We start from the raw sequence: 144,179 nt of genomic DNA on the forward strand, positions 1-144,179 counted from the left end.
CAGTTTTCATTAGATGCCATTTAGGTTTCAAGAGCTCAGGGGAGAAGTGGCCCTCAGTTGCCATGTGCCATTTCAAGTTATGTAAGGTCTCACCACAGGTTCCATTTTTAGCTACATTAATAAAAGGGATTGTTCATCATTATACCAGCTTAGCAGGCACAAATCACACACTGGGTCAAACCTTGAGGGAAACTGAAATGATTCATTCTATTAATCCTTGGCTCCGGAAGTCCTGCTAACACTTGCCTCTTACATGGAGATGCAAAGTGGAGCACTCAGAGATGGAACATCTCTTGCTCTACTTTACTGACTTTGCTGTTGAAATATCATATTTAGAACTTTATTTTGGCCACATAAGAAGCTGCCATGATACTATGCCTAGAATAACAAGAAAACATGCTCTCGAGTATTGTTGCGCAAAGCAGATTATTGCAAAGCAGTGTGGTTCAAAATGCAAGGACTTAAAACACCATGGTGACCAGGCTCACATCTGTTCCAACTGCCCCAGTGCCCTCTTCAGGCACCTCTAGGTGGTGGAGACGGGAGCTCACAGAAGCTGAAGCGATGGCCCCTGCCTGTGAAGAAACCTCCTCCCCTTGCGTCAGCAGGTAGCACTCAGCATCTGGGGTATGACGGGGCTGCTGTTCCCACCAGCCTGTTGTGTGCTTAGTCAGGGGTTTCGCCCAACAACTGGATTTGGAATATATTTACAGGCTATTTTCAAGACAGCTGGAGCAATGAGTGAGAGATCAAGACTCAGTTACGGCAGATGAAAGAACGGGAACTTTGAATGCTCAGCTGAAGCTTCTCCAGATTCATCCCTTTTTAGGTGACAAACTCAACTGGATTTCTTCTAGACAAACCAAGTCTCCTGGCTCCCAGGGTTACCCAGGCCAAATATACTGTGGGCCCTTTCCTGTGGCATGGGACACAGAGAGGGGCAATTTGGGGGAGGTGGAGAGAGGAAGAAGAAAGACTTGGTCATCTTTTCCAAAGCATTCTTGAGGAGCAGGAGGATCTTAATATATAGATGGTGAATGCGTGCCTTGATTGCATTTTCTTTTCAAGCAGCATAAAAGCAGCTTTGGTGTAGTAGGAGAGATAATTGGAAGAAGGGACATAATAAACACTTTAGTCAACAATGGGATACCTTGATGTGGGTTATTCACTTTATGTATTATCTACAGCAGCTCTTGGGCATTTTTCTACTTCTCAGCTGCAGCCCCACAAGTCAGTCCTTTGAAGTTGGGCCTAATTAAGAAGAGGGTTGGAGTGAGACATAGCTGGGATATGAGTGTGTCTAAGCCTGTGAATGTTGAAGAAATGCAGAATCCTCTGATTTGCCTTTACTGAAGAAGGTAGTGAGTTACTGTGGCTAGGATCCATGCTTGTTGTGTTAGCTTAGGCAAGTTTTTAGCTTCTGTGACCCTGAATTCCTCACCTGTGAAATAGGAACAATAATATCGGCTTTGAAGGGTTGTGACGAGTAAATGAGATAATATATAAAAAGTGCTTTCCACTTGCCTGGCATGAAGTAGGTACTCACGAAATGGTAGATGCTATATTTACCCTAACTTTGGACAGTAGGAGAAAAGTCATTCCAGTTAGTGCTAATGCTATTTTACCAATATTCATTTTAGTCTACCAGTGGATTATATTCCTTTATGTCTTTTCTCTCTCATCTTATCAATATCTTCTTTGATTTATTTTTAATATTTGGGTGAGGAGGCACCGCTTTATTGATGGTTCACTTTCCTTTTTTCTCATTTTAAAATTTATCAATAAGACTGGGTTTCAAGTCACAGAAGGATGAGATCCTTGTCCACAACTAAGTCCCAATACATTTTTACATTTTAATAGGGCATATCCCAATTATTCCCCCAATGCCAGGGGAAAGAAAGGAAGAGGTGCTGATTAAAGAAGCAGAGTCTTGAGACGGATTGTCTAAATAGAGTCCCTCTGCTTGTACACTGATTCTTTGTTTGACTTTAGCCAAATCTCCATGCTGGCAGAGGTAATCTAAGCCAAACGAACTGAGTGAAGATCTGAAGTACTGACCATTTTTATCTAGGGTGTACGTCCTCCTAAATTGTTCACGTGATTTTATACCCATTTTTGTCTCCCAATTGCATGTGCATGTTAGATTCTTTGGGAGCATCTATCTGCATTGATTAATTAATTAGTTTATTCATCCAGTAAATATGTCCAGTAAGTATTTACTGAGTGTAGACTACTTATAAAACACTGTAATCGATTTTGGAGAAGCCTGGAATATTAAGATGTTTAAGATATGAGTGGTATATATATTGTAGGAGTCAATATATGTAAATGCTTATATATGGGAGAAAGTTCTAAATGCAATGAGAGCATCAGTGAGTGTTCTAGGGGGAGATCATACTTGCTCAGGATGGAGATTTGGAATGGCTTCCTAGAAGTGGCATCTGATGGAGGCTTTGAACGAAGGTTTGGACATCCAGAGGTAATGATGATCCAGAGTCCCGGGGCAATGGAGGCAGAGAGAGCAGTATAACCAATGCAGAGAGCCAGCCACATGCAAGGCCTGTGCTGGGGACATTAGGTCCTTGCCCTGCTTTACTTTCTGTCCCTGTTTGTGATCTCTTTGTATAGAGATGTTTTTAAAAGTAAAAGAGCAATAAAGAAAATAAAAACTTAAAATACAAAGTGTATTCATATCTATCATACAAAGAACAGTATATCTGAAGTTTTCCAAAATGAATGATCTGACAGCGCAGATTGGAACATGTTAGTATTGCACTGAGTCCAAAATGCTCAGCTAAGATGAGTAACAGTTCCCATCTTGAGAGATGGACAAATGATTCCCTCTATGGCCTCGGACCTCTCCAATAGGTATTTAAATTCCTTGGCAGATCAGATGTGGGAGGCTTTCTTTGCAGAGGTCGCCAACTTCACCAAATCTCAAAATCCCGAAACGAAGCACATGTACCATAGTAGATACTCTCCACAACAGCACCTTGTCTATTCCAAGGCATTAGAACCAATCTATCCAACTGTGCCTTGTGTTGTTGCCTAGTACAGTATTTCATGTGTGAGTCCTATGTTCCCTGCTAGATTAAAGCATCCTTGAGAACATATCTTTCCCCTCCCTCTATATCTTGAAGGATGGTGTTGGGCAGCCTCAGTACTCATCAATATCTGTTTATTGATGACTTTTCACAAGAGAGCTATGACCATGCTTCATTTTCATGATGTTCTGTGTTTGCTTTTGTTTCATATAGAATGGTGAGTGCCCTACAGGACTGAGTATCCAATGAATGTGAGTTGACTCAAAGTTAAAATAGGATTTAGCCCAAGTCCAGCCTGCTTTTGGCTTGTAAAAACAAAATTCTCTTTCTAATTTTTGTGAACTCCCTCTAGAACTACAAAGCTGCTACCAGAAAAGGTTATCCAATTTAATCAAACTCACGATACTTCAGTTCAAGTTACCAAATATTGTGCATAAACCAATTAGCCAACTGAACATGACTAGGGCAGGCGAATAAGTCCCGAGCCCTCTAAACTTCCCATAAGGTCATCTGGAACAGTATTAGCACTTGACTCAAGGCTTAATATGGGAAAAGTGAGCCATTGTGAAGCCACACACTAGCCAGGCTGGCTTTGGGGAGAAGAATTGGTTCCTCCTGTATGGGTAGGACCATTGACTTCTGTGCTGTACAGCTCACACATACTCTAGGCTTTAAAGCTCTGAAGGAAGGTTGGCCTTGGTTAGGGCATGGGGGTTGTGTGCCCAAAGTAACCAGGACATCGACCCAGTGATTCTCCAGGGAAATCTTGGCTGACTCTTTGTGCTCCCCAGAGGCCATCTGCTGCTTTTCTCAAAGAACTTGCTGCCAGCAGCCTGTCCTGGGAGTCTTGGCAGTCAACAAACTCCCCTTCGATCTAAATTATCTTGGATAAAGGAAAATCCTAGCCATGGGTGAAGTAGACTCTTTTCCTCTTTTGAATTTTGGGAACATTTTATCCACCTGCTATAAAGGAAGTTTTGTATGTCATTTTCCCCCCAAAAGGAAAAATTCCACTCAAAATAATCCTCCCCCAAGAAGTGAGCATTGGTTGGGTATCATATACTCAGTGGAACTGGCAAGCATAGAGGGTCTTAAGACTGCATGTGTACTCAGAGCCTGCCAGTTCTGTGACTCATGACATGGCAGAGGCTGAGTTGGCAGCAAAGCCCTGTCCCAACCAAATGTCTCCTGCCTGCACAATCTAATCCTCTACCCACTTCTGAAAGAGTGTGGTCTCTGGAAGCTCACGCAGTCTCTTCCCTGTTTAGTTTCATTTCTTCATTTACAGATGTTCAGGTTTGCCAGTGTATAAGATGCTTTTTAAGTGCCATATGCAAAATGTGAATTTAACCATCACTGTCATATTTGATGAGAGAACCTTACTCTAGCGCATGACTTTAAGAGCGACACACTTGCAGAACTCTTTATTGAGCCTTCTCTTCCTCTCCAGCTCTGATGTTGGGGTAGAAGGAAAATTAAACTTTGACCTGAATTCTACAATACTGCTCTTGGATCCAACCACTTTTTGACACAAATTCTCTGATCGTGGTAGAGTGACCCCTGGGCACTCCTTGCCTGTGCCTATATCCAGCTTTTGCTCTTGCTGTTCTCCTTGCCTGGAGTTCCCTTCCTCCTCTCTGCTAATCTAGTCCCTTACTACCCTTAGAGGCCCCCCTGAAGTACATGATCCCAGCTCTACACAATCCTTCATTTGTGGAATCATCAAGTTTGGAGGTTGGGAAACAAAGTGTGGACTGCCAACTGGACCAGGCCCATCATGTAATGGTTATCTTACTCAAGAGAATGAATGTGTGGCTGGAGCCCAGATTGTCAGCCAATCAAAAGGCAGTTGTGGGGTTTAGAATGTATGCACATGGATTAAGAATAATGTTCGGTATGCTAGGCTGCTCAGAGAGCAAAAGCAGCAGAACTTGACATACACGAAGAATCTCAGAAAGTACTTTAGAAATCAGCTTTCATTCTTTACAAAAGATCCTGAAGCCAAAGGAGTTAGGTGGCATTCCCAAGGTCACAAGATATTGAGAGACAGAGCCAGGACCAGAGCTCAGAGAATGCAGGCTTCCAGAAATTTCCATCTGTATTTCATTCAGCTATACAAGCATTAGGATGTATGCAGAGTTTCTGACTCAATAGACTTCAAGAATCACGTTTTAACAAATACCCTAAGTGTGTCTGATACACAATAAATTTTGGAAATAGCAAGTCTCGGTTTTCTGGTGAATTCTCATTGTTGTGTCATACGGGCTGGACTATTTAATTTGGTTCTTATTTATCATTTTTAGCATTTTGTGATGTGTGTACGTGTGCGTACATATATAGATGAATTTTCTTTAACATATCAAGGTTTAGGTGTTCTCCTTTTCAAAATTCTTACTTTGAGAGGCTCTGCCATTATCCCAGTGGCTCTTATGGAATTTACCTGAAAGAATTACATTCAGAGCCTAGGACGCTTATCATCCATGCATCCTTCTCCTTTTCCTCCTCCTCTCTCTCCTTCTCTCCCTCGCTCCCTCCCTCCCTCTCTCCTTCCCTTTCCCTCTCCACCGCCCTTTCTTCCTTTCTACCTTCCTTCCTTCCCCTCCCTTCTCTTTCTCTTCCTCTTCTTCTTCTGGTCCTTTGTGAGTTGATTTTGTTATTTTAGGAATAACAAATTGTTCAGTGACTACTTTAGGAAACAAAGTGGATGATCATAGTGGACCACATTAGATAAAATTATGATGTGATGGCAAAGTAATGAGATTAATTTTCTACACATAATTAGTGAATATCTATCAAGGGCCCACTATATACACCACCCTAATCCAGGAGTGAGCAAACTCCAACAGCTCAGAGTCTTAAAACACAGCAAAATAAAAGATAGTGCAATGCCTGGAGCCAGCCCTGCTGCTGAGATACACAGAGGAACTTGAGGAGTATCTGGAAAGTGCCTTTGAGTCCAGTGCTGACAGTAGAGAGGCTGCAAACTGGTTCTGAGAGAAAATGTTCGAGGAGGAACCCCAGATATGTTTTGAGCAATGATGGGATTGTGGCATAATGCATGGCTCCTCAAGGTAGAAACTCCATTTGGAAATGTAAAATCGTTTCATTACAAAACAAATCCCTTTGTTCTATAACCATATTTTAAATGTCTAAAACGAGATAATGAGCCATTGGAGTTTGTGCTGACATTGATCGGTTGAAGATATCCTTGAGGCAGCCTATCTAAAACCCAACTTGGAATCACTCTAAATGAACCCATTTTTCCCTCAGTGCTTTCTACTCAATAGCTCAAAGCAGAGTCCCATGAGCAATCCCTGATGTCTCTTTGATCCTCTACTCTTGTCTGATCAATCACGGAGCCTGTCCACTTTACTTCCTAGGTATTTTTTGAACTATTTGCTTCTCTCCATCTCTACTGCCACCACCCTGATTCAAGCCACCGCTGTTTCTTCCTTAGATTTGCACAATCACCTCCAAACTGCTCTCCCAGTTTCTACTGTGGGTCCCCTCCAATCTATTCACCATATTATAGACTAAGAAATCTTTTTAAATGCCAATCGGGTCATATCACTTTCACTCTTAAAACAATGCTCTTTGGATAAAGATCAGCATCCTCTGGATGGCCTAACGGTGTTGAGTGATAAGGCCTTTCTTTACTCCTCAGCCAAATCAGCAGCCCCATAGCCTCTGTTCTTTCTGTTGCAACCACACTGGTCTTTCTGTTCCTGAAACTTGCCGTGCTCCCTTCCACCTTGGAGATGTCTCCCTCCTCACTTCCTTCCCGTGGTTAAATGCCTACTCACTCTTCACCTCTCAGTACTGAGTTCCCACACTGAACCAGACTCTTCTGTTTTAGTCTCCTAGTTCCCTGAGCTTTGCTTTCATGACACTTATTACAGTTTGTTAGTTTGACCATGTAATCATTTGATTAAATTCTTTCTTCTCTACTAGACTATAGGATTTATGACATCTGGGCCCATATTTGCATTTGCTTACCATGACTTCCTGGGGACTAGCATTGTGCCTGTCATCTAGTAGATGCCCAATAAATATATCCAGCTAGAAGGAATGTATTGAATCTTTCAGTAATGCAAAAAGGGATATATCTCTGGAAGCACCAAATAGTAGAAATAAGTTCTGGTTCAATAAAATCCAAATAAACACAAGTAGTAAGTAAACAAGGGTTATGTGGCATGCCGTATTAAATATGTACACTTCTAGAGAGATACCCTCCTGATACACACACAAAAACTACTGACAAAGCAAGAAATATAATACGTGAAAATGGAGGCAAGAATTCTTCCCCCCAACTTTTATATCACATATATATACACACAAATATACATAATATATATATACACGTATTGAAAATATTATTTAATGAACCATGTGTACCCACTGTTTAGATACAATTATTGACATTTTGCTATATTTGCTTTATATCTTTGTGTGTGTGTGTTACAATTTGAGTAAGTTACATTTATCTCAAAGAGATAATTCAGCAAATATCTCCTATGTATAAAACCTTTTACCTGCATACTTACAAAATCATTATAATCTAAGAAAATATGCAGTAAAAATAAGCAATAATGGCTAAAGTAATCTAATAGCCAATCTAAATTTAAATTTCCCCAGTTGTACACAAAATGTCTTATAGCTGTTTGTATCAAACAAGAATCCAAAGTTCACACGTTGCTTGTTGTTGTTGTGTTTCTTTAGTATCCTTTAATCTACAATAGTCCCTTGCTTTTCAAAGTTCGCTACATTGACTTTTTGAAGTGACTAGACCATTGTGTTGGACTACAGTTCATCCTGGATTAGTCTGATTGTTTCCTGTTGGAGTTACTTATGTTGTTCTTCTATTTCCTGCAAGTTAGGTCTAAAGCCTTGATTAGAACTAGGTTAGACATTGTTAACAAGAAGATCTCACAGATGTTGCTTACTACTGTACATTGCATCTCAGAACATTATTGAGAGGGTTCCACTATTAGTGATGCTAAAATAAGATGGCCAGATCCTTCCATTGTAAAGATTTCTCTTTTTTCTTTGCAATTAGCAAGCAACCTATGGGATGACACATGACACCTTGGAACTAGCTTTTCCACCCCAAAACATTTTATTCAACAGTGTTGGCCCCCATTGATGTTCCTTGTCTGAATCAAAGCTTTCACGGGTGGGGTGTTAGACTGCTAAATGGTGATTTTTAAAATTTCTATCATTCCTTCTACTTTAATTAGTTGACATTCATTTGTAAAGAGAAGCTTTCCCACATCAACTGGGGACAAATTAAAATTCCTCTTTAAAGATGCTAAAATGGTTAATTCTTTGTGAGAAATATTCCAAGTGGATGAGTCAACATACCTTTAACATAGCATTTGGAGTGGTTGTTTCAAGGAGTTGGCTCACTGGTGATCTGCAGGAGTGCATATGCCCAAGCCAATTATGGTGCTGTGGTCAATGATCCGTGAATTTCAAATTCTAATTAAGTCTTGACACTTTAGGTTAGAATGATGCAAAAGTTCATTAAAGATTACTGAGTCTATACTACCTATTTTGAAAATACTGTATCTGTGTATTTAGTCAATTATTGTTGTAGGTGACCAAGTAAATTCTGTGCATTCTTAAGAAGTCTCGCAACTCAATATTTACATAAACAGCCTAGAATGGGTAGAATATCAAGTAATTAATAGACATTTTTAAATGACAAAAATATCCATATTTAGGAAGTTAATTATGTATTTATGTGATATGGATGGATGGACAACTGATAGGTATTTTTTAAAGTTCATTGTTTCATATCTTCGCAGACTTACTATGGTTTGTAACAAGCCATGATGGTAGACTCATGTCACGTCACCTTTTGCAGGCAGAGCAATGGGTCCCTCTTTTCATCCTCACTAGCATCCAATGAATTTCTCATTTGGGCTTTCCCCTCCTTCAAAGAGTTGAGGGGAATAAATCTACGACAGCCAAAACTGTGTGCTGAAGGAAGTGTCATGCTTTCAACTCCCTGAATTCAAGCCGGAAACAATAGAAACCCAGAGTCAAGAATGGCAGCCTCTCTTCTGGTTCAGGATGTTAGAATTTGTAAGTGAGGCACATTCATGAAAATTAAAATGAGGCTGTCAGTTCAGATGGGAATCCCAAAACAGCTTTTCTCACTTTTTTGCTTATCATCATTTATTGAAAACGGACTTCTTGGGAATTTATTATTTATTTAGTTTCAGATATCTCTATTGTCTTTCATCTAGAGGCATGGTATTTTTTAGAAGGTTTAAAATAGAAGATCTGTGTGTACCACAGGCTATTTTTTTAAGTTGTATCAATTAGCATGAGTTGCTAAAAATCCCTGAGTAAAATAAGAAAAAAATTATTTCTTGAGCTGATTATGTGCTCTGTGGTGTGCTGATACATTGATGATAAAATAATGAATTTTTGATAAGTAGCGTTATTCATCAGAAGAAATCTGATCTTTGGCACACAGAGAGTTGGTTGACTTCAGGGATGCAGGAGAAGCAAAAACCACAGTCCCCTTCAGCAATAGTTCTCGCCACGTAACTATCGTATATAATGACTTAATCGAAATTAATTTAACTGACATTTGTAGAACTGTATTGGTCATGACAGGCTAGGCAAACTGCAGAAATAGACATCTCCAAAATCACAGCGGCTTACTCCGCAAAAGTTTGTACCTTGCCTACAGCGTCAGGTACTCTTCTCATGTTTTACCTGTCTTATGTTCTTTAATGCTTTGAATGGCTTATGAAGCTACAGCATTATCATCATCCCCATTTACAGATAAGGAAACTGAAGGCTGGAGAGATTAAGTAAACTGCTCAAGATTGCACAGCTGGAAAGTGGAGGAGCTGGGCATTGAACTCAGGCATCCTGAGCCTTCTCTCTTCACCTCTCCACTCTGCTTCCTCCTGGTTTAGGCATGGGAGCCAGGGAACAGTTTGATGCAAGGGAAAGAAACAGGCTCATCAAGGAGGTATCTGCAAGTAGGGATGACACAGATGTGCACACAGCTAGGTTGGAATCTTATCTCTGCCAGTTATTAGCTATGTCTTTGGCATTACCTGTCTGGCTTTAGTTTCTTCATCTGGAAAATGAGAGTGAATAAAATCTATTCCATTGTGTGTGGGTGGGTGGGTGGGTGTGTGCGCATACACACACACTCGTGAGCCTGAGAGAGAGGAAGCAGAAGGTCTGATACTTAATAAAGTTCTATTGCCTTGTGATGGTTTCCTTTCAAATTTCATGCAAGAGCATTTTAAGTGGCCTTTTAGGTTTCCAAATTATGGATTTTGATATCTGTATGTCTCTTCTCATTCTCTACTTACATTCTCCAAAGCAAGTTTTTTAAATCACTGAGAGAGCCAAATCAAATCTGTGCTCCGAGAACACGAGCTGTCACCTTGCATAACCGAAGTCCTCAGGAATAATGATGGTGTGAGGACTAATCTATGTCTTATAGAAAGAGAACTTTACAAAAATGACTCTTTCTTTTCCTATCGTGAGGTAAAGACAAACTCGGTCTACAAGCATTCAGATACTTGGCTATTTTCAGTGACAAAAAAATCTCCAGGGGAGAATTTACATCAGAAACTCTCTTCTAATAGTTCTGTCTCCAATGCCCATTTCTGAGGTGGTCATGACTTTTATGAGCCTTGCATTTGAACCCAAGGCTGAGGCAGACAAGGGGCCCCTCCCTTCCCCCAGGGGCCATGTTTGTAAGCCCACATCTACCTCCTACCCAGAAGTCCTCCTGACAAGAATTCTGGCTCAAACAGGTGTTCTTCTGTTTCCTCCAGGATTAAGTATAGAGATGTGAAAGCCAGCAAGGTGGACATGACTGCCTTAGGACCTGAGTTTGTTTCTCAGCTATCCAGGCTTGGTTCATCCAGGGCCTCAAAATATGGGGCAGAAACCTGCCTTAGATGCTGTTCATTGTATTAGAAAGGATAGCCAGTAGAAGGAAGGGGAAGAATTCTTCCCCAGAGCAGTCTCTACCCAGGGAGCAGACTGTTTGGATCCTAACACCTTAGGAGGGAGGTTTTACTGGAAATTGGCCAGGTGTGGCTATTGTGTGTTCCTCAGATTAGAGAGCAGATGAAAGTATAATTATGTTGTTCTCATTCTTCTTAAGTTAAAAATAAAGAAAAAACCTCTCACATCTAAGTATTTGGTGAGACTGTCAGAAGAACAGACAGCTGAGGCTTTCCTTAATTCCTCTCTCCCAACTCCTCCACTGGCACTTCATGTGGTCCAAAGGCCAGTGACTCATACTTCCAACTAATTCATCTTGTCCTGTGGGGAAGTATTCAGTTTGAAGTGTCCTGAACATGCTTTCAGCGGAAATAAATTTGAGTGCAAGATAGATAAGTCTGTAAAACTCAAAACTATGAGAGAGAAGCTTAAATTTGGGGGCTGACCACTTGCTGGATGTCTTTGAATTGTATGCAACATGCATGGAGAATATAACCCCACATCCAAACCTGGACAGTGATGGATGAATAGCTGTGGGTTCTTCCCTGTCATAATGATCTTGAACAGTGACTCTAGTCACACAACTTTCTTCACAGGTAAACTGAACGCTGAGATAGTCTCACACTAGGATATACATGCTTAGACATAGGTTCAATTTCTGCTTGGCTTGAACTGGACCTTGAAGAAAAGATGCTCTGCGGAAAGGGGGGAAAAAGGGAGGGGGTTATGTCCCAGGTATGAGCAATGGAGGAAGCAGGAATCCTTAGCCCATTGTCTCAGTGACTAGTGTTTGTAGGAAGTGGTTGGAAGAGATTTGGAAAAGTCCATTGGAGTCAAGTTTGATTGACAGGCCTAGAGACAGAGGGTATCCCATGGGATTACACATTAGAATCCTCTTGGGAAATTAACACAGATATCACTAATTGGACCCAACTTCCATAGATACAGAGTCTGTGGGTAGGCAACCCAGGCACCTATGTTTTTTTCTATGCACCTCGTCATGCTAATGGCAGCCAGGGTTGAAAACCAGTGTCATAAACAAAGGGAAGCCAATGACCATGTGGGATAACAGCTGATGCCTGTGAACCTGCAGATATAGCATCTCCAAGTGCTGTGGCCTGTGAGGGACTGGATAGGGCTTGTAGATGTTAATGTGGAAAGATTTTTAAAGATTATACTCACATTCTTTTATTACTCGCAGAAAGGTAATTAGAGATGGCTCAGTATTTGAGTTTATGAATTGATTTTAAGAAACTTAAATACCATGCATTTATGCATGCAAACACTTTCTCCTATGAGTGTGTTTGTTTATTAACGGCACAGAGTCTTGCAGCCGTGGGAAGAAAATGTGCTAAACCTGGTTCTAACCTGTTATCCTGGCTTGCTTCTCCTCCTCTGATGTGGTTTTAGTACCACACCTACACATCCCTTTTCATTTTCCTTCAGGAATTTGGTCCTGTGCCATGTGTCCAGGAAAGGTTCAGTAAGTGTTAATTAACTTTGATTTCCAAGGAGGGAAATTCTACAGAGAATGGTGATCAGTTCCTTCTCTTTTCTGCTGGAGGGAGAACAAAAATAATTGCAGCAGTAGAAAATATCTGTTGAGTCTGACGTGTGTGTGTGTGTGTGTATTAGGGAGCGGGGGTTAGCCTGCTTCCTTTAATTAGAGAGGGTTGGGTCATAATTTGAGAGGTTAATGAGGAATCTCCTGGATCTTAGCCTGCCTCTCCAACTGTCAGGTGCTGGGACAGGGAAAGAGATTGAAGAGCTCCAGAGTGGATTTCCCTGTATATGGTATGTAATATGTTACACCTCTCACCTCCCTTCATGTCCTCATTTTGAACTAGTTGTTCAAACCCCCACTTACTTACGTTACATTCATTCTTCTTTCCAATGCGATCTGGATTTGTCTCCAGAATTCCAAATTATTTTCTTCCTTACAAGGTTGTTTCTTATTTTAGAAAGTGACATTGCCATCTATTGTCACCCAAGCTAAAGCCTGAAAGTCATCCCAATCCACTCTTTGCCCTCTTCACCTTCTTTGGCGTCTCCCACTCTCAACCTGCCACATCTAAAAGGTACTCTCTATTCCCACCACCTCTGCCTGTCGGAGGTCCTCCCTTTTGCATTTCCCTGCATCTGGACTCTCATTCTCCAATCCATCTGCTGCTTCCTCTGTGCAGGGCTCATTTTTCTCAAGCACATGTAGGGAGAACTTTCTTGAAATATCTTTGTGCTTCATTATCCCTTCAACACCTGTCTGCTCTTCCCTTGTTGGTCTTGCTGCAGTCATGACCCATGTCGGAGACTCAGCCCAGGCAAATTCCCATGTGGAAAATCCCCTTGTTAGTGGTCAGGACATCTGCAAACCCCACGAAGCACAGCTTGAAGCCTGGGACATCTGGAGGACATGCAGGTGCTGTGGACGGGAAATCTCCAATGTCCCTACTGGAGTAGGGGGTGAACAGAGACAGTTTGAGGTTTTCCCTCCACTGTGTATGGAGTGAAACCCATTCATGGTGTGAGACTATCCAATAGTTAGTATATTTGCATTCCTCTCCTAAGTACATCTTTTCTGCCCCCGCAAAGAACTTTTATTTTCCTCTAGGATCCTAGAAGAACCCCACCTCCTTCCTCTGGACCGCAATGTGGTGAGAACTGGGGTTGGTTTTTGTCTATGCTTTCAGGATAGCCCTTCCCACATGCAAGGCCATGCCTAATGGTGTGGGTGACACACTCCCCAGGGTCCTACAGTGTCAGGTGGATGAGGCTGGGTATCTGGTAAATACCTCTCCACCTTGGTTCGGTGCTCCCTAGTGGTCTCTTCAGTTCTAGAGGCCATTTTTGCTGGCATAGCAGTCTTAGGTCTTCTGAGCCCTGATCTTCCTAGTTATCCTCGATTTTATCTCAAATTCAGAAAACACTGGAGCCTCAGGCTCTCTATGCACATAGGAGTGATGCCACCTGTGCTTTGAGACTTGATTGAGCTCATTCTAACTGCCCTGTGTATTCCAGCCCTCTCTTTGACAAGGCAGGCATATCTCCCCAAAGACGGGGTAAGGCCCTGTAACACGAGAGAGTAAAGATGGTGGTGTGAATGGGAAAGAACTTCATCATTTTTATTTCTGGGGGAGACGACAAAACTGGCTTGAGAGCCCTGCAAGAGGACAGTAGGGAAACTTATCCCTAGTTTATGACCGTTACCTATGAACACAATGTTTGAGATGCTGTTAACTTAGGTTACCCCACGGGCATAGTAAGACTTTAAGATCTAACCCAAACATCTCTTCCTTGTGATTTTGTTTATTTCTTTTTTTGTTCATTCTTGTTTATTTTAGCATCATCCCAGAAGGTCTCCAGATTGATAAAAGAATGGTGTATATATAGGACTAGAGAGGTATTGGTTTTAAGGCATGTGGGGATACAGATTTAGGGATTATGCAGTGATTACTAACTCTTTCCTGTATGATCATACTAATTCTTCAGTTTAGATACTTCATCCTCCTAGCCACTCTCCAGAAAGGTCAAGAATGATTCCGTTCTCTCCTAAATTACTCTCACAAAATCCACATCCCATTCATGGAGGCAAAAAAGCTTTTCTCTTAGCTTGAAGTTTCCTTCCAAGGCTCTCTACGCCTTAGATACCAGGGAGTCCATAAAATCAACATGCTTAGGTTTGCTTGGTTTTCTTTTTCTGAGGAAGATTAGCCCTGAGCTAACATCTGTTGCCAATTCTCTCCTTTTTTTGCTTGAGGAAGATTAGCCCTGAGCTAACATCTGTGCCAGCCTTCTTTTACTTTATATGTAGGTCGCCACCACAGTGTGGCTGATGAGTGGTGTAGATCTGTGCCCAGGACCTGAACCTGCAAACCTGTGCCGCCAAAGTGGAGTGCACTGAACTTAATCACTACACCATGGGGCTGGCAACATGCTTAGATTTTAATTTGGGAACTTCTATAGGATTCTACAGTCCTAGACAGCAGAGCAGAGGTCTTGAGTGTGTTTCTGTTTTCATTCTATCTTTTTGCAGTTATTTGTACACAGAAAACACATAGAAAGAAAATCTAGGTATTCAATGCCTATCTGCTGCCAACAGAACCAGGCAGCCATTTTATAAAATTGGAGTTTGCTACGATTAGCCCTCGTTGCATTCTTTCATTTTGGTGGCACTAAATAAATCTGGTAAAGGAAGAATGTGTGTCTTTGTACCCTTATTAGTCCATTAAAATAGAATAGAACCTTGTACTCCTAGTGCCTGAGCCTTTGCTAGGGAGCTGGTGGTCTTCAGGACTCAGCAGGGGGAATGGGTATTTTCCAATATCCATGACTGATGAGTGCAAAGAATTGCCTTCATGTGTTCTGTGTGTTTTTATCAATTGCCCAGATGTAATTGACTATCTATATGACACAATGTTTTCCTCAAGACCTACTTGCATTTTCCATGAACAACTGTGAAGTGGCATGATCCACAGGTGCCTTCTGGGAGAAGTGGTTGAGGTCAGAAGCCCGGTTCTGTTGTGGTGGCAGAGGTAAGTGAAAATTCTTTGTGGGATTACAAAAATGGACTGAGGACAGGGATATAGCAGATCTATCTTGGAATACATTAATATGATATTGTATGGAAGTGGGTTTCTCCACCATTGTAGCTGAGGTGAAATCTTGAGCTGGCCCGGTTCTCCAACTCCCTCCCCTCTTCTCTAAGTTGAGGTGAGAAGATACTTTCTCTTCCATGGCTCTCACACTTCCTGTGGGTGTCATGGCCTCACTTCCTTTTTGAGGCTTACAAGTGTCCTAGACTTTTGAGGAGGGGGCTGTTCCACATAGGAGGATTTGGCTGAACTGAGCTGTCTGGATGCCTCCCATGTGTCACCACTGTCAGAGTGCAGGCAATTGTTGATGAGATGCCCTCAAGGGACAGCTGGAGCTGTCCTCAGGGTAAGCAACACTAGTGATGTTCACTCAAATGGAGACAGACAATCAGAGCAGGCAGGGTTAGCTACCTCAAGGTTCCCTGGCTCTGGCCACTGGAGGTGCTCACTCAGAGGCTGGGTCATCTCTCTGGGTTGATTCCCACTTCTCCAAGTGGTTCCTTTAGGTCCAGAAGGCCCCACTAGTCCCCCAACTCCCTGCAAATTTTATAGAATGTACTTTCTTCTGCTTCATCTATTCTCTTCCCAATTTATTGTCTGCAGATAAACTCTTCATTTGCCCTACGGGCCTTCTAACACTTCTAGATTTAACCCAATCACGTCTTTCTTGTTGTTTTAGCATCATCTTAGAGAGACACTAGATTGATAACAAAATGCATATGGGACTAGGGAGTTATTGTCAAGCCATGTGGGTGGTGGGGACACAGATTCATGGACCACGCAGCAATTAGTAATTCTTTATTGTGTTCTCATACATCCTCCAGCTCTGTCAGAGCTTTGCCTTTTGATATGCAAAAACTTCTTTCCTCTCAACATCTTGGTTCTTGAAAATTAAAAGTGGTGATTTTCACTATTCTTTTAGAAATTGAAAGCTGAAATGGGCTCTTTCTTGCTGCTTTCTTACTATAAAAATTCTAATTCTGTCTAAAGCAGTGGGGACCTCTGAGTGAGTTACGTCCACACATAGGAATCTGTCCAAATTACCCTCTGTCTTCCAACTCTTTCTAGCTCCTTATTGTCTGTAAAATAAAGTCCCAGCTCCAGAAGCGATTCAAGCACAGTAGTGGTCTGGTGTCCCACTTCTTTCCAGCCTCATCTCCTGCCTCCCTCCTAGGCTCTCTTTGTTGCAGCCACACTCTTTCTCAAAGATGCCTCACCCCTTCATAACATCATATCTTTGTCCACACTTCTCCACCAGTACATTCTGACTCTTGTCATTTGGTGAGCTCTTAGTCTTTAAGGCCCAAATCCAATATTATTTCTTCTGTGAAATATTTACACATTCTCTGCGTAGACTTAATGTCACCACCCCTTGTCCTCTGAAAGCATATTGTTCATCACAAAAGCATAGCATTTATCCATTATGAAATACTTACTTGCATCCTTTTCTCACTCACTATGCTGTCAACTCTTTGAGGCATAGATTATATCTGATTAATCTTTCCAGCTGTATTAATCTTTGCAACTGTAGTACCACAGAGCCAAGTACAGAGCTGATTCTCAATGAAAGTTTGTTGAATTGAATACTAGAGAATTCTTTACAATAAAACTGTATTTGGATTATGCTAATTTGGAATTTACGAGTTAGAAAGTTGTTGCCATTTATAAGCAAACCACTAATACACTAATTAAAAATTAATCCTTTTATTCGTTAAAGGAGGTCCCCAATGAATTTTGTTTGTCAGTATTTTGTTAGCCTAGAGTTACTGTATGCATTGAAATTTCTAAGCTAAATTTCTTTAACAACATCCCATTATATAAAAATTGGTTGCTTTTCTCATAAGTGTAAATTTAAGAGATTTTAAGATATTCCCACCTGAAGATATGCCATTTCTAAACCTGTGATCAGCCTTGAAGATCTCTTGAAAAGCCAGTAGCCCTTGTTCTGGCCACTGAACTGAGTTTCACTGCCTAAGCTTTCTGAAGGAGAGGGGCAGACTTGTGCCATCACATTCTGCAAATGGTTCAGCACTTGGCTAAGTCATGATAATCCCTTCGTGCAAATGGGTCACCAATGTGCCCACTTGGGTGCCTAAGCCACGTGGAGGACTTCAAGCCAATACTAGCTCAGGGGAATTTGAAGCTGTGGCTTGAGATTTGGATCTACAGTGGAAAATCTTCCATTCCAAACATAGGCAGTATTTGGTCCAAGCAAAGCATCCCTTTGGTCATGATTCTTGAGAAATATATTGCCCTTTAAATGAATGTTTATTTTTATCTGGTAGCTCCTTTGAGAAACAGATGGTATAGGAATGGGAGGCTTTTAATTTGTGACTCAAGGTGACTGCCCTACTTCCTGAAGTTACACTATAGTGAAAGCAACCAAAGACAACAGTGTGGACAAATATGTCTACATCTATCATGATAATTCCGTGAGGGGAGGACCTCCTCCCTCAACCAATATTACATGTTCTGTGCCAACTAAGGCATGCTCTGCATAGTCAGAGAATGCTAAGCGATGGGAACAAACTTGATGAAATTATTCAAGCAGTATTCTTTCCATAGCTTAAAAGTACTGGAGAATAAAAAGTGATAGGACTTCAACATCATGTCATGCTCTATTTGAGAATCAGCCTGATTATTTTAATTTTAAGAGAAAAGCATTCAGTTCTCCAAATATCTATGGGTCACGGCCTGCTCTCTTCTGGTCACCATTTACTATTCCCAGAAAGAGTATGAAAGAACCTTGAGGTCACTTCTCAGTTCTGGCTGCTGGGATAATTGGTTTGATCTCCATGATTTCTAGATTCCAGACATTGGCAGGCTTGGCCTCTGAGACCCGATAGTTAAGTCTTTCCTTATTTGATGTCACAGGTTCCAAACCCTCAGATGGCTATTGACTTTAGGTAATCAGGGAAATCCTCAACTCTGTCTTGACTTCCTGACTTCCAAACCTTGGCCCATCTTAGCCCACCTTGACCCACCTTGGCTCACCGTGGTCCACCTTGGCTCACCTGGGCCCACTATGATGATTCGGCAAAGGCTGTGATATTAACACTCAGGGTGCTGATATAGGACCTGGGCTCCCTTTCCTGGTACTTACCCAAACCCAGCCCAGTCTTCTGATCTTCTCCTATCCCTGGGCATTTATGCTCAATATAATGCCTTGTCAGTCATTGGCCTCTGGAACAAATGCAGAGGTAATGTCATGTAAACCATAACTGTGATGAGCAGGGGCCTTACTTAAGGTTGAGAAGTTCAATGCAAGAAATCATATGTCTAGCTATAGCAGCAAATTAAGGAAGAACAATGTCTTGAGAAGACATGATACAGCCAAAGCTGTCGTTGGTGATGTTGTGTGTGAAACCATCTGAGAAATCTGACATTTTCTTTCAAACATCTCTATTTCACCCTATCCTACTTTAAACTGAATCATAGCAACACAAGAAGGAGTAAACTCTTTAGATAAATTGTGTGCCTTTCAACCATAAAACATTATTATTATTATTGTTTTTGTGTCCTGTGAAACCTTCACAGATTCAGTTTTCCGTTGCTGTGTAACAGATGTTCCAATACTGAATGGCTCACAATAATAATTGTTTCATTCTCTCTCATGATTCTGTGAGTTGACTGGGCTCAGCTGTGTGGTCCCTCTGCCTCATGTGATGTGGGAGGAGGCTGCATCCTGGGGGCTTGACTTGGCTGGACATCCAAGATGGCTTCCTTACCTGGCTGGCAGTTGGTACTGGTTTTGCTGGGAACTCTGCTGGAGTTGTTGATCAGAGGGCCTCTGGTCTCCTTTATATGGCCTCTCTGGGAGATTTGGACTTCTCACAGCATGGCATCTGAGTTCCAAGAGGGAGCATTTCAAAAGGCAAAGGTAAAAGCTGCAAATCTCTTAAGGCCTTCCTCCAAAGATACACAATGTCACTTCTGCCAAATCCTGTCGGTCAAAATGAATCAAGGGGCTAAAATAAATTCAATGTGGTAAGGCTATGGTTCACTGGGCTCCATCTTTGGAGACTAGTTATTAAAAATATTAAGTGGGGCTGGCCTAGTGGCGCAGAGGTTAAGTGCGCACGTTCTGCTTCAGTGGCCTGGGGTTCACCAGTTCGGATCCCGGGTGCAGACATGGTACCACTTGGCACGCCATGCTATGGTAGGCATCCCACATATAAAGTAGAGGAAGATGGGCACGGATGTTAGCTGAGGGCCAGTCTTCCTCAGCAAAAAGAGGAGGATTGGCAGCAGTTAGCTCAGGACTAATCTTTCTCAAAAAAAAAAAAAAAACGTAAAATAAAAATAAATAAATAAAAATATTAAGCAAGTTTGCTTCCACCAATAAAGCCCTAATTTCTGGGGAGATTACTCCAGTGGCTCAGCATTTGGTTAGTCTGCCTGTTGGTTCCAGTTCCAATCCCTAGTCTCTTGAATTGCTGTTTGTGACCTATATCAGATTCTGTCATTGACCTCTGCCCCACTTCTCCGCTGCCTCTACCTGACTATAAATCAGGTGCTACCAAGTTTCTGTCATGCTAACTGCCTAAACCATCCTTAGATATTTTCTTCTTTCTGTCTTTCAATGCTGGTTCCCCACTTGCTGGGCCTCCTCTTATTCACTGAAAAGTCTGATTTCTCCCTCTGGGACCTATTTGACTTGAACCCAAACGTCAGTGTGACTTGGCTCACTGCTAGCTGAGGTCCACTAATGCAGGAGCTTTGCTTGGAGGCTGAAGTGGTCCAGAACCTGTGTCGGCCTATGTGAGGTGGCCACTATATCTGATTTGTTCCTAACACAGTTTAATTCTGAAAACAATAAACCTAGTGCTCTTTTTCAGGTCATATTTGCTATTCATTTAGCTATGTGGACCATCTCAGAGTCCCCAGGGCCCTTCCCCAGGGCCCAGTTGGCTGTGCTGAGATAGCTGCATAAGTTTATGCTCTTACCTCTGTGGCAATATTCCCCTGGCACCTTATTTATGTTGACTCTGGAATGTCAGCTTGTAAAACCAAAGAACTTTTGCAATAAAATAATCTTGCAAAGGTCAGCCATACCTTTAACACTGGTCCTTTTTCACAATTTTTAGAACATCCACCATCTTAAAGAACATTAGCATTCTATAATACAGACTCCTGGGTCATGTCAATTCATCTTATTTCATTCTCTTCCAAAAGAAACAGAACATGGGTTGGCATAAGGTGGATGTAGAATGTTTATGTAATGACATAGTTATTCTAAGATTCCTGACAAGGAAGCAGCTTGTTGCTGCTAAAAAGCTTAAAAGAACACCCCAAACTGCCAGGACAGTCTATTAACAAAATGTCATTTTAGTATGCATGATGCCTATGTGTGTACCTTTAATTACTGAAGTCACAATTTATTAATAGATTTCTTTAACCTCATGCTCTGGACAGGTCCCAACTTGAATGAGTGCATTCTTCCTGCCTAAATTTTTCTAGTTCCACACTTGTGAAAGCAGAATAATGGACTAACCATGCCTTTCCATGGTCTGCTCAGATTACCAATAAACGTTTAATGGAGTTTGAATTGAGCAGCCACTAGTGAACACGTATTTTCTACAATAGTGATTTCCTATAGTAGATATTGCATATTTACTGATTTGATTTGAATTCTAACTTGATTCAATGGTAATTCATCTCGTACAATCTATGGCGTTGTACAGTAATAATAGTACAATATTTCAAGTGTTTAGTACGTGTCAGGCATTATCCCAAGTCTTTTACATGTATTATCTCATTTCACCTTCACAATAAACCTGAGAAGTAGGTTAGGGGTTATTATTATCCTTTCTTTGTAGAAAAGGAAACTGAGGCACAGGGGATCAAGTAACTGTATCGTGTGACATTGACAATGCCTTTGTCATGCCAGTTGTAATTCAACAACAACAAAAAACCAGATATAAATCTCATTGATGTCTCATCATAAGGAACTTTATTCTCCCTTTCTAGAACCTATAGAGAGGTGGGTTTGAAGAAGCAGGAATGAGATGGGCAGGGTAAGTGACAGATGACTAAGTTTGTGAACTCTTCTTATGAACTACCTCTGTATAGGATAGAGGCTCATAAACTTATATACACGTACACAGATATATTCTGTAACACTAATCCACTTGCAAGTGTGTATAAGTATTATGAACAGGCCAAAAGGTCTTGCTAAAAATAGGAAAATCTTTAAAGATTATAAAACATTTGCTAAATAAAGGAGGCTTGCTCTTAACAGATCAAATGGAGAATTATAAGGGCTTATGTTCAAATCAAATGTAACTCATTTAAAGATCCTTGAGGAACCATTGGATCTTTTTTTTGTGCCTCCATTAAGCTGGCCAGGCAGTATCTATGGTCTCTTCAACTCTGACGTCTTTGTGAATTTATAACTATGAAGAAAATTGAGAACAGCTTACCATTTTTGCTCGCAGAGGTTTTGTTTACCCTGTTTATATGAAGCAGATTCTATGACTTTGGTGGCTTTGGAGAGCTCTAAATATTTCTTCTACTGTGGGAAAAGCTGAAAAATCTTTACTTATTGGCAACCCCCTGTTTCTACATGGGGGACACCTGACAATGCTAGTGATATATGGGGACATCTTTTTATCTCTGTTCTGGCTGTGTGCTCCAACAGCATCCTTTGCACACCCCTGCTCCTCACACGCTGCAGAGCCTAGAGCTACCCTCTCCTCAGCCTCAGTTACTCCTTTACTGTCATTGTCTGCACTTTGTTGTCACACCCAAACAAGCCCTGTGTCTGGATCCCCTTCCGGTGTCACACGTGAGTGAATCATTTTGGCTTAAAAAATTATTCACCTAAAAATTACTCCCATAAATGCCACTTCCATGGCAGGGGGAGTGGGAGAAATTCCTGAGAGTCAACTCTATTTTCTAAGTTCCTCTGCTTGAGGTTGTTGGTAGAAGTTCAGTTGATTTCACTCAACTGCCTCTGAGCAGAAGGAACAACAGGCCAATATATCTATGCTGTTTGCTTTGGCAATATTAGGTGTTAGTGCTGTTGTTTAGTTTAAAAGTTCCCAAAAACATTAATGCCAAGTTGTTAAGGCATGAAAGCCCCAGAGAATGATTTCATTCAAACACCAGTTCTTATAAACGCTCAAAATAATAATATTGTAAAGTACATAATAATCTCTAATTTCTGCACAAGCATCCAAAGCAAAACTTCTCCAAGTCCTTTTCAAACCCTGCTTTCAATTCTTTGACCCACCCTCTGGAGTCTCTTGGATTGAACAGAAAATAAACAACTCAGAATAAAATCACACACAGTGGAATCCAAGTGCTTTCTGTGAACAAGGCTTTATTCTATTGCATTGCTTGCAAGACTACTATAGTTCTTTTGTACTTTTAAAATAAACAAATATTTTATGTGGAAGTAAGAGATCTGGAAGCCCCATCAGAAGCGTTGAAGTCTAGCCTAATGAAAGCAGTTAGACAGAGGTCAGCTCAAGGTTGGCTTTCCCAGGACCCATTCTTCCAGGCTGGGAGCAGACCAGAGAGGAAAATAAAATTCCATGTTTGTCCTTGGGACCCTGATGGACAACACAAAAGTCGTGTATCTTTATTAGCAGCCATTGTGAAGTAGCTGGAAGTAGAGTAGGGAAAGATTGTTGTTATGTTTCATTACCTGTCCTAGGACAAGGTGTGTTGTTCTGCCACAAGGGCATGGCTGGGCTAGGGACGTCAGAGATGCATGAACATCATTACATGAGTGTGTGGTCACCCTCTTGATGCAGAAGACTTTTCCTTTTCTCTAGCTTTGCTGAGGGCATTAATCAAGACCTTGGTGGGAAAAACTGCCACTGTTTACCAAAAACACCCTCAGTGCTGGTCTTGTTTCCTGTTATTGGATCATGTTCTGCAATTCGCATTTTATTGTTTTTAGCTGAGACAGGGCCAGGGCTGTCAAAATGTGACTTTTTCATTAGTGGTCTCATTGTCATTCCCTTCCTGTTCCGACACAGAAGCTGATCCAGAGGCAAAGATCTGGCTGCTCTAAAAATGCTCAGCTTCTACTGGTATATCCCTGGACACTCATGGCACAGGGGCAGTGGGCAGCAAGAGTTACCATTGGCCCTCTTGCAGGTGACCCTCTGATTTCCCTTCCACCTTCTGACAGCACTGACTTAGGTGGGAGTGAGTGCACTAGGCACATTGCCAGGACACAGGTGGGGTAACCCAACATGACACATAGTTTACCAGGTTTGTCCCTTGTTTCCCCATCCTCCTCTTGTAGAACTTTTAGCTTCTGAGGCCACAGGGTTTTGCTGATAATAAATGAAATCCTAAAGAAAACTCATCTCTTATGTGAGTAGAAAGAGAATTTACTTAAAAAGTTATTCATTGTCAAGTGTTATTAATTTTAGCCCATTTTCAACCGTATTTATATTTTCAAGGAGGATATCTGGAAAGGGCAGCAATTATTGCAAACAATCATTCAGTAATAATCAAATTTTAGGCATTACAAAGGGAGATTCATTTATTCAGGGGTGGGCCCCAACCCAGATTAGGTGGCTGACTGCAGTTTTTTTTTTTTGCTGAGGAATATTCACCCTGAGTTAACACGTGTTGCCAATCTTCCTCTTTGTCTTTGCTTGAGGAAGATTAGACCAGAGCTAACATCTGTGCCAATCTTCCTCTGTTTTGTATGTGGGTCACCACCACAGCATGGTTGATGAGTGGTGTAGGTCTGTGCCCAGGATCCAAAGCCAAGAACCTGGGCAACCAAAGCAGGGCATGTGAACTTAACCACCACGCCGTGCCACTGGCCCCACTTTTTCTTTAAACCAGTATGGAGCATAGGACTGAAAAGCGTTGTCTATCAATTTTATATTTTCAAGACTGCTTCTTTATCTACCCTTCCCAGCCATGTTTCTGTTTACTTTGAAAAAAAATTCTCCCAAATCTCCCCATAAAACAAAACACACTGGAAGCCAATGATGGTACAGAAAGACCAAGAAGACAAGAAGTGAAACTATTAAAGAAAGATATTAAGTGGCTAAAGGCTTGAGGATGACTTTTTATGTAAGAATGATCTGGATGCTTTACACCTGGAGCAGAAAGAATTCAATTATTATTCAAGGACTTGTCCAGCTGATAAGAAAAAAATTGTAATGTGAGCCTAACTCTACATCTCTGATGAGGAAAAATTTAACAGAATTTATCTCTAAGGGCTTACCTTTCAGCTATTTGTTTCACTTATTCCATTTAAAAATTTCCAAGGGATGTGAAACAAGACATAACCTATTTCAAAAAGTGCAATTTGCATTCTCAAGGTGTCCCATATTAGCTAGTACTTTGGTAAAAAAACAAGCAAATCAGTAGGGGAGGAGATGGCCAGAAAAGAGAGAGTGTGGGCATAGATACTAAATGGGTCAGGATAAAATTAAATTAATTCACTCTTTTTATGCTCTATGTTAAACCAGAAATCCATGAAAATTAGATACACAGAAATAATGCTCAATGTCTTTCATTCAAAGTTTTCACATTACTTTATCTGGTTAAAAATGTTAAACTTAATATGTGGAAATTTTGAAGGGAAAAAGACTTGAGCTTAAAATAAATGATTTTTTGCTTTTCCTGATTATAAAATATTACATACCTTATATAGAAAAACAGTGAGAACAATATAGGAAAACAATTAAAAGGACAATAATCTCCCTACCAAGAGATAAACACTGCTTATGTTTTTGATATATCTCCTTCTAAATATTTTCTTCCATACATGTGCACATAAAAACATAGACATGTATGTTTTACAAAATTAAATATTTTGTGTTTCATTTTGAAGCCCTTTCTGCACTTACATAGATGGTATATGTTCTTCAAACAATAGTCTACTTAACGTTCATTTATTACACATGGAGATCAGTCCTAAATTTTTTAATATTATAAATAAGACCTTGATGAATATCCTGGTACAACAATTATTGTATGTTTATTTATTACTTTGTCAGGTTTTTAACTAATTATACTCTATGCAACATTTTATACTTTTTTTCTAATATAGGGCACATGTTTTTCTTATACATTGTTCTTTATACATTGATACCATTAACATTTTGTAATATTTGTTTCAAATGTTTTCCCAATTTTTCACGCATCTTTTACATTTTGATGCTTTTGTTGACATACAGAAGTTGCGTCAAGCTTGATTTTCTTTTGGTGTTTCTTTCATTGCTTTTAGGTTTTGAAAGTTATTCATTACCCTAAGATCAATAAAATATTCACCGACATTTTCTCCTTATTTTGAAAACCATGCATCAAGTTGTTGCTTATTGCTTTTTAAGAGACAAGAGATAAAGTAAACGTAGAAGTGCCTTCATTCCCCATCCCTTCCTTCTGCCAAACCTGGGCCACAGATGCTCCTTCAATTTTTGATGATTTTACTTTTTACATTTCACTTTTTAACATCAGCTGGAATTTATTTTGTTGCATGGTCTGAGGTGAAAATCTAACTTGAGGATTTTTTTTCCAGATAGTGAGCCAATTTTCCCAACACCATTGTTGAATAATTCATTCCTTCCTCCTTGGTTTGCGAAGGCCCATATTTTCTGAGTTACAAAGACAGGAAACTCACAATGACATTACGCAACACAAATAATCTGCTTTCAGTGCTTGAATCCATGACTGGCTCAGCACGTGGTTCTTTATACACCTACACTCTATGTGGAGGCAAGCATGTCGCTGTAGGGCAAGAGATTGGATTGTCCATTTTTAACAGAATGTTCTAATTTGCTGAACCACACAAGCCTTTAATTTTTCAGTTCAGTTCAGTTCAATTCAACTGACTTAATTTCAACCAGTGTTTATTAAATGCTTATTATATGCATTCACTGTAGTGTGTGAATTATGTTTGATCCAGTTTTGGATTTCAACCCAGCCTACAAGCAACTTGTCTAATAACTCAGGCAAAAGCCAAATAAAATTCCCCAAACAATTCTAGAGGAAACGGAGGAGTCTTTGCTGAAATAATTTTAAATGACAATCTTCAGAGGTTGAACTGATATGTTTTTAGGGCTGCAGGGTGCCTTCATGTTCTTATCTCAAAAGCTGACAATAACAAATTGTCCAAGTCATTTGGATTATGCCATGCGAGCAGACTGAAAGCTCATAAGCACACGATTGAGCAAAATAAATAAATAAAACAACATATGTAAGTCAAGGAGACACATTCTTCTCCCAGTATAAAAACAGGGGAGACAAAGACGCCTGCCGTTCTCGGATAACTACCCATAGTTCATCAAGTACAGAAGAGCAGGAAGAAACAACATTCTTATCACAGATGCCATATGAATATCTAAAATAATCATGTCCACAAATATTCCATTTTACTTGTATTTCTATTGCTTATCTTTCCTTTTCATCATGTTAGCATTCATTTTTTTCATGGAATGATATAAAAACAACCTGATGAGATTATATATTTTTTGGTTCCTATTAGAGAAAACAAAATTATTCATATGATTCCATTAGAAGATGACAGAAAACTGCTGACACGATGGAACTGTACCAAAGATGTGTTTCTTCTGTTTGTAGTTACACTGCCATTTTTCTTTATTACTCCTGACATGCTGCCTATCACACCAGGCACAGTACAGGAGACTAGGGACTGCTCTCTGAAAACTTCACTCCTCCGGGGAGTTCAGAAGCCTTTGCTCACTGCCCAGCTCCACTGCATTGGCTTTCACCCCTTCCATTGCTCTCTACTTCTTGGAATCGCCATAGGGCAAGAATTCCCACAACCACACGATGATTTTTTTCTAGTTTATTCAACATTATTGTTTTTAAATTTAGTTAAGAGTATTTTTTTTAACATGATGTATTTTTACTTCCTAATATTCAGCATGGTTGAGATTTTACATTTATGGGAACTCAATAAGTATTTACTGAGTGAATGTTAAATGAACCAATTATGGGAAAGACATTTTGCTGGATATGAAGGGAAGCTCAAAGATGCGTGACATATTGTTTCTATTCTCAAAGTACTTACAGTAGAACTTGGAACCATGATAGACATGAAGCTAAATAGGAAGACAGCCAATAACACAAGAGATGTCTTTCAAATCATACAAAGTAGCCAATTAAAGGTACCACAGTCTGTGCTTGTGTCAGAGACAGTGTTTACCAAATGAATCTCCCACGCATTTCTCAGCCTCCCTTGTAGTTATCGGGGCAAGTGACTAGTGCTACCTACAGTCCATGAAACGTGAATGGAGTTTTGTGTGTATCATCCAGGTGGAGAGTATTAATAACCGGTATGCCTCTTCCATCTTGCTCTTCCTCTGCTGGGGCAAACTTAGAGACCATGTGGTCCTGATGTAATAGCTATGAGATGAAAGCAGCCTGGATACTAAGCCAACACTTGGAGGATTGGTGCCCTATAAAGTCACTCAACCCACCTCAGACTATGATGTGAACCAGAGATAAACTTTTGTATTAAGTCATTGACATGTCCATGTGACAGCTAGAGTGAAATATCTTAATAAAATATTATCACAGATTCAGGAGGTTGGAAGGTCGTGGAAGACTTCTGAAAGTGGTGACTTAAAGCAGGACTTCAAGCAGTGCATAAAAATTCTTAAAATGAAGGCAGGATCCAATGGTGTTTTTTGCAGAAATAGAAAAATCCATCCTAAAATTCATATGGAATCTCAAGGGATCCTGAATAGCCAAAACCATCTTAAAAAGAAGAGCAAAGTTGGATTTCTCATACTTCCTGGTTTCAAAACTTATTACAAAGCTAGAATAATCACAACAGTGTGGGACTGGCATAAAGACAAATATAGAGATAAATGGAATAAAGCAGACGGCCCACAAATAAATTTTCACATATATGCTCAAATGATATTCGACAAGGGTGCCAAGATGATTCAATGGGAAAAAGACTGTCTCGTCAACAAATGGTGCTAGGGAAAGTAGCTACCCACATGAAAAGGAATGAAATTGAACCCCTACTGTACGTCATAAATTACAAAAAAGCATGCAAAGTGGATCAAATACCTACATGTAAGGACTAAAACTATAAAACTCATAAGAGAAAAAATATAGGAAAAGCTTTATGACATTGGGTTTGGCAATGATCTTTTCAGATACGACACTGACAGCATAGGCAAAAAAGAAAAAGTAGATAAATTGGACTATATAAAAATTTTAAAACTTCTAGCCATCAAAGTATACTCTCAACAGAGTGTAAAGGTAACTTACAGAAGGGGAGAAAATATTTGCAAATCATATATTTGATAAAGTATTAATATCCAGAATATACAAAGAATTCCTACAAATCAACAACATAGCCACACACACACACACAAAACAACCCATTCAAAAATGGGCAAAGGATTTGAATAGACATTTCTCCAAAGAAGATACATAAATGGTCAATAAACACATGAAAAGATGCTCAACGTCACTAATCATTATGGAAATGCAAATCAAAATCACAATGTGAGGGGCTGGCCCCGTGGCCAAGTGGTTAAGTTCGCATGCCCCGCAGCAGGCAGCCCAGTGTTTCGTTGGTTCGAATCTTGGGCACAGACATGGCACTGCTCATCAAACTATGCTGAGGCAGCGTCCCACATGCCACAACTAGAAGGACCCACAATGATGAATATACCACTATGTACTGGGGGGCTTTGGGGAGAGAATGGGAAAAAAAATAAAATCTTTAAAAAAAAATCACAATGTGACATCCCTTCACACCTATTAAGATAGCTACTATCCCCTCAAAAACAGAAAATAACAAGTGTAAGTGAGAATGTGAAGAAATTGGATCCATTCTCCACTGTTCATAGGAATATGAAACGGTGCAGCTGCTATGGAAAACAGCATAGAGGTTCCTCAAAACATTAAAAATAAAATTACCACATGATCCAGCAATTCCACTTCTGGATATATACCCAAAAGAATTGAAAGCAGGGTCTCAAAGAGATATTCGTATATCTATGTTCATAGCTGCATTATTCACAATGGCTAAGAGGTGGAAGCAACCCAGATGTCTACTGACAGATGAATGGATAAACAATATGTGGTATATACATACAATGGAATGTTATTCAGCCTTCCAAAGAAAGGAAATTCTGACACTTGCTACAACATGGATGAAAATTGAGGACACTATGCTAAGTGAAATAAGCCAGTCACAAAAAGACAAATACTGTATGATTCCACTTATATGAGGAACCTAGAGTAGTTAAATTCATAAAGACAGAAAGTAGTTGCTAGGGTCTGGGGGTAGGAGAAAATGGGGAGCTGTTGGTCAATGGGTATAGAGTTTCAGTTTTGCAAGATGAAAACAGTTCAAGAGACGCATTGCAGAATAATGTGAATGGCCTTAACACTATTGAATTATGCTCTTAACAAGGGAACTCTCTGGACCTTCTTCTCAATTTTGCTGTGAACGTAACGCTGTTCTAAACAAATAGTCTTAAGAAAAAATTAAGGCAGTGTGTTTTATCCTTTCTTCTGTTTCAAATATGGTATTAATTTTCTCAGAGGGAGAAAAAGACACGTTTCTGTTCCTAGGAAAATAGGCCCTCTAGACATATACTGGTTGCACTTTACTGCTGAATTTGGATAACTTATGTCTGTAAAATTATAGTTTGTTAGCAACATTTGGCCATTGATGGGATGATGACAACAAAGGCTTTAATGCCCATGTTATCAGGAAAATTATCTGAATTCTCCACTGTGCTCTTTATATGCTCATACTGTTGATAAACAAAGTCCCATCGACTAGAGCTAGAGGGATCTGGGTTCTGACACTGGTGGCACTGCTAAGGCCATATATGCCTGGGCACTGCCAGCCTCGAGTTCCTCACTTCTAAGTAAAGGTGGTGAGCTCATTCTCGTTGTTGCACAGGTATATATTTCTCTCTGTGAGTTTGTGTGGCATTGATTTCTATTTTATTATTATACTTTCATCACTACCTGTCTTCTAAATTATCAATATTAAAACAGTTTTAAATTCTGGAATGAATAAAACTCTATTGGTGAGGGTCCAGTGAGAATCCAGAGAGCGCAAGCCAGGTATTTCAATGGAGGGAATTTAATAAGGGAATTCACTATAGAGGAGTTGGAAGAGCTGAAACAGGTAAACTGTTGTTACTCTTAGAGCAATAGGATAAAGGGAGGAGATGGGCATCTGGGTAGCCAACATGCAGGAGCTGAACTATGGAGAATGTCTGGTGGGAGCTGGGACCACGCCAGAAGCTGGAACTATATGGGAGCCACTGGAGGTGTAGTTTCTGAGGTGTATGAGGTGGGCTCCTTCCCTCATCTCACCCTCCAGTTTCCACTATTGCTGCCCATTGACCTAACCTTAATAGAAGCCAATGAGCAAGGGAGCCTGAGAAATGTAACTTGCAGAGATTAGCATTCTGGGGAGCAGAACTGGGGAAGGATGGGGAATGAATCTGAGGGACAACAGGCAAATGACCACTACAAACACTGAACCTCAAAAACGTGTATCTATTTATCAGGGCTACAGTTGGTATGCCACTTCCCCCATAGATGAGTAAGTATTTGGGAGAGGGGATGGCGGTCATCTGGAAGACTCTTTGGCAAATACTTAAGCTGTATGTACTTTGATCCCAAGCCTCTTCACACAGTCAGATAGATTGTTCTTTGGTGAGGCCTTTGAAATTCAGGAACACTGAGAACTTCAGAACCACAAATTAATTGGGGTGGGAGGAAAGGACAGTGGGGCAGCCCCCAAAGGAAATGGTCCTCAGGGTAGAAACATTTTATTTGGGACACAAGATGCTAGACTCAGAAGTAGAAATCTCTCAGTGTCCTTAGAGAATGAAAACATGCTGGCAATCAGAGCCTTTACTTTAGCCAGCCATAAACTCTTTTCTTAAAAGACAGAAGCTGCGAGGCACATATTTCTGTTCTGCATGGACAAGGTTTCTGGTTGGACACAATGAACCTCTTAAAAAATTCTGAGCAAGTTTTCTCAGCTTTCACAAATTGATTTCAATCGCATGAACAGAGGAAAACACACCAACTCATAACATAGAAGATTTTGAAGTCGACTGAAAATGTTGTGGTTGCTTTTGTTTTGGAATGTGAAATGAAAGAATTGAACATTAGGCTCTTATCTCAGAGGAAACAAAGAAGAAACCAAAAAATTGAATACTAAGAAGGAGGAGTGGAATTGGGCAAGCTTTCATAATATTGGTGGAAATTGTTAAATCTTTGTCAATCTTTCTACAGGAACTGCCCCATTTGAATCATGTGGGCAACTTTTAGTCTAATGGGTCTCCTATAGTGACGTCCTGGACCCCAACCCACCAGAGACTTCAGTTTTCCTCTTTATAATTTTGCCTCATTAATTTTAGAGTTTAGTGGAAAACAGAAAATGTCTAAGCTTCCCCTCATGGTAAGATTTCTAAGAAATAATATCAACACTTCCAATAATGCCTCACTCTGCTCTGTGTGTGCGTGTGTGTGCGTGTGTGTGTGTGTGTGTGTGTGTGTAGATTGGTGACAGCTACAAAATAGAAATAGAACTTAGAAATTTCTTCCAGAAGTGCCTCACCATCACCATTCAGCCCCATCCAGGCTGCCGCCTGAACTTCAAGTGATGGTCGGACTAAGTCTTCTGTCACAGCTAACAGGGGAGATACCTGGAAAAGCATTTTAGCATCAGAATAGTTTTAGGTTAAATGAGGCCTGGGGAGCTGCAACTAAATTTGATCCATTGCAGCAGGAAAACAACAAAAGACTTGTAGGGGGGCCAGCGCCATGGTGTAGTGGTTAAGTTCTGCATACTCTGCTTCATGGCCCAGGTTATGGGTTTGGATCCCAGGTGCAGGCCTACATCATTTGTCAGCCATGCTGTGGTGGTGACCCACAAACAAAATGGAGGAAGACTGGCACAGATGGTAGCTCAGGGTGAATCTTCCTCAACAACAACAACAAAGACAAAAAGACTTCTAGGTACTTGGTGGCACAGTTCCCACTAGAAAGTAGTATACAGCACTCTGGGTCAATTCAATATTTAACTATATCAGCTAAACAGGGAATTAATCTAGTACAAGTTTTGTGTATACGTTCTATCTTTAACTCTGCATGCCATGCACTTGCTAGACAGGAGATTTTGAGTTGACGAGTATTTAAATGCTCCTTAAGAGAAGCACCCCCTATTGCCTGACTTGTCTTTTGAGAAATAGAAGAGCTGTGCCTGGAAATCTCAGTGGGAGCTGAGCTGCCTGCATCTGGACAATTGCTCAGGAGATGCTCCCTGGGGATGAGAATGGAAGCTCTGCCAGTGAGTGCTCATGAAGGAGACGAGACTCACAATACACAATAAACAGCCCATGTACCTCTTCTCACCGTTAGGGAAGGAAATTGGGAGCAATGGTTCTACTGTAATTCAATCTCTCTGAGCATGCACACCACTCCTGCTCTGAGGAGACTTACGTAGCTTCTTTCCACCTTTGAGTCTGCTCCTGATGCTCACTGTAACCCAATTTCCCTTGCAGGGGAAGAGGAACGCACCTCCCTAGGGATGCCTCAGGTTCTTGATTCCCTTTAAGTATGTTCCTGCTTAATCCTCACCTCAATCTGCAAGATACTTGATGAGGACTTGAAAGTTTTTTTATTCCCAGATGGGTGAGAAACCTTACCAGTCTGTTGGAATACTGCTGCAAACCTTGTTTTGAACCAGTGTGTTTTGTCAGATTGATTGGAAGTTTCTGGCTGGAATGTTTAATTATCACCTAATTAAGACAGACTTGCATTAGTCTCCTTTTTGTATGCCTTGAGATTTGCCAGTGGCAGGGTAAGTCTTACTTGACTGACAGCTGTCAGTGGCCCATATGGAAATGACAAATAGTGTGACAGGATGAAGATAAAAGGTTCACCTCAACACTGACCTGTGCCAGTATTCCTTCTCTCCACTTCAGGTTTTTAAGGCAGATGCCATGGCCATGTGGTGCAATGACTTGGCCAGTAGAAGGCTGCGTTCTGGGCAAAGATTATAGTGACCTGTCAGGCTATTCATCCCAATTCAGACATTGAGCTGTCTGGGTTGGACGGACCACTTCACTGAATGATCCACTGCTTTGCACTCAACCACTCAGATGGTTGGAAACAACTGATTCTGCTCAGAAGAGCTGAATCCATGCCCACTTAAGCCATACCCAGTGTGTTTAAAATAAAATAATATATGCATCTTTATAAGACCAAGATAGAAGATAACAACTCAGTAGGCTCTTATTTGAAAAATCTGGTGTATGAGATCAAATGGTGTTTTCACAGATTCCGGGAGAGACAAGGAGTCACTAATTTTAATTTCTTTCCTATTCCATTCATCCTACTCAGTACCCCAAACTGATTTTTTTTTTGGAAACATCAACTTTTGTCACATTCCTTACCCACTCAGAAGCCCCTGGAAGACCGCCCATTGCTGACCATAGAAGTCTAAGCTCAACTCGATTCAGGGCTGCCTGGGCACCGTCATCAATCCATCCATCCAGCCTCATGTCCTCCTGCTTCCTGACAGGAGCCCCACTTTGCCAGACTCTCTCCTCCCTGTCCTCTGAGCCCAACTTTCCCATTCTTATTTCCAGCCTTAACTTGGGCTTTCTTCTATTTTCTCTTCCTCTGCCTAGATGTCTTCAAGAATACTCAGTGGATTTCTTGCCCTAACTGAAGTTTAGCTTTTTCTGAGGCCACAGATTCTCCAGCAGCTCAAAAGAGCAAAGGCTTTTCATTCCCTACACCCCGAGTGACCAGGACAGGAGAGGGAGGGAGAGCTGCAGCATGCTCCTAGACCCCCATGGCATTCTCCCCGTATTATCCCTCCGCTCGTGGAAAATCTCCATGTGTTTGGATACCTACAGCATCCATCCAGACTATCTTCTTCACTACAGCTTACCGTCTCTGTCCTCTGTTGAGTTCCGGCCACTCCATCCCCTAAACCACGATTTTGCTCTCTGATTGGTGGTTTTAATTTCTGCCAACCATCATAACAGGTATCTTCAATATATGTTCAAATAATCCATCTAATCCCTTTCATATCTCACTCTTTTTCCCCTCAAAATTGTTAACTCCAAAGACCTGTATGACATTTCCGTTGCAGTGGCATACTTTCCTGGCCACACTCAGAACTGTTCCATCTCTGAAGGCTCTGATTATATCTCTGTCCTCTCAACTCACTCTTTTACTACCATTCGTCTTGTTCATCGGTCTCACTGAGTCCTCTGGACTTGGAACCCTTTAATTTTCATTTTTCCAGTTTTGATCTTGATGATACATCACTTCTGTTGTTCACTGGCTGATCGCCCCAACTCCCTTATCCCTGTGGTCTTTAGCTACATTAACCCTTTAAGGCACAGGTTCCTGATCATCCAGCCCTGTGTTTCTTCTACTCTTAGAGTTGAATTTCTGAGCTACTGAAGGAAATGAAAATGTTGCGGTCAAATGATGCTTTTTAACTTGAAACAGGAACACCGTGGTCATGTCTTAAGAGTGTTCCCTTTAAAACCTTTAACAGGAAGTTCAATGCGGTGTAGAGGAATGAACACCACATTGGTCTTTAATCTTCTGTCTTTAATACTGGGGTAACCTTACTCAATCCCTCAAAGACTTTCCTGCCTTCCTTTCTTCCTCTTCTCATTCATACCTCTTTCATTCTTTTCTCCTCTCCTTTTCCTTTTACAAACATTATAGACAAATCATTTATCATGGTAAGAATTATGAGATATAGATAAATCATCTACATTGTTTGTGTCTCCGGGGACACAAAAACAAATAGAACATAAATCTTGCCCTCAAGGAGCTCAGAGGAAGGCAGCTGAGGAAATCTTTGACTCTGGTGTTGTGCAGGAGGTGTAGCTGCAGTGCTCTGAACAGTGGTAGGTAGTGGTAACACAGGTGGGGGAGAAACTAACTCTGCCTGGGAGAATCACGCAGGCTCCAGAGAGAAGATGGTTTTAATCCTGGTCTAATTCATCTTCTGAGACGTAGCAATAGATCTATCCAGGTAGACAAAGCAGGTCTCAAATTCAAGCCTCCAAATAAATGTTGATATTCTCGGTTATTTCCTTTGGTAATCAACAAAGTGTAAACTTACATCTTTTTGTGCTGTGTGGGCCTCACTGAAGGATCTCAGGTATGACCTTTCATTCAGTCACCTTTTCTAGAGCCAGGCTCTCACGGAAACTCATCAATGTACAGGGCTTCCTCTAAAAGGAATATGGTAGCCATGAGACACATGGTTATTTAATTTTAAATCTAAATTAATTAAACTTAAGCAATATTAAGATTCAATTCTGTGGTTGCACCAGTCATATGCCAAGTGCTCAATGGCCACGTGTCTAGGGGCTACCATATTGGACAGTGCTGATACAGATCGTTACATTTCCATCATTGTAGAAAGTTCTTTTGGACTTCTGTAGTCTAAATGCTGCTTCTTCCATTATTCTTTTTACCTTCTTTCCATCAAATCTAACTGTGCTAGCCAGGCTAGTTTCCTTCCCTGGCTTATCCTTAGCAGCTTGCTCAGCTCCACGTCAGAGGGCAACAGGAGTTAAGAATGTCTTAGAGACACATCATCTCATTCAGTTTCAAAATTGTGGTATCAAACAGGTTCATCCTAAGGGAAATAATGTCAATAGTGATTTTTACCACACTCTTACTGTGTGCCAGGCACTGTGCTAAGTGTTTTATATGTATTATCTCATTTAACCCTCGAAGCACATGCTGGAGGTGGGTATAATTATTCCCATTGTATATATGAGGAAACAGAAGCTTAGAAAAGTTAAGTAACTTGCTAAGGCCACACAGCTAAGTGGCAGATCCCAACTCAAGCCACTTATATCTAACTCCAAAGTTCCTGCATCTATGGTTCTAGAACATATAACCTGCAACTAGGTTGTGTCGGAATTGCCTGGGGAGCTTTTAACTAGCAGATGCCTGGGCTTACAGACAAGCTTATGTGTTTTCAAGTTTCTATAAGAGTCTACTGGGTGCTTTGTATAGATAGTACAGGCAGCCTAAGGCATGCCTCCTCCTCTCCAGAAAGACCAGGCACTTGGCCCATTCTCCTGTTCTTTGCTGTTCATGCAACTTGCAAATACTCAGACCCAAGTAGGGCTGTCTATTGTTGCCTGAGCTGCTGGGATGAGATTGAAAAGTGACCCCCACTCCTCCACTTAGGAGGGAACTGCTTTGATTCTCAGGTCACACTCACTACTAGGCTGCCTTGTCTCCCTTGCTCTTTATTCTCATATACTCTTTGGATGACATACCTTTCTGCTCCATCACCAGGTTCTGAGTTCCTAATGAGGCTGGGGACCATGCCTTGGTCGTATTTGCACCAGCCCTCCCTGATCCTATCCACATACTCATAAATATCTAGCATAGTGTTCTGCATAGAGTGATAGCTCAGAATAATTCTGTTAAATCAAAGAGGAATAAATAAATTAAATCTAAGTCAAAAAAATTAAATAAAAAATAAATAAATCTGTTAAGTCAAAGAGGAAACCGCTAAACATTATTTTAGGTGGTGTTGATTCTAAGTAAGGGCAATAGGAACTCAGAAAAGGGAAAGAGCAAGATGATGGATAAGTCAGGAAAGGTTCCAAGGAGGAAGAGAAAATCTGGTACTCAAGTGGTACAGTTTTGAAACCCATTGCCTGAAAACAAGAACTTTAATAAGTGTAATTCTTTAGTGACGTACCAATTAAAAGGCCTTTACTACATTATTATTCAATATTCCAATGATATAAGAATATCAGAACACTCTAAAATGAAAGGCTAAAAAATGAGTGAAAGTCAAAAAGAAGGGTGTGGAATTACCTTTTCATATGATTTCTAGAAACTATGATGGTTTTCTCTTTAATATACCATGATATAAATAGTCACAATTTGTTGAGACCAAATATTTTTTTCAAAATCATTTCATTTAGTACTCACAGTATGAATATACGTTAGTATATGCAGGATATTTTTAAAGCCTAAATGAGATCATAGAATATTTTTTTTTCAACACTTGCTTTGCTCAGTACCCAGTGAAGAAAGACTTTCTTGTAACTCTTCCCAAAGGAAAAAAGATGGATATTTGATGATTTTCCAAGGCACCTTTTCATGCTAAATTTCTGAGATAAAGGGTTAGTAAGTAAACTGGTTGCAAAGGTTGTATTCATAATCACCCTCTTTGAACAGAAGTTCTCTGTCTGTCGAGGCTAGGAAAGATCTGAGCCTGTGGTTTACCACATGAACTCTCTGAGGCGGGGAGAGGCAGAGGGAAGGGTTGTGAGATGGTGAAAGGAAAAGCAGAATCGGAAGTCAAATTGTGTGCTTGCGTCTGCTCCTCTGCAGGAAATTCTTTTCTCCTCAGGCTGACTCCTGCTGTGGGGGCTGCTTTTCGTTTTATTTGTACATAGTTTTGTGGTCCTCTACAGTTTATAAGGCTCTTAAATTTCCTTCAAGTTCAACATCTCATTTTATCCTCATAGCTACCCTGTGAGCTAAGTAGAACTACATTTTCACTTTGCCGATGAGGTAACCAAGGATCAGAGAAGATAAAGCAGAACCAGAACTCCAAGTCTTGCCAACCTTAAATGTAGTGTTCTTTCTTTGAATCAAGATGAGTACAGAGTTCCCTTCCTCTCCTTTCACCCCATAGACCTGTCACCCCATGACTTCCTCATCCTATGTCAACACCACCACCATGTTCAGAAATAGGGGTTTAACATTTACTTTAAAATTAAATACCATCATGAATCTCATACAAAGTTATTATGTATCTTTTTAAAAAGAGAATATCAGAAAAAGCAATGGGATAGAAGAAACCCTAAAAACTATAAATTGAGAAAATCTTCCTGAAATAAAATTCTCAAAACTGTGTATGGAAAGGGGACACCATATTTCTGGGGACAACTTAGAACAGCCAACACCAAGATGTATGCTAGTTAAATTATTGGACCTTCAATACAAAGAAAAAAAATCATTTGGCCATCTATGACCCACCATCCCCCCAGCTAGAACAAAGCAAATACAAACAAAAAAGTTACTTATAAAGGAAAGAAATCACATTTTCGTCAGACTTTTTGATTGTGATGGTTTACTGTGGAAGATAATGGAGTAACATATTTTCCTTTAGAGACCTAAGGAAATAAAAGGAGTTAAGAATTTCATACCTAGCTAAAGCAACTTCCAATCTTGAAGGCAACAGGCAAACTGCTATGAATATGCAAGAAAGAATTCAAGGAGTATTCTCTCCATGAACACTTCTCAAAGACTTTATTTGTAACCATGCTTTAGATAAACAAAATGACTAGAAAAACATTAACATAAAAAAATCAATTCTATGCCATATACAAATCACATACTTAAAGCCAGAAAGATTAAAAAGTCAAAAGATAAACATAGATATATCAGGCAATAAAAAATAAAGGAAGCAGGAGTTGCAATCTTATTTCCTGACAAGGTAGAAATCAGACCAAAATGCATCAGAAGTGATAAATAAGTTTATAAGATAAAAGCTAGAGTTGCAATGATGACAAAACAATTATTAATATGGATTCAATGACTCCACAACTATCATACATCAAAAACTTTAGGAGATTCAAGGAAGAATACGCAGGACCATACAAAGACTGCACACAAAATGTGAACTATACAACAGTCTCTTCTACGAATACAATGGAAATGGAAAAAGTATATGGAATATCAGTAATCAGAATCCAATAGCACATTAAAAAGAAAATATAACATGACTAAATGAGATTTTTTTTCAAGAGAGTCAAATATTAAAAAACTTGACAAGATATATGAAAAATATTTTAAAAATTTAACACCCATTCACAACAAAATATACTCAGTCAAGTGGGAATGGGTGGCTACTGCCTTAAGGAGCGATGATAGGTAGATAGAGCCAGTTTCTGATTAATTATTAATTAATTATTAATTAATAGAGAAACATCACAGGTTTCTCTGCTAAATCCAGGAACAAGTGAAGGATGCCTGCTATAACCACTACTATCTAATAACATATTTGAGGTATTAGCCAATACGAAATTATACAGAAGGCAAAAGAATTGGTATACAAGAAGTAAACACTATCTCTTTCTGCAAATGATATGATGATAAATCTGGAGAAACCAAGAGTCAAGGGGAAAACTGTAAAAATGTTATAAACATCATAAAACAAGGCTTAAAAAGAATAGATTTTGTGAATTTCCCAAAAGAAGACGTAAAAGAAGAGAAGACCCCATTTTAGACTTATATTTTCCTTGGAAAGAAAAATCCGATATTGCAAAGACAAATTTAATGTAACATCATTAAAAATACCATAATTTCTTTTTCTTCAGTAAGGCAGGTTGGTTATAAAGTTTATTTGAAAGAAAAAAGAAGCAGAAATAGCTATTAAAATTCTGAAAAATAAGGGCAATGATGTTGTATGTGGTGTTAGTCCTACTCAGTAGAAGAACACTTTGATATCGTCTATAATTAAAATAATGTGACCAACAGGACAGAGCAGAAAGTCCAGAAATTGATGTAATTATATTTGAATATTTAAATGTGTTAGGATCACTGGATGGCTCTCTGGTGAAAGACAACATTGAAACTTACACTCTACATCAGGATAAATTTCAAATGGATCTCATATTCAGATATTAAAAAATGAAAACGTTCAAATACTGGGATAAAACATGGATTATGTGCTTTATAATGTGAGAGAGATGAAACTTTGCTAATTATGACTCAAAATCCAGAATAATTGTATTACTTACAAAAACTCCACATTATCATAAGCAAGCTAAAAAGTAAAGCAAAGTAAAAAATGGAGAAAACCATTTGCAACTGACATCACAAAGGGTTAATGTCCCTAACATATAAATAGTTTCTTAAGTTAGAGGAAAAAAGGACCAAGAACCCTAGCAAAATAAGCTAAAGTAAGAAGAAACTGTTAGAAAAAAAGATGCAATGACTTTTGAACTCATGAAAAGCTGTTCAATCTCCCGTCCTCATAATAAGAGAAATGCAAAATAAAATTACATTAAGATATTATCTCTCAGGTCTCAAATTGACAAAATTCCTAAACTTTGACAACACACTCTTTTGGGGAAACAGCACTTTCTGGATGGGAATACAAAATGGCACCAGCTTGTGGAAGGGAATTTAACATTGTCTAGAAAAATTGCATACACATAAGCTTTGACCTTCCAAATCTCACTTGTAGAAATCTATTGCAAAGATACACTGCCAAAAACTGAAGAGATGTCTGTTATAGACTATTCACCCAACATTGCAGTAGTCCCCATTTATCTGCAGTTTTATTTTCCATGATTTCAGTTACCTGCGACCAAACGAGGTCTGAAAATATTACATGGAAAATTCCAGAAATAAACAATTCATAAGTTTTAGATTGCCCACCCTTTTGAGTAGTGTGATGAGATCTCCCACCTCCTGCTCCCTCCCTCTCCTGATGGGAGTCATCCCTTTGTCCAGGGGATCCACGCTGTGTATGCTACCTGCCTGTTAGTCACTTACTAGGCAACACAGTGCTTGCATTCAGTAACGCTTATTTTGCATAATAATGGCCCAAAGTGCAAGAGTAGTGATGCTGGCTATTCAGGTATGCCAAAGAGAAATTATTGCTGTTAATCTCTTACTGCGCCAAATTTATAAATTAAACTTTGTCATAGGTATGTACGTATAGGAAACAACATAGTACACCCAGGGTTCTGTACTATCCACAGTTTCAGGGATCCTCTGGGTCTTAGAACGTGTTTCCCGAGAATAAGGGGGGACTACTGTATTTGCAGCAATAAGAGACTGAAAACAAGGCAAATGTCCCTTAATACGGACTGGGCCGAGTAAAGCACGGTGAATCCACACAGTGGAGTGCTATGTAGATAGAAAAAGGAACGAGGGATATTTCTAAATATTGATATAGAGTGAACTATTTGAAAAATGGAAGGATTTATAATTTTTAAAAAATTTACCTAAAAAGGAAAGGAGTCATAGAAGTTTGACTTGTCAAAATATACTTAATTTATTTTTTTTGTAGTTTTGACCTTGGGATCTTGTAATGATCTTACCTAGTACAAAACAACTTTTAAATTTAAAAAGCTATCACTAAAACATCAGAACGAAAGTGAAACAAGTGAATCCATTTTTTTTTTCTTGATTGAGATTTTTGCCTGAATTTTACACAGTAAGTTCTTTCTTCTGGTCTCCCTTTCTTTCTGTTTTCCTTTCTTCCCTCTTCATTTTGTTTTGTTTCATCTTTTCAATTTTTTGTTTCTGTTTTGTTTTGTTTTGTTTGTTTGGCTATAGCATGTTTCCTTAGTTTCAGAAATTGTATCTAGTATGATACACTGTTAGAGATTTTGAACTTTGTTCCTACTTAATCTGGGACTAGTTTCTTTCCCCTCCCAGGTATAGCTTGAGGGATGGCTACTTACTTTTTGTAGCGAACATTACTAGGTGCCTCCTCATATCTAGTCTCCTTTTCCTTAGTAATGGATCATTACTTTTTTTCCAGGAAGCAATGTGCCCTGATACAAAAGACTATGTTTCCCAGCTTCAATTGTAGCTAGCAGTAGCTTACGACATATATATTTGAAAATCATTAAATGGGGCTTCTGGAATATTTCTTTAAAAGACTCAGTTTAGTTGTGAGGATGTTTTTTTCCTTGCCCTTTGCCATCTTCCTTCCTGGAATGTAAACATGATGGCTGGATCTCCAGAAGCCATTTTGCAACGTTAAGAATGATTGTCACATGCTATTGATGATAGAAAAGGAAGACAGAAGGAACTTGAATGCTTTGTCAATTTATGGTTTCACTATCCTAACCCTGGATTACCCACCTTTGGAATTATTTTATGTGAAAGAACAAGCTTTTAATTCTTGAAGCCACTATAATTAGATCTCTTTGCTAGCAGTTGAAGACAATTTCTCATCACTACTCTGTTCTGCCTACTTTTAGGAGTTTGAGGGATGGTAAGAAATCCTTGTCTGATGAAAAAGGAGTCCTTGTTAAAATAGCTGAGCTGTGCTCTCTCAGAGATATTGTTCTTTGTCAGGGTTGTATCTACATAGTTGGCGAGTGTGTCCCATTACCATTAGGGTGCAGCTTGCTCTTCCAATTCCTTGTGGAGACCTAAAGACCTACACTTCCATCTCAGAGTGTCAACCTTATCACATCTTCTCCCATTTCTTCCCACAGGCTGTGTTCACCACCTGGGCAGAAGAATGAAAGATGCAGATGTGATTCAATTCGTTTCTTTCCAGAATGGGGGATAGTAGAGTTTTTGTGGACTCTCCTTTACGGTTTCAAGAGGGTAAGAGCAGAATTAGAAGCTGAAACACACTTGGCCTCTGTTTTCTTTTTTTAATTGGCACCTGAGCTAGTTTCTGCTGTCAATCTTCTTTCTTCTTCTCCTTCTCCTTCTAGTTGTATATTTTGGTTGTAAGTGCCTCTGGTTGCTTTATGTGGGACACTGCCTCAGCATGGCCTGATGAGCAGCGCAATGTCCACCCCCAGGATCCAAACTGGTTAAGCCCTGGGCCGCTGAAGTGGAGCACGTGAATTTAACCACTCGGCCACGGGGCTGGCCCCTTGGCCTCTTTTTCACTCCAGAATTTTTCAAAATATTCTCTAATATTCAAGAAGTCATTGTTTAGTGGATGAATCGATGCTTTTTTTTTTCCTGACCCCCAAGTTTGAAGAGAGTTCTAATATTTGAACTAGGGCTAAGTGTATTTTAAAAGTAAACACACACACAAATCAAAGACTTTGATATCATCTCTGTATGTATTAATCATGAAGACGTTGTGAGCTTTGTATAGAAAGTGAGGGTAATACTGATGAAATAATGTTCCTCTTGGAAAATCTGTGAAATTGTAATGTTAAGAAAGCAGGAGGAAGGATTAGAACTCTCTTTAAAATGTGGTTGGATCTACACAATATCAAACATCAAATTAGTGTCCAAAAGTTCAATTTAAGATCAATATCTCTATGACTAGCATTCTTACTTTAACCTCTTTATAGTAAAATATTCATGACTATGGACACCTTTCAAAGCCTAATTTCACATACTTTTGAAATATGAATTTTGATTTTTTTTCCCCTTAGGTTTTAAATCCTCTTCCCTAACCTCAAATTAATGTGCAACTAAAGTCCCTTTTCCCATGTTTCCATCTTTCACACCATTTTACTGGTTGACTATTGCTGCTTCTCAAGGGGCAGGACTCCCATTGTTTTGGACTTGAATGTTCTCTTACTCCTTTTGGTTTTAGGAACAATCTATTTTGCAGTTCTTGTTTGTTTTCCAGCCCTTGATCTGAGGATGGGAGCTCCAAAGACGCAAAGGAGCTCCACTTCCCTGACTGCCTCCATTGGGGCAAAAGTGACATTCATCAGCTCCACGTGGGACTTTCCCATGAAGCAAATGGTAATTTGCAAGTTGGAAAACTAGCTTTATAATAATTAGACTGATAAATACCAAAATATAAACAATGGTAATTTCTTGGTGGTTGGTTGCACTGGTAACTCTTTTTTTTTTTTTCTTCTTTTCATTACCTCGCCAGGATTTATTTTATAGCTGGAAATTTGTACTTTTTGGCCACCTTCACCCATTTCTCCCACTCCCCTATTTTTTTAAAAAAAATGTTTGTGCTTTTCTTCTAAAAAAAGCTCATGTCTTCTAAAATTTCTGAAAATACGACTTCATCAGAAAAAAGTCAATAAATGCCTTTGGTCTTTATGAGGACAGTATGACAAAATTTCTTCCCTTCAGAAGACAGAAAACACTTCCTTTTCTTCTTGCTCTCCCTGGCCATTCACCTCCCTTGTTGTGTCTCCAGCCGTCTTTCTAAGTGTTGGCAACACTTTCACTTAAATTATATTCAATCATTTCTTATCAAGAAACTTACAAGGTACTCTTGGTTTTCTAGGAGGATAAAATGCAGTAGAAGTGTTCAAAATAAAGTATTCTCCAAATTTAAGATATTTATAAGTCCCCAGAGGAGATGTAAATGACATAATTATAGCATATTACTCAGCAGTAAAAACTTTTGGACAGAAATGTTTAGTATATGCTGTAATTGCTGAGGCATTCAGAGAAGGCAATCCATCTCCTCTCCCAGTGTGTTTTTAGAACTTCCTTAATAAATAAATAGTCTTAATAAATAGTCTAGGTTGCTTATTAAACATACAGATTTCTGGCCTCCACTCCAAATTTATTAATTTAGAATCTCTAGAGAAGAGGCCTGGGAATCTGTATTTCCCAGATGATTTCTATTATTACAGAAGTTTGGGAAACCACCAGCTAGAATGATCAGAGAAGATTTCCAGAGTTGCTGGAACATGAGAAAAGAATTAAGGGATGGGCAGAGATAGGTCAGAAGGGTCAAAGTGCAAGCATTCCAGGAAAGGCTTCTTGGAAGATATAGAACCTGAGTTTAAGTCCATATGAGCAGGAAAAGGGAAATTCATACAACTAAATGGAATCCCTGGGCAAGTCGCAAAAGGGGTGTTTTATAGGGGTGCTTAACCCTCTAAGTCACAGATTTCTCTGGGTAATGAAAGTAATGTGACCTTAAGTGAAATCTCTCTCTCTCTCTTTTAGAGTGGAGCATGCCTTGGTCTCACCTCCAGACCAAGAAGATTTATATTTGAACTTGCTACCCAGATTTTGAAATGAATACTGGAGCCAGGAGGGTATCATGTTAAATTCATTGGCAGAACCATGAGAAACTATCACACACTTTTGCCCATTTACATTAAGTCCAAATCATCCATCCCCATACAATTTTTCTCAGCTGTCCCTATAGGATTAATATAAATCATGGGAGATAATTTGCAGAGAAGGCTATTTAAAATTGCGGCAGAGCAGTTCATTTGTTGCGATAATTCACTTTGGTGTAAAATTCAATTATTACTGACAAATAAAGGTTAGCAACTTAATCATTATAAAGAACAGACGTCTGGGTGAAGAACAAGCAAATTAAGGGATTCCCAAGTCTTTTAATCTCCACCCCCCAGTGATTCTAGAGGATTTGCAAACCTTGTAAGAACTTAAAAAAAAATTCTCATTCTTCCTATCCTTGGATAGAATTCCTCCCATCAGTTTATTTTCAAAGTAATAAATGTGTAAATAGATGCCATAAGTTTATATATTTGCACAACTCTGTAGCATTTTTTAATCCAGCCTAACTATTCAGAAAATTTGGTCTCGATTTCTCCTCTTCTGGCACAGACCAAAGGGAGAACCACAGCCCATTTGTTGGAGACCCCGACATCTGCTGATTTGTCAGTTTTGTTTAGTTAAAATGGATTCACGTTTGTGAGAAACAGAGCCTTTTAGAGGAGCCAGCCCTGGAGAAAATTAGTTCTACTTTTACCAACATTAACTCCCCTGATTTTTGCATTAATTGTGATACTCTGACTGGAGAAACCACTTCGCACAAGGATTTGGTGAATTGGGGCGATTTCACAAATCAAAATGAGTACAAAAGGGAGGGTGGGTGTAACAGAGGCTGCAGGCCAGGGCGCCGTCCACTTGGGGCCAGGAAGGCAGCCCTCTCCTGCGCTGCATGTCCTGCCCCGCGGGCACCGAAGCCTAATTCTGACGAGCAAGCGGAAATTCTAAGGAGCTGGAATTTGTCCTTCCCCTCATTATAGATTCCCACTTTGGGTAGTTAGTATGCATTTAATCCATTCGTATTTGTATTGGAATCCACAGCTCTATCCAGACCCCAAAGGAGTGCTACTCAACAGTTTTCACAGCTCAGCATTTTTTTGCACTAAAGAAGAAAGCTGGACAACCGGTTTATAAAATGCTGACAGAAATACACAGTAATTTAGAGAGCTTCTATGTGCAGTCTTCAAGACAAACTGCCCTACATTTCCTATTATTGTTTCAACTCATCCTTCTGAAATGGTTTGCCATGTAGAGAAAAGCAGTAAAGGTATGGTGAGCAATGAATTATTTGCAAGTAGTATAAGAATGGTGATAAACCTTTTAAAACCTGTATGTATAGAGCAGGCGTTTCAGAACGTAAATGGGTATAATAACACATATACGGGGTTCCCCCTTTCTCCCCACCTTTACATGCATTTCTTTTCAAAGCGAAGAAAGCCTGACAAGGTAGCTGGCCTTTAAGCCTTCAATTAATTGAACAAAGATTTTAAAATTGTTCAATTGGTTTCATTAGGAAGTGTACAATGAAATAATAAAGTAAAACAAATGATATAAAGCAGAGACACTAATTAGCTCTACATGATTGATATAGCTTTGGACCAGGCATTTGATCTCAAACAAAATGCAGTTCCTTGTTAAGAGGATTTTTAATTGATGTGCAGAGAGGTATTAGATGATGTTGGAAAATAATTACTCCAAAGCTATTCATGCATTTGGCTGAACATAACAAATGAAGTTTGGGCACTGGATCTGGCGAAGTGGACACGTGCTAATTAATAACAAGAAGAACAAGCATCTTCCAGGCGTTTTTAACCCAGTGTTTGCTAAGAGATTGCTAAGCAATTATGTGCCATAATGAGGTTGTCATATAAACAAGATTAACATTACTCAGATGTCAGATTAGATTTCAAATTCATGCAACCCATATGTATTTTCCGGTTGTTATAGATTGTAATACAGAGCTACCCAATCAAGGTTGCTGCTCAAAGTTGAGGTATGATTAAGGGAACATCATAATGAGATAGCAAATCTTTGCTATTTTCTGATGGTCAGATTAAGACTGTCCTCTTAGAATAAGTAAGCAGACTCATTTGAGCGCATATCAAAGTACCAATACATTAAAAAAAAATAAAAAATAACTTTTCTCAAAGATATGAATATTGACTAGGGTAAATATGCTCTTCATCTCTAAAAACTTGATGAGCATATGTACTGAGTTACACAGAATTTGTTAAATCTGACAAGAACGTTAAATTAGCATTTGGTTGGTCTCGGCCAAATTCTTTGCTCAGAAAATGTGTGCATGTTGACATGAAATTAGAGGGACTTATGGGTGAATATCTGAAGGCGGAATTTGTCTGTCTTTGTTTTATATAAGGCTGTTTTGCCTCCTCCACAAGTAGTGGAAGATAAAGCTAACTTGGGACATGTCTTCATAGTCAAAAATGTAGCATGGATGCAAGTATTTAGATAACTTAGACACTTTAAAACTGCAAGAAGGAAAACCTGCGTGTGATCTGAGTTAAAAAATAATTTCTTAGTAGCTCAACTTACTTTCGTATTATACAAACTCAATTTGAGTGACTAATTTAATACCTGCCTTTTAAAAAGTTCGTTCTACTCAATTATTCTCCACAAATTCATAAAGTACTGAAAACTTGACATTTCCCCGTTAAATAGTGATGTACATGAATTAAAGACTTTCTAATTTCTTGCCAGACCAAAAATACATACGTGTGTGTGGCATGTATGTGTGTTTATGTGTAGAATTCGTGCTTGTGTGTATGTAGGGGATGATGTGTGAACAGCGTGGGAGAGAGACTGGAGTCACAGGGGGAGGAATTCCTGACTACTAACTAGTTCCTCAGTTTCTCCTATTCATTTACAATGCCCTTTACCTGGAATGGTACCTCTTTAAAAAAGTGTGTTGTGTGTGTGTGTGTGTGTGTGAGTGCGTGCGTGCACACTTGTGTTTATTTACAAGGCTCTTTTTCTAAAAGGATAGGTTTTAAGGCATTCTCCTTTGTGATTATTCTTTGTTAAAGTGATCCTTGATTATCTTGATTATTAAAATTTATTTCTTTGCTACTCAGTATTTGATTTTTAAAATCTAATAAATTAATTTTCTAACAGAAAACCTCATAAAATGGAGCAGTAATTATTGCAGGACACTCAATGCCCTGATCATGTCTCATTTCAGTCCAGATCCCTGTTTTTGTGTTGATTGCAGTGTCTGCAGTACAGTGCAGAGACTAGAGGACAAAAGCCCTTGGTCCAGGGGTTCTCCAGGCTCCATGGGGACAACAGAGCCTACAGTAGGAACAGGAGCATAGTGTACATTAGTGCCCCATAAGAGGTTGCAATCTTGTCTGAAAGGGGTTGGATGTAGACCACATCACTATGGCCTACAGAATTGGTAGGGCTTGGATGAATGAATAGGAATGTGAAGGAATTCTGGTGGCAAAAGAGTGCTTCTTCCCCCAAATAAATGAAGAAAGCATTTATAATAGAGGTAATAATGAACAACCGCGTTGTTGCCCAGTTCTGTGGAGACAGGAACAAAAGTGAAGGACTGGAATGTGAAACCCAAGGAGTGAGCTGGCCTCTAACCAAAGGACAGGTTACTGGTTTTGATCTGTGAACTTGGAGTTATCTAAGTAGAGCTTGGGGAGTTCCCCTCCTCTTGGGTTAGGCACTGAGCCATCTGACTAAGTCCTGTAAAGCAAAAATGAAAGGTTGGGTCTATTTTAAATATGACCATTGAGTGTGTCATAATGCTGTCTGGGGGAAGTGCTGTGCATGTTTAAAGACTCTTCTATATTGGAAGTCTAAGTAATTACACGGATTATTATTCTGTACAGTGTTAAGTGAAAGGAGAGTTATTGACAATAGAATTACAAATTATGACCATGTTAAATAACATGAGTAGAAATAAGCCTAGAAGGAAATAAACCAGAATGCCAATATCAATTTTGTTAGAGTGGTGAGATTGTGGGCCATTTATCCCTTCTTTTCCAAATGCCTGTAAATTTTAAAATTATTTTTATAAATGAACACATTTAAAAAAAAAATTTACTCCACTAAGTTATTCCAGAGCAAAAGTAATGAAGCTTCTAGAAGAGCAATTGGTAATTCTCATTGTTCTGTATAACTGGAAACTCTAGCCGACTGATATGGTTCAACAACTTCTATGGTCTCAAAGAATTTCAGAGGGAATTGTCATCCCCACTTGTGAGAGCAGGTCATGTCTTCTCTGGAGTTGTTGGAGGAGAAGGGTACAGGTCAGTTTCTACACCTCCACAGAGCACATGAGCTTAGCAGGCAATCGATACCTTCAGAAGACCTGGTCTTGGCAGCACTGGGCAAATTTGGCTGCCCAGGAAAGAAGCAATAGTCCCAAAGTCACTCCCTATGGAAAAATTGACAGCTTTTGCTCCCCATCACCTGTGAAAGGCAGCCTCACATGAGATTTAACAACTAGTTCTGAAACGTGCTTGAAGGTCTAAAGAAAACTATTTGCGCGTAGGTATCTTTCCTTAGTGCAAGGAAGATCATCAGGATAAGGATCCTTCCTTTGTGTGAGAAAGGGCACTGGGAAGATGACATTTCTTTCTGCAATTCATTTAACTTCAGACTTTAACATAGTCAGCCACTCTCAAAGTATGGCCCTGGACTAGCAGCATCGGAATCACCTAAGAACTTGTTAGAAATGGAGAAGCTCAACCCAATGAATTTGAAACTCTGGGAGCGGGACCCAACCATGCATTTTTATAAGACTTCCAGGTGATTCTGGATTCTGCTTGCTAAAATTTAAGAACCATTGACATAAGTATAATGGCAAGGGGTATGACTTTTGAATCAACTGCTTGGATTTAGATTCTGGCTCTCTCACTTACCAGTTGGGTGAACTTAGGGCAAGAGGGAAGTGGATGGGAGGAAGATATGGAATTTCAAGAATATCTATGGGCTTCATCACCAAATAGGACAGGGACAAGTAAAGAAGATGAATTATTTTGAATGATATTTCTTGTTAACGGAGTATATTTCTTTGATCACTGTTACACTGGACTTCTTGGGTGATAGCTTTGTAACTGTTACATTTACAAAAAGTTAAAAAATTAAAAAGAAGAATTGCAGAGTCTGTATTTTATAAGGGAAACTATGTCATAGTTTTCCATGAGCAGTCATGTTCCAACCACGCAGGAGGCTTGGAAAGGGAAAACGCCACCGGTAAAATAGTTCATGACAGGTGGGTGCACGGGATACTGTTGGAGTGAGTGTGGAATCTACAGGCACCTGGGCAATCCCTGCCTTGCAAGTCAGTGAAACTGAGTACACTCAGGCCTGACAACTGCTGGATTCCTCCTCCCACCAAGGACAGGGTTTATAAACTGGGTCCCAGCTAGGGTGGGAAGATAAGCCAAGCATCTCCCTTTCCCACAGACTCGATCCCCCAAGCCAAAGTAAATGGTGACCTCCTAGCGCCGGGGTGCACTACGTACCCGGATCAGAGGTGAGCAAAATGCTCATCCTTGCTGAGTTGTCCATGAATGCTCTATGACCCTCTGGGATCCAACCCTGACCCTCCTAGGATGCCTAGATTTGTGTGTGTGTGCGTGTGTGCAGAAGTGGGTGGAAGGTAGCAACAGCCTTACCTTGCCGAAGGTGGGAAGAGGGAGGGCGAGCAGGGCTTGGTGCACCAGGAGGTGGGGCCAATACAGGGAGGTGACAGGAGGTGGGACTGCGCATGCGCCAAGGCTCCAACTTTTCCCCTTCACCGCCCGCGCTGCCCCCCACCTCGCTCCACTGTCCTATGGGACTTCACTTACAAAACGTATATTCAAAGATAAAATTAAAAATTTCAAGGCAGCAACTGCAGAGTATCAAGTCACAAGTATGGGGCCCTTCTGAGCACAGGGCCCTGGGTGACTGCGCTGTCGTTGGTCCATGAGGCCAGCTCTGAGTGATGATACAGTGAGCTTCCAAGTGGGTCAGGTAGCAAGATGCACTGGAGAAGATGACTCGACCCGCATCGTTTGTCTTTAGAATCTGTTCTCTATTTGGGAAGGATTAGAGACCTATAAAATGAGTTTTTATTTAATTAAATGTGGCCTGACAATTTGGTCAAGAATCTTATTGAAGTGATTTATTGTGCTGCTTTGTCAGATCAAGGATGTTGTTCAAAATCAAGGGCTCTAAATATGAAACTTTTCATGCCTTCTGTGGCTTATAAGAATACGATTTCTTACTGATACGAAAAAACATCTGAATATGCTGAACTTGAAATTACAGAGAAAAAAGCACAAACCTTACTGATTTAAGAAAGCGTAGGTACTCAGAATTCCATTAGATAGCGTCACAACTTCATTTTACACTTACATTTGTTTCTCATTGCTAAGCTTCCTCGGAATGGATGAAATCACCAGTTATGTTTGTGTGTGTATCTGTTTATTTGAAGTAGATTTATTTCAAAGAGATTCACAAACGGTCATACCTATGAACCTTGTTTTAAGCTTTTATGGCCACCTTTGGAGAACCAACTTCAGGGCTTAGAGCAGTCCGTGGCGTTTAGTAAGTGCCCTCCTACTGTTCCTCAATGAAGTTTCACTAAGCTGTTCTATGGGCATCGCTCAGTCTACCAAGGCTTGCCAAGGAGACAGTGTACGGATCTTGGAACCATCTTGAGATTTCTGGCTCTGTGGGCAAACTCAGGCCAACATTTGGGCCATAATCTTTTTAATGAAGCAGCTAAAATGAAAGCCAGGTGCTTCCTTTGGTGGTTCAAACCTAAAGTCAGAAGCAAGATGTACAGAGATCAAAGCCGAAACTGTCATAGTGGATAAGTTGGGAGCAGGACCCCGGAGCCCTTCTCTTTTGATTTAAATTGTTCTAACATTCCCTCCAACCCCAACTCTTTTTTCTTTCTTTTTTTTTTTTTTTGCTTTTTGCAGGTGCTTCATCTGGGCAAGTAAATTCGTTGTTTCCGTGTTAAGTCCAAACTTTTCAAATTCCTCCCTGGCAGCAGTATACATTTTGGTGTAAAGTCTATTTCAGTGACTGAAAAAGACTATTTCCCCAGGACATTTGATGATAGAGACTAATTTAGTTTGTCAAATTCTGTTGCTTTAATTGACTTGCTCCCCAAACTGACTCCTGCCTAGCAATTATAATTATACTTTTGTATAAATTTAGTTAAACTATTTTGAAATATTTACACCCATTTTAAATAAGAGGCTATATTTCACCAATGGCTATCAATGAAAAATTCATGCACACATAACAGTTTCTGACGCTGTGGTCCTCTCCTGAACAAAAATGCCACTAGAGTGTCTGCTCTGTGCTAGAAACATTGCAGACTATCTCTCCTGCACCCCTCACCACAGTCCTGTGAGAGACCTGATATTATGGCCCCCAAAGTTCCCAGAGGCGTAAGAAATCGAGCTAGTTACCTAGAGTCACATAGCTAACGCAAAGCAGAGGGAAGATGCAAACGGAAGTCCTTGGACTCCAAAACTCCTGCTGTTGTCACTGTGATCTCTCCTCGCTAAATGTCTAACTTTTCCCAAGGAACAGCTTTCTGCTTCTTTTTCACCAAGAAAAGGGATTCTCCCCCATGCACCCTGGGGCAATAGTCTCCCTTTAGGAGATTTCTCAAGCTCTTCCAGCCCCTAAACCATCTCTCCCCTTCACCTTCTTGGTGACCACCTTCCTTTTAGAATATCTATTAGGGAGAAAGGTGGGGAGAGAGCCCAGGAAGGTTAGATTCACTGCCAACGCATCTTCTCTCTCCTCCAGACTCCTCCCTCCTTTCTCTTCAGTGAGTCATTTATTTTGAATCAATAGCTTCTTTGCTGAGCAAGGTTTCAGCAATTTTTATAGCCCTATGTTTTGTCTTTTTCTTTTAAACGCAACGAGGCTCTTTCCTTTCTGGATGTGTTGAGGCTTATTGTGAACAGCATAAAACAGTGCTGGCATCCTGGATTCTAGGATTTTGTCTAGATAGAATAGCTAGTGTCTAACGAACAAACCTTCCAGAAGGCTCCAAAGCCAGACCTCCCACAGGTGTCTTTACATGGCTCTTTAAAGTATGTTCTCACCTATTGTCTCCTGTTATCCTCCAATATCTGTGTGAATAACCAGAAACAGACGATTATCATTCCTCTTTCCCAGACTAAAGGCACCCAAACGCAAGTTTTAGAAAATTAGTGGGGGAGCCAGGATTAGAACTCAGTTTTTCCCTTGCCGCAGGGCTGCGCCCATTTTCGTAGTGGATTCTGCATCCTCTCTCCAGAAAGGATCCACGTTGGCCCTATCCTCGGCCAGGGGTCACTGCTCTCTCCAGCCACACTTTGATCTGCCATTCTCTGTGCTTTCTCAGCCACAGGCCTCTTTGATATTAAAAAAAAGTGAGAAAAATAAATTTGCAACAAAAACAAATTGTACAGGTCTGAGGAAATGTTTCTATCAATATTTGGATCTCTTGTTTAATTATTTTTTAATGTTTGTGCAGTTGTCTATGTGTCTTTTTGTTGTGAGCCTGTATCAATATTTTTTGTTTTGGAGGGCAAGTTCCTAAAGAGAGACAGTTGTGTCTATTTTTCTTTTCCAGCTCCCCACAAAACAGCCAAACTAGGTGGTTACTTTACAGAATTCTTTTGGTTGTCAAATCTTCTCTGCCTGATCATCATCCTCCCAATTTTGTTCTAAATCTTTTAGAAAAAAAGTGAATTCTTTGACTCTAGGAGATATTTGTTTAAATGGTTTTTCTTTGCAAACTCTCAGCTGTGCTCTAGCTTTGGACACGTGCAACAGCCCCTCACCATTGTTTGGTTCTGCTCTCCACATCAAGAGAAATGGAGAGCTGTACACTTAAAGCTGGTCCTAAGGAGGGAGTCAGCATTGGCTTAAAAACATGAGTGTACCTGTAATATATTTAAGCGTGGGTCTTTGTTCTCTGCATACTTTGGACCTTTATTTATGAAGGATGTTGCAGCAGAGAGGGTACACTCCTTAGGGAGATCCTTGAAAGCACAAATAAACAAGATATTTACAACGTTAAATGTGTTATATTAAGTTCGACAATTTTCATCTAAGTGGGAGGGAGAGATTCCCTTCACTTCAGACCCTTCCAGGGGCAGCCATATATCCTTGTTTCCTCTGACTTTTGGAAAAGAAAATATCCAATGACCCTGACTATAGCACGTTAATCAAAAAGGAGAAAACCCAGTTAGTGTTCCAAATATTTGATCTCCTTGATGCCCAACAGCTGGATGTTTGTAGTATAAACATAATGGAAGTGGCCTGGCTTGTTTGTGGCAATAGATCATGAGCAACCTCACTGGACTAGTTGTGGTTGTATTTGGAGGGTCTACTTATGTTTATGCAGTCTTGTTGGTTAAAATGCAGATTTCAACCTACTTTTTTCCTAAACTCAAGGAAGCAGCCCCTGAGGGAGTGTGCACTTAGAGGGGGTGACTGATTCTGAACGAGTTCATTGGGTCCTATCAGGGAAATTTCCACCTAGAAACGGGTACTGGCATTCCAAGTGGTATGAGTAGTGAGAACCAAGGCTTGGATGACCGAAAAGGCATGGACTGATCAGTCGTCCAGATTCTTTTGGTAGTAAATAGTAAGAATTCCTAAACCATCTGGATAAAAAAGTAGAGATTTGTTATAAGGACGTGGTAGGGAGAGCATGAGTATTTATCATCTCAAGAATATCTCTTAGAGCTGCCTCGACCTTCACCTTCACTGCTAGGTCCTTAGTCCAAGCTACTATCTCTCACAGGACCCCTGCAAACACCTCTTCCTTCTTGTATTCTTGCCCCATTCTATGCCCACCTCATACAGCAGCCACAGTGGTTCTTTTAAATCACAAATTAGATTTCAACACTTCACTCCAATCACTGCACTGATTTCCCATTGCACAGAGAACACAATCCGATTCCTCCCATGGCCCACAAACCGCACTTCTTCTGATCCCTGGTCATCTTGTCCCCTTGTCTACCGGCTGCCAGTCAAAGCCCTTCTCCAGTTCTCTAAGCCCTCCACCTCTTTCTGACCTCAGGGCCTTTTTCAAAGCTGTTCCCTTTGCTCCAAATGCTCTTCTCTTCTCCCCACTCTTCAACAAGCTGCGCCTACTCATCCTTCAAGTCTGTGTGTAAATGTTACTTTTCTGGGGGTGACCCCAGAACCTCCAGTCTAAATCAAGTCATTCTTCTCATTTTCTCTCATAACATGCTATACTTTTCTTTCCTAGAATTTATCACACCTTGTGATCATATATATTTATGTATTAGCCTATGTCATTTCCATCTTTCCTGCCTGACTCTAACCATGAGGCATTGATGAGAAATCTATGGAATAGAATGAGTTGTAAGGGAGGTTTTTCTTTTGTCAGTGTTTATCAGTCCATTTATCACGTTATTTTTTTGCTGGGATGGGGGCTTCCCAAATGTTCTACGGTGTTCAGATTTTGCAGAGAAAGGGTTAGATCATGAGCAACCTCATTGGTTAAATTTATTTATTGACACTGTATAAGTGGGGCCTGCTGTATGTCCACATCTATAATAAAAACAAGGTATGAAAATTAATTTGAGGCGAATGAGTCATTTACTTGGTTAATTCAATCTCCTTCTCTAGATGTTTCTGGAATATATTTCTGGGAAGCAAAGACAGTTTTTGACTTCAGTCTACCTTCGCTTGTCAGTTCACAAACATTTTCAAAGCGGGGAAGAAACAAATCTCACAATCCTTGCGATCATCAAGATTTTGACTATGACCACATTCACTTCTACACTGTTTTGTCCTCTGGGCTGGTTTGTCAGAGTTCTTTCTATGGATATCTTCCCCGATAGTCATTTCATTGATTAGTATCTATAATTGAATCGATGGGAAGCACAAAATTAATAAAAACCTTCTGGAAATTCCACCTCCCAAGCTTCTTAGTAGACAGATGTGGTGTCTTCCTGAATACAATACTGAGGAGTATTGGGAACTAAGAGTGTGGGCCTGTAGTTAGAGGGAAGATGTTCAAGTGTTACAACCATATCACCTGGGGGAAGTTATAGTCCTTGGTAAATTGGGGACAACAATAAGATCTACCACACAGGGTTACTGTAAGAATTAAATGAGTTTAAAAATGCAAGGTGCTTAGAACAGTGCCTGGGACATATTAAACATTCAATACAAAATATTCTTTCTCTCTCTCTCTCTCTCTCATGCTTCCTCCTTACCTCCCTCTCTCTCATTTCTTCTCTTTATTTCTTAGTCTTCAAGTTCCACTAGGTTCTATAATTCTCTCAGAACTCAGGTAAGTGAAAACAAGAGTGTAAATGTTTTCAGGCTGTAGAAATACATATTCAATGAATATTTAATTTCCCTGAAACTTGTTATTGTTGTTGTCGAAAAATATTTTGACACAGGATTTACACAAACGTACTCTTGAAAGCACGGTTTTAAGTTTTATTTTTACTTTAGTGGTTATATATTGTAGAAGCAATTCATGTTGATTGTTAAAAATGGTTGCAGAATACATACAATGGAATATTACTCAGGCTTAAAAAGGAAGAAATTTTGACACATGCTAAACATGGATGAACCTTGAAGACACCAGGCTAAGTGAAATAAGCCAGTTACAAAAGGACAGATATTTTATGATTCCACTTATATGAGGTTGTAGGGGAGGAAAAGCATCTTTTTCCTCTACCTTTCTGAGCTCTTAGCCAGGGGCTCTATAACAAAAAACAAATTGATGAGAAAAGCACACAAATTTATTTATTCTAAGTTTTATGTGACGCAGGAGCCTTCATAAGGAAATGAGGATACAAAGAAGTGGTTAAACCTGAGTATTTGTGTGCTAGGTTTGAGGAAGAGTGGAAAGTCGTGGAAAACTGTGGTAGGACAACGTGATAGGTATGAGCTGAGCGTAGTAAAATGAAGAAACAGCAGGACTATTTGTTGGGATTCCTCTCTCTTCGGACATAAGGATTCTCCTTTCCTCTGGACTTAGAAAGAGCACCTCTCACATGAGAATCTCATGACCTGCTTCAGGGGAAGATCAGAAAATCCTTCCAGCACCTCCAATTCCTTCAGTTTGAAATATGCAATACACCAAGGTGCCATATTTTGGGGTAGCATGTCCTGGACTCTGTCAAAGTACCAAGAGAAATCAAATATGAGACACAGAAAGTACAATGGTGGTTTCAGGGTTGAGGGGAGAGGGAGATGGGAGTTAACATTCAATGGGTACAGAGTTCCAGTTTGGGAAGATGAAAAGAGTTACAGAGATGAATGGTGGTGATGATTGCACAACAAGGTGAATGTACTTAATGTCATTGCACTGTGCACTTAAAAATGGTTAAAATGGGAAATCTTATGTATATTCTATCATAGTTTAAATTTTTTAAAAAAATGACTGCACATTAAACAAAGTAAAAATCAAAAGTCCCCGTCCATTCGCTCCCTCCATTCCTTTACTTCACTTCCTCTTAAGGAGCAATTCCTGTAATAGTTGGCTTTACTTTATTTAGTCAATATATCTTGGAACTCTTAGAAATTGTTCTGAATAGTTTATATTCTGCATAAACCTTAATTTCTTCAGTCATCCCATTCTTGATGGGTATTTAGATTTTTTCCAATTTTCCATCATTACAAAATACGACAGTGTACATCTTTGTACATGCACCTTTGAGCAAGTATGTCATATTTCTGTACTATAGATTCCTAGAAGTTGAATAGCTGGATCAAAAGCCATATTTCATATTATGAAAGATGATGAAAAAATTTCCTAAAAAATGCTAACCGTTTGTATCAACAATGTGTAAACGAGCCCATGTCTGACAACACTGGATATTTTTTTTTTTTGAGGAAGATTAGCCCTGAGCTAACATCCATGCCTATCTTCTTCTACCTTACACGTGGGACGCCTGCCACAGTGTGGCTTGATAAGCAGTGCGTAAGTCCACACCCGGGATCCAAACCAGCAAACCCCAGGCCACTGAAGCAGAGCACACAAACTTAACTGCTGTGCCTGGGTTAACACTGAATATTTTTAATCTTTAAAATTTTTGTCGATCTGATGGGTGCAAATATTATAATTATCCTTCTAATTATAAAGTTACTAAATACTAGTGAAATGATCATATTTTCATATGTTCATTAGATTTATCTTTTTCTCATAGACTCTTTTGTCTGTTTTTTTCCCCTGTTGCTTGCCTTTTCCTTATTGATTTATGGGAATTCTTTATATATTAAGGATGTAAAGTATTATATTACTAATATTATATGTCTTTTATAGTGTTTGCATATACTTATTCCAATCTGCTGCTTATCTTAACTTTGCTTATCAAGTTTTCTGTACAAAAATTTATATGGATTTACAGAGTCAAATCTGTCAGTGATCTGGGTATTGTGTTTTTTAAGGAATTCTTCACTAACCCTCTAGTAGAAATTTTCTTTTATAATTTGTATAGATTGTTTTAATGATATTTAAATTTTTTTAAATTTGTATGTTTGCATTCATATAACATGGTATTCAATAGTTGTGTAATTCCTTCAATTTCCGTCTTTATTATGATGCTTTAAATTTGGTCTTTACCTTGTGCTTAGAAAAGGATCATTCAGAACGGTCTTCGATTTGGACTTCTCCCCATTTAGACTCTTGCATCTGCATTTTCCCCTCCAGTGTCTATTTAATTAAGTGCCTATTGAAATAACCTGCTGTGGCATGTTCATTTCTGCTTTTCCTACTTGAGGGTGTGTTTGTGCTTTTTGTGTTTGTTTTTTATTTTTAGAAATCATTCAGGGAAAAAAAGAAAAAGGTGCTGCATTATCCCAGCAGATATCAGAAGAACAAAGTGTTTCTAAAAACAGCCTTTGCGCTGGTGACTGCTTTGTGAAAAAATTTCATAACCAAAGGCCTGTTAGCAGGACTGATTATTTAAGACAACTGTGGTTCCTGTGTAGATTTCTCGTGCAATGTGTGAACTTCACTACTAATGTACTCTTTGACCAAATGCTCCTCCTCCGTGATATGCTGTACTCCCCTAAAGCTTGGGAAAACAGCTTTAAGCTTCTCACTTCTTTAGTAAAGAACTTCTCAGTTGATTTCAAGTGAAATGCCAACAGTCTCACTTTTTTTCAAACACACTTCACAGCCATGGCTGTATATCCACTTTAAAAGTGTATGTTTTGTGGGTGGGGGTGCGGTGTGCTTTGAGCAGTTGTCAAATGTTTTATTTTTGGAAAATTCTAAATAGCATTTTGGAAGATAATTAAGGGCTGCTCAAGCTTCTTTCAGAATTAAAAAAAGGTATATTTTACCTTCTTTGTGCATTTTTGGGCTCAAGACATCGTTTGTCACCTCCTCCTCTATTTTCTAAATCTTTTAATTAGTGGTGTTTATTCTCCTCTCAGTCTGGTCTGAGCCGTGTTTTTATGATCATATTATTAGGAAGTGATAACATGTGTGGATTTTTTTTCTGGATCTGGGCTTGCCAATCACTATGGAAACAAGCAAATATTTACATAGCCCAGATACTGATTAATACCTACTGGTTATTTTGACATTATAAAGTTACTGTTTGAATGTAAAGAATTTCTCCTGAATAGTAAAGTGGTCTATTCTAATTTATTTACATTTGTAATTTCCCCGTCAGAAATTAAGCCAGTAACTAAACCTCCATCAAATTGCAGCCATTTCCACGAGAATCAGTTTTGCCAATGAATGATTCAAAATCAAGTGCTAGATGTTTTAAACATGGTTGTTTCAAATTTTAACAGGGAGAACTTTTGGAAAACAAAAAAAATTCAATTCACCTGACATTAGTAATGCAGACATGTCCCTTAAGGTAATATCAGTACTATGCTTCATACAAGATGGTGAATCTCAAAATGAATCTTTAAAGAGACACATTATTAGGACCTCAAAGGAATATTCAGCTAGAAATGTAAGCCCTGGAATTCAGCCTATTAGGGGCACTTGGTAATTCCCTCTGAGAACAAAATTACCTCGCTGTTCCTCTCTTTCTCCATTTGGGTTGTCTTCTTTTCTTAGAGGAGATCTTTTTAATTTATTTTTATTCTGAATTTTTTTCTAGCTGAGAATCCAAAAAGTTGTAGTCTATGTTGCAGAACAGTGGCTCCCAAACGTGAGTGAGCATCAGTATCAGCGGAAGGGTTTGTTGAGACCCAGATTGCTGGGCTCTTCTTCCCAGAGTCTGATCCAGCAGGTCTGGGTGTGGCCACAGAATTTGTGTTTTTAACAAGTTCCCAGGTAATACGGCTGATCCAGCAGCACACTTGAAGAAATCCTATCCTAGAGTCTAATATTTTTCCTTTTTGTTAACCAAGTTGGGAAGTTCTTATAGATATTGCATAATGGTTGGAAACAGTCTTTAAAATTATTATGCAGCATAGTTAGCAGCAGAGTTGGAGCTTCATGACCAAACAATATGCATTTATCACTCCAACAAAGCTGGGAAGTGGTATCCTAGAGGTCCAAGCTTCAGAGTGGTCTGTACAAGATAAGTCAAGCGCCCAATAATAGTAGAGCCATAACCTCTGAAAGGAAAGTGCTCCTCAAAAACGATGGAAGTATCTGATCCTATTAATCAACTCAACTGAACTCTTAAATCACTCTAACTCATAATTAAATAGTGTGTGGGTTGGACGAGTGTTGGAGATTGAATCTGTGAGATTGACTTTCTTACATTTTTCATTAATATTGCCTCACATCCTTCAAAAAGACTGATTAGAGTTTACCTTATTACTCATTTTTGTAGAACTGAATGTGAATTGTAGTGTTTCATCCTAGCCAGCAAAATCATTAGTGCGGCAAATCTTACAGCAGCATGTTCTGGTCAGAAAAGACTAAGATTTGGAATCAGAAGATCTCGGTAATTTTTGGTTCTGCTTTTACTTAGTATAAGATCTTGGACACATTCCTTATTTTTTCTAGATCTTGGTATCCTCACCTATAAAGTGAGGCTAGTAATATTTATTCCATTGAGTCAGTAAATATTTATTGAATGTTTACCAGGCACTGTGCTACACTGTGGTAATATTAAAGAGAGTAAGCCACGCTTCCTGCCTTCAAGGCGCTCACAGAATTATTTCAATGAATAGATGAGAGCATGGTCGTGAAGAGTTTAGAAAACTATAACGGCCTAATGTAAAACACTATTGCTCCTTGCGGAGCAGCTGGCCTTGCACATGGGTTGAATGAGCTTCATCTATTTGTGGAAAGAAGTAAGACAGAGGGCAACTCCGTGCTAAATGGAATCCTCTCCTGAGAAAAGTCGCTGCCATTGATTTTGGCATCAAACTAGTGGGTTGCAATTACAAGGGTATTTTTCCTCCAAACACTTTTGGCCTCTGGAGAATTCGAATTATATTTTAATTTCAAGAAAATATTGATTTAGCTGCAAACCAGAGAATCTAAAAAGAATGATTGGAATATTTGCTCAATGAACAGCATTCAGGTGTGTGATGTGAAAAATAAATTTAATAAAGTTTAACATAGAAAAAAGCATAGAAGAAACAACTCCTTTTAAAGGTTTTTTTTGGTGGGTTTTTTTAATAACATCAAATGACTTGGAACCTTCTAACAAGTAGTTGTTTTTTGTTTTGGTTTGCTTTTTAATGAATAGGACTCTTTTTACACTCCAGCTCAGAATAGAAGGCAAATTTCTTCATATCTCGGGAAGTTGGGCACTGTGGTAGCATTCAAGGCACTGGGCTTCAAATCTTATTGGATTTTCTTCTGGTAAAGCAATTTCATTCTCAAATTGAACATGTCATTTTTTTCTTTATTAAATTTCCCAGTTATTCTTTCACCTCAGGTTTTTATGTTGCCTCCTATTTATTCCTGGACTTGTTCACTCAGGATGTGGGAAGGCACAGGGTTTATATCAAGTCCCATGTACCCTGAAGCTGTCCATTAGAACCTAACATGAAAGGACAGAACTCACGACCAAAATGACTCCTATTGGTGAACTTGGGTGATGCTTTGAGGGAGAATATAAGTTTGGCAAGGATGGCGGTAATGTGTTACCACATCACCACGTCTTTAGGCAGGCCTGCATTTCAGTGTGTTTTAAGGGAGGGGATGATGCAAACATGGCGTCACTCTACCAACATTTCCTGCAGGATGTCCAGTGTCTTCCTGTGAAACACCAACAATAACTTAAAATCTCAAGGAGAAAATTGGTTGAACAACTTGTTCAATGTGATCTTGGTTTTGAAATAGTTCCGTTACATATCCATAATTTTTTTGCAACATAAATTTTCCTTAATATTCAGTTTAAGTAGTTAAATATCTACTCTTTTCTGTTTGGAATTATCTCATCTTTTCTTCTTTGCCCATACTACTCCTAACATGTCTGGAACCCTGCCATCGTATTCAACTTTTTCCTGAATTTGTGATGATTTCCCTACGTACAGTCAATTCTTAATACCTCTAAAGAAGTAATCTTTGGTGCCATTATTTTAGTCCTTAAAGCACTTCATCAAGCTCACAATTTTTGTTATGGGCCGGGTGTTTTTCTCCTGTTTAACTCTGACTCATTTTCCCACTGGTCTCTGTTCAGTACAGTAGTCTCCCTTTCACACGGTTTCGCTTTCTGAGAATTTAGTTACCCGAGGTCAATCACGATGGGGAAGCAGATGATTGTCCTTCTGATGTATCCTCAGAAGGCCAATAGTAGCGTATGTAGCTATGTCACAATGCCTACATCCTCCTCCTCACTTCTTCTTATCACGTAGACATTTTACCATCTCATATCATCATCAGAAAAAGAAGGGTGAGTAAAGTACAAGAAGATATTTTGAGAGAGACCATATTCACATAACTTTTATTATAGTATATTATATAATTATCCTATTTTACTATTGGTTATTGTCGTTAACCTCTTCCTTTGCCTAATTTATAAATTAAACTTCATTATAGTATGTATGTATGCATACATGTATGTATAGGAAAAAACATAGTATACATATATATACAGGCGTCTGTACTATCCGTGGTTTCAGGCATCCACTGGGGGTCTTGGAATGTATGCCCTGTGGTTAAGAAGGGACTACTGTTTCTCTCATTTGGTTTAACTAGTTGGCTTCCTAGAATTATTCCCAATTGGCAAACTTCAGTCTTATTCATGCTATCCATTTCCAATAAGTTAAACCATTTTCAGCCTTCTAAATCTAGCACGTTAACTGCTAGAAAGACTTTAGGAGGTAGGTAAACATTTAGACAGTCTTCTGTAGATAATGTGCAATGTATCAACGCAGGGAAATCTTGATGAGTGGGGTTTAATTATTCCATTGCATGAAATCATAAAATCTTGTTGTATTTTTGCTTTGCTTCCCTCCCTCCCTCCTTCCTTCCCTCCTTGTCTCTGTTTCTCTGTCTCTGTCTATCTCTCTCCCCACCACCTCTTTCTGATACCTACTTTCTTTTTACTTAGACTCCCCAAAATATGGACAAGAGAAGGAAAGAGGAAGCAAGATTTATCAATCTGTTGTTTTGATGATTTTATTAGCACTATGGCCTAAACATTATTAGGAGATTTTTTTTAATGAGCTGTATTGTTCAGAATACCTAGATTTCCTGTAGACTGTGAGGATTTATCTATTATAGTACCTCTCCATGTAGAACAAAGACTGTTATTTAGCAGTGTTATATAATTATTAAACTGCTGGTTAAATCATATCTTCAAATGCCAAAAATATACACTAAAACTTTAACAATAACAACAAAATTCTATGCCTAGTGTTGGTGGCACTGCCTCCCTCAAGAGAAGATTGGCTGTGAATACAACTAGATCAGGACAATTCTATCCACACTTTGGATAATCAATTCCAAATGGATTCCTGCTCAATGTTATCATCGTGCATAGGTGTATATGCCTTGACAAACTTCAGTCGATTCAAGGCAACTTCTTAGTCTCTCAATCATAAGACATTTTTCATTCATTAAACAAAATTTTATTGATGTCTTCTAGAGTCAGGCACTGTGCTAAACATTAAGGACACAGAAATGAAAGATACTTAGATTCCTCGGTCAATGGTAGGTGAGTTGCAGGGTGGGTAGAGAGAGAAAGGAGAAAGCAAATGCATAATTACAATACAAAGTGATAAGTGCCATTGTAATATAAGTTCAGAGAACTACACAGAATAGTGAAACTTTCCTTATCATAAGCATAAAAAATGATCAATATTAACAAAACTGAAAATGCATTAAAGTACAATGAACTATAATGAAAATGATGTTTTTGTAACTTAAGATGTTGGACTCTCAGCAATTTCATATTGTTCAAACTACTAGAAGTCATAGTTTCTCCACTCGTGGATAACATCTCATAACATATTAGAATATGGATCTCTGAAATGCTTTCTATGGCTTCCCAGAATATATGTATATATATACAAGTTTAAAATGCTTTGTTCTTTTTTTACTAAAAAAAAAGTATTATACTATAAATTTATTTTATAATCTTTCACTAAAGAATATTATAAACATCTAAAAAAATAGGTCTACAAAATTTTTAATGACTGAATATTATTCTGCAGTATGAATGAGCCATAATTTATTGACTGCGTCTCCATTGTTGGATATTTATACTATTTTCCAATTTTCTCGATATACACTATAATCACTATATACATAATGCTGAAATGAACATGATGACATGGTTCTGTATTATTCTTCCTTAATAATTTTTTAAAGGTCACCATAAATTAAAATAATGGTTGAATAAAGGTAAAATTTAGCCACCAAATATTTTTTCCCTGTGATTTGTATCTCCCAAGATGCAGAACATCTTGGAATGTTTGATAAAACCTCTGTACCTTGCTGCACTAATTTTCAAGCTTCATGATTTTTTTTTAACAGGGAAATAGGCATAAATTGGAAGGGTGAGGCTGCTGGAGACAGGTCCAGGATGGATTGTGACTCTAAGAAAAGGAACCAGATAAACACCACTTCCCAATAAACAAATAGCATCATGTTACGGTAACAATTGCCCTGGTCCTTCCCCTGAGAAGAACTAGGCACTTGTAATTGTTTGGTTCTCTTTCTGCTCCCACGTTATTGACTTAGAGCATGACATGTTTGTACGATTGCAGCTAAGTCCAAATGGGAAATGTCTAAATCAAGCTGCAATTAATGCGTCGTAAAGTCCTGGGTAATAAGCCACACATTACCTCCAGGAGTGACAAATTTTTAGAACTGAACCCCAGCATAAGTCTGAGGCAGCAGCAGAAGACTAGAAAGAAAAAACAATCCTTGCTAGGTTATTGTGGGGTGTGAAAGCCACACTGTTGAGGAAAGGCAGTGTGAATCCATATTATGCAGAAATCAATGGCAGCCCAATCTTCGCAGACTGCGCGAGGAGCCGTGTGACAAGGGCACAGTGATGCTCCTAATCAAGCAGGTTGTGTGAAAGCAAAGAGTCCAGCTGAGCTTGATATATCCAGCTGGACTTTGTTCGCTACTTAATGGAGCAGGTCATAGTTATAACACCCCAAAGAAATGAAGCAGCCTCGGCCGGAGGAGCCCATGGAAAGTGTGGGAACTCCAGCAGGTCTATGTTAAATCACTGCTATAGGTCATCCGCAGAGAAAGAACTGGGAAATAATAAAGGAGCATCATTCTGCTGTCTGTGTTTATCGTTCTCCCCCAGGGAAGGGAGTTGGGTCGGGAGGGAAGGCAATGTGGCTGGAGAAACATTTCAGCTTTTGTATTCTATGCATTATAAAGCTCTTGGCAGGGCAGCAGGTAGTGAACTTAGCTCCCCCTTCCTGAAAGCCACACGTTACAGGGGTTTATAAGCCAGAGTGACAGTGATAAAAGGCCAATTCAGGGCTTGGGCACAATTTTTCCTCACAACATGCTCTTGCCTCTTTGCCTCCTTCAACACCTGCTGCTTTCCTCAGCCCTCTCCAGCCTTGCCTCCAGGACAGCTCTGACTCTGAGCTGGGATGAAGTTCAAAGTTACTGTCTCTACTGTCGCTGCCAGGGGCGTGTGGAAGACCACTGCCACTGCCCTCACCCTGGCATGGACAGTGCCACCCTCAGAACGCAGATGGAATTCAGAAGGGTGAGACGGCTCTTTACCTTCTTCAACCCTGGGCTGCCTTCTTAGGAGGTGTTGAGACTGCCTGCCATTCTCAGCTGAGTCCTTGAAAAGCGTTTGCGCCACAAAAACTCTTGGGATTAAAGCCTGTGGTACAAAAGGTGCCTGGTAGATAGATACATGGATTAGGTAGAGGAGTGACAAGTTTTCTGAATACAAGTACTAAGCTGAGGTGCACCAGGGCGGAAGAAAGGAGGGCTGAATCCATTCAAACACTCACTACCTTTTCCTCCTCTCTTCACACGACAATCCTCATTCACTGTGGAAGAGCAAGACAGTGGCAACTTGCAGGGTTTTAACCGCTGAAATTTGGTGGAGATCTGCTAGGAAAAGCCCAGAGGCCTGATAGTTAATACTCTTACTGTGTGAAAATGCATGTCTGGAAAGAACGGATCAAACCAACCCAAGCAAGTTCGCCTGCTGAAACCCCCGAGTTCAATGGGCGGGTGTTCTCTTGTTCCCTTCAGGGGCAGCCCCTGGGTAAACCAGCGAAAAGAAAAATGTGATAGTGGAGGCGCCACCCTCGCAAATCTGAAGTTAAGGGACACCGATCAAAAGTATCTTGCTTACATGCCATGAGAAGGACAGAGTTTTGGGTGGACCGCTACATATACCTAAATGCAACAGGGTGGGAAATTTGAAAGCTTCCTCTGTCCTAATGGGTGGCAAATTATGAGAACCCTGAGTCCGTGGGTCTGGGCTGAATGAAATGTACATCTTTTACATACAAGTTTCCGTGGTGAAATGTAACAGACATGACGCTGCAAGGTAGAGAGCTGGGTTCAAATCTTGGTTCTGCCACTCTCTTGCTAAGAGCCCCTGAGTAAGTCTCCTCAATTCTCTGGGACGGGTTTTCCTCCTCAGTAGAGTGAGGGACCTGGAGCCCAGGACATTTAAAGCCTTGCTTAACATCCTGTGATTATCCTTGGCGCAGCCCATCTTATGAGGTGCTTTGATGCAATTGAGAAGATATTTTACAAGAGAGGGTCTCTCTGTTATGATGTCCCCCCACCCCCCCAAGGCAAGCCAGGTCCTGCTTTCTGGGCCCTGAGTCCTCCTTGCTGGAGGATGACACAAGGCAGCTGCTGCCTTAGGCCACTGTCTTCTGACAGAGTCCTGGCCACTGGACCCATCCACTGGAGGCTCCCCTCGCCTGGTTAGAGCACAGCCTTCCACCTTTTGCATCTTTAATACTCCATCGTGAAAATTCACTGTTCACAATACTGACCCTGGGCAGTGAAGTTCTTTGGACAGCAAGACTCCACACTTTTCAGCATAGTACTTAATTTATGAGGCAGGAGAGTAGAATTATTTAATCAGAAATATTTAGAAACAGTGATTGTTGAAAAAGAGTTGACTTGTGTCATAGGCTGAGTGATGGTCCCCCAAAGATGTCTACATCTCACTCCCCGTGCATGTTATTTTATGTGGCAAAATGATTTGGCAGATGTGATTAAAGTTCTTGAGATGGGGAGGTTATCTTGGGTTATCGGCTGAGCCTGATGTAATCACAACCGTTCTCATAAAAGGAGCCAGAGTCAGGGACAAAGTAATATAATGATAGCAGCAGAGATGGGAGTGATGCAGCCACAAACCAAGGAGTACTGGCAGCTTCTGGAAACTGGAAGAGGCAAGGAATGGATTTTTTCCCTAAGTCTCCAACAGAAACCAGTCCTGCCTACACCTTGATTTCAGCCCTGTAGACTTATTTCTGGCTTCTGACCTCCAGATTGTAAGATAAATGTGTGTTGTTTTAAGCCACCAAGTTTGTGGTAATTTGTTACAGCAGCTATTGGAAGCTACTAGGAAGCTAATACAACTCATAAAAATACAAAGTGAGAAAGTTAAATTTTCAAAGTGGACATTCACTGAAGAGTTTAGTTAACTTAGATTTTATTTGAAAACATTTCTTCTAATGAACTAATTTTTTCTGATTATGTCTTTTCCCCATTAGACCTAAGAATTCACAATTCACTCTCCTTTTCGTTCAAACTCTTCCAGGTCGCCAGAGGTTTATTCACCATAAATATCCCACCATGTCATAGTGGATGGCTGCCATCCTCGGAACAGGATGACCCCAAACTGGGCCGGTTTGTTCCCATTCAGAGCAGTCAGTGGTTCTGTCCTCAGTCTATCAGTAACCTGAAGGAAGCAGCCTTTCAAGAAGTCTCTAAGTCCTTAATCTTCAAGCGGCAGGTAGGAAAATTTGGCCTCTTCAAAATCCCAGAATCCCCTGGGAAATATAGGCGTGAAGCATTGTTAGTTCTCTGTTAAGAAGAGAAACTGTGAAGGAATTGCAACCACGCAGAGACCACAACTCTCAGATGTCTGCTTATTCTGCCTCCACTACATTACCCCCTGGCCTTTCTTTGTAAGCTATTTCTGACAACCCTTTCTTGACTACTTGATTCATCTCAATGTGATTAAATTGAGAGAGTGTACTGTGTGATTTAGGGTTGAGTGTCCAAGGACAATGTAATGATCAATTTTAAAATAACTGAAGAGAAACAAATTAAAAAACTACCCTTCCTTAAAACTTCAGAAAGGTCAGTGTTCTTAATTGGAGAGGCAGGTGTTAGATAACAGTGGTTGCTGCAAATTCTTTGCAGATGTCAGCTTATAACTCCACCAGAGCAATTTTTAGTTAATATGGGCCTTGCGATGGAATAGTTGCGTCCGAAAGCCTTGCCATTGATTCCAAATTTGATGCTCTTTCATGAAGTTGCACACAGATTTTCACAGTGGATCATCTGCATGGGTGAATTTTCCACTGGGAGGCTGATTTTGGAATTTGTTATCTGTGAAGACGTGTATTGGACAGTGACAATGTAATTAATTTTAAAAGTTATATATAAACCAAGGAAATGGTTAAGATCTGAAAAGCTCAAGCAGATCTTGTTTACTTGGTGTAAATCTTTAGAGATATAGAACTATAATTTGTTTTTTCCTCTTCTTCTCTTATTTCCCTTTTCTTTTTCTTTCTTTCCTTTTTTTTTTTTTAACGTTTATTCGAAGTCCCTTGATGTTTCAGGTATCTATTGTTGTATAACAGACTACCCCAAAACAGGGTGACTGAAAATAACAACCTTCCTTATGACACTGCGGGATGGCTGGGGCTCAACTAAGAGGTTCTTCTGCTGATCTCACACGTGATCTCTCATATGGCTGCAGTCAAAGGGTGGCTGGGGTTAGAATAATCTAGACAGCTCCATTCATATGTCTAGGACCTTGGTGGGGATGGCTTGAAGGTTGGACTCTCTCTCTATGGCTAGTTTGGACTTTTTCCATGGCAGCTGGATTCCAAGAGTGAGCATTTCAAGAGGGCAGGCCCTAAGGAGCAAGCACTATTTATCTACTGTAGACATTATGTTTGCTAATATCCCGTTGGCCAAGTCCAGAGTCAATGTGGGAGGGGACCACACAGACATGACTTCTGGAAGGTGTGAGTCATTGGCGACCACAGTCTAATACACTTTGGATCCATGGTGCATTATGAGAAGAAGACCATGTTTTTGTCCCCATATCAATCATGCATTTATAGTACTTATTAGAAATGAGGATAGATCTAAGGCCTAGAGCCATTCTTCAGTCATGAAAACAGAGAAATTGAGCAAATGAATTCTTTATTTAGTTGTAACATTTCATATTTGGTTGTGACATTTCATAGACTGTAATAATTTTGATGCTGAAGAGAGCCCAAAGCAGGAGGCAGGCATCCCAGGTTCGTCCTTAAGGATCCACAGGTTCTCACTCAGTTGTCAGTTTGAAAGTCCAATTGGGTGGTCATAATCACAAATTGTTAAGACGAGAGTCTTGGTCAAGTGCATCAAAATTCCATTGCTTCTATTCACTTCCCCTGAGAAAGAATTTGCTTTTTGGTGCTTGATTACTCTCACTCATTCTTTACATCTACAGACCTGTAGACACAAATCTTGGACATTATATATTCATCATTAGTGGATGCCTTTGACATGCGTTTGCCCTCAGTTATTTCTTAGGGGTAACTCAACTTCCTGACAACCGGCTTTAACCGTAGCGCTTAATGCAGAGCCTGGCACACAGTATATGCTCAATAAATAATTCTTGCCTGAATAAATAAAACACTAGACATAATATCTCAGCAAATGTTGACTTTTCTCCTTGGTCCAACTTACTGATATATATACTTTTTAACCTATTAAACCTACTTTGACAATGTTGTCTTTTGGATTAACACTTCTATAGGCCTTTTTCTATGATAGAATGAGGCAGAACTTTGGAAAACTTCCAACCACACAATATGTTTTCTTGCAGGAAAACTTTCCCTTTGTCATCAGTTAAAGTTATTAAAAATAATCAAGTAAAAAACTTGCTAAAATTAAAAAAAGTCAACCAAAGTCAGAACCTGAAGAAAACGTGGTGACTTGGACTCTGCTGTTAGCAGCCTCCTATTTAAGGTCTCTGTAAGTGGTTGCTGTACAAAGAAATTGCTAACCACCATGGTTTTTACCTGTGACTCTGAAACATGCTGATAAAATGCTCTCTCATTTCCCTCTCTTTCTTGGACCATTAGCATTATTCTGCTATATTTGGAGCTGAGCTTGAACCAAATCAATACAGTCATTTATTATGGAGAAAACAGATTTAAGAAACAACAGACTTGACTACTCTGATAAAATATAGCAAGCTCAAAGCATGAATGCAGTGTTGAGTGAAGGATTTGATTTATATGCCATACAGAAAAATCCAGTAAGCAGAAATGGAAGTTTTTACTGTCTTGTCTATAAATGACTGTCCATAAATATAAAATTATTATTTATTAAAATAAATTTAGCATTTTATTGTAAATATGGCCATTGTAAATAACAACCCTTTATTATCTTCTACTCACAATGCTGCCTTTTAAATTTTAATCACCTCTGTAAAGTAGTTGCCTCAGTTTGCCAAGATTTACGTAAAAATAAATATCCATTTATGAGTTCAATTTATGCTTTACAAATTACTCACCATGTAAAAAGCTTTTGTTTGCAAGAGGGAATAGTACTAAAGGAGCAAGGGGGAAATCCCACGTCTCAAATACCATCTGGTATCAGGGATGATGAATCCTGGTCTGAGGTATCAATGTCTGCACCACACTGTGGCTTCTAAATGCCAAAGTTATTAGCATTTCAGTTTGGGAAGGGCTGGAATCTTTTATGGAAGGGTCTTGGCTGTTTCTAATGAAAGGTGACTCGGGATGATGGGAATTCCTTGTTGAAAAATATCTCCCCTACCCAGGTACCAAGATATTTGGAATTTTCTTTTTTTTTTTCCTGGAAACAAAGAAAGCATGTAAACGGTCCTGGAAAAGGAGGCATAAAATCAGGTTAACAGTAAAGCGTTGATGAGATCTTCCCTCCCAAGTGGAAAGTCTGAAGGCCTTGGCAGCACATAGAAGCCCCGAAAAGGAAGAAAGACAGGAATTTTCTGGAAAAGCCCTAACGAGGTCACAGTAGAGAGGCCAAGGGTACTGATCACAAGCTGGGCCTTTGACATAGTTTTGCCAAGGCTGACCCTGCAAATCTGTCATCACTATGGATACCACCTCATTGAGGGGTGATAGCCAGACAAAGGGCTGTAACGCAAAAGAGCCATGGGATGCGACATTCCTCAAATACTGACATATTTCGCTGATACACTAAGAGAAGGATTTCAAGCCCTGAGCCTTGATCTCAGAGTAACTCTGACCAACTCTAGCTGCAGCATCCAGCCTCATCATCATTTATTACAAGGAACAGTGCTGCTGGCACTGCGTTGACCTTCAGAGTCCCCATCAGCCACCATGAAATACCTCCTAGTAATTAGAGCAGATACGGATATTATAGTATATATCTATCAGAATAAACTAATATACTGACTTACATTGTTTATTAATGTAACTAATATACTAATTTACATTGATGGAAAATTTCTTTCTTTTCTCTCTTGACACTTGTGGCTGTGTCAGTTAGGCTTCAATCAGGAAAACAGAAACCAATCACAATATATAAACCCAGTGGATTTTAATACAGACAATTGGTTAATTAGTTATGGGGTGATGGAAGAGCTGCAGAGCGCTAGTGAGGAATGCAGAATCTAGCAGCAGCGGGAAACCCCTACTATTCCTAGGCTCGAGAACAAAGGGAGGGGACAGCGTTACCAGAGCCCAGGGGCTGGAATCATCCAATGGAAGCTTGACCCTGGTAGGCCTGTCTGTGGAGCTGGAGTCTAGAAGGAGGTGCAGTGTGGTTGGAGAAGCTGCCCGAAGCTGGTAGGGAGGGGAGATACCTTGACTTCTCTCTTCCTCCCACCTTATAATTTCTCACCAGTGTTTCTCACTGAGAGCTGGAAGCCCTCTGACATGAGAGCCTGGAAACACAACCTTCAAAGGTCAGCCTCGCCACCCTACCCTAGCAGACAGGAGAAGAATGGACCAGAAGGTATATAGGCCCAAGCATGGCACAATATTCTTCTGTGCAGTTTGTTCAGAAACACAAAACGTCTTGCTGATCATATCTGTAGGTTCTAAAGTTGACAGGTTGATCTGGTTCAACAGAAAAGACCTGGTAAGTATGGAAAGAACCAGATTTCAGATAGGTCTCACAGTACACAGGCCTGTACAACTGAATGGTAGCCCAGGGTGTCAGCCATCCACTTGCTGTCAAGTCCTCTAGTTTCAGCGTCTAATGGCCCTGCCCACAACTCTGGGAAGTTCAGCATTCCTCCCATGATTTCTAAGGGATGCTTAATGTTCTATGGTCACCTCTGGGTCCCAAAACTTCATTTTTATCTCCAGAAAACTACCTCCACAAGCTCCCACCATGGGCACTACTCCTTCTTTACTCCCCAAATAGTGTGGAGGGTTGAATAGTGTCCTCCTCAAATTCACATCCATCCGGAGCCTCAGACCATGAGGTTGTATTTGGAAATGGGGTCTTCGCAGATGTAATTAAGGTAAGGGTTGATAGGAAGCATCCTGGATTAGGGTTGGCCCTAAATCCAATAAGAGTGTGCTTATAAGAGACAGAAAAGGACATACAGAAACATAAAGAAGATGTGCAGGCAGACGGAGAGATTGGAGCGACGCGTCTACCAGCCAAGGAACGCCAATGACTTGTGGGAGCCGCCAGAAGCTGGAAGAGGCAAGAAAGAGTTCTTCCCTAAAGCTTCAGAGGAAGCCTGGCCCTGCTGACATCTTGGTTCCAGACTTTCAGCCTCCAGAACTGTGAGAAAATAAATTCCTGTCATTTTAAGCCACCCAGTTTGTGGTAATTTGTGTCAGAAGCCCTAGGAAACTAACACAACAGCAAAGTGCTAACATTTGCTTGAGGGTGTGGAGGGAGCCAGAGGCCCATTTACCATGACGCTGATGAAGCTAAGGCTTCGGGGACCCTCACTTGCAGGGGCCTCTTTTCAGGCCCTCGCAATGTGCTCAGATAGTCATATTTTTTTTAATGGAACAAAATGAATAAGTTTAAATTATGTAAAATCTTAAAATATAAGCTATCTTATTAGCAATTGATTACGACTGTGGACACTTTCCACTCAAGCACTCTTCCCCTCGAATCAGGAGGTCCTGAAGTGCTTGTGAGCACTTTTGGCTTCCGCTAAGGGGAGGTTTAGGTGGAGAGCTTAGTTTGTGTTTAGAGGAGTTTAGTGTGCCTGGTTCACAAGGACTTCTGGTTAATTTAGTGACTACTGGAGGTCCTGGTGTTAGACTGGCTCCCGGGGTCCTCCCACAGCGCACCGCGGGGAGGAGGGAGTCAGAGGATATAGTGAGATGCATTTATCCTATGGCACCCGACACTGCAAAAACGTGGGTGATGAAGGAGAAACAATGAAGAGCATGACGCCAGACGCTGGCCTGTGTAAAGTCTCCCAGCCCTCAGCTCTCACTGATGACTCATCAAAACAGACGTGGTCTCCTGTCAGGGGTATACTCAATTTTTCAACATATGTAATTATAAACGCAGCAACATTTTTTCTTCCTTTCTTGGTGGAATTGTGCAGAATGGACTACATTATAATTCCTGTTTTTGTAGAGCATAAGTAATTCCACAGAGTTAGTCCATAACAGCTCATAGAAGAAACTTGGTAGAAGTTTTCCTAAATTTGACAAGAATCCTAAGAATTTACATGACACTGTCAATAACAAGTTGTGAACCTGAAAGAAACATTTTAAAATTATCAATAGTAAAAGAATGTGTTTTAATCAACTATCCTAGAGGAATGATTGAATTACCTTTTAATCCTATGAAAAATTGTATATAAAACCCTTGCTATAAGAAGTGGCAGTCAAAGCAGATGCAGCCAAAAGATAGAGAAAAAAGGTATTATAGAAGTGATTCAGGCCATTGATGAATAAAAATTTTGTTTTATTTCTCTGGATTTCATGTCTGTGGTATTTGTCACTTTTGAAATGTGTAATTTGTTGGGATTCTTTTTCTTGTTCTAAATAAATATTCACTTTTGTAACTAAATTCTGTATTTGTAATTTTGTGCTCCTTTTCTTAAAGAGGGCCTCCCAGGTTGTACAGGCGTGAGGTCCCTCCAAGCCTAGATCTACCCTCAGGAGGATGGAGCAGGACTACCGTGTGAGTCAGAGCAGGGAATGGAAAATCAGGACCCTACAGTCCCTAGGCTCTCTCCTCCGCAAAAGCCCTCAGTGGCCATTATTTTCAGTAGGCCACTCTATCTGGCCTGCTTCCGAGTCATCAACCCTTTTCCCCATCTCCTCCCCGTTCCCAGGCTCCCTAACTCCCATCCTCCTCACTTGGCCAGCAGAGAAAGTTACTTCTCTATTACTTTGCTTTGCAAACTAACTTCAGTTCAAATCCCAACCTATATCAGGTTCAAGCCCTATATTTTATGTCCAAGAATCCCATTAAAGAATTTTCTTAACAGAAAAGCCATCTTTCTCCGATCTGCACCCTTAGGTATACAGAGAACGGGCAGAGTCTTTTGAAGTAAAGTTGAGGTAGAGATGCCCAGCTGTTCACTGAACAGTTGTACTGTTGCTTCCCTGGTATAGACTTGACACTGGGAAGTTCTTGCCCATCCAGAGTTTACATTTTCCAGTATTCTATCTTCCAATGTTAGGTTTCACTCTCACATTTGCAGCTCTAGCCTGGATCTATTCTCTGAACTCTAGATGCTTATATCCAACATCTCTGTTGGGTTGAGATATGTGTTCCAATTAAGTTCTGCCCAGTTGAATGAAAGTGAAAATGAAGCATTTAGTTTCTGGGCTTGGTCCATATTAACCCTCTCCTCCCAACACGCATACACCATTCATGCTCCTCCATGCTCCCTTTCTGGAATGGTGATGACCTCTAACAAGACCTTGAATGCCACATGTTACAGATAGCATCAGTCTGGGTCCTTGAACAACCATGTGGAGGGAGTTGCTCTGTCAACCTGTTTACCTGCCCAGTGCTGTTATGTTATCAAAAAGTCATCTTCTAGTGTCTTAAGCCACTGAAATTTTGGGCTTTACTTCTTAGAGGAGATAGAATTACACCAGCTAATCCAACAAATTTCTGTTTGGTGACACCAAATTCCTAGATTGGGCTCTTCCCTTCTCAAAAAACCATCTCTATAAGTAGAAGCAGATTAGTAGAATATTTGTTCTCTCTGGCTAGAATGATCCAGAAAGTTATTTATTTATTTATTTATTATTTTATTATCTTCAGTAATAATAATAATTATTATTATTGTATAAAACTATTTAAGCTAACGTCGTTAGTGAGTGCCTATTTTGTGCCAGGCTCAATTCTAAGTCCTTTACAAGCGCTATGTTACTGAATCCTCAGGTGGTTCTATTATAGTCTCCACTTTCCAGCTGAAGAAACTGAGGCACACAGAAATTAAATCAAGTGTCCCAAGTGGAGTCAGAAGGTAAAGCCACGGGCTAAATCAGGACTGGTTCCCCATACGCAAAGCTCAGGTCCGTATCACATTTCCACACTAGTACTTAGATTGCACTGTTGAAGACTCTTGTCCTCTCTCCCTTATTCAAATACACACTCTAATGTAGCTCCTTTGCCCTGGTGAGCTCCTCAGCCCCAGACGGGGCTCCAATAATGCTGAATAATCCATGGCCTCAAGATTGCCAGGGAGCCTTGGTTTCTCACCTTATTTTATTCATAAGTATAATAGAGCCCAAGGAACCTGACTCCCTGCCTTACAGAGAGGAGATGGAATGAGCTAATGTCTTTAAGGTTGTGGATCTGCTTGGAATGTGGGGTTAGAGAAATAGGAGCTTTGTTAGTTACGCCACTTGACAAACCCCCTCAGTCTTCTCTTTCCACCAAACTGCATGAATAGGCTCCAGTCTCCCTCTGCTCATCTCTCCTGCAGGCCAGTTGCCTATTTTAATTTGGACTGTGCTTCTGGAATGTCAGCGGAGGGGCTGGAGTGGCTGGAGGATGAAGCTGGGAATGGGATGTAATGGAGGCCTTGATTTAACGAAGATGAGTTCCACTGGTTAAGCATCTTAGTAGGGTTCAGCAGTGCAGGCAGAGCTCATTTTTTGCTGCTGTAGGAGCTTGAGGTACTTGCATTCCCTGTGCTAGATTGCTCAGGGCAGGTCTTTTTCAGGGAGAGAGAGAAGGTGGTTTCTCCGTTTTGTTCTGCCCTTTGAAGAGATCCTTCTTACTAAGCTATAGAGTAAAGGCTTAAAGACGTCTATATAAAAATCCACTTGCTCTCAACGCTTTGGCACCCGACAGTCCATTCCCAACACAGCAGAGACAGGGGTTCTTTGAAAATCTAAATTAGATCATATCACTCTTCTACTAGAAATTCTCCTATGGCTTCTCAAGTCATTCAGAATAAAATCCAAATTTGTCACCTAAGCTTATGATTTGTCCCACCACCACCTCTCTGAACTTATCTCCCTCTCATTCTTCCTCTTTCACTACAGTGCCCTCCTTAATAATCCTTAAACGTGCCCAGCATGCCCTTGCTTCAGGGCCTTTGACTTGTATTTCCTCTGCCTCAAATGATCTCTCACCAGATGTCCATGTGGCTTATTCCTTCTCTTTATTTTGGTCCTTGCTTGAAAGCCGTCTTTTAAGAGAGGACTTCCTGGTCACCATATCCAATAAAGAGCCCTTTCCACAAGTCTCTCAATCTCTGTGCTCTTACCCTGCTTTATTTTTTCTTAGCGTTTATAATAACCTAGTATATTAAGCATTTATTTATTTCTTTTATTATTTCTTTTCTTGAAATAGAATAAATAGCTTCATTTGCATAGCTATCTCTGTTTTCTATACCGCTGTACTTACATGGGAGTCACAACAGATATATGTTGAATTAATAAATGAATTTCTTTTGATTAATAGAAGTTAAGATGTGTGTGTGTGTGTGTGTGTGTGTGTATTGTCTCTGACTAATTAAAGGCTATGTGTATGGGAGTTTAGATTTTATTTCCTTCTCAGAAAGTCAGAGTGTTTTTCGCTTCACTCTTTCTGCCATAATTGTCCCAGGGAAAGGAGTAGAGTAAATGTGTTGCTGGAAAGAGAAGATACGATAGAGGGGAGGTTATTGCTATGCAGAAGGGGGAAGGAAAAGCCCATCTCTCCTGGTCCAAGATAACTGTGGGGAAAGGAAGAGAGACAAAGAGATACAGAGAAGAGCTCAAATACAAACAGGCTGGGCTCACCATCCATATCTCCCTCCCACCTCAGTGGAAATCATGAAAATTCTGAGTACAGAGAGTTTCCCCCTGTTTCTTATTTGATATTCTGAGAGAAGACCATTTCATAGAGCCATCTTCTATCCTCTCTAGCCCTTCTATGAGTCAGAATAAAATTCCTGCTATGGCATGATTAGGAGGGGGACAGGTTAAAATCAGTGCCCTAGAACCAGGTCCCCTACTCTGTTTAGTTTTCTATGACTTCAAAAATATCTAGACGTTCCAACTTGCTCTGTGGAGGGACACAGAAGGAAGATGATGGTGCTTCTGGCTGCTGAGATTACTGGGAATCACTGTAGTGATTGTGAAGGGGCCCTGTTGCCATAGCCTGCCCAAGAGGGTTCCAAGGCTAAATATCAAATGAAAATCACTCTCAGATGTTGGAGATAAATAAGATGAGCAAAAGTTGAGCTGGGACTGGGTCACCTGAGAAGGCACCAGGTCCTTGTTGAGCCAAGAAGGAGCAGACCACTAACCTACCAGTTTCAGATTTCAGCAGTAGATGCCAGCAGGCCAAGCAGTGACCAATAGAACAATTAGGCCATCACAACAGAGGCCAACTACTACCCACATGCTAATCCATGACCACTGGTACCAGGATATGGTGAGCTACTTCACACACCCACTTATCCAGAGGTGATATTTGGAACATTTAACAAATGTACGGCCCAGGTAGTGACACTGTCCGTAAGATAGATTAATCCTTTTTTCTCTGCCCCAAGGTCATGGAGATATTTTCCTATGTTGGTTTTATATAATAGAAATTTTATAGCTATTCCTTTCATCTTTAGTTATTTTAATATATCTGGAATTGATTTTTATATATGATGTGAGGTAGGGATCCAGTTTAATATTTTCCCCATTCTTGACCCGTAAAACTTTCAAAAGTTCTTAGGTTTGTCACCATGCAAGCGGTGAGATTTCCTGTAATAGAATGGATTTGATGGGGTGTTAGTGGCAACTTGTACATATAGATTATTTGTTAGTCAGGTGTTTTTAGTGGGATGCTTTATGCCTGTCCCTTTTATTGTCCATTAGTGCTCCATGCTTTAACCCTCTAATCTCCAGGCCCAAGTTTTTACAGGTTGACAAACTGAGTCAAGTAAATTGGCTGATGTTGTAACACCAGGACATCTCATTTATGCAAATTCCTCAATGGAACTAAAATAGAAAATAATTCTGGCTTGGTATATGACACATTTGCCTTCACATGTTACTTTGACAGAAGGGAAGCCCAAGACAGAAAAAGGGTGAAAGTGAAATCTCTAAAAGCCTGACACTCTTAGGAATTTCTTTACACCAAGGCCATGCCTTTTGTGACTAAACAATACACATTTACTCAGCATCTATGAAATGAATTTTAAGTTTACAAAGCTTTAAAAAATTGTAAAATCCCTAGTTCTCTGCAATAGGCAAACCAGAGATTCACTTAATTTGTTACTCATCGTTTTGGCCTATAAACTCAAATACTTATTAACGCTGTAAATATGCCTTTTTACTGGCTGTCTGACAGCTCCCATGCTTTCTGTGCTGTCTCCTTAAACATTTATGAGTGTTCATGAATATGCAAATACACAATCTAATGTCTGCAAATGGTTGCAAGTACAAATGCTATGTTAATATTTCATACAGTGATGGGAGCAAATCAACAATCATAAATTTTGAACAAATATGTTGCCTCATTAATAACTAATGAAGCAGTGCATAGAGCTGAGGATTTGGCATTTAATACTAGAAGTGGTATTTAAACAGAGCCTATCAGGCAAGGCCACTGCTTCCTAAAATTTCCGTAAGATCTTCTCCTTCCTGGGTAGTTTCTGTTTGGAGATGGGGAGAGGCATTTGAAAAGAGATGGTTTCATAATACTTGTGTTAAAAACTGACACCCCATTACATGGTAGGAATAAAAATGATTCTTACAACTAACGAATTGTCCTAAAAATAGACCTTCGTGTACAAGGAATGTGCTTTATTTGGTTTTTCCACTTTCCTGAGTACTGAGGAAGACATGATATCAGTGGGGGAGTGCTTCAAGACTTATTAGAAACAGAGAAATGTAGACATTAAAGGAATTTCATGGGTTAACCCCTGTAGCTACTCATGAGACTTCAAGAGGTGGTTTCCCTTTAGTAGCAGGGCCTGTCCTGGGACTCAGAGCTTTTGGTTCATGACGTTAATCCTTCCACACTTGGCCATACTGCCACCTTTCTGGGGCACCAATTTCTTAAGGAATCCGGTGTCCTCATTAATCAAATATTAAAGTGAAAACTCTCAATTACCATATATCTGAGAGATTATGTCAAAGATTTTGAAAAGAGTAAAATATCAATAACAGATTCAAAAGTTACTTTAATATATATTTCAGTATATTCAATTATAAATTGGATTAAGACCCTTTCCAGCTCCAAAAATTTGAAACCTCTCAGTGGGCTCTTCCTTGGCTGAGATACAAGATGTTCCAGAATTTTTCAGCTTCCCTGAATCACCATAAAGGGCATCAGTGACCATTTTATAGGCCTACAGGAGTAGGATGTATTTTAGATTGGATAAACTAGTATTGGCCATATGGTATATCTTGGAAGATTCTGTTCAAAAATAAATTCTTGATGTCAGTCTAATTATTTATCATTTGTGTTCTCTTTGTGGAAATCATCACAGTGCTTTTAGTAGTAGTACTTTACCATTTTTTGAGTGCCTTGTTTTATATAATTTTCTTTTATCTTCACAAGTTGCCCCATAAATAGATATAATTATCCATATTTTACAGATGAAAAACTTGATCTGAGAGAAGTTAAGTATTTGCTAAAGGAAGAAAAAAAATCAGGTTATTTGAATGTGTGAAAGTTGGAGTTTATTATTATATACAGCTTTATAAAACAGTGGCTTAAAAATATTCTTGACTTTAAAAAATGGGTTCCTTTGCTGTTTCTGGACCTGGACTAATTTGCTTTCACCTTCTTTTATTCAGATTCCATTTCAGTTAGCCTTTCTTCGTTGTTCAAGTCCCCATCCAGGTAGAAAATAAAATATTTATGTATTGGCAATAATGTCTTTGGTAACGTATTTCATGCTCAGTGGTGGTAATGTATTAAAACACCCCTTCGTAAGCGTCTTTGTGGAACTATTGGAACTATTGTGTATCTTGACTATGGTGGTGATTACAGGAATCTATACATGTGATACAATGGCACAGAACTAAATACACACCCACATTAGTGCATATAAATCTAGGGAAATCCAAATAAGACTGGTGGATTGTATCAATGCTAATTTTCTGGTTGTGATATTCTGCTACAGTTATGCAAGGTGCTACCATTGAAGGAAACCAAGTAAAAGGTACATGGGATCCCTCTGTACTGTTTCTTAGAACAGTATGTGAATCTATAATTATCTCAAAATTAAACTACAATTTATAAAACTACCATTAAAATACAGTTAAACTATTTTTTAAAAAGCTCTTTCTGGTTAATTGGCATCAAATTGTTCACACAATACTTTAGGATACGTTGGACCCAGAGGAACATAAAGGATATTTCAGTATGTTTTATGCTCTGACGTTGAGCTGTGACACCTATGGAGTATGAGTGGGTATAGAGAACAGGCTGTTAGGCTTAGGGACCTGGATGCTAACTGAACCCTTCCACTCTCCAAGAATGTGATTTTGAGCAAGTCATTTTCTGCTTTGAGGCTGTTTCCTCATTTATAAAGTGTTATGATGAGATTAGCGTAGAGCTAACCCTTAGTATGTCGCAATAAGACCTCACCCCCTCATCGCCACCACCCTTCCAACTTTACCTCATTCATCACATCCATGGTAGATATTTCTTTTATTTTCCTTTAAAAACATTTTTGATTTATCTTTTTTAAAAAGAAATTTTGTATTATGGAAAAATCTAAGTATATGCAAGAGAGAATATTTTAATGATTCCTAACAATTATCAACTCAGGGCCAATCAGGTTCTCTCTACACCTCCACTCACTCCGTTTTCCAGCACAATATCCCACCCCCTCCCCCAATCCCTAATCATTTTGAAGCAAATCAGTGATGTTGTAGCATTTTATTTGTAAATATTTTAGAATGTATTTCTTAAACAATCACAAAAACATAATCATGACACTTTTATCATATCTGAAACATTGATTCCTTAAAATCATCAAATATTCAGTGTTCAAATATCCCTGATGCCTCATGATTTTTTAAAATAGATTGTTCAAATCCTTATCCAAATGACCTCGTAGCTGATATTTCTAATGCATGGTTTTTTCTGCTGATGGAACAATGGCTTCAGAGCCTTTCTCAACACAGCACTCCAAGACACTCTCGTTCCACAGGTCAGAGTTGCCACACAGAGGAATTGAAACCAAATCGCTTTCCCTGGACAAGAGCTCTGGGAAGTCCTCTTAGGCTAGCAGTTTCGGATAGATTGTTTTTTGGGGGGAGGGGGGAAAGAAGATTGGCCCTGAGGTAACATCTTTTGCCAATCTTCATATTTTTGCTTGAGGAGGATTTGCCCTGAGCTAACATCTCTGCCCACCTTCCTCTGTTTTGTATGTGGGACGCCGCCACATCATGGCTTGATGAAAAGTGTATAGGTCTGTGCCCAGGATCCGAACCTGTGGACCCCTGGCCACTGAACCGGGGCACATGTACTGAACCAGTACACCATGGGGCCAGCTCTCTAATTGATTTTTAAGTCACTATTGAGAATCTGATAAAAAGCTAGTGGTCTTTCTCCTATGATAAAACTTTAAATTTTTTTCAAAAACAATAAAAATATAAAATATATATTTTTATATATTTTATTTTTAAAATGTATTTTAAAAATAAAAGTCATGTTTTTAATCTAGGCTTCTATATAAATGGTTAAGCCCAGAGCTGTTGGGGTCTGACAGACCCAGGTTTGAATCAAAGTGTCATTTACCAGCTACATGACTTAAAAAATGTCTTGATTCCCTTGAGCTTTATCTACTTCATCTACTAAATAGAGATGAAAGAACACCTATCTCAACGGACTGTGGGGAAGATCAAACGAACTAATTTAAGTAATTGAGAATAATTACAAGCAATTAATAATAATGAAAATAATTGTCATAATAACCAACAAGGAGTTAGTATTTACAAATTATATTCACTATTTTTTTCTATATTACTTTAGAACGTTACTATAACATCTTTTTCGTAATCCAGAATGACAATACTGGCACTCTTTACTTGTCTGAAAATCTGACTTCTGGAAACCTCAATTATTCTGAACACAGCCATTGGTCTGAAAGTTATGAGAGTTAAAAATAAAAGAACTTGACTTTCAAGGAAAACAAGTTTCCTAAGATTAAAAATGGAGCCACCCTGGGGCAGGCCCGGTCACACAGCAGTTAAGTGCACACGTTCCACTTCGGCGGTCCAGGGTTCAAGGGTTTGGATCCCGGGTGTGGACATGGCACCACTTGGCAAGCCATGCTGTGGTAGGCATCCCACATATGAAATAAAGGAAGATGGGCATGGATGTTAGCTCAGGGCCAGTCTTCCTCAGCAAAAAGAGGAGAATTGGCAGCAGTTAGCTCAGGGCTAATCTTCCTCAAAAAAAAAAAAAAAATGGAGCTACCCTTACCTTAAGAATTGCCAGAGTTGGTAGTGAACGATGCCACAGGAGCATCAAGAAAGAACAGCATCCTGGGGCCATTTGCAGTGGAGACAAATGGGACTCTAACGTCCTCTGAGGGCATCCTTGCTTTACAGGAAAAACAGAAAATGATGTTCCTAGGATGACCCAAGGAAATATTAAAAATACATTCAAAAACACTGAAAAAGGAGTGAATAGTATATTACTTTTTAGAACTAGAGAGTGAGCTCTAAGGTACTTCTTCACACAGGCTAAACACACACATGAAATGGGGCAACATTTCTCATTTAGATAAATATTTTTCAGAGTCTTTTGAAAAGCTCTTTGCATTTATTTTTTAGCACTTTCTGGCAATTTGCCAGCTGCAGGATCCACACTAGACAGAATTTGGTGTTCTCATGGGGCCTGAAAAGGTAAGTTTTTGACCCACATTCTGGAGCTTCTGTTTTTATATCCTATTAAGAGCACTGTCTTCTTTAAATGTGGCCACTCAGCATCTTCTGTAGTTTTCCATTTCCAAAATCCTCTTGAGCAGAGGAGGATGGAGTCATGCTTGGTTCATTGGCAGAGCAAAGTTATAAAAGAAAGAAAACAACGCTGAGCCAGGAGAGGGCAGGAAATCCTTCTAGAGCCAAGAACAGAGCTTAGTCACATAAGCCGAACACTGAGTCTGGGCAAATGGGTCTTACTCTGCCTCAGCAGAGTGGAACAGAGAGGAGACTGAGTTTGATGAGGTTAAGACCAAACCCTCCCTTGGACCTTAAATGGCCCAGGAATCTCGAAAACAGATTGTGTTTGGAAGGCAGGGTATCTAAGCCAAGAGCTGCCTGAACCAGCCCAGGCCAGGGAGCCAGCCAATCTGTACAGGATTTTTTTTTTCCTCCCCTTTAATGATGTTGTTTGGGACTCTGGACTGACATAAGGCCTGGTGGGTGGCAATGAGAGACGGAGGATGGGAGAGCTTTGGGATTTTTCACATCAGAGTGAGAAAGAGAACAAACCGTGGCCACCAAAGGCAGTGAGTGAATAGAAGACAATAACATTTTCATTAGGCATAGACTCGCCACTTACCAGGATGTTGGCAAGAGGGAGTATATTCAGAGTTATCAGGGACCTTTATGAAACCACGAGGTTGACTACTTCTGGTCAAGACCTTTTCAATCTCTGCCCTTCAACTTGAGGAATTCTTATTTTGAAATTGTAGAGCCCATGACCCCAGCTCCCCCAAGCTTTCCCAGTCTTACCAATTATGCCTAAAGCTCAAACTGCATGCTCATCACTTCTTTCCAGAGAGGAGAGAATTAAAAACTAGAAGAGAGAACAACAACAAAAAAGAGCATCTCTCCTCTCTTTGATTCTTCCTTCTGTTTCGAACATCTTCGCTTCCACAATGGGTCTCCAATTAATCCACGCTAAATTATTCTCTGAATTGCTCAGATCCTCCCTGAGCTGTGAAGTATCAACTTGTTGCTGCCCTGGAGTCTGAGAAAGATTTTTATTGCTAGACTAAACCTGTGTATATTTTACAAGAGGTATTTTTTTTTTTAATTCATAAGCTAAACAGAATAAACCGAAAAACCACAGCACACAATGATTAAAATAGAAAGTATGAAAATTATCCTTAAGTTAGCAGCCAGGCAGCAGATAAGGAGGAATTTCCTAAGGGAAAATAATACAGAGGGCATACATTCTTGCTTTATAAACCAGATGGTGCCTTTTGGGGCCAAGAAGCCCCAACTTACTCTACTGTAGCTGAACTTACTATGAAGTATATTAGTGACCTAATAAAAAAAAAAGCGGATGCAACTTCCAGAGTTCTTATTTATGATTAGGTTAGAGAGCAACTGAAAATGGAAGAATCTGGAACAATATGTGAGGAGTTTGTGAGCACGATTTATCCACCCACCTAACATGCCTTGATGTCAGCTTCCTTTCCAGCCAGGAATGCCCTCGTCCCCCTCACTGCTGAGCCAAACTCTTTAAGACCCTTCCTCTTGCTTTTCCAGGCTGCTTCTCTGACTATCCCGTGCAGGATAACAAGGCCTTTTCCAAATATGGAATCTAACTGACCACAGTTAGAAAATTCTTTCCTCTGCTTCCTAGACACTTTCCCTGGCTGGAGTTATTTATATTTCCTGAGCCTACTGCCTCATTTATAAAATGGGACTAATAATCACTTCCTCAATGGATAATTATAAATGTGAAATTTTGGAATATAGCAAATGATTAACAGTAGCTATTATTATTTATAGCAATGATAGCGTTAAGACAGATCATTTAGCAGCAAATACCAACTCAAGATATTCAAAATATTTAACAAAGTCAGGGCATGGGCAGCATTCCATCACGGCAAACAGTTGTCCTGGTTCTGGAGCAGAGATCCCGGTTGTGCCCAGCATTAGCTCCTCGGCTGCTGGATGGTGGGACCAGAGGCTGGGTATCCTGAGGGAGGGTTTGAAGGGACCTGAGTAGCAGGTAGAGACTTAGCAAGCTTAGAGCACTGGTTATGTACCATCCAAAGGAGAAGCACTGAAATATCTTAATTACAAGTACCCCTGTAGCAGTGAAATAGATCAAATCTTAACCCTGTATATAACGCCTTGTACTCTTACTTATCATGTTATCTGCACATGACTTATATTCTCAAAGAGATTACAGGCTAACCATTGAATGTTAAAACTAAATCTTGTGCTTCTGACTATCTAAATAATAGAATCCATTATCAGATGTGGTCAAAAGACGTTTACCATTCGATTGTTAAATAGAAACTGCTGTTATGTATTATTTCTATGTAGCACTCTTATTTTGACTACTTTTTAAAGGGGATTTATGTGGGCTTAATACGCAGGACAATGAATGCCTTGGAATCACATTAGGTCAAGGGCAATAACACAAGATCCTCACAGTAAAAGGGGATGAGCCAAACTGTGGTTTGTCTACAACAGAGCCCAGAGCTTTGTGACAACTGAAGCAAAAAGGGAAACTGATCTGTTGCACACATGCAATTATTTATTGAAAGGAAACACACAAAGATTTCCCTCTAAGAGGAAATCGTTATTCTGGTAGTTACGTGAGAGATATTGGTCATCACTTTGGGTATTGTCTTCAAGAGCTAGACTTCCTTTCCATCTTTGTTCCTGAGCTCCTGCCCCTCCTCACCCAGGTACTCTATGTCCCAGCTACTCCAGAATTCTTGATGTTGTCCATGGCCTTCTATCCGTTGGAGTCTTTGCAGAGGTGGTCCCTCTGCCAACAATTCTCTTTCCTCATTTTCTTCTTCCATCACACAGCTCAAATTCACTCCCTCTTTGACATCTGTCCTCATCAGGTTGGTTCTGTAATACCTCCGATTCCACCCACAAAATAGGCCACCTATAGTCATCGTAGTCATTGTAGCTCAACAATCAGTTCAGGAAATTTATCCCTCCTGCCTCTATCCACAGATTCAAACCTTTATGCTCCTATCTGGTTTCAGTTTCAGAGCCTGGTACCTGGATTCTTTCTCTCTGACTTTTACATGGAAAATTCATGTAAAGAGTCTGCTGGCTTTTGATTTTGCTTCTCCCCAAGGAGAAGGTAGTCTTTCGGATCTCTCCTCTTTGTAACACATACTACAGTTCCAGGAGAGCATCAGCTTACCCTTGTGTGAATTAGAAAAAGTTGCCCAGGGGGAATAGCCAACTCAGAAACCTTAGGATTGCATGGCTCATGTCCTCCTTTCCTTCAGGCAGACAGCACTCCCTGCCAGGGCACGAGGCTAAGGGAGTGGAGTGCAGCAGGAGCCTGTGTGCCCTGCAAAAACTTCCCACCACTAATAAAGGGCCCACCTCCCAATTCCTTGGGCAACTTGTCAGCCTAGGCTCAGAATGGGAAGCGATAGATACAAAGCTGTCTCTAGTTTCTCCAGAAGAAATCTGCCTCCTTCTTTTGCGATTAGCTAACGTTCTGTTAGACACATGGCTCCATAATGTGAATCTTTGCCTGCATGTCTGACTTCCAGGATCAGGAGACCTGAGTAATCTGTATACTTCTAGAGCCTTTCTGTTTACCTATCACTGCTCCAAAAATGTCTTCTAAATAAATCAATGAATGAATATTCATCGAAAGTTTTAATGGATCTCAACCATTTCCTTAATTAATCTCATTTTACCGACAATAGTCAACAGAACTGCAGTTATGCTTAAAGTCTTTCTGCTCACCAGAGAAGATGTTAGATCGAGAGGCTCTGGACAGACTTACTGGGTAGAGACTGGAGTCAAGTCTAGACAGGATATCCAGCTGATTGGTGGGTCAAAATTTTGCCAAAAGAGATAGAATGTCTCTTTATTAGCAAGTTAATTAGAAATAAATCCTCGTGCGAGGTCAGAGTATACCTATTAGAGAAGGATTTCAAGAGCTCTGGGTTAAATTTTCTCCCTCTTCTTGTGACTCATACCATGTCTCTAATGCTTTCCAAAAATGTGGGGCTATAAGGCCAGAGAAATTGTTCACTCAGGGCCACGTTTTAAATAAGTGTGGTGCCCAAGTCTGCAGACATTGTGTGCACCAATAGCTAGGTCAGGCCCGTTCTCTGAAATGTATATCTGTTAAAAAGGATTACTTCCTTTGAGAGGAAGCTCTACTGATAACTTTTCTAGGCTTTACCAACCAAAGGAAAAGGGGACGTCAGTCTTGCAGCTTGCCTAGACGAGGTACCTTTCAATCCGTTATCTGTCTAAAGCTTCGCCCAGACGATAGCCAGACTTGGGTGTTTTGAACCATGGAGGCCATTACATGTGCAGAGAGCTCTTTCCTTTGGTTTAATCCTCCTGATCTACGAGTTTCTCCATCCAGTTTTTTAAACAGTTAGATGTAGAGAACGCAAATTTAGTGGGAAAAATATCGTTTGTAATCTTTACATCTTCATCCTTGGGAGTGGTGAAGACAGAAGAGATAACAAACAAGAATCAACAGTAACTTCTATAGAAAACTACCGTTTGAAGTAAAAGTAAAGTTGGTCCTAAACATTTCTCAGTGACCAAAGGAGTGTCTGGGATATAAAAGAAAATACATATGTGAAAGAATGAATATGATAGGCTACGATTGAACAGTATTAAACTGTGATTATCAAATAATATGACCCAATGGACAGACTTAGGAAAGTAGCCTATGAAAATTAAACTTTCCCTTTTAGGTCTTATAATGAATATGCAGCAGCAAATGCTTACATTACTTTGACATTTCTGAGTCTCAGGATTCTTGGGTTCAAGAGATTCCAAGTCCAGATTAGCCTTCTGATGAATTCCCATGCTTCTTATTGGTGGCATTATACAGAAGGAGAAATCGTAATAATGATAATGAAAGCTACCCGTTAGTTCCTACTGTGCACTTGGCCCTGAAGTACAGGTTTGAGTGTCCACTTTTTTATGTGAGGCTAATTCAGTGGGTTAGAGGCTGAATCTTAATTTGAATCTACATATGCCTTAAACACAAAACCTGTGCTCTTCCTTCTCTATTTGCACTGATCAGAGAAATGTCTCCTTTGAAGGAGTGAGATTGGGACTGAGAGTAATAAACCCAGAGTTTGTAGTCCAGGTAACTTAGACACCATCCTATTGATGTTAACTAAAATCACTGTGATCAGCCTGCCCTTACATCTACCAAAGTTACGTTGTCCAGTCATTGAACAACAGTAACACCAACACCATCACAACAAAAAAAATCTGACATCTTAAAATGCTCAGTAGGAGGAAATCAGTTCCTAAAACACAAATTTCTTGTGAACAAATAGTGTTAAAGTGCATAAGGAAGATTATCAAATTAGAATATTTGCCTTTAGTTCTTTATCCTGCTTCATCCCCCAAAAATAGCTTTTTAATGGAATCTGTTGTGTTCCATTGAGTCCTCAGAATCAAAACAAAGTGCAATTATCTATCTTCGAAAGTTAAAACTTAATGGTTCTATAGCTGCCAATCATCCAACACAACTTGAGAGGAATAAGTCTAGATGATCACGACCCATCGATTTTCTCATGAAGGCGAGAGTTGATAAAGAACCTGCTGACTATAAAGAGAATTGGTTTGTACAACTGGTGAGCAGGAAATTTTTTTTCTTTTAAAGCTTCAGTGCATGGTTTTGTATCCTATTGTTAGTTTAGTTCTCTATGTTAGCTGCCGCCACAGTATGACAACTGACAGACGGGTGGTGTGGCTCCATGACTGGGAAATGAACCCAGGCCACGGCAGTCAGAGAGCCCAGTCTTAACCACTAGACCACCAGGATGGACTCTGGAATTTTTGATGTGGCTAGATCAGCGGGAGAGAGATTTTGATGGCCTCACACTATCAGCCCTGAAGACAGAACTATCAAATCAGGATGGACTCATAGAACTGGCAGAATTTATAGATGATATTTAATACCCAGAGGATTACTTATATTCAGACGTTACCTAATGAAGAGAAAATAAGAAGGTTTGATGAAAAAAATTATAAGATTTAGGAAATTAATTCTAAGCAAGATTGAGTCCAGGTTTCCTACCATGGACAATTGAATGGATAATGCCATTAATCCTAGATGATAGAGCATTCATTAATGGTGAAATGAATAAAACCAAATAAACTAAAAGTATATTCTTTACAACAAAGAGAAATAAAATTAGGCACATACAGTAAAAACACATCATTAAGGTCTTTATTTAAATCAGAAATCATTAAAATAAATGAGAAATGACTACTCTGAGTTATAATACCAGAGGTATTTCTTTAGCATAATGGAAGAAAAAAGGTTTTTATCCTTCAGGAGATGCCATGCTGGTCCAAGTGCAATTTTTATGACCTGTCGTGCAAAGCAGACCAATCAGCTTGTCTCCAGCAATCAGCCAATACTGCTCTCAGGAAACCGCATTTGTAACTCCTAGAAGTCCCCTGACATCACCTCAGATTGCAACTTGGAGCTAAAATTTTTTAGAATCCATTTTCACCCTTTGAAATTCCCTTGTTAAGTTGTTTGTTTATTTGATAGTTATTATGTTAGGATTTTGTCAAGGAAAGCATCTACGACCCTAATCAATTAAAGTCATAACTACCGTAAGTATTGGGATTGAAAGAACGATAAGTGTTCTTTGAACTTCTTTGTGTCTAGTACTGACTGATATCAATCTTTCTAGCCTCAAAATATTTATTTTCACTGCCACATATTTTAACATAGATCATTGACTCTTTTTAAAGTGTTCTTTGTTGGATTTCTCCCAGTGAAACCCTAAAGCTCTTTCACCACCCCCTCAGTCTCCAATATTCCTTAACACAAAGAATAGGATTGAAAAGCAAGTTGTGAAACCTTTACCATCTACAGCTTAACACCAAGGAAAGAACACTGTTTAGAGAAATGGAAAAGATTTTCAGCCTTGTGTTCCAGAAAAAGCCACAGAGGAAGAAAAAGACAACAGAGAGGAGAGAGCATAAAGGTACAAGAAATTGCCGATTGAACACTGAATACTGAAGAGCGGGGGGAAAATGTCTTCAAACGATTGTATTGAAGTTCATATATCATAATATTTAGAGGAAAAGTGTAATTTTGAAAGGAGTTTAGTAAAAGGGAACTTTTAAAAAAGATTGTAAAATGCTAACGAAAAGAAATTTGGAAGAAGTCTTGGATACCAATAATTTCTTCTAAAATAGGAGAAGGAAGCTTGTATATTTGTATTGCAAAAATCTTTATGGTAAAAAGTGTCCCCAGGGAACTTCATAAATCAGAAATGGATGAAATATGACTTGTATGCTTTTATGCTAAAATGTGTAGATTTAAAGCAATGTTACTTTTAAACAAGACATTTGCCCTAGGCAATTCTTGAGACTGTGACTTTTTGGCAAATATCAAGTGGTAGATAAAAGCAATTATTGGGGAAATCATGCATCTTACATTAATAGCGCATAAACCTTTAGGGCAAGTCTTTCTAGAGTCAGAGTATGTAGTCATTGCCTTATTCCAGTGTGGTTTAGAAGGAGCCAAAAGACTTCATCTACTCCAAAATATCTCCCTTACTGAATCGAATTAACACCCTTGAGGACCACTCTTTTTAATCAAAATATATTTAGAGAGCTCCTGCTAGAATGCACATCTGCCACCCAGGAGGGAAACACAACAATACAAAATTACCTGTTATTGCATTAATTTGATCTAATAAAAATATTAGGTAGTCTGGAAATCTGAGCACAGAATCTAGAAGGTCTAGTACCAAGATAGAGCCATTCTACAGAGGAAGGGTATTTAAAAAGTTACAGACCTGAGGGAGCTGCCCTGAGAGGAAAAAGCCTGGATCCTGTACCTCAGAAGGGGCTTCATTAAGACAAAGAGCAGCTAGGGAGAAGGGGAGAGGAGGGTGGGGTGATAAATACAAATTTTGTGTTTTTAACAATCTTCTCAAAGGTGTTCCTTACTGGAATTTTTGGAACCTTACTCTAGCCCTGCTCACTATAAAACAAGATTTAGAATAATTTGGTCTGTCTTGATCTTCATCCAAATGTACCCCACTACTGAGGTATCACAAAGGTCTTAAAGTAGACCTACAATTAGACACTGCCTTGTAACTAAAAAATTTGACCCATCTTTGGGGTCTGGTATTCAAGTGATCCTAGGAAGTCAAAACTTGAGTGGTTCATTTCCACCATCATGCTCCCTCTTCCATACACATATTCACACAAAAAGGAGTGACAAAAGACCCATAACTAAAAAGAGATGGTTATCCAGTGACCAATGAGCTAAATAGCCTCATTGGATCCACAGGAGAACAGCTTTATAATGGAATACCAAGATAGGCTCTTAACCAGGAACCCAAATTCCAAATGAAAAATGATGATAGGAAACAAAACGTGGGTTTTCCCCAGGTTGATGACTTCGGTGAGTGCTGCCTCGTACGTGGGTCTACTTCCTCAAGAAGTCAAGGCACTGCTTTTTCTCCTTGGTTCTGCCTTGAATAGCCCCATCACTTTCCTTGCATCAGTGAGAAAAATAACCAACATCTTCTGAGTATGTGCCCCTGAACACTGTATTTGGGAAAGGGTGGTGTGACCTTTCAAAGACAAATTTGGCAAGCTGTAAGCTTGGAAAAATGGGAAAGTGTATTCACCGTTGGTGACACAGATGGAAAACCTCAGTGTGAAAATATTCTGGCTAGAGATTTTCTTGGTTCTCCAGTTCTCCCAAACTCTGGCTTCCTGCAGTGGTACATGGGAGCAACTATAGCAATTCAAAACTGTGACAAACCCTTAATTTAAACATTTAAGCAAGAATGCAGTTGGTGTAGCCTGAACTTTGACCATTATTTATTACTTCAGTGAGATTTAGGAAAGATTTTTCTAGTACAATAACTGCAATGCAGACGTCCTTGGTTTGACTTGACATTTTCTCTTTAGGGACTAATTCTGACATTTTTCCTTAGTAACCAGCCAAGTTCACTGGTAGCATCATGGTTACCTGGAGGAGAATCCCTGGAGGAAGCGGACAAGATAATCAGGAATGTGTCTGAGGCCATCACTTCCTGGCTATGTCTTGATTGGGAAGTCATTTGTTTTATATTTTTTCATCAATACTGAAGTCAACATAAGTGCAAATCTACCCCCAACTCCTCTCAACATGTAACACTATTTATTCATCCCAGTGGATTATTTAGAATAATACAGACATAGTTTCATTTCAGATGGTTTACCAAAAATAAGAAATTGTGCATCTTTTGAGGACCTGCTATAGAATGAAACTTGTTGGAAGTGAAACGATTTATTTAACTTTGTTGGAAGCTCCATAAGCCCATTGTGAGAGCTCTTAACTCTTAGGAGAGATGCTGACCAAGAAAGAAGACTGGGTTTTTAATCTTATTTTTTCCCCTCCATTCCCTTCTGTTGTTGAATTCTATTTGTATTGCAGAGATTGAGTTCTCAGATCAAGTACGTTCTTGTTAATAAAATAGACGTGGGTGTTTTCTAAATCCCTGCACATATTCCTTGCAGATAAAAACCAGTCTGCTGACTAAATATCCATTTTTCTTTCTTGTTGGCACTCCCTCTGCAAAACACAGTTCACAGCAGGGTGAGCTGCTGCAGTAAATGTCAGAGGAAATGGAAAGAGGTCAAGGGGATAGCTCTTTGGAACCTATTGGTTAGTTTTAAATTGACCAAAGCCACAGCAAACAATTCCATCATTAATCTTAAGGGGAAAAAAAGATAGTGACGAACAGCAAGAACTGGTTAAAAAAATACCAACGCCTGTCAAAATGTCTTCCTTTTTCTGGTTGAAGAGTCAGAGTTGGGCACAGGCATGCGAACCTTCTCTAATTTAGTAGAGCTGATCTATTTTTATTTACTTATTTTTTTAAAGGAAACTTTCATCCTGAGCCTAACCTGATAGAGTGATGTGACCGCTAACCTACATCATTTTTACCCCTTGACACCGTTTGTCACGGGACAAACTTGGCCTTCCTATCAGTTGCTTTCAAATTTCTTCCTCTGTGTTTCCACTGGTTTTTGGCACTGTCATTTAAGCACATTTAAAAAAAAAAAGTAAAAGAAAAGATCATTCTTTTTCCTACCTTGGTATAAAGATGAACCAGTCAATCATTCTTGGAGTACCCTGCTCACATCTCATGACACAATTTCGGATGTTGATAATTTACTTTTGATGCTAATTAATTACAAGTAATCATAAAAACAAATTAAAACCACTATACTTATTGCAGGTTTTCTTATGCTCCTGAAATAATGCATTTTTATGCATCTGTTTACTTGCTTTGTAAAAAAATGTAATAATCTATATTCATAGAAAAACAACTTTAGTGCTCTGCGTCAAAGCTGTAAACTGTTATTGGTTATTTGGGGTTTTTTTTTTCCCCCTAAGATATTAAAATGGAAGAATGAAAGTGAGCCACATCAACTGAAAGAGATTAATGCATTTCAGGACTAATCTAAAAGCAGGAATTTAGGATTTAAAAAAAATTTCTATTTGTTGTTTATTTCTCTTTTTAAGGGACAAAAGTATTGTTTTGCTCCTGAAAATTAGTATGGGGTTAAGTACCAGCTTTGGCTTGCAGGCCTAGAAGAGACGTAAATCTCCAAGAGACCCTTCTACATTTTTCCTGTGGGGGGAAGAGGAGAGGGGCTTATTCTCTGGGTTCTGTTCTCTCCAACAGGGAGTCCTTTTCACCCCATTTGAGAAATGGGTGAATGGAACCACAGTGTATCCTTAGCAGAATCACTATTCGTACTCCAGTTTCTCATTTCACTCCTCCTCCTCCTCCCACCTCCTTAAAAGCTTCCCTAGGAGGCAGCAGAGAGTAATGGGAAAATGATGGCTAGGAGTCAAGAGAGCTGGGTTTCTGGTGTGGACTCCTGCCACCTGTCTCACAGGGTGCAACCCAAATGCAGTGAAATAAGATACTTGAGAGTGCTTTGCAAGATACCATAATCATATCATCATTATCATGACCATCATCCTTACCATCATCACTGTAATGGCTAATATGTCCTGAGTGTTAAAGACAGGTACCTTTATCTGTAGCATCTCACTTAGTTACCCCCACACTCATGCAAAGGCAGATTCTATTTTCTGTAACTTTGCAAGTCTGTCCTGTCAAGCAAGGGTGAAAAATCTCAGGGAAGAGATTCATAGGGCCTGGTTTGCAAGTTTCAGCCCCCATGGCTTTCTATGGGATTCCTTTACACAACAGGCTCAATTTGTAAGGCACTACACACCCATCAGGGAGGACTTAGTGGGCAACATTTCTTGCTCCATGGGGGTATGTGCAGTAACCTTCAAAGATTTTCACTCTTTCCCAACTCAGCAGTCATTCCCTGCTTCTCTTCTCAAACACCTTTTGAATCCTACCTTCTCATTATTTGGATATCTGCTTCCCTAGAGAGGCCCAGGTTACACTTGGAGATAACATTAGGTAAAGTTGGGACTTGTCAAGGAAGATAGTTAAACTTCTCCTGAATATGTTAAGATAGTTTAATCCAATAACCACCTCCAAGGTAAACCCAGGGTGAAATATAATTTCTCTACACACACATTATCCAGCCCCCCCTCCAAACCGGATGCTATCTCAAGACATGTGTTATGTGTTAAATGCTTGGGATAAGTCCAGTTTGACCCTGAAAAGGTCTCTGAAATCTAGTCACTTGATTTGTAAATCTTGGGACTATCATGAAGCTGTTAGAGGTCAGCCAGACTTGGGGGCTTTCATTTATATGATCAATGTATTAAGGTAACTGGAGCCTCAGTTGTCAGTTTCAAGCCATTGTTTAGAAACTTATTGTCATTAAGAATTTTAATTGATTTTCACAATATGTGTTTGGTTTATCTACGTAAATAATTTGCATTTATGAATGTTTGGTTTACCCTTTTTTAGTCCCTGAAAATCCTAAGGAACAACATGTCAAAGCATATGTTGCTAGCCCTATTTCTAGACCTGTAGAAATACCACGGAAGTCATAGACACTGAGAGGCAATGTGGTAGAGTGCTTTGCAGGCAGGCACACCTGGTCCAACCTGGTTGCCTCACATGTAACCTTAGGTAATTTAACCACTGCGGACCTTGGCTTATTCATATGAATGAGGGAAATTAAAAAACCTACTACGATTCCCATGAAGTTTAAATGAGGTAAAGTTAAAAGTCTGCGCAGAATGTCTGGCACAGAATTGGTACATAATAAATGTGCCATAGTAAATGTTCCTTCCCTCATCTTCCGCCCCCTGACTTTTAGAACATGTAGAAAAAAGAAGGAAGTATTCTCTGTTCCTACAAGTCATCTTTGAATTAGTCTCCATTATTTTTTCAATCCATCCACAACTTGATATTCTCCTTTCTCATCCTTGTTCCTCTTCACTCTGTGCTTCCCAAAGGGGAGAAGCAAGTCAGGTCCATGAGGTGCCCTCCGATGGGGGAGTCTCCTCTGATACTTATCCTCAAGCATCTACCAGACCCTACTCTCTTCTTCTTGTGCCATCTTTGTCCTCTCATACTCACCCTGCTTGGCTTGTGCACTAACCACCCACAAGTCCAATCACCTCCTTTCTGCTCCCAGTGAGACCAAAGAGGAATGGAGGAGCAGGAGCTGGTAGAATGGGGTTGTACCTCCACTTGAGATTTGTGTCACTGGCATGGGCTACTGGAGGCTTTCACACAGCAGGGAAGTGTCGCTTTGAAAACAGGCTAGCTTCTAGCTGGATTCAGATTTCTGGTTTGACATTTTAGAGGCTCCTGCTGTCTCCATCTTTAGGGTAGGAGGTGTGCTTAAAGACAGTTTCCAGCCACCCTAATGATCAAGCCGTTTCTCATTTCAAGCCAGGGATGGAGGAGTGCAGAACAGGATGGATGCATTGGGCTCCTCTCTCAAACAATGTTTCACACATTTGAGATTTAATAACACCCTAAAGGCAATCTACCCAGTGCTTTACTCTCATAATCATCAAACATGTATTGTAAGGGAAATTTAATCAACATGGGTCTCATTCATTGGCTGTTAACCCATTAAAGAGTTATTTTAAGAATTCACTGACATTAATTTAAAAAAAATCGCATGGAGTGACAAAATGTTTCAATTGTCTCAGTGTCTAGAAAATGGATCCATGCCTAATGACTGGCAAGGAAAGCCTTTGGCCCCAGAGCAGAGCAGATAGTAGAATAACCCATTCAACTCCATTGTCTACATTCCCCAAGCGCCGCCCCCCCCCCCCGACCCCCCACCAACATACACACTCAAACACATGATTAGATAGAGTCATATACTGGTTTGGAGTCATCTTCACATGGGCCTGACCCGTGAAGGGAAAATTCTCAGGGCACTGTAAGCAGTCAGCAAGAGGCAGGATAATCACAGTTACTATCTGAACATATGTGCAAAGTTTTTCCATTTATAGGACTTTTTTCCTGATCTGGACTAGTACTTAAAGCAGTTTGTCATGGCCCAAATTGTTATCCTAATTTCACTGTTGAGGAAGCTGAGGCTTAGAGAAGAGCCCCAACGTTCCTAGTAGGAAGTTGTCAGAACTCCAATGCAATCGCCTCTGCCTCCAAATCCTGCACTTGACCATGCCATTAAACATGCGTCTTCATTCATCAAAAGATGTTATAGCTCATGTGCATGGGACAAATATTTAAAGTTTGGTTTGAAGTGGGGAGGCAGCAACTCCAATATGCTTTCTGGTCTAACAGAGACTCAGGAACTAGTACCACACAAAATTGTGGTATTTACATTTGGCATAGGTTCTCCTTTTTGTGTACTAATTCAATTCCTATGTGCAATTCTCCCTCCTTATTTATCACCATTGAAGGTACCCAGACAAGGGGTTAAGGAGTATGAATTGGAGAAAGAAAAGCAGATCAATTTTTCCCCAGTCCTGAAATCCACCCCCACTCATATGACCCTCCAAGGCATTTTCGTGTACCCCACATCTAACTGCCTGACATTCCTGCCTGGAAAATACAGAGCACAAAGCCCATTAAATGTTGAATATCTATACAATTCAAACAACTTCAAGAAGACAAGTCAAAAAAACCAAAAACATGGTTTCACTGGCGACACAGCCTTGGCCGAGGACTATACTTCTGTTAAACAGGTGAATGCTAGCACTTGTTTAAGGCTGCTTAGCTGCTCCTAAACAACAGACCCTTCATGCCAGATCCTCAAAAGAAACGTAATCTTCTAGAGAATTTACACTCCAAATGGAGAGCAGATTGTAGAGATGACAACAGTAAACAAGTCAACTGAGTAGGCTTAGGCCAAGAGGATAAAACTCACAATCCAACCGTTCTGTTATCAGAGCATTGCTAACCCAGGGACTCTCCTGGAATTGGTCAGCTCATCTGAGGTCCCTTTAATCCAGCCTGGAGGAGAAAGAGTAAAACAGCTGGGGAAAGGAGAAAGAAAGGGATGTACCCAGAACAATCTGTTTTCTTTACAAGTATGCTAAAGGCCAGTCCTGCCACAAGGAGAGGCACAAACCTAAAAAACAAACAAAAACTGGAACAGAAACTGGAAACCTTTAAAAGGGGAAGCCGTTACTCAAATGGTGGTGTTTGCTCACTCTGAACTTGGAACTCAGATGAACAAGAGAGGCTGATAGGTGAGACTGATGAAAAAGAGGCTGGAGTGACAGATGCCAGGGTTTTGGTTTGGACAGAATGTGAGCAACATTTTCACAGTAAAGGAATTTGGGGGAGAATTGGTCAAAAGGCCAGGACCTAGGCAAAAATGCAAAAAAGATTGTAGGTGAGGGCTCCTCCTTGGCATAAGCAGCGAAAGTCCTGTAAATAGTGAAGCCTAGAAAAGAGACAATCAGATCCAACAGTGGCAAGTGAGTGGTCTTGTTGGCGCTTGCGCTCTATCTTCAGGTTGTTGGTGGGGGTGATGGTGGTTTCATTATAGCAGTCTTTTTAAAAAAGGTGACCCAGGATTTCTTGGAAAGCCCCATCTAAGGGTGGTTTCCTGGTCTCGCAGGACATCCTAACATAAGCCACATCCTACGCCGGAGTTATAAAACAGCAAAGTGAAAAGCCATATGGCTCATTCATTCATTTATTCATCTTTTTTTTTTTTTTTTGACAAGCAATTATTAAGTATCTCATGCCAGGTACCATGCTAGATGCTGGGAATACGCACAGGAGGAACCAAAGGGTCCCTGCCCTTTGAGGGAGAGTCAGCCTTGTATTCAGGCAATTATAAAATATTGTGAGAAATGAGAGAAGAAATAGCTGGGCACTGTTAGAACAGATAACCGGCGCATGGAAAAGCCCAGAGGATCTGGAAAGGGATATGATTATGCTTCATTTTCCCAAAAGAGAAAATAAGACGACATATTTCAGGGACATTCAGTAAATATTTACAGGCAATGTAATAACTTCTTTTTTTAAAATTAATTTTTAATTGAGGTAAGATATAGTTACAGTAAATTTCACAAATCTTAAGGGTTCAGCTGAACTTTTATGTGCATATCTGTATCATCACCACTCAGATCAAGATACAGAATATTTCCACACCCTAAAACCTCCCTCGTGCTCTCTCTGTCAATACCCTCCCCTAGAGGTAACCACCATTCTGACTTCTGCCGCCTTAGATTAACTTTGACTGACTTGAACGTCACAGAAATGAATTCATACAGTATATATTCTTTGTGGCTGTCTTTCTCTACTCATCAGCTCGATGAGATTCATCCAGATTATGCAAATGGTTTTATACTAAAATGAGGGAGCAGTGGAAGTCGTTCCTGGATTTTAGGATTTTCTTAAGGGGAGTTAATTGGCTGGGAAAGGAGAAACAGATGGTGGAGTGGAAAAAACATAAAAGTTTAGATTCAAAGGGGGTGGGTTTCAGTTTTGAAGCGGCTACTTGCCGGCTGTGTATCTTGAGAATATCATTCTCTAACTTCAATTTCCTTTTCTGAAAAATGAAGATAACACTACCACCTCCTTTATGGAGCTGTTAATATAATGTATGTGAAAATCACTTTTAAACTGTAAAGTGAGACACAAATAGATTTCTTTAACTTTTTTACTGGTCTGTTGTTTGTGTGCAAATTGATATATAGGTGTATTTATGAATGACTAAAGATATGTAAAAGACAATTTTTCCATTGTTCCTTTTATAAGCATGCTCCTAGTAATCAATTGAATTTTATTACTCAAATACAATTTGATTAACATTCAACAATTGCCTTGTTAAATTTAAAATCTTATTCTAGTTGCACATAATCTGAAGCTAAAACATAGGTTGGTGATCTAAGTCTTGGGATCTGGCTGCCAAACCAAACAATACTCTGAGATTACCAGACTTGCTAACACCTGTAGTAACGCACATTAAAAAGTACCCTACCTTGTGCATCTATTTCCTTCTGTTACAAGTCTTGTATTGTAAAAAAGCAAAGCAAACATTCCACAGAAAGGAAGGAAAGGTTTTAGCTTTCTTCTTAGTTTTTTCCCCCATTTTCAGTTTGTGGCCACAAAGGGAAAATGCAGAGATGAATGTCTCTTGAAATTAGAAGTGATAGGAGATGGCTAGAACTGAAAAGTTTCAATCTGTGTCAAGTTAGAGAAATTAAAACTTTGAGACTGACTTTTTAATTTCTTGAATTAATTGGTAAATACCTTACTTGCTCTTCAGTGAGATTATGAGTTCAAAATTAGAAAATAGATTCATTCAAATTCTCCACCAACTGTTGTAAATTTTCTTGCTGATGGGAAAGAGAGAGAATTCATTTTCTCAATGGCTACATTGCCAGCCATCATCTGGAGCGTTCTGTCTATAAACATGAAACCAGAAACGTTGGCGGGAGGAGACATTAACCAATCCCCTACCAGGCTGTAAGTAATACCACATCCACCACCTGGCACCATTAATAATCCTATTCAATGAAGCCTTTATTATTAATATTACTGGTATAAAAAATGACCCCACACTTACAGGTGTAACTTAATGAGGCACATGTTGTGACCAGATGTCTTACAAGGCTGCCTCCACCGCCACAGTACACATCTTTGTGCACGTTTCATACAAAGAAACCATCTGAAAGCATTCATTTCAAGAGCATATTCATCACATGGCATGGTCAGTTCAGGAGTGATGCTCTTCTACTTAAGTTTAAACAGATGGGAAAAACCTAGGAATTATAGTCAACATACCTTTTTTTTTTTTAAGTAATTATCTGATTAAAACTGCCAAATACATTTTCTTTTCACTTCCGCCATGAAAATGTTGAGGAGTTGGCAGCGCTGTCACAGCCTCGAGTTAGGAGGGATGCCTGCCATTCAACTGGCCTCCACCTGCTGCCTGTTAGAGTCTGGGTTTTGTGATTATATTTCTTTTTCCATCTCCGCGTTTGCTAAAATGTAGAACAGATTCTTTTTGAAACATGAGAGCCATTCAGAAGTTGGTTTAAATAAGAAGAAGAATAGCACCTAATTACAACAATGCGGACTTCCTGTTTAAACTTTCTGGCCTGGGTGTTCCTGAGGAAGTAAGGTGTCCTATGGGCATTGAGGTTCTTGGGTGCCCCTACATAGGAGACAGACCAGCTTTCCGCTGCCAGCTAAAAGCATGGATGCCCTTGTGTCAACTAGCGTTTGCAGGGATCACATCTAGGGGACAGATTTATTGAGTTTCTAGCTCTCATTAACCTTTCTGTAGAAGATTCAAGGTTGGTGTAGGTGGTGGCTCAGATGGAACTGCTGTTGGCTAAAATAGATAGAATTTTAGCTTGACCTTGAAAAAAAGCATATGTAGAGAAGTAGGGGGAAAGCCCAAGAAAAGTTGCAGAGAAAGAGACAATCACACAGGCGCATTCATCCCAGTGCCCTCCATAGGCTAAAATAGGGGTGCACTGGGTAGGCTTTTAATTTGGGACTCCTTCAAACTGATGTTCTCTAAATTTGTTCAGAAAAGAAAAAGAATAAGAAGTTACAGCAAGGAAAGGACCTAGGATAAGGAGATGAGTGGCAGCCCTCAAAGATCTTCCTTCTCAAATAAATTCAGCTTTGGCTCCAAACACATACACCTCACTCAACACCGTGAGAGCCTTGATTTTGAGATGATCCAGTATTGCTTCCAGGGAATTTTAAGAGCATCTCTTGAGCCTGAAGCATGTCTCATGGGGGAAGAGTGTGTCTTCTGCCACTCCAAGCAGCTTCTCAGAGAATGCCTCCCTCCACATGGAGCAGTCTCCCTGAGAATAGTTTCCGAAATACAATTTGCTCCATCTTGCTACCTTTCTAGTGTCATTGGAATACTCCTGGGGACATTCTGGTGTTGTAAAATATCCCTAAGAATATTTTAATACATTTATATGGTGGGACACCATCCACTCACTTGGGTGTCCCACTTCTCAATCCAACCCTGTGAGCTTGACAGGTCAGGGCAGCAGTGAGATGAGCAGAACTAATCATCTAGTTCAACCACTCTCCAAGGCTTGAATCTCCTCTCCCACGTCCCCTCCACTGTTCTGTGCTAATTTTCCTCCAAGGAAAGGATGCTTTGATTCCTCTTTCCCAGCATAAGCTTCTAAGGTTTACATATTACTACCTCAGTCATCTGGAGACAGAACAATTTCTCTTTCGTGGTTCTAGTTCCAAAATTTCCCAAAAAGGACTCTCCCCCAAATTCTCTCTCGCTAAGGGAAAGTAGTTTGGACGCTAATAGTAGTTGTAGCCAAATTTCAAGTAGCAGAGCCTTGAGAGATCTGTGGGGGCAGCAGACGTCGTGAAGAAAAGGGAGATAAAACCTAGATTGTGGAGGCTCTTAGTACAGCAAGAGTGTTTGACTACCCTATTTTCAACGAAGTGCTGTTTCTGTTAGAATAATCTGCCTAAATCAAGGGTAGATTAGATTGATTTGAAGCAGAGGAAGAGAAGAACCAGAGAGACAAATTTAAAGGATATTACTTATCTACAAGGATGTCCACCGCAGAATTATTTATAACGGTGAAAGGTTAGAAATATAAATGGTCTAACAATCAGAGATTAGATAAATAAATCACCATGATAAATTATGTCAGAGCACACGATGGAATGCTGTGCACTCAACAAAAATTTGTTATGAAATGTTATTTAGGAGGTATATTTCAAAGCTCATGATCTCATATTATCTAGCCTCCTAAGAGACATAGTTATCACATAGCACATGTTGAAATCATTGAGTCTAGAAATAGTTGAATTCCAAACCTGACTTTGCAAAACCAAAACTAAGTCTTCTCATAAAGTTACTGTCTAAGCCTGATTAGATAAGACTACTAAATCCCTTACTTGTGTCTTCTCCAGTAGAACTTATGGGGACATTATATGATTTGGTCAAATACATACATATCTTTATAATTTACAAATATATACTTATATATTTATATTTATAATTTGTAATCAAAATAATTGTCATTAGCCTCTTGGACAAATTACATTTTTAACAATTTAAGCTGACAATTAGAAATAGGGCCCTGCTTGGTGGTGTAGTGGTGAAGTATGCATGCTTGGCTTCAGGGGCCTGGGGTTCATGGGTTTGGAGCCTGGGCACAGACCTACACACCACTCACCAAGCCATGCTGTGGCAGTGTACCACATGTAAAATAGAAGAAGATTGGCACAGATTTTAGCTCAGGGCCAATCTTCCTTACCAAAAGAATAAAATAAAATAAAAAATCATTTGAATACCTTCAATATGAAATACAACCTTCACTTCTTTTGGAACCGAGTTGGGGAAAATGTACTGGTGAGGAGAATCAGGCTATCTCTGCCTCTGCCTGGGTTGCACCTTATCAGTGGAAAAATACAGCATTTGAGATTCCACCACTATCAATCTGAGCATTCTCTTGCAAGCAGCAAGCCATTTTACAGACTATTAGCTGTTTGATGGAAGCCATGCTTTAAATCATTTTTTAAAGCCAGTCTTAAGAAAACTCAGTAAAGCACAGCAAATGAGTAAATAAAGTTCAAAGAGGGTCGTGGTGGCCAATGAAACAGCCATCTGGTGAGAGAGCCCTTACAATAATACCCAAGTCTGGAACCTCTGTACATTGTTATATCCTGGGTGCAAGTACGCTCTTGCCCAAAGCAGTGTTTTTTGTGAGATATCTTCGATCAGCGTTCCTGGAATCAGCTTAGAAAGAGGCATCACTTTAATTGTGTTGCAAGAAGGCATAGTGCTATGATCTCAAAAGGACAGAATACATGTAAAATTTATGTAGCTCTTTAATACAATGGGCTTTGGTTTAAAGAGGTGGGGGATTTACATGTGTTAAGTGCTCCTACAAATCTACTTTACCCTTTCTTGGAAAAGGGCAACACAATAATAATAGTTAAATTTATGTGTAAGATGTCTGTATAGTAGAGCTGCTCAAATCAGTAAATATTACACAGTAGACTAACTGCTTCTGCTTTTAATCTTTAAATATCTTGAACAAAATGCTGTCTGCTAAGTGAGGGACACTTAGCCCACACTCTTTAAACCTTTGTGGTCTGGTTCTACATTATGAACAGAAGATGATAAAATGGAAGCTCCAAATGGGCTTCCTGCCCACTGTTGTTTCCAGATTCTGCCCACCCTGCATATAGATGTCAGAATATTCTTTCTTAAAGAACATTTTCAAAAAGAGTGCTTTTCCATTGAATTTTATATCTTAGCTATTTTCATCTCTGTCCTTACAAGCCTGCAATAACTTTTTCTTGCCTTTATTTTTCCGTTGGAAGAAACCTTATTTTTCACTTTTCTTCGGCATGAAATTTATAAGCAAATCTTCAAAGTATTAACTTATTCATTATACACACACACACACGCACACACACACACACACAGTATATAATCAGCATAGTTTTAAAAGAAAACAATATGCATATACCTTCCTTTCTTTAGAACTTCTCCCGTGCCAGCTCCCTGCCCCAGCTGAGGGGTTGGGCCCCTCCTGCCTTGTTTTGTCATTTTTGAATTTTACTCCTCTTTGGCCACAGTTGTTGGGACTAGGGCTGGACACCCGACCCATGACCTGAGCCATTCAGATTCTCTCTCCTAAGAATTTAAACTAAGAGACAAGAGACTAGAGGTCATGGTGCTCCCTGGCCCGTGAAAACTTGGTGCGGAGAGAGGCCGTCTGCTGAGAAAAGCAAGAGAATGGAGCAGATGGTAGATCATGTGGCCCCAGAGAGAAAAAAGAGACTGAGAAAGTCGCTGCTTTTGTTCCTGATGGTGGTCCGGGTCCTAGTTCAGTCTTCTGAGGACCGGCTGTGCTCCCTCGCTGAGGTTCTATGTCATTTCCTTATACCGTTATAACAAATCCCTCTGGCTTTAAATTAGGTGGAAGCGATTTCTGTTTCTTACACCTACACAAATACTAAGATGATGCACATGCATCCATGTGGATCATACATCTATATTTATCATATCTATGTGTATATATAAACATGTAGATGTATTTATATTTATATATGATACACACTACGTGCAAAGAGGGTAGGTTTAAAACAGTGACAAATATTAAGACTTGGTCTCTACTTTCATATGAGTCTTAACAAAACAGGCAGTAAAAGATAAGTGCTCAGTGAGAGGAAACCACTGCAAAGGCTCTAAAGGATTTGGAAGAGGAAGCTCACATATCCCATAGCTGGGGTTGGCCAACTGAGGGAAGGGCTTGTGAGAAGGAGGATGAGAAGTGGGCCCCACATCACGACAATGGACTAGGTAGGGTTTAGACAGGTGTCAAAGACAAGGGAGAGAAAGAAGTGAGGGGGAAAAAAGAGAAAGGCGAAAGGCGATGAGGGTGTTTTTTGGGAGTTGGCAAATGATTAAACAACCTTGCTTTATAGAGGATTCAGATGGCAAATCGCTACCAAGGAGGCCCAATATCCCTGAGGTGGAAGCTCTCTGTGGGCCAAAATCTTAATTTTCTAATGCAGATTTTCAAATTGATTGAATGGATGAGAGTTATTAACTAAGCTGATGGACTTTTCCTCATAAACACCACTATTTGGATAATTCATCAAAATAAGATTATAAAATCTACAAGATAGAATTTTTATTTTTTAATTTTGAAAACCATGTTTGGTTATAAGTGATCGGCCATTATCTCCAAGTAACACAGAACAATATCCTAGTTTTTTTCCCTAGAGGTAGACAGAAATTCCTTCTTGTCTTCAATGGAGCTCCAGTTTCATACACACTCACAGACACAGGCACACAAACGCATGATAGAATGTCAGAGCAGTAGAGAGCCCTCACCTGAGAGAGAAGAAAACGAAAGAGCAATGAGGCTGGAGGTTGTAGCTGTTGAGATCCTGCGTTTTGCAGTCACAGGACTTCTTCCTCCTAATCAAGTAACTGTGGGCAGGTCACCTGAAGTGTAAATGGAGATAGTAATAGACCCCACCTCACAGTGCTGCTGTTATGAGGTCAAGAGATTTCCCAGGCTTTGGCAGTTAGACACTGACAGAGCTAAGACCTGAACTCAGGCCTCCTGACCTTCAAACCAGGATTCTTTCCAGAATTTGTTATACAAGGATATTTAGAGCCTGCTTTAGAAGTGGCAGAGAGAATAAGAGAATTTGGAGTATCTAGGAGCTGTGCTGAACAAGTTAATGGAAGCTATCTTCCACTTAAATTTGAATTAAGAATTTTTTTGCATTGTGTGATTTGACAGTGAGGGAGCATACTGGTGTTTTCACATTTTTTATTTTTTATTTTTTTATTTGTAAAACTCTCATATGGTCTCAGTTGAAATGAAAGACATAGAATTTTTTTCATTTTTTTAGTTTTGGTTGTTTTTATGTTTTATTTATTTATTTTTTTGCTGGGAAAGATTTGCCCTGAGCTAACATCTGTTGCCAATCTTCCTCTCTCTCTTTTTTTTTCCCTCCCTAAAGCCCCAGTACATAGTTGTATATTCTAGCTGTAGGTCCTTCTAGTTCTTCTATGTGGGCTGCCACCACAGCATGGCTACTGACAGACGAGTGGTGTGGTTCTGCGCCCAGGAACTGAACCCAGGCCACCGAAGTGGAGCACACCAAACTTTAACCACTAGGCCATCAGGGCTGGCTCAAGACATGGAAGTTTTTAGTACCTTGATCAGAATGGAGAGAGGGCTTGAATCAACACATCTCCAAAGACAATTTCTTGTGGCAGAACACAAACAAAAGCCCAAGAATGGGCTGGATCAAGGCTCATAAAGTGAGACTCCTTCAGGGCAGAAGTCAATTCATCAGCAGAAGCCACTATTTCCTACAGAGTCTTTTCCTCACACTACGGTCAAACTTGCATTCTTCATTCTGGTCCATACCAGAGTCCAGAGAGAAGCATCTAGGACATGTCATCTGTGTGGACCTTGAATCTGAGGATTTACATCTGCAATTACACAGGAGAATTCTCAGCCTTTTTTCTTCCAAATACTGCTATTCCTCCAGATACTCTAGTCTCCCTTTCTAGAACTCATCATAGATATATGCTTTCCTCCAAGTCTCATAACTTCTCTATCATATTTTCCTTTTATCTCTCTGTTATTACATTCAAGGAAATTGTCCCTGCTCTATCTTTTAGTTCACTAATTCTCTCTTTAACAGCAGCTAATTTGCAGTTTGATTCATTTGGATTTTAATTTCAGTGATCAAAATTTCTACTTCTAAAACTTCCATTTGGTTCTTTATCATTTCCTTTTTTCCCTTTTTGTGTTTTTTTTGGTATGCTGTTTTTTTCAGTCTTCAGTAATCTAAACATATTTATTTTATACTCTCTATAAAATTTTTTTTACCTAATGTTCTTGAGGTTCTAATTCTACTGTTTCTTGTTCCTTTGGCTCACTCTTATACAGAATTGTTTATTTTTATAATTTTGAATTGTGAGCTTTTCTTCAGCAAGGATTTATCTGTGACCTGATTGGATGGCGTGTCCTTCTGGAGAAGTTTGGAATCTACTTCTGCTTGGTGGCCCAGAAGTATTACCAGTCTATGTCTGCATTTTATGTGCATTCTGTAGCTTGTTTCAAATTTTAAAGTTGCAAAGTTCAACACCCCTACCAGTCACCCTAAAACACTTTAGTTTTCAATTTTCTCTGCATTTCAGCAGCTAGGGATTTCCTTCCTCTCCCCGCTCTCCTCCCTTCCCCTCTCCTCCCCTTCTGTACCTTCCTTTCTCCTTCCCTCTTTTTTTTTTTGCTTTCTTCCTTTCTGTTTCCCTTTCCTTTCCTTTCCCTTCCTTTCCTTTCCCTTCTTTCTTCCTTCCTTCCTTCCTCCCTCCCTCCCTTCCTTCCTTCTTTGCTTCCTTTCTTTCTTTTTTATTCCTTTCTTCCTCCCTCTTTCTTTTTTTTGCTTTCTTCCTTTCTGTTTCCCTTTCCTTTCCTTTCCTTTCCCTCCTTCCTTCCTTCCTTCCTTCCTTCCTTTCTTTCTTCCTTTTTCTTTTTCTTTCTTTCTTTCTTCCTTCCTCCTTTCCTCCCTCTCTTTCTTTCTTTCATTTTTATTCCTTCCTTCCTTCCTTCCTGCCATTCTGTCTTTTTTCTTTGTTTTATAGAGGGAGGTTTGCCAGGTAATACACTCTTCTCTGTTGCTTGAAGCAGATGTCTTATATGTGTGCCCAGTAACATTTTAGATAGATATTTCTTAGTTTCCCTGGTAAACAACTATAGTTCTGGCCCTTCTCAAACTGGTCTCCCTCCACTCTCATACAATCCCCTGTGCTCCAGCCATCCTGCTCTCTGATTTTTTCCTTGAATATGCCCTTTGCTGTCCTGCTTCAGATGCTTTATTCATGTTGCCACTTTTTAATTTGACCTCATCTGCTCATCCTCACCTAATAAAATTCTACCCTTCCTCAAAGTCCACTTCAGATGTCTCATTCATGAAGCCCACACTCATTCTATGAAGCAGGTGTAAATTCTCCTTTCTCTGAACTCTCCTAGCATTCCTCACTTGTACTGCAGAACTGTACCACATTTGCTTTATTCTCCAACTAAGTTTTTAAATTGCTTAACAGCAGAAACTAGAATATTATACCTCTATATTCCCTATGGGACCCTGATACTCTTTGGTTTTGGGTGTTCAAAAAAAGTAAATTTTTTTAATTGAATCTATTTTAGTAAAAGGGATAATATAGCAAAGACATTATTTGTAGGAGGTTGGATGCTCTTTGGAAGTATCTCTTTTATCTACTTGCTGTGTTTGAAATTCCCTCATGCTACAATGAGAGAGAAAGTTTAAACCCAAAAACATTCCTGGAAGGAGGATATCCATTAATTTAAACACACTACAAGGTTAAAAAGAGTGATAGCAGTTGCTTTGAGAAGGTAGAAGGGGGATGGAGTTGATGCAATTTGATGTGAGGGAGTTCATTGGGTGGAGGAAGCATCTTCAGTGGCAAAAGCAGGCAGAGAATAGAAAGCTGAGCTCTATGGAGACACAATTTTCTGCATCCCCAGTTTTGCTATGGACTGGCCTTGAGCAGGATTTCCAAGGACTTGACCTCTGTCCCTGGGTGATGGTATCTCAGTAAACGTTCCTTGGGGTCTGGAAGAGAAGGTTTTCACTTTTTATTTTTTTAAACTTTTAATTCAGCATCCTAAGGTTAAAATTCTACCATCATTGTTAACAGACTGGTATGGATTCTTCTGGACTTATTTCTAAATATATAATAGTATAGTTTTACTCTAACAAGAAACAGCATTATGTTATATGCACTGATCTACAATGTTTTTTGCTTTTAATGAACAATATAATATGGATATTATTCCATATCAGTACATTTCTCTGTAACTATTTAAAAACAATTCCATTGTAAGGTAGTATGTAATTTATTTTCACAAGCTGAAATTCACTCTGTCAGCTGTACTTCAGGCTCTATGATTCTAAACCTAGTAGTGCAGTTCTTCCCATCAAGGATTTTGCTCAGGAATAAAGGGTGAAGAACCTTAGAAGAGAGGAGGGGGTACAAGTCTACTCTCGGGATTTTCCAGGTACATTTGCTGCCTACCTGGGTACCTCTTAGGGTGGTTTCTGTGAGTACACATTTTATTGTGAAAGAAATCTGATGCCTGGTAGAAGTTAGCTGACAGAGAGGCAATGTAACACAGTTAAACTACCTGGGTTTAAAGTCCAGCTTTGCCATCTACCAGTTGTGTAATGTAGGAAAAAATTACACAGCCTCCTGTGCCTCAGTTTTCTCATCTTCCAAATGTGGATAACAACAGGACCTAGTTTACGAAATTCTCACAAGGACTGAATGATTTAAAACCTGTAAAGTGCTTGTAATCCTGTCACATACCAAGTACTTAATGAAATGTTAGTTAAACCTTGATGTGTGCCTGATACCACCCAGCAGGAAGAGAAGGTTCAGCTGATAGCTGAGAGCAGTGAGTTAGCTGGCAGCTGTGAGTTCCAGTGGTGAAATGAGCGAGCTTCTTAGCCCAGGCAAGTATTCTGACAGTTTCAGTTCTCCCAGGATTGAAGCATCATCTCAGGTCTCCCTCCCTGGCAACTTCACTGAGTTTCTCTAGTACAAAACAATGCCGGAGTAGTATAGGGTATGCATATGTGGCCTCTGCCCTGCTATCATTTGGGACCAGATAATTCTCTGTTGTGGGGGCTGTCCTGTGCATTGTAAGATGTTTAGCAGCAACCCTAGCCTCTACCCACTAGATGCCAGTAGCACACCCTCTGCTGAAACAACCAAAAATGTCTCCAGACATTGCCAAATGTCCCCTGGGAGGCAAAATTGCCCCTGATTGAGAATCACTGATGTAATCTCATACTGGATAGGGAGGTTGCATTTTCTAGCTGTTTCTTGTTTGTAAATCTATCTATTTTACTAGACTAGAAGAATCTTCAGGCAGGGGCCACCCTGTATCCCACTCATCCACCCACCAGCACGGTGCTGGATACTCAGACTTCACTTAAATACTTACTGCTTAACTCAAAACAGGCAATCAAGCTAGTTGGTTAACATTTTAATTTCTGATTTGTACCAAGATTGATTTAAATAGAGGTAACATCAAGGCTAATTATTTCTGCTGACTCTTGAAATGTCAATTACTTCAAAACTCATCCTTCTCCTATAATACGTCACACAACTCAAGCTGGGGTTTTTGTCTTTCTCTGATCACCATTCCGTACATACTTCACACAATCGCTGGGATATATAAAGTTTGGTTTTAATTGCCATCTATTCATTTCCTTCTTTACAATGAACTGGAAATATCTCAGAAGCACTGAGAACGTCTTTCTCAGGATCCCTTTGTCATTGGTGTCACGATGTCTGAATTTTAAATCACTAGAGATGTTCAGCCAAAGAGCAGGCTTGGGGGATTGCTCTGTGCCTCACACATGGCCTGGCAGGCAGGAATGCTTGAGGATACTGTTTGTTCCTATGAGAGGCTTATTATCCTGACATTTATCACATTCTGATAAATACAAATTCCACACTTCTAGTTTTGCTGCTATTTCACATTTTATACTTCTGTTTTTTCTTCCAAATAGAGGCACACATGTGAATATAAACACCAATATGTATCTGTGGGAATAAATATGTATTGCTACGTTCATCCTTTACGGAAAACTGCAGCTTATTGTGCTGAAGACATAAAGCCGGGATTGAGAAACACACCTGCTGTGACTTTCTACCTGCGTCGTAGGGAGCTTCATATCAGGGATGAGGAGTTTAGAGGAATATATGTGAGGAGTTTAAGATACAGAGACATGTTATTAGAAGGACCAGAGACACTTCTGAGAGTTCCCAAGAGGGGCCATTTACATCATGGACTTGCCATGGGGTCAGGTGTGGCCCTTGGATTTGGGGCTCAGGAGATGAGCTTTGCAATCATGCTGATGAGGGATGGTTCCAAGCACAGACTCACAAGAGCACAGCTCCTGGATTATGTCCAGTCAGAATACCAATAACTGGTTGGCAGTGAGAAGCGTAGCTGTAAGGTGTACTCACATGGGCAGGACTTCCTCTTGCTCCCCTATAGGCATTGCCATGACAGGTCAGGAAGTCAACAAAGGAAGTTTAATGGGCTTGGAGTAAGCACAAAGGGATGTAGCTATATATCTAAAGACAAACTGCTCAAGACAAGGTACTCAAGACATCCATTCTCCCTGCAGCGACACACATGCCACTGTAGCAGTCAAGTAGAGTTTTTCCCAGAGGATCTTCTCTTCTGGTTTGGGCTCCCATAGGTACTGGTGATATTTGATTCAAGGACACACCTTCAGTGTTTCCATGGCCAACAAAACCCTTTGTGACTGACCCTTTTTGTCTTAAGATAAGTTATCCTGTGGATAGTTTCTTCACTTCTGGCATCCCACTCAGAAACAGAGAGGATGTGGGTGAGACGTGAGGCAGGGGAGACCCAAGTCTTGACCAAGGCCATGCTGAGAAGTAAGGAAATGTTTAAAAAACCAGGTCTGTGCAGAGCTGAAGAAAGCAAATTAGGAAGTCTTCTATTTTTTTAAATGACTTTGGATATTTTTGCTTTGATTTTCCATGTATAGGTTTATAGTTTAACTCTCAGAACACAATCTAACTTTTTTCTCTTTTAAATCCTTATTTGAAGGTGACAGTGGGAAGGGACTGCATTTTTTACTCCTATGGACATCAGTGAACATTTAAGGGGAATTTGAGCTTATAAAGTGCCTGTCCCTAAGGAAGGCAGCAACGCAGAGTGGGGAAGAGCTTGGACTCTGCATTGGACTGCCTGGTTGTGGATCTTGGCTGTCCTGCTTCCAAGTTTGGACAAATCACCCTTTTGTATCTCCGTTTCTTTATCTCTAACGTGGGACTAACAAGGGTGGTAGTCAGGATCAAATGAGTTGATTCAAATAAAGGGCCTAGATCTGTGCCTAGTGTATAGTTAGCCTTTTAAAATGTTAGCCACTATTTTTTAATCTGATTAACTGAAACATCTGAGAAGTTTTGGTAATTTCTTTATCAAAACAGAAAATTTACCATTAAAGGTTTTTTTCAAGTTTACCACGATGAAATATTTATATATATTGTGAAATGATCACCACAATAAGTCTAGTTAATATGTAGTATTAAAGATTTTTAAAAATGTTTTCTGTATATACTCATATTTTTTTAAATCTCTCAAACACGGAGAAAGTATATAAAATTATAGGTTCTAAGAGTCCTTGGAGATTCCGCCATTATCACCTCTTCACTCTTTAGTGTTGGAAAGCATGTGCCTCAGAGGCAAGAGCACTTGTGAAAGGCCATGGAACTGGAAGGAGCTGGAAGCTAAGGTGCATGGGAGGGAAGGAATAAAAGTCATGTCTCTTGGGTTTCTGACCACCCGCCAGAGAGCTCTTAACCCATTAATGGTTATATCTGGTGAAGTTCATAGAGGAGTTCTACCAGAAAAGATCAGGATTTTAACAGCTTGACTTAAGACAAGATAGAGAGAGAGAGATACAGATAGAAAGAGATAGGTAGATAGATAGGCAAATAGATAGATAAAACTAACAAGATTTCCTCATTGTAACTGGGCTACAAAACGTGTGATTTGTCAGTGAAATTCACCAGTAGGAAGAGCAAGAGGAGAATTTATAATCAGGAAGCAGAGGAGACAGAGGAAAGTAAGGGCGTTGCTGTGACGCTGACTGTCCATAAGTAGGACAGTATTACCTTGGGGATGAGCATGTCTGCTCATGTCAATGCTTGGTGAGAAAAAAATAACAATATAAATAACTCATTACCTGCAAACATTGGCACTGAAAATTTATTTGGTACCAGGATCTTAGGATCATTTAGAAGACTTCTTTTATTTAAAGTCTGAAAAAGTTTCTGTAAGAAAAAACAAACCTGAAAAGCCTCTCTTACCAGGAAGAAAAGCAGCATCTGCTTAAGAACACATAGCAACTCTACATTCAGATTAGGACAGGAAGTTAAAAAAAATAATAACGCATCCAATTGAAACTGCGGGAGGACACAGTAGACAGAATGTAATTAGTTGGGTTGACTGTCAGCCAAAACCTCAGGCAACCACCCCCTTGCTCTTATGAAAACTGCCTGGAGATTTTTAATGATGATGAGCAGTTAGGATCTCGGTTTTAAATCTTCTCTGAAATGCAGGGCGCCATCATTCCCTCCAGCGACGTTGGGATATTGGTTCTGGGTTGGCACTGAAGAGCTCTCAGAAAGGTGAACCCCAGCTCCTGAAGCGACTTTGACTTCTGTCACAAAGCGTTTGGTTTTGTCAGAGCTTTAACCCCATCTAGTCTAGCTGAATTTGTGACGACTTGGGTGAATTCAAAATCAGGACACTGCTGTATGGAATTTAAACTTGGGATTTGGAAATGAGCATCTCCATTTTAGCCTTTTTCTCAAAAGGGTGTGATGAGAGGGATTCTGGATTGGGAGTCACCGGGGTTATAGTTCCATTTCTAGATTTGAAGAAGCTCAGTGGCACGCAGTGTGGGTGTAGATGCCAGCAAATTCTGCTGCTGTTCCTCTCCCAGGGTCCCTGGAAGGGCCACTGGAGGGGAATGGAGAGAACATAGACACAGAATTGGTTTTGAATCCTAGCTGCATCTCTCACTAGACATGTGATCTTGGGCAAGCCCCTTAACCAATCCAAACCTCACACCAAAAAGGCAGAAAGGGGGTTTGGACTCTGATTTCTCAAATCCTTTTAAGTTATAAAATATAACTTTTTGTTTGTTTGCTTGTTTGTTTTTTAACACATGTGCAAAAGGTGCCTTTGCTGATGCTCTTTCCTGTGCCTAAGATTGGAGGTCCAAAACACCAAGCTAATCCAGGCCTCCTTCCACGCAGATTGTGTGTTTAGTCTGTCCTATGGCTAATGATTGCAGCTGCTTCCTGCAGAGCCTGTTATAAAATCTATAAAAGGCCAAGATATTATGGTTTCAGAAGCAGGTAATGAGCATACACAGAAACCACATGGTTTTTTCTTTCCGTTTGGATTTTTAGTTTGTGGGCTTTCTGTGCAGGAGTTCATGGGTAGGATGCCAACTCTCACAGACAACAAGGATTTATTGTATTAATAATCTGCAAATTATGGATTGCAAAAACAAAGACATTTGGGGATTTCATTGAACATCTACCAAAAAAGATGCCTCCATGCTGAGGTTTTCAAGTTTTTCACTGTGCTCGGTTGAAATTAATTATAAACTATACATCTATTTGCATATTAATTATGAAAACATACTATGGAATATATTTAGGATAAAGTACAACAGAAAAAGATGGCAATTTATGAATACTGGATACCAAGTCAAATGAAATACTCAACTAAGATTATCTTCCAAAAATAGGCTTAAAAATATATCTTTCTTCAATGCTACAGGGATTTTATCCATTCAAATACATAAAAGACACGCCCATTTACAAATCTTTTTGATTTTGGGTTGCTTGTGATAGTATGTACTTGAACTATGATGGGTGACCAATTCACAAATCAATTTGAAGATTTTTTTTGACTGATGACCATTAGCATGGTCAAATCTTGGTTTATATCTGTTCTACTGGATGTGGCTCTAAAAATGTGGCTAAAAACAGAGGTGGCTCTAAAAATGGAATCCATGATCAAATAAGTTGTGAAAATTCTTGGTTTTAAAAAGTTAATTTCTTTATTGCCAATACGTATTGTATGTATTATACGGTGTTTCCTAAATTAATTAGACCAAGGAACAATCTTTTCACAGAGCATCTCACTGGACCAGTGTTCTTTGGCACATCCTGGTTTTGGTAACTTGCTATTACCTCAACATGTCACTGCTCTTTAGTGTCTTCTTAGCTTCCCATTTTCTGCCACTATGACCATCAACTGGGATTGGAGCAAGGCAAACAGAACAGACACAATCATAATATGTTCCTTGTTTATTTCATCAGAGCTGGCCTGCTACTCACATTAGCCCTTTCTGGCTAGAGCTTCATGACCCACCCACACTCCGTTCACTTCTGACCTGAAACAGTAGGACAGTGGAAGAAAGAATGGGAGTATCTGCACAGGCTAGCTCTGTGAAGCCCGTGGTGAGGATGTTTTTTACAGGAAATCCATTGTCCTAAGACGGAATTTAAGAGCTGTAGCCAAATGTTTTTTACAGCTTTTCTTACAATCAGTGTGTCACAGCTACTTGATATGTCAATCTTGGCAGTTTGGTCCTGGGACATTTCGTCTCCTGCACAAGCAAAGGGAAAAATGGAGAGCGAAAGTGATCCAGCCCAAAGAGTGCAGAAAAGGAGAGAGGGCTAGAACGTTATTGGAGCTTCTGTTATGTAACCAGCGCGGAGCCAGGTGCTTTGCATCCATGATCTCAGTCATGATCCCCAAATTAGGACTGAATTTTAAAAGGCCAGAGAAGTTAAGGAAAGAGAGGAGAAAAAGAACAATGGAGCGGCTAAATAGAGTATTTCTGCCTCAGGGAAAAGATTGCACCTCGTCTTCCAAACCAAAATTCTACCTGGGCCTCTATCTGTCCCTTCCCACTGGGACACCAACTCCTTCTCTTCATCCTCATTCCAAGCCCTCTTCTCCATATCTTTCTTTGCCTCTCAAGCACTAAAAACACTATTCCCAAACCAGCCCTGATGGCCTAGTGGTTAAAGTTCAGTGTTCACCACTTTGGTGATAAGGGTACGTTTCCCCGTCATGGAACCACAATACCCGTCTATCAGTTGTTATGCTGTGGTAGTGGCTTACATAGAAGAAATGGAAGGACTCACCACTAAAATATACAACCATGTACTCAGGTTTTGGGGAGGGAAAAAATAATGATAATAATATCCTAAAGTGCTATTGCATTTCATTAAGAAAACAACAACACTATTCCTTCCCATCAATCCACCACCACAGATGTCTCCTCTTCATTCTCAGTAAAATACGCTCATTGCCCTAATTCTTCAACTGCCCTTTACACTCAACTCCCTGACTTTGGCTCTACCACGCAACACCAAGTTTAATCAGTAGGATCACCAGTAACTTCTTAATAGCCAAATCCTACAGAAAATATTGAGTTCTCCTCTTAGTTGAAAAGTATGTAGCAACTTGCATTGTTGAGACTTCATCTTCTCTTGATTTATTATAATTTTTCTTTTATATTTCTTTTAACATTTAATTCCTTCTGAGCCTTTTTGCCTGGCTTATCTTCCTCCTCCTATCTTTGAATGTTGGTGCATCCAGAGTTTATGTTCTTATCCCTCTTCCTATTTTACATACTCTCTTTCTATGATCTCATCCACTATGCCATCTCTAACCTTGTCAATCATTGTGAGTTCTTGCTCCCTGTGTGTTGACACATCCTGGGCTCAACTCTATCTTTTCAAGTGTTTGTTGGATATTGACATGAGGAGATCCCCAAAACAAACTCATTTTATTTCCTCTCAGATCTATTCCTTCTCCTAGAATCCAATGCTGGCTTAAATGACTCCTCATTTACCCAGCTACGTAAATCAGAAAACTTGGAGTCATCCTCAGTTCCAATCCAACCTGCACATTGCCCCCCCAAGCAAATGTGATCTTGTCGTTACTATACAGATTTTTAACATATCCAGAGTCTCTCCCCTGCTTGCAGTTTAAGAAGCAGATACCTTAGTGTGGCATTCAAAACCTTTTAAAAAATGGTTCTGATCTATGTGTTCAGTCTCATCTCTTGTTAATTCTAATCCCCAAATTCCCATCATGACTTACATACTTCAATCATACCTCACTGCTTGCAGCTCCCGAAATATACTGATTCCGTCTCATCGAGATACGTTTCCTTGGGATTGCCTTCTTGACCAGGACCATTTTCTACGTATCCTTCAAAACCTACCTCCTCTTGGAGAAACCCATCCTACTTCCCCTGTCCTTCTCACCCTCTCAGTTTTGGGGCTCTCTGGGTTCTTTTTACACATTCTAGTGTAAGGCTTCTCAAACTGCATTGGAATCATTTGTCCAAGCATAGACAATAGATGTTCTTCATGCTGCCCCTTCCTGGCCCCCCGCACAGGCTGACACAGTGCCTATTTAAATGAATAACCAACTTAAAGCTGTCTTCCCTAACCCTGGTCTTCTTAAATGTCACCGATGTCCAAATGACATAAGCATATGTCTCCCTTTGCACCTCTTCTACTTTGCTTCATTACTGTTTCTCGTTTATAGTTAGTAGATATAAGGCGTGGATAGCTCGCATAACTTCTCTGTGCCTTGCTTCCTTCATCATCAAATGAGAGCAACAATAGTACTCAACTCAGGGGGTGGTTGTAAAGATTCCATGAGAAAATTAATGTGCTATTTTAGTACAGTGCCTGACTTATATGCTCAATAAATATTAGCTGTTTGTATTGTCACTACATAAAGAAGATTGTTTTTTTAACAATTCAGTGTTGGTAGTTGCTTATTTAGAGATTAGAGGTGAAAGTCTTAATGTAGACTATAACCCATTAAAAGTCATCCCTACCCTTGTTTTTTTCTATACTTTTCCTTTTGCCCCTACTTGCTTTTTATTACCAATGCCAATTAACATAGAAATTTCACTTTATATTTTATTCATGTACATTGGTCCCTTGGTCTACCAAGTATCTCTATATCCTTTCTTTGATATGAGCATCCTGTCTTTTGAGAAACTGCTCTCCCTACATTTTATGTAGTCCTAGTAGACTGTCACATGGTCTTAGTAAGCTGTCAATCAAAGTGTTCTTGTTAGCTCTATTCCCCGTTCACAAAGTAGGGACATGACCTAAGCCAAAATAATCCCTCTTCCAAGATTTTGTAACAGGACCAAACCTCCTGGCACTGATTCACACATAGTTAATACTATATGCATTTCTAAAGTTATTTTAGTCCCCTACTTTTTGATGTTTGACTGTTCTTTTCACTGTGTGAGTTTTGAATTCACTATCCTTCTAATAAATTATTTTTCCCTTTAAATTGGCCAGATTGTGATTCTGTTGCTTGCAATGAAATAACCATAACAGATACGACATTTCCCAGCTACATCAACACTGAATGAAAAACTATCTTGAGTAAGTGAGAGTTGGAAGGGAATGATTCCAAAAAAGCATGAGACATAGCTCTGGTTTCAAAGAGATTATAATACAAACAGGAAAAGAAAACAAATACAAATGAAATAATTCAGGAATAACTAAATGATAAATAGTGGGTAAGTGAGTATTAGGTTAAATCATATGCAATTTCTCTTTTTGTAAGTAGAAAACTATTGGCAATTCTATATGGGTCAGAATTCCATTATATGGTAATAGAATATTAGTAAAAAATCAGAAGAAATGGAATAAAACAAAAGCAAGATAAACATTCTTAAATGGGAAAAACTCCATGTGGGAGTTGAAACTTAAGTTGGACCTGGAAGGATGGATAAACATTGAGAGAGAGGGGGAAGGCTTAGCTGGAAGGGAGAAATACAGAGAGGAAGGCACAAGGATGGGAAAAGGCACTTACCTTGGGAGTCAATGAGGAGTTCAACCTGATTTTGGCAAAGGGCACGTTTGGGTGAGCAGTTGATAGTATGTAGGTATAATTGCATGAATACTTGTGGCAGGCAAAATAATGGCCTCTAAATATGTCCATGTCTCAATCTCTAGAATCTGTGAATATGTTAGACTATAAGGGAATTAAGGTTGCAGATGGAATTAAGTCTGCTAATCAGCTGACCTTAAAATAGAGGGATTTTCCTGGAGTATCTGGGCAAACCCGCTGTATTCACAAAGAAGAGAGAGGCAGAAGAGAAGTTTGGAGCGATATGATATGAGAAAGTCTCGATTCATTGTTGCTGGCTTTGAAGATGGAGGAATGGGATCACAAGCCAAGGAATGTGGGCAACTTCTAGAAAATGAAGAAGGCAAGGGAATGAATTCTGCCTTACAACCTCTAAAATGTAGCATAGCTCTTCCAAAACCTTGATTTTAGCACAGGGAGAGCTGTGTTGTGTTTCTAACCTATAGAACTATAAGATAATAAATCTGTGTTATTTTAAGCCATGAAGCTTGTGACAACTTTTTACCGCAGCAGTTGAAAACTAATACAATAGTATTTAAAGTAATTAATAAAAAAGGTACTGAGACTGACCAGTCTGAATGGATGTCCAACCAGTCAGAAGTCCACGCTAAACATCAGTTCAGCGTGAATGGGATATAGCCACTTTACAAAGGGCCTTGAACTTGATCTCATGGATAATACATAACATATTAAAGTCCTGGGTAGGGATGTGTCCTGGTTAAAACAATAAGATCAGTGTGGTAGTAGAATGGATGTTGAATCAGTGGCCTCTCTTACATATCTCTTACCATAGTTGGGGTAAAAGTTTCATTTAAAAATTGCTTAGTTTAAGCATACTAGCATCTTTAAAACTCTGCATGATTCACCTATGGGACCTGCCAGATCATTTTGTTTGATTATTTATGTTTAAATTATTAATGCAGCAGATATTGCTGATGTTTATTGCTCGTACTAGGCACAGTTCTTTGGCAGTCACTTTTCTCTGCAAGAGAATCAACTAAATGAAAAAAAATTAAAAATTCATAACATTTAAAGGCTTCTTTTTTGTTTAACAAGTTATAAGTTAGGAGGAATGATGGGATTGTTTCCTCTTTCCCCAAAACTTGAGATGAATGGTAGAGACTAAAGCATCAACAAGAGACTGTTTCTGAGTCTAGAAGTCAAAAATCTTGTTCAGGACATTTTATGGCCCATTTTTGAGGATTATCCTAGAGTAAAGGGCAATTGTATCCACTTTTTAGTCCTTTTTCTCCGTGGAGTAGATAAGACAATCACTTTTTGGCCAAAACTGATTAACTTCATTTATACCATTAGCAATTAAGAAATGTCCTCCAAATTAAAAAAAAAAAAAAAAGCCACTTACATGAGTGAAACTCTTATACATTGGAAGTTATTTAATCTGTCGTCTCTGTGGTATCGTATATCTATTCTGTGTTTGATTATCAAAAGAATCAAAAGATTATTGAAAGAATTCACCAGCTGTGCTGCTTGAGCATGTTAGTTGCTATCTCTAAGTTTTAGATTTCTGTGTATAAAATCAAGATAAAAATAATAACCTCAAAAGGCTGTTAGTAATAAAACTTACACATATATAGCTTACTATGTGCCAAGTACTATTCTACCCTTTCCACATACTAGCTCATTTAATTCTCACAACACCCCCATGGGATAGGTACTATGAAACCAAGGCTCTGAGAGATTCTTTATATTTTGCCCTAAGTCACACAGCTAGGAAGTGGCAGAACTGGGATCTGAACCCAGGCTGCCTGGTCCCCCAAATCTGTAATCTTAACTATTTAGTCTAAATATTGGTATCCTTCTTTGATTATTATTGAATTATCCAAGCAATGTTCAACCTAAAATGGGTTCTATTTCAAATTCTCTTTGAAGTTGGTTATTTGCCACTTTAGTGCATTTCCCTCTAAAATTTTGCTATAAAATTGGGAATCTGTTCCAGGTCATTAAAGAAAATCAAACAAATATATAAATAAAAATAAAACTATAATGGAAATAAAATATCATAATTTATAATGATAAGTAGAAGAAAATTACCACAAAGGACAATAGAAATGGCACCAGGAAGGTGGTTTAACATTTCTAGGGTTCAGTTGCCCTATTTGTGAGAGACCATAAACATAAGATCCTAACTAGATAAGAATAAGAAAGTGAATGGAAATTATGGTGGAAAATCTGAAGGAATTTAAGGTACATGAATACACTTAGAACTTGATGACACGAACTCTTACTTTTGTTTAATTTCCCTTCTAAATTTATGAATTTCCTTTCCCTTGATCTAGGTCCATCACTAGCACTATTCTTACAATTTTTCTCTTTTGAGAAAAGAATGAGAGGTAAGGGAAGGAGGAAGAGGAGAAAGAGAAATAGATGAAGAAGATGGTAAAATGAGGAAGTAGAGCAAGAGAAGGATTGTCTTCAGTGAGTTGAGAAACATGACAAGATAGAAGCAGTAGTTTGAGAGATATGAGGGTGGGAGAGAAGTAAGAGGAAAGTGGGTAATTATCGAAGTGGTGAATCCAGAGTCTCTGTTAAGTGCATCCATGTCAATAAATTCAACTCAACCTAATGTTATATTAGTCATCTTTGGTCTAACACCCCTAGAAATCATTCCCACACATATGCTAGGTTTTTATCATTATAAATGCATAAAATCTTACTTTTTTTTGAGTATAAGCTATCTCTTCCAAGATCAGACTTTGCATTTGTCCCCCAAGAACTTGCTGAGAGATGATCCTAGTTATAGGTCTAGGGACAGTAAGTGGTAAATGGAGTAAGTCTTGAGGAGAATAGACATTCTCTTGCAAGGCAGCTGCCTTAAGTAAGGCTGTTACTGGGTCTTCAAGCAAAGGGAAGCTGGTCTAAAACCCAGGAAGATGAGCTGCTTCCCCTGGGAAGAGAGGCTCAGAGGATCAAGATTCAAGATTCTCAGCTTTGGTTCAAGTGATCCGGAGTCCCCTCCCAAGCGTCAGGGTCCCACTTCTTCCCCGTCAATGCCTTGACTTTTGCACAAGAGGTTTGGAGAGTCTGTGTAATTTTGCAATCAACACAATTAAATTCTGAATCTGATTTTCAGCGAGTTCAGCTCTCTGTTTATAAGAAGAGAATATCTGGGGGCTACTATAGAAAAAGTTCTTGAGTTTTCTAACTGTAATTTGAGCTGAGAGTTCAAAGCCCTGAATTTGTCATTGTCCTCCCATTAGCCTCCCCAATTCATTCAAAGCAGTCCTCTCACCCCCCCATTCTTGAAATTGTCATCAATTGTCATCACTACCATCACTCTGCTACCATGGAGGCCAAGTTCAGCAGGCATTTTGTCCCCTAAGTCACTGGCTTAATAGGAACTTTATCACAATTTGCCACAATAAATCAAGATGCTGCTGCATGCCGTGAAGTACTAACATTTCATTTCCATTAGCAGGTGCCAGCACTGCGTTCAAGACCAGGGGTAGAATCAGACCATTCCCATAACTCTAACTTGGAAGGTCTCTTTTCTGGGACTTCTTCTGGTACAAGTACAATCAGAGTCCTTTAGAGAAACAGAAACCACAATAGGTATTTCAACTGGGAAATTTAATAAAGGAATTTAGAGTGTTAAAGAACAAAAAGGCAACACTGCCAGATACCAGGCAGTTCAGAGGAGGGAGGGGCTATATGAACGTAGGACACAGACTTTTAGGTAGGGAGACTGCTTAGCAGCTGCAGTTCCCTAGGTGGGTATGATGGAGCTGGTCCTGAGAGTGCTGAAAGGAGCTGGAGTCAGGCACCATTCCTGGGACCATGCTGTTGGAACAGCAACTATCCGGAAGGAAGAAGTCCCTCCTTGTCTAGCTCTGGCTTCCTTCCTCTACTGACTCCTATTGGCTGAACCTAACCAGTAACAAAGGGAAAATGTACTCTGCAGAGTGTTAGTCCCAGTATCACAGAACAGATGATTGAAGGCTAGGTTTGTAATGAGAGACTATAATTGAATAACCACACTGTGAGTGAGGAATGAGAAAGGAGTTTACAGTCATATGTAAGGAACATGTGTTGGCCAGACCATTCACATGGTGTCTGTATTTACATAACTATAGCTATGGAGTAAGATAATCAATCAGGTAGCTAATTGGGGCAAATAAACTGTTTAACCAATTTGATTATATTCATGTGACTAAAAGTCTCAGGTCTGAATGTCTAATCATGGCTGAAATGGAACATTCTAGGTAAGGTAATCATAACTGAATTACTGCTTTCTTCATTTTAAAATTGCTTTGGAGATGATTGGGAACAGCAACATTGGGCTTACAGCCACTGGTACAAAATCTTCCATCATAATATGAGATGAAGAAGATATCTCCTGCTATGATTCCCTATGGACAGCTAATAAGACACTGAGCAGCAGGACTAGGATTTCTGGACCTTTACTCTGTGGCAAAGCCATATAGATGTTCCCATGTGGACTGGAAATACCATATTCCAATCCACTTTGGATCTCAGTCTAGTGTGAAGTACAGTGTAGATCTAAGCTTCATCATTAAATGAAATGTCTGATAAATAAATGTATAGATGAATGAATGATTTAATAAGAGAATATGTGATTAGTTCTCATTGCAGATTTCAGAGGCATCCAAATCTGGGGCTTGAACGACTCAAACGGGTTACTGACATTGATTCTATAGTCTGGCTGCTTACTTTTCTTTACTTCTCTAAGAACCAGATTGTTGCAATTCAGAGGTCTGTTGACAGTTTCACAAAGGCTTCTCAACCTATTTCTTCTTCATGGGAAAGTTAAAGCAAAGAAAATACCTACAAGTTAACCAAGTCTTATTAGGTACAAACTGTTGTGATGAAGTGGGTTGGGATGGAAGTGGAAGGGTGTTTCGAAATTGTCTCATGAACTTCAGCATTCTAGACAACCAAGAGCTGAATGATCCAAGGTAAAAAAAAAAAAAAAAGATCAATGATCTTTATAGAGAAAGACCAACAAAGGAATTGGGACAAAAAGAAAATCCACAGGGCCTTCAGTGCCCTTCCAGTGAATAATTGGCTTGTTATGGTACACAGGAAGGAGAAAGAGGGCCCTGGAGCGCCAGATAAAGAAGGAAAAGAAATAATACAATCTTCACCCGCTTTATAAGTGGGCCCAAGACAAATCCCACTTAGCAGTCCTTTCTGGGACAGGAGCTTGACCAAGTGAAAGGAACTGGTCAGAGATGCCACTAGCTTCCTACAGCAGCTGCTGCTTCCTTCGGTGGCACAAATTGGGCAAATCCTCCAACACTAATGGGCCCCAGATTGAGTCTTCTGAGCTCTGTGGGAGCCTGTCACAGCAGCTTCCAGCCGTGGGCCTTGATGGTGCCATATGCGTCACTGGGGCCAGAATCTAGCCCACAAGCATTGTGGTCAGAGGTCTGATGAGTGATGTGGTCTGGGGCAGTGGGTGCTCGCTTGGGCTCTGCTTTGGTCTTGACCACAGCATCAGAGATGATTTGACACACTGGGCTTGAACATGTTTTGAGTTACGCTGTATTGCATACACATGTAAAACAAATCTGGGAACCCACAAGTGTGTGACCAATTATTTTGCTCCTCTGCAAAGTGTTTATTAAATTTTGAAAAACGAGATGATACAAAGAGGCAAACAACAGAAGCAATCACAAACCCCAAACAGTTTTCAAATCTATAAACAATTTTTGAAAAACATTCAAGTAACTTTCCAACTGTGTTGCCAGTGCAGTGAGGAAAACAGATCTTTCTTAAGATTCGAGAAATTTTCAAGTATGTTCAGAGTGACCTGCACACGTCTGTTTGGCTGCTTTGAGTGGCAACAAATCCTGGAAAACCCTTACTCCAGATATTCAGGACATAAAAGCAGCAGAGGCAAGGTCCTGAAGCCTGACACCTGTCCCTGACTGTAAGTCTCTTGGGACTGAGAGCTCAGAGATGTAGTGGAGGGTCTAGTTCTGCCCTTGGCATAGAAGAGACATTGGACAAGCCACGTTAAGTCCTACTTCTTTATCTGGAAAACGAAGTGCTTTGTTTATATCAGTGTTTTCAAACCATTAGCAGAGACCCACTAGGTTCTGAAAACAATTCATTAGATTACAACCAACATTTAGAAAGAAAACAGAATTAAATCAAAGAGAAAATATCCAAGTGTGTTGCGGGTAGTGAAAGCACATCTTATCTCATGAAATTTCTGTTTCAATAGTGTGTATACTGAAATTGTTTTGCTCTTCTAAAATATGCCTACTGAATTTTAAAAATGAAACAATATCAAGAATCAAAAGTGAGAAGCTATTCCAAAGAAGCCTCAGTTTTTAACAATTTTTGAAAAATGTTCAAATAGTCCCATTTTACTGGCAAGTGATACTCTTTTTTTTCACTGGGTTATACAATAAAATGTTTCTGCTAGAGATATTGGTCAAAAGGTTTGAAAAACACTTCTCTAAGTTTCCATCCAGGGCTAATATTCTATGATTCTGGAATATGGAGGGGGTCTGCTCATTAAGCCCATAATGAAAATACTCAAGATAGTATTTCTTTAGCACTTCATAGGCTTCCAGGCACCGTGTTAATTACTTTCCATGCATCATCTCATTGAACAGTCCCAGCAACCCTGTGTGTTAGGTCATCACGATGCTATTTTATAAGGACTAAGGAAATTAAACAATCTTAGAGAGGTTCAGAACATATAGTCGGCAGGAGAGCTAAGATTTGAAACTTGTAGGCTGACTCTCAAGTCCTTCTTAATTTTTCTTACAATTTTCTGCCTAACGTGAGATTCTGAGCATCAATTAGCAACTCAGCTCATGGTACGGAAAGGCACAGATCTTTTGCCTGGATTCCCATGTGAAGGATGAGGACCCACCACTCTTGTTCCTGCGGACTAGGGAGGGTGCATTGTGCACTTCCAAAGCTTGCTTGGCTTGCGAACACAAGGCAGTCAGTTACTTTCTCTCTTTGCATTTCATTTTACTCATCTAGAAACTGAATTCCCCTCACTGTCTCCCAGAGTCTCAACGATATCAGGGAAAGCAAAAGCTGTGGACGTGGTTTCATATGAAATGAAAATGCCAAATCTCTCTATTTCCATGAGCGTCCCCACTCTGTCTAAGGCTGGGAAGAGGAGTGTAAGTATGCACACTGCAGAGAGAAGAAAACAGTAGCCCACTGGGAAGACGTAAAGGGACAAGTAAGGCTTTAGCAGAAGCACTTATATACTCCATGTGAAGTCTTCCTTTTCTCCTAGTCGGCACCCCCGCAAACGCATGAATGCTGGCCTGGCCTGACAAGGAGTCCAAATAGGCCTCTGTATGTAGCCCTGACTAGAAGAATAGCAAATGTTTCCCTTCTAAAGTTATTGAATCCCCTCAAACTGCATAAAATTTCACCATTAGTCATTCTTTTTGCTCTAAGGCATTGCATCTACAGAAATCCCTGATTAAAAATGGAACCTTTCCAAGGCTCACATACAAAGTATTAATAGCCTAAGTCACAATTAGGTCATCCTATCATCTAACCAAGTTCTAACGGTACACAACCAGTAAGTCCAGTCGGGGTCAGGGATAAGCCTGGTGTAGGGCACGGTCTGGAGAGGCAGGCCTACGTGGGGCTCTAAGGGCTGTGTCAAACTCAAGAGTGCGGAGGGGCATAGAAAAGCACTGAAGACAACTTTTGGCCACCTTTACAGTCCCAGGATAACTACACTGCTTTCATCCAGTGCTTTCCAATTTATAATGTGTTTTAACCATTAGCCCATTGAACACTCACAACAACGCTTTGAGGGAGATATTTCCTAGGGGGGAAACTAAGAGTGAGGGAAGAGAGGTGACTTGCCCAAGGTCACCCAGCTGGAACATAGCAGCTCTCACAACTCCTCCTAACTCAACCACAACTCTCCCTGGGTGCAGGATTCACCCTCCCTCTGGCCTACATCAGTGCTCAGCAATTCTCTCTCTGGGTAAAGGCATCTCACACCACTTTGACATGTGTCAGGAAACATGGAGATGAAGCAAAGAAAATAGGCTTCTGGTTTTGATCCCCATGAGTGAAGTAAATGACCAGGGTTGCGTATGTGTATCACACAGACACACACACACACACACACTGCAATGCACACAGGACACACATAGAGGATCACTGAGATTATCTGTTTTAGGTTCATAATTCAACAAAAGTGATCAGTAATGAAATCATTTGAGCTTTGCTCCCGCCTCTGATTTTACCTTGACTTTCAGCTCTCTGCTTCTTTCTCCTTTTCTCCCCGCCTACTTTTTAGTGGCCTTTGTTCTTGTTCCTGAGCCATCTGGTTGCAAAGTATGGTAGGAGCACAGTGCAGCAGGCACATGAAAAAGCAGTACAAAAAAATAGTAGGAGTGAAAACAAAAGACATGAAGATCCTGAATTTTTTATTTCTCTTTTCAGATTGAAATATCACTGCTCCTAGTTCTGATGCAAAATTAGAAAAAGTGTGTTGGCTCTTCGAATAGGAGATTAACATATGTGGAAAGAAGAAAGTTCAGCCCCAGGCCACCCTGTGGGTCAAGGCTGGGGTGGAGCATGGCTGGGCAAGCCACACAAGTCATCGCTGGACCTGGGACATGTATCAGAAGGGGCATCAGAGGAACCATGTCAGCACCTGCTTCAAACAGTCCCCATGCTGCAGCACTCAGCCCCTCGCACTATGGAATTTAGTTTTTCTTGAAGCCAAGGCTTTGAGTCTCTTCTCCCCTCGTGTGTGTTTATGTCCATGCTCTCCACCATGCAAATGCTTGCAGCCTCTACCTCCAATATCATAAATCCTCTCTCCCCATTTCTGTCTGCCTGTTTATCTACAATCTGTCTATTTAAATTCTTTTTAAACAAGAAGGGAATATCTTTATGCCTGTTTGTAGGAATATTCTACATCCATCTGTTATTTACATCATTCGTTTTCCTGAGGTGTCTCCAACAAATCCTGGCTGGATGCACTGTATGTGTTATTAATAAAACAGCTGTAAAAATATTAACTGTACGGCCTAATTGTCAGCCCTGATTAGGAGCCAAGTTTATCCCCGGACGGATGCGGAGACTCAGAATTTGGGCTTCCATCCAGATCTGACCCTTGCAGCTCATTTTACATTTGATTCTTTGACCGTTTAAGCTGCTCTGGCTTCTTTTTTTTCCCCCAAGGATCTGTGCACATCCGGCCCACTGGCCTCCTGGCTCCTTCAAGTGGCGCTGCTCCAGGTTCCTGAATGCTCATGGTCAGGACCTTTCCCCGACTCGACCTCCTCCCACTTTTGTTAACTTAGCCGTATGCTATATAACCACCTTTCAGTAACTTAAAAGATGAGTAGAAATGTTGTCAGCATTGTTTCTGTATGCACACTAGTAGGAAACAGCATGTGGAAAGTCTGCACTGGAAAACACATCCCTGTGAAAAACGATTGGGTCAGGATACCAGAAAGCCCCGCGGGATTGGCTAGGAAGTGATGTTCCCTTAGTATCCGGAATTAGCTCAAGCTTTCATACGCACCTTCTACATATGGAAGATGAAGAGGTGATAATACATTTTATTTTTAATAGAGTGTTCAAAATAAACCAAATGAGGGCAGAAGTTAGCAAATGAGGCACTTTTGTTACTCTTCCTTTCTTTGTATAGTTGAATTAGCCCTGACTGGTTAGTACCTAAGTGAGGCCGAGGTGTCTAGAGAAGGGCAAGACTGGGAGGAAGACACTGTGTAGCAAAATCTTTCATTCTGCCAATGCCCAGACAGCCTTGGCAACGAGTGGGTTGTCTAGATCTCAGCTGATGGGAAAGCAAAAGGAGAGGACCCTTAGATAGGCGGTATGGTGGTTTGCATCACTACACACGAAATACATAAATTATCTGCCAGTGTTTCAAAGAGCAAAGGATTAATGACACAATTAAAGCTTATAGCCCCAGTAACACCTATCATAGCCATGAGTAATTGTCCAAAAGTTGGATAAGATTCGATGTTTCATGTTACCTTTCTATCAGGGATTTTCTTTATGATTGCAATACTCTAGCAGAGTGCTTTGGAAATTTTATAGCAATGGCCTTTGAGTCTGCTTATTTTTCCAGAAAGATTCCAAGCTGCCTTTCTTGCCATATAAGATTACTTCTTAAATTATTTCTAACCTCACAGGTTCCAGGCCACCCTTGCAAATGTTTCCAAAAAGACAGCATGTGCTGGGGTCACCATCCTGCTTCCAAATCTCATGACCATTGGTATTGACAATCTGGTAGGATGCTAATGGTTTGCTTGACTTTTATATTTTAAAATAATCACTTGTAAAGGGAAACCATATTTTTGTCCTAACAGAGGTGATGAAAATTTAAGAAAAGAAACCAAAAACTTCTCATTACCATCTTTTTAAAGAAATTGCAGCAGGACGGTAATGAAATCATCACATATGCTACTGGAGAACTGACCTCGACAGAAAGTTCAACACTCTCCTGTCTTTGCTTTAAAAATACACATTTTTTTCATTCATGGTCAACTGTCTCCCAAAAATGTCTGCATTGTAAAATGTTGTTGTCTAACAATTGGCCTAGATTCAAATGACTTTGTGGAGACAAACTGTTTTTAGCCTTGAAAGGATTAGTACTTACTAGACGCTTTAATGGATGTTACTTCCTTTTTTTCCTTTGTTTACCATAATGTTACCTGAGTTTAAATGTATTGATGTTTCATAGTCCATATCTTATAAATGTATGATGAATTGGATGTCTTTCCAATGAAGCCAAAAAAAATAGCAATCTTAACTTTCCCAAGAGCAACACCATACCTTACCTCGCATATGTATCTCCCACATCTCCTAACAGACAACTGTATACCAAGGGGGCTCCATATTCATTGACTAATGACAAGGTTAATAAAATTCTCTGCCTAGCATAGCAGGGAGGACTAAATTTCATTCTTCTTTCAGTTTCTATATTTCACTCTCAAATGATACAAATGCTTTCAGCAGTTCTTTATTTTGCTCCAATGTTAAACAGAATTTATTGAGTAACTTCTGTGGTGCTTAGCACTATGCTAGGCCGCAAGATGAATTGATAATAAACATAAGACATCTTCCTGTCAATAAAAATCATACAATTTGTTTGTGGAGTCAGGATATCACACACGGGAGACGTTGTATTAGCTGGCGTGGAATGGGAATAACAGGACATAGGAAGAAAGGACATTCAATTTTGGGGAAGAGTGTTGTGGGATTTGTAAGACAAAACTTCACATGAAAGACAAAGCAGGAGCTGGGCCAGGAAGAAAGTAGAAAATGGAAAGAAATGTGTGGTTTAAGATTGAAAACTTGGTAGGCCCAGCATATACGTTGTTGAGCTTCTTGTCCTAAAGCCCTAAAGCTAAATGACCTTTTGTTTTAACCAGATGGAGGCTAGCTAGAGAGCTCAAAAAATGGTGATAAGGCAAGCTTTTCTTATAATTAATGTTTATGATGTGAAAAAAATCTGCACTCAAGCGTCTGGTATGCATTAATAACACTGAATATGTTTAAGACAGACCAAACCTCATGTCATCATTAATGTCTATTAAAACTCAGCATTCTGAGAAGATGAGAAGCTAATTTTTTGTGATGACATCTGGAGATGGATGGAGTAAATGGTTCTAGGGGTGTTTGATTACCAGAGAGAAGGCTACTGAGGGAACAAGTTTATCTCCCACCATTCTGGAAATCTCAAGTAAAAGAACTTTTAAAATAACAAATTCAGGAAATATTTACTATTTAAACAAAACACTGACTTTCCATTACTTTTGCCCGGCAGAGAAGTGCAATTATTAATCTCAGAAGGGACAGGATTTTGTTTTGGGAAAATATCCTGATGGGCCCATTTTTGTATAAATGATGCCCTCACTGTCTTAGAAGATAGGATGAAAAAAAGAGAGCGCCCAACTGCACTGCTTAAAAAATTAACTTGGGGGCCAGCCCTGTGGCTGAGCCTTTAAGTTCACACGGTCCGCGTCAGCAGCCCAAGGTTTTGCCAGTCTAGATCCTGGATGGACAGGGCACCGCTCATCAAGCCATGCTGAGGTGGCGTCCTGCATAACACAACCAGAGGCACTCACAACTACAATATACAACTAGGTACTTGGGGGCTTTGGGGAGAAGAAGGAGAAAAAAAAAAGAAGATTGTCAACAGATGTTAGCTCGGGTACCAATCTTTAAAGAAAAAAATTAACTGGAATTTGGGAATTGGTCACTGATGCCTCATTGTTGGCTAGAGAGGCCTGAGCATCCTAGCAAGAGGCTGGTAAGGAGCACAAGAAGAAAAGACAGTCAATGTGAAAGTCTAGGTGGAATGGATGGCTGAGCGACTTTCAAGAATAGTGGTAATTGATATTCAATTGTCAATTGTTTCCCATTTTGTGCTGTGGTGAAACCATCATTTCCTACCTTGAAAGCTTTAGTAAAGATCTGTCACAGTAAAGACCTGCCTAGAGATGTGTTAGGGATATTGGGAGAAAACAGCAGAAGTGGGAAAGTGTTCAGCCTGGGCCAAATCTGTGAAGAAAGAAGACGTTGGCCATTGGGGCTGAGTGAGTGAGTTTGCAGACAGGCTGCACAGAAACTGATGCAGGAAAATGTGAGCCTATCCCTGGGAATCCTCAGAGGTTTCACGGAGAGTGTGGAAGACTTCCCATTGGACACACGAGGCTTGAGCCATTTGCTTTGGATAGTAAAGAAAAGGGAGCTATCAGTCTTCTGAAATCTAGGCTGCTTCTAGCCATACTAAATCACCTGGCTGAACAGAACAATAACAAGATATCTGTTCATCCAGCCAACCATCCATCCATTCAGTAAGTACCAAGAACCTACTATGTGTGGAGTACTACACTACAGGAGATGTTCCTTTCTTCCAGACAATTTTAAGAATTAATGTATAGGGTCAGCCCTGACAGTCTAGTGGTTAAACTTCTGCGCTTTCACCACTTCAGTGGCCTGGGTTTGTTTCCTGGTCGCAGAACCACACCACCCGTCTGTCAGTTGTCATGCTGTGGCAGTGGCTCACGCAGAAGAACTAGAAGGACTTACAAGTAGGATATACAACCATGCACTGGGGCTTTGGGGAGAAAAAAAAAAAGGAAAATTGGCAACAGATGTTAGCTCAGGGCAAATTTTTCCCTGCAAAACAGAAAAAGAATTAAAGAATACACAAAGCACATTAAAGAAATAAAAACCAAGTGTTTGAGTACTAGAGTGCCTAGTACATGTGGCTAGAATGCAGAGGAGAAGGAGAGAGCTGTTGGCTGGAGTGGTTATGAAAATCTTTAAGGAGAACGTTGCACTTTATCTGGGCCTTGGTCAGTCACATGAATTTGGATAAAAAATAAAGAAGGGAGAATAATATTCATAGTAACTCTTCACATTTACATACCACTTTATAATTCATCATGCAAGTTCATGTATAATATCTGACTTATCATCACAACTACTCTGCAAAGTAGATATTATGAATCCTATCTCTCAGACGAAGAAGCTGAGGCTCATAGTTTAAGTGACATACTCAGAAACATAAAATTAGACTATATGGGTGATTCAATAAACAGAGTAATTGTTATTATTAATTTACTCTCAGATTCAGAAATACTCTTTGACTCACCTATCATTTTAACCATTTGTGGTGAGTCCCATATTAAAAGAACAGGATATGAAATGAAATTTAAACTCACAGAAGATATAAATTACGAAAGATCACTTAGGAAATTATTCATTTTTCATCTGAATATCTAATTTCCCCATTTTATATGAAGTGATTTTTAAAAATGCTATGGATATGTCACTTTTCTAGAATGAGTCAGAGATATTTACAATGGGAAGGTGATTTGGAGAACTCCCCGTTCAATGGCTCATATCTAAAATATACAGAGAATGTTTGGGCCTTGCTAAATGCATCTATCACATGCCAGCTCTGCTTATTACTGTCCGAATGTTATGAACAATATCAAAGAAATACAAACTATCATCTCTGTCCCAAAGAAGCTTCTAATCTGCTCTGTATACCTTTTTGCATTTCACAAAATAACTGATAACTCAGGCTTCCATCTAAGAGCTCAAACATGGAAACATTATACCAAGTTAAAGTCAGCAGTTCTGAACGTTACATTAATTATAATAGAATGAATTATCAGGAAAAAAGTAAGTAGTATAAGCATTTCCTCTCCCCACTTTCATTGTGGGAATAAGAAGCCGGCATTGTATTTCCAAATGTCCCTATTCCCATTCCTGTAGGAGAAGTGAAAACTTCCCTCTCATTACTTCATCCTCCTTATCCCACTCTCCTTATGCCCTTGAGTAGCATAATATTGGGTAATGTAGCGCAGAGTTTTGAGGATTTTGAAATGAAGAGGTAGGGACAAAATAAGGACCCATAAGAAATGCAGGGGATGCCTCAGATGATGACACAGTGGAGTGACGGATTTTCCATCAGTAGGCCTCATGCAGTGCTCCAGCGAGAAATTGCTGTGGGGTGCTGGGAGGGACAGGCTGTACACAGTGCACCACGCTGGGCTGGAAGGCAACAATGAGTTTCCTAGTGGGTGTGACCATGGTCAGTTTCATTGACTGCTGAGAAGTCCACCTCTGCATCCTCCTGGAGTAGAGGTGAGTGATGCTAGAATACCAGCACTTGGCACCAATAACAGATGACTAAATGGATGATGGCAATAATGGTGACCACCAGACGCTAAGGAAGGAACTTCCCTGGATTTTTCTCATAGCACACACACACAAATCAATACTGTTTTTTATAAGTACATGGAATTTCCCAGTAGTCAGATGTGTGGGCACTCAGAGCAGATTTAACTTTAAAATGAATGGAAAGTTTACATGTACCATTTCTTGCCCTTATGTGTTGTAAGGTAAAAGGCACACGTACTTACATACAGCCGATCCTCAGCATTCAGGGATTCCATATTTACAAATTCAGCTACTTGCTAAAAATGTATTTCTAACCCTAAAAATCAACACTTGCAGTACTTTTGTGATCGCTCATGGACATATGCAGAGTAGTAAACAATTTGAGTCTTCTGACTTGCATGTTTCCAGCTGAGATGCCACAAGGCAACACTCTGCCTTGTTTCAGTTCTCATAGTGTAAACAAGTGTCCTTTTTGCATTCTATTTAGTGCCATGTTTTTCACATTTTTGAGCTTTTTCTTGCTGATTTTGCTATTAAAATGGCCCCCACTTGTAGTGCTAAAGTGCCGTCTCATGTTCCTAAGTGCAAGAAGGCTGTGGCATGCCTTACAAAGAAAATACACTTGTTAGATAAGCTTCATTTAGGCATGAGTTACAGTGCTGTTGGCCATGAGTTCAATGTAATGAATCAACAGCATATATTAAATAAGATGTCTTTAAACAGAAACACACTTAAAACAAGGTTATGTGTTGACTGACCAAAACGTTATGACCAGAGGCTCATAGGAACCTAACCCTGTATTTCCTCTAGGAGCAGTGGTTCAGGATTCACTAATTCAATATTCACGGTGACTTTGTAGAACATAACCACCGTGAACAATGAGAATTGACTGTATTCATATCTTCTTTGACTCAACCTGTTATGTGCAAAGCATTGTACTAGGCATCAAAATAAAAACAGGCAATGAGGTCTGCAATTTCCACCAGGTCCAAATATACCACAACCATACCACATGCTACAGAGCAGAATTCAACACAGGTTCTCACTCAAGAAGTATCTTGGGCCTCATCCAGAAGGGGGCCATTTTTAGAAGTGCAGAAGACAGTTATAAAGCAATCTCATTTACAAAAAGGCCCCTAACAAGGACCCAGAGGACAGCTCTGAGGACATTTACAGTGTGGTTCCCGTGTATTGGGGTCACTGTTTCCTGTTATAAACACTACTCTCATTTTCCAGGAGGCTGCATGAGCATCTGAACTAGGATGAGACTTGGCATGCTGCATCCCAGTATGGGAGTTCATGTAAACAGATTGTAAAATAATCAGCTTGACCCCTTCCAAATGGAGGCAATGTTGAAAAACAAGCAAGCAAACAAAAAAATGCACACATCCTTATGCCTCTGAGAATGTCAGTTTTTGCACCTGTATAAATGAAAACTGACAAGTTTACGAAATAGAAGTGGCAAATGATTAGTGATAATTGACTTATAAGGGAGGAGCCAAAAAAAGTCAGCCATTTGCTGTTAGGCCATCTTTAAGTCCTGGAGCATTTTAACTCAAATTGGGTATTTTGTCTGTTATGAAGTTATGTTACCAAAGAGGTGACTGTAGTCCTCTGGTGAGCCTTATGGGTGATTAGGTTTAAGTTCTAGCAGATTTCCAAGGCTTGGTAGTAAAATAATAACTAAAGGTGGTAAAGAAGCCTAGGAGGTAAGCACCAGAAGGATGAGGACTTTTGGCTCTTTTGTTCACTGCTGCATCCCCAGAGCTTAGAAAAGGGTTTGGCAAAGGGAAGGCACCTCATAAAGACTTGTTGAATTTGGTCCATTTAACATTTTAATACAGCCAGTGTTTATGTTTCTGGATATAGGGCATCCTATATCTATGTTCTGCTTCCTCAACCTGTGGTCTTTCATTGTCCAATCCAATAGGCCTCAGTCTCCATGCTGTTCCCTGAGCAACCAGTGACTTCAGCCCCAGAGGAAAGCTGTGGAAGAAGCAGAAGCCCATTGCTGTGCAGAAGAGCACCAAGGCCCCTCCAGCTCCAGCACCTGGGCCTCCATTCCCAGTGGTCCTGGTTCTGACCACTTCTGGAGGAGTTTCTGCGACGTTTGGATTTTTGCCAATCTGATGTGTGAGAAATGGTATCTCAGGGTATTATAATTTGCATTTCTCTTATTAGGATCAAGACTGCACATATTTCCATATAGTTAAAAGCCATTTGCCTTTCCTTTTTTAGGGAACAGTCTGTTCATCTCCCTAGTCCATTTATCTACCAAGTTATAGTCTTTTTCTTCTCTATTTTTAGAAGCTCTTTATATATTTGTCATGTTAACCCTTTGTGATAAAAGTTGCAAATTTTTCCTATTTGTCATTATTTTTACATTGCTTAGAGTATTTTTTCCTTGCAAAAGGTTTTTTGTAAAAAATGCCATAAAATTTAACTATATTTTTCCTTAATGCTTCTGGACTTTGTTAAATAGTTGAGACAATTTTCTTCATCATAGTTATTGGAGGAAAATACCCATCTTCTCTTCAAATATGTATACTTTCATTCATTTCACATTTAGATCTCTGAGCCTTTTGGAATTTATCCTGGTGTACAATGTGAGAAATGGATCCAATTTTATCTTTTTCCATATGGCTATCCACTTATCCCAACACCACTTATTTAAAAGTCCATCTTTTGCCACCAATTTGAAATGCCATCTTTATTGTGTATTAAATTTCCATATGCAATTAGGTCTATTTCTGGATTTTCTACTGATTGATCTATCTATTCATGTGCCTATACCATTCTTTACTAATTGTAGAGGCTTTATAGTATGTTTTAATATCTGGTAGAGCCAGTTCCCATCCTCATTGCTCTTCTTTTGCAAGGATTTCCTGACTGCTCTAGCTAATTTTTTGGTAACATTAAATGGTATTTTTTGGATAACATTAAATTTATAAATTGACTAAAGCAGAACTGACTCCTGACTATCCAAGAAACTGATAGGTCTTTCCATTTCTTCAAGTCTCCCTTCACAGCCCTGAGGTGTGTTTTGGTTTTCTCCGTACAGCTTTTGCACAATTTTTGTTTCTTTGTATGCTGGTTTGTTATTATCACTATCTTAAACATATCTGCCATATATCTTCTAACTACCTTTAGTTTCTATACAGGAAGGCTATTTATGTTGATTTCTTTTCCTATCTGGTACTTTACTAAATTGTCTTATTACTTGTGGTGCTTTTTCCATTGAGTATTTTGGACTTTCCAATTATATACTCATATATTCTGCTACTAGAGATATTTTTGTTCTTCCTTTCCACATCTTATATAATGGCAGATGTTATCCTATTTGTTTCTTACTAAACATTATCTTAGGAGCATTGTGCAATATCTTTAAATGGTCTTTAAAGTGCAAGCTTAATGGTTGCATATATTTTATCATATAGATATTGCCATAATCTAATTAGCCATTTTCAACTTGAAATTCAGGTTTTCTCCTTTTTACTTTTGTAAATAATATTGAAATGAACTTGTTTATAAATATTTGTGCACATTTATGATTACGTCTTTAGTGTAAATTTCTAGGAGTGGAATCATTAGATCGAATAGTACGCCAATTTTTAAGGCTTTTTAAATACATAATTGACAAAATGTCCTACAGAAAAGATGAACCCATGTACACTTACTCCAGCAAGTTTGTCTTCCTTCACTGCACCCTCACCAACCTAAGTATTTAAAGAGTTATGACAACTCAATAGTCAAATAATATCGCGTAGTTATGTGACTGGTTTGTTGAGCAATCCCAAATCAGTGTAGGTACATCTATGAAACAATTTTGTTACAGAAGAGAACTGTGAGGGGAAAAGACCAGTATCTTCTTACTTATATGGACACAAGGGCAATATTCTTTCTTTGGGGCATGACTACTTTTCTGACTTAGACTAACTAGATGTTGATACCTCTGTGTGGTAGGCATGCATGTGCTGGCTCTTCCAAAGGGTGGATGTAAGGTCTTTTTGGATTCGTTAGGTTCTCTGGAAGGCCATTTAGGACCCCCTCTGCACACTTCTCTGCTGTGGGAGCTCTGGCTCTATCTCTCTGTCTCCTCTCAGTTCCCACCCCTGGAATGGCCTCACCCATTAGCCAGGCTTGTTGAGCGTCTCAGCATTAGCTACAGTCTCTGGTGTCTATTTCATCCACCAGAAACTTGTTCATCCTTGGGGACATCAGTTGGTGGAAGTACAGGCTGCTCCTATGTCACCTCATCTTCTGACTGTCTTATAGTACTCTTCCCTGATTAGACAGGCACAGGAGCAGATCAGAAAGCCTGTCTACTCCCAAAGTAGAGTTCCAGGCATGGAAGTGAACACTAGTCTATCTGTCAGTGCCTTCAGTCTCACTGGGTGATTCTCTGTGCAGCTCCTCTGCTCACAGGTTGAGTAGAATTGGGGGAGGGAGGGAGTAACCTCAGATGAGTAACACCATCCCCTCCTCACCCCCCCCACCTGATCACTCCCAGCTTTGATTCCTGTTCTCTCCTGCCCCCTTCCTGTCCTCTGCTTAAGTCATGGCGATGTGGGGCTGGGTTCTGGCTGCTCTTTCACATGTTGAGTACTTACCACCTGTTCTTTTTGGCTGGGGACCTAGTGCAAAAGGGTATTCCAGAACAAAAGTAGAAGCCCCACTCTACATCTTGGTATGCTTGTTTTTATTTGTACTTCTTTGCTTAGTAGTGAGATTGGACATTTTTCGTATGTTTATTAATAGTCTTATTTCTCTTTTTATGAACTGCCTGTTTATGGCTTATTCTTTATTCTTCTGCTTCTTCTTCTTTATGTATTGAAGCTTTCTCCTTGTGAAGTAGGCTGACCTGAGTTCTCGAGGCTGCATAACTTTATAGCCCCACCGGTTCTGAATTTAACACAACTGCTTTCCAATTGTAGTTTCTGCCTTTAGGGTGTCACTATTAATATTCAAGATACAATGAGCTAAGAAACAGGATACACAGATCCACCATTTGATATTCAGCAGCTGGTTTATAAATTTATGCTAAATATGCACAGTGATATACATATTTACATGTATGCATGAATGCCTATTATATAAAGATATGACATGATGTTCAAAGTCAGTTTTTGCCTCCCATTTAATTTTTCTATAGTCTCTCAGTCATTCATTCAACCTAATAACAGCAATCTTAATCAGAGAATCAATTTATAACCCTACCAGGTGGCAAAAGGCTTCTCCAAGCGACCTCTTGGGGATCCCTCCTGGCTATCTTCTGGAAAATAGGAGATTAAAAACATGTGTGTTCCCACAATGCTGCATTCTGAAGATGTTTCATCTCCTAGTCCTGCCCCCATGTAAGTTATGTAAGACTGTTGAAATCAACAAAGAACAATTCATGCCTTGACTGGGCTGATTCTTGTTGTTGTTTTTAAGGACAGACTTAAAATTGGAAGAGCAACTTAAACGCAAGTGGTTCGCACATACTGTCAAGCTCATAGAAAATTCACTTCTGACTTTTCTGCAAAGGATATAAGTGGATAAGAATTCTTGGTATTTCGTGAGTTTATTAAGTCTTTGGGATGGAAATAAAATGGATTTACTTTAATATCCTAAGATCTCAAGCCGTCAGAGCTGAAATCTGGGAAGCTGAACCTGGGGAGGGCTGGGAGAAAGCTTCTAGAGGGCTTGAAGGATGAGTGTGCATGGCCTTCTGATGTTACTATGGGGATTGCTATAGTAACAATTCTACTCACCATTCATTTATTAAGTTATTTTGTTGTGGAACTAAAAGGTAAACCAAACATCCAAAGAAACAATAGCTTTAAAGAGATTTTGCTGTCCTGCAGCCCACGCCGAATGCTTCCATGAAAGTACTTTGAGTGGAAAGGACAACAGTGGCAGATAATTTAATACAATTGAAGGAATGAGATTCCTCAAGGTTTCCTCTGCGACTGGAAAAATAACAGCTGATCTATGTCATAACTCAGCATCGAATTAGAGAATTTATCAGTCCTGATATGCAACCCTCTGAAGCAACAATGGAATTATCCCCACACCCCCATACCCGCCCTCTTTTGCTTTTCCTTCACCCATCAGGAAACAGCTTTCTTTTTGTTCTATAAAGAGAATGGAAAAAATTAAGCTGATCAGAAAAATGACCTTAATCTTGATGGGCCCAAAGGCGTTAAATGCACTATCCCACCAGCTGGGGCCTCAGCAGGCCTGCAGTCTGCATTGGAAACAATAGACTGAGTTAGAATTGGGAGGAGGAGGAGGAAGGAAACTTGTGACTGATCTTGAGGTGGAATTTCCTGCCCTCTGTCCTTTCCTCAGATCCTTTCTTCTTGGTCCTTTGAGGATCTCTGCCAGGGTGAGTGAATTATCCTGGAAAATGTTCACAGACTTCTCTGAAAGCCAAAAGGGAGATTGAGAGAAAGCATGTGTTTTGGGGTTTGCCCTGTTGTAATGGAACATTGTAGTAAGAAACTCCTTGGGGGATGAGGTTGTTTAAAGGAGAAAAAATGAAAACAGAATAGGTAGGAAAGGCAACTTCAAAAAACCAAACTGCATTCATATGAAATAACTAATAATGTGAAAAATTCAAGAAAGTAACCACTTGGCTTGACCCTTCACACCCTAATTCTAAGGGGAAAGTTCCACTGCTTTTGTGTTTATCATCATTATGATTCAATCAATCAATTGATTATTTTGGTGTAGTTGAAGTCAAGGCTTGTGAGCAGAGGCTGTCACCAAGATAAAAATGGATGGCTAAATGGAGATAAGATGTATCAAGACATGGGGTACCAAAGTTAGTCTAAAAAAGGATTTTAGAAATCAATAAGAGTAAGTGCTTTCCTGAGTCTGTTACACAACTAATTCAACTCATTCACACAAAAGCCCCAGAGGTGGTTCCTACGGATACTTTCAATTTTCAGATGGGAAAACTAAGATAGAGGTGATAAGAGACTTGTACACAATAAAACATTCTGTAAAGAGAAGAACCAGGTTTTGAAACCCAAACAGTTGATTCCAGGCTCCATGTTCTGATCCATGACCCTGTACTGTTCCTCTAAGCCAGCTCATAAAAAACAGAGGGGCGTATTCCAAAGCTGCTTTCTACTAATTTGGAGGAAGAGCAGCATGAAAGAGAACAGAGATTTGGATGGTGACTGTGTGGACGAGCACAAGCAGCCAGCATCCCAGGGGCTGGGAATCCAGCAGAGCAGAACACCTTGAACCTCGGGTGAGGAAGAACAGACACAGAATGGCACCCTTAGGAAGCTCTAAAACACACTGAGGCCTCAACATCCTTTCTCCTAAAACCAAACTAAATCCTCTGGGTTCCTCTTGTATACCTTGTTAATAGGGACAGAACAAGACTAATCCCCTTGTTTCCACCATCACAGGCTGGGAAACTCAATTTCTGTAGAAAGAAAGAATCAAGCATTTGGATTTTGGATGGCAACCATCAGAACTAGCATGAGCAGCTGAGAAATCTCCTCCTGCAAGTCAGTAATAGACGCACATTTAAAACCTCATGTGCAAATGCCCAGCACCTTCAAAGAGAAACAGAAAAACATCTAAAAATCTCAGCCTCTGTTATACTTCAGTAAAAAGGTGAAACAGCTTCTGGCCTCATGTTTAGCAAGCTCTCAGTTACTTTATTTGGATCATTTTATTATAGTTGGTCTTTAAAAGTTTCAAGGCTTTCTCCACCAATGGCTTAAAAACTTAAAGAAGGGTCAGAATAGACCTGTTTGGGGAGCTGAAGAAGGAAAGAATATGGTTTACGGCTGCCATTGTTAGGGTCCTGGAAGGGGAGGTAAGGAGAGGAACATATGAGCTTCCAAAAAGAGTTTGTGTCTGGATGGTGCATGAGGACGTGTGTGTGCTTGCGTGTGTGCACACGTGTGTTTGCACGTGGGCAGTGGCAGCTGCTGCCGAGGAAGGAATAGTCTCCCTTGACTATAATTAAGCTTCCTCTAAGCTGGGGCATTCACTCACAAGGCACGTTTCCCTGACTCTCAGAGCTCTACTAATCATACGAAGTCTTTTGTGCCTCAGAGACCCCAGCTCTCCTTCCCACATGGCCAGAGCCTGGGAGGCCCCACATCATACTAAGTAGGAAGTTACTGATCTCCAAGGATGAGTTAATATGGAAAAAAATTACAGCAATTGGGAAGTCTCTAGAAGCCACATATCCAAATGCCTGAGGGTGGAACATTGGGGAAATGGAGAGACCAGGAGGAGAAGGAAGACAGCAGAATTAAACACGCTAAATGTCCTTAAATTTTACAAGGTGCAGACTCAAAGCGAGCTATACTTTGCCACCACGTAGTAAATACAAGATTACTAGGCAATTATATTTAAACATTACAGAACCTCCAAAAATAATTGCCATGTTCAGGGCAGTTTTTCAATCCCTTGATAACAGTATAGTTTAATGGATAGAAGCAACTATATCATTTATTCCTCTTACATAAAATGCTGCCAACCATGTAAGTACATGATCAACAATAGGGGTTTACAGTGGGCGTGCAGTTTTCCCCAGAGCTGCAGCTTCATGTGGAGTAATAAGGGGTAAAATGAGAGGCAAAAAATATGGAAAGGAAGTGCTTCAGCAGAGCAGGGACCCCAAAGGCTTCTCATTGCATTTCTTTTTATGGTGCACGAGGAGCAATGTCAGAGCTAAACTTGGCATTTTTAAGGGATTTGTAAATCAGCTGTAAAATGTTACCCTTGGATTGGATTTTTTCCATTTGGATATAATGGAAATGCGGATTGTAGTTGGAGGAGAAATTTGGGTGTGGGTGGGGAGACCGAGCACACTGGAGATGAGCACATTTGTCTTTTGACTTCTGACCATTTTTCACATACCTGGGTATTCAAAAGAAAAAATTAAAGTATTGGCTTGGAGGCCGGCCTGGACCCTTTGCAAGTATTAATTTTACTGCAAAAGATATTCCCAGGTCAGCCATTATGTACCCTGAGAATCATAGCTAAAATTGATTCAATCATTGACTGCTTTTCTGGAAAAAAAGACAGAAGAGATACCAAAGGGTGGTATGAGAGTGGCATGCTTTAAAAGAGGCTAAGAAAGCAGAGGGAGAGGAGACCTGCTCCCTGACATGCATCATTCCTTCCAAGGGAGGCACAAAAGCACTTCGGAGATCATCAGTCTGCACTGGACCCCATCTCACGAGCAGACAGCCTTGCTCTCCGTAATAATTGCCAACAGTTATTGAGGGCTTCCTACATTTCAGGCACTGTGCTACCCATTCCACTTGCATCGACTCATTAAATCTTCACAATAATCTCATGAGGTATGTAATGTCATTATTCCAGATTATAACAAAGAGGGAACTGATGTTGCATGAAGTTACGTTATGGGGCCAAGGTTACACAATGTTTTAGTGGTAGGCTGAGATCCAGCCCAGCCTTCTGAATTCACAGCCTTCACTCCTAACCACTATTGTTGCCTTCTTATCCAATGCACTAATTGATTCCATTTAGGTCAAAGGAAACCAAGAGGGATCATAACATACAAGGATCTACCTGAGGCTACCCTACCACAGGGCTTATTAACTTACATTGGTGAGCTTATTTAAACATCAGAAATAGCCTAGGGAAAATTCATTATTCCTACTGTACAGAAGAGGAAACTAAAGCTCAGAGAGGCTAAGCCTCATATCTAGTAGATGGTTCTCAGCCAGCTCAGCTTGATCCCCAGCCTCTCCTATTGCCACTGGAACGGGTTGCCTTTTAGAAGTTAAAGTGGCCAACTCAGCTAACCATTGAGAGCCAATTTGCCTCAACTCATATTTGCATTAAGAAAAT

Source organism: Equus asinus, chromosome 7 (assembly GCF_041296235.1).
Source record: "Equus asinus isolate D_3611 breed Donkey chromosome 7, EquAss-T2T_v2, whole genome shotgun sequence".
Taxonomy (NCBI): domain Eukaryota; kingdom Metazoa; phylum Chordata; class Mammalia; order Perissodactyla; family Equidae; genus Equus; species Equus asinus.